The sequence below is a fragment of the Rhinoraja longicauda genome, chromosome 17 (assembly GCF_053455715.1).
Source record: "Rhinoraja longicauda isolate Sanriku21f chromosome 17, sRhiLon1.1, whole genome shotgun sequence".
NCBI classification, from domain to species: Eukaryota; Metazoa; Chordata; class Chondrichthyes; order Rajiformes; family Arhynchobatidae; genus Rhinoraja; species Rhinoraja longicauda.
The window spans coordinates 10,728,606-10,872,784 of NC_135969.1; the positions used below are offsets into that span (position 1 = coordinate 10,728,606).

The window sequence follows — 144,179 nt, forward strand, 5'->3', positions numbered from 1 at the left end:
ACATTTCGGGATGGGTTTCAAAACATCGTCTGTCATTCCCTCCACAGATGCTGCCTGACCCGCCGAGTTCCTCCAGTACTTTGCGTTTTGCTCCAGATTCCAGCATCTGCAGTTCCTTGTGTCACAACTCATTGGCCCGTGCTTCCTGGAGATGTACCACTGTCGCCAAATTCATAAATGATAGGGGCAGAATTGTGCCATTCGGCCCATCAAACCTACTTCCACAGTCGCTGGTTACCAAACCGGCTGCCTTTCCCCATTTAATCACAGTGTCAGAGAAGGAGCCCTCTGGTGTTTCTGAAACTAATACCACGCCGCCACTCCTTCCCCGCCTCCCTGACGACTCAAACCCAATCTCCACTCCCCACGCTTTTTGGCAATGCATTCCAGATCCTGATCACAGAATGACAACTGCCTCGCAGGGACCGCCTTGTTATTATTAAGCATTTCATTGCAACGAACCAAGTGCATTCCACACATAACTCAGCAGAGGCACTTTGTGACTTATTACCAACGCGAAAGATATTGTTAAACATTGACTTTTTTTGTTGGAGACTTTGTACACGGGGGCGGCAGATATAGAAGGGGAGCGTCATTCTATCTGGTCTCTGCATGTATCCTCTCGATCTTCGCTTGGTGTCCTGATTCCCAATCGGACGGTGGGACCCAGTGGAGTGGAGTGGAGTAGAGTGAGTGGAGTGGAGGGGAGTGAGTGGAGTGAGTGGAGTGGAGTGAGTGTAGTGGAGTGAGTGTAGTGTAGTGGGGTGAGTGTAGTGTAGTGGAGTGGGGTGAGTGGAGTGAGTGTAGTGTAGTGGAGTGAGTGTAGTGGAGTGAGTGGAGTGAGTGGAGTGGAGTGAGTGGAGTGGAGTGAGTGGAGTGGAGTGAGTGGAGTGAGTGGAGTGTAGTGGAGTGGGTGGTGGAGGGGAGTGGAGTGAGGGGAGAGGAGTGGAGTGAGTGGAGTGAGTGGAGTGGAGTGAGTGTAGGGGAGTGGAGTAAGTGGAGGGGAGTGGAGTGAGTGGAGTGAGTGGAGTGGAGTGAGTGTAGTGTAGTGGAGTGGGTGGAGTGGAGGGGAGTGAGTGGAGTGGAGTGAGTGGAGGGGAGTGAGTGGAGGGGAGTGAGTGTAGTGTAGTGGAGTGGGTGGAGTGGAGGGGAGTGAGTGGAGTGAGTGGAGGGGAGTGAGTGGAGTGGAGTGAGTGGAGTGGAGTGAGTGGAGGGGAGTGAGTGGAGGGGAGTGAGTGGAGGGGAGTGAGTGGAGTGAGTGGAGGGGAGTGAGTGGAGTGTAGTGGAGTGAGTGGAGTGTAGTGGAGGGGAGTGAGTGGAGTGAGTGGAGGGGAGTGGAGGGGAGTGGAATAAGTGGAGGGGAGTGGAGTGAGTGGAGTGGAGTGGAGTGAGTGGAGGGGAGTGAGTGGAGGGGAGTGAGTGAGTGTAGTGGAGTGAGTGGAGGGGAGTGGAGTGGAGGGGAGTGAGTGGAGTGGAGTGGAGTGAGTGGAGGGGAGTGAGTGGAGTGAGTGGAGGGGATTGAGTGGAGTGAGTGGAGTGGAGTGGAGTGGAGTGAGTGGAGTGGAGTGAGTGGAGTGGAGTGAGTGGAGTGTAGTGGAGTGGGTGGTGGAGGGGAGTGGAGTGAGTAGAGTGAGTGGAGTGGAGTGAGTGGAGTGAGTGGAGTGGAGTGAGTGTAGGGGAGTTGGGTAAGTGGAGGGGAGTGGAGTGGAGTGAGTGTAGTGTAGTGGGTGGAGTGGAGGGGAGTGAGTGGAGTGAGTGGAGGGGAGTGAGTGTAGTGTAGTGGGTGGAGTGGAGGGGAGTGAGTGGAGTGGAGTGAGTGGAGGGAGTGAGTGGAGTGAGTGGAGGGGATTGAGTGGAGTGAGTGGAGGGGAGTGAGTGGAGGGGAGTGAGTGGAGTGTAGTGGAGTGGAGTGAGTGGAGTGAGTGGAGTGGAGTGAGTGGAGTGAGTGGAGTGGAGTGAGTGGAGTGAGTGGAGGGGAGTGAGTGGAGTGTAGTGGAGTGGAGGGGAGTGAGTGGAGTGGAGTGAGTGGAGTGGAGTGAGTGGAGGGGATTGAGTGGAGTGAGTGGAGGGGAGTGAGTGAATGTAGTGGAGTGAGTGGAGGGGAGTGAGTGGAGTGGAGTGGAGTGAGTGGAGTGGAGTGAGTGGAGGGGAGTGAGTGAGTGTAGTGGAGTGAGTGGAGGGGAGTGAGTGGAGTGGAGTGAGTGGAGTGGAGTGGAGTGGAGGGGAGTGAGTGGAGTGAGTGGAGGGGAGTGAGTGGAGTGAGTGGAGGGGAGTGGAGGGGAGTGGAATAAGTGGAGGGGAGTGGAGTGAGTGGAGTGGAGTGGAGTGGAGTGAGTGGAGGGGAGTGAGTGAGTGTAGTGGAGTGAGTGGAGGGGAGTGAGTGGAGTGGAGTGGAGTGAGTGGAGGGGAGTGAGTGGAGGGGAGTGAGTGAGTGTAGTGGAGTGAGTGGAGGGGAGTGAGTGGAGTGGAGTGGAGGGGAGTGAGTGGAGTGGAGTGAGTGTAGTGTAGTGGGGTGAGTGGAGGGGAGTGAGTGGAGTGTAGTGGGGTGAGTGGAGGGGAGTGAGTGGAGTGTAGTGGGGTGAGTGGAGGGAGTGGAGGGAGTGGAGTGGAGGGAGGTGAGTGTAGTGGGCGGCCCTCCATGCGGAAGCGCTGCCGCTGGCACCCACCTGGTGGTGTTGTAGCGAGTGAGTGAGTGAGTGCGGTATCAGGAGACGGGGCCAAGGTGCGGACCGGACCATTCGTCACCAGTCTCACCATCAGATGGTCGGGGTTTGTCGCGGCGGCGGCCAGGACTAAGTGTGTGCGTGTCTCTCTGTCTCTGACTGTGTGTAGGTGGGTGTGAATGTGTTGGAGACGGCCGGCCAGCCAGCCAGGTGGTGAGATGGGTGCGGGAGCTGTCTGGAGCCGGGCACACTGATCGGACACAGAGAGAGAGAGAGACCAGTGCCATAATAATGTGGCCGTATCTCCACCTCCTCCTCTGCCTCGCCGGCATCCACAGCCTGGACACGTTCCGAGGACCTTTGTATGGAGTCACTTGTCCTCGTGGGGTGAGCACTTTAAAAAATATATAAACTTCGGAACTTATTTCCTTCTTCTTCTTCTTCCCTCTCTCCATCCTTTCCATTATTCATTTTTTCTCGCCCCTTTCCACTCGTATGGCACTTTCTGATTTTGTTTCTGTTTCATTATGGCCCAATTCCGCGGAAGGAATTTATTCACAAAATGCTGGAGTAACTCAGCAGGTCAGGCAGCATCTCGGGAGAGAAGGGATGGATGGGTGAGGTTTCGGGTCGAGACCCTTCTTCAGAATAGTACAAAGCGAATTTACAGAAAACTCTGCTTTAAATGTCGAATAGGTCAGGAGGACACATTATTGGCGACAATGCTGAATACAAGATTCAACTGTCAGCTCCTTATGCCAGTTTACCCACTAAACAAAAATCAGATTCATTTCAGAAGGGTCTCGACCCGAAACGTTACCCATTCCTTCTCTCCCGAGATGCTGCCTGACCTGCTGAGTTACTCCAGCATTTTGTGAATAAATCGATTTGTACCAGCATCTGCAGTTATTTTCTTATTCCGCGGAAGGAATTGTGTTTCAGTGGAATAAGAGCCACATTAGGAATCAGCCAGAGAGCCAGGAGCTCAGCTCTATCCGGCTTTCCTTAAAATCGGTGTTGATTTTGTTACCCGGGTGCCCGTTTCTTGCGGCAAAAGGGAACACTTGGTCTGTACATGGTTGGGACCGCTTTCAGAGGGACATGGGCCAAGCGCAGGCAGGTGGGACTAGTGTAGATGGGGCATGTTGGTCGCTGTGGGCAAGTTGGTCTGAAGGAGCTGTTTCCACGCTGTATCACTCTTTCCTGGGGGAAAAAAAAAAAAAAAAAAAAAATCACATCACAGATGTTGGAAATCTGAAACCAAACGAGGGATTGCTGGAAACACTGGAGAGGTCAGGCGGCATCTGTGGACGGAGAAAGGGAGCTGATATTCCACGTCAGGGATCTTTCCTCAAGAGTTGTGATAAGCGGTCTGGTCAGCCCCACTGTTTGTCTTCCATTATCTCTTAATTGCTTGATATATATATATATATATATAAGAAAAACAACGATCTCAGCAACTGTATAAGAAGACAACTGCAGATGCTGGTACAAATCGAAGGTTTTTATTCACAAAATGCTGGAGTGACTCAGCAGGTCAGGCAGCATCTCGGGAGAGAAGGAATGGGTGACGTTTCGGGTCGACGTTTCAGCCTGAAGAAGGGTCTCGACCCGAAACGTCACCCATTCCTTCTCTCCCGAGATGCTGCCTGACCTGCTGAGTTACTCCAGCATTTTGTGAATAAAGATCTCAGCAACTGTACCTGGACAGCACTTTTGGCCAGAGAATGGCAACTATTTGCCACCCTATGTGGCAAAGAAATGTCCTCTCATCTCTATCCTGGATTTATTTTGGGACTCCAGCCAGTTGAAAAGTTAAATCCTATATCTGTTCTCTTCACAATAGTTCCAAAGGATTTTTCAAGTCCATCTGAATGAGCAGATGGGGTCTTGGTCTCATTCAGATGGGCTTGTGGGTCTAGGGGTATGAATCTCACTTTGGTCCTGTGTTCGAATCCTGGAGCTTCTTTAAGGGCGGCACAGTGGTGCAGCGGTAGAGTTGCTGCCTTATAGCGTCAGAGACTCGGGTTCGATCCTGATCACAGATGCTGTCTGTACGTTGTTTGTACGTTCCCCCATGAGCGTGTGGGTTTTCTCCAGGATGCTCCGGTTTCCTCCCACATTCTAAAGCCATGTAGGTTTGTAATTCTGTCTCAACCCAAAACATCACCCATTCCTTCTCTCCAGAGATGCTGCCTGTCTCGCTGAGTTACTCTGACATTTTGTGCCTATCTTAGCTTTGTAGGTTAATTGGATTTGACACCAACTGTACACTAGATTATTTGTTTCACTCTGGTGGCACAGTCCAGAAACGATATTGTCAGGACTTGAGGCCTGAGCTATAGGGAGAGGTTGGGCAGGTGATGACTTTCTCACCTTCCCCTTGCTAACAATGATCCACTCTACAGTTTCCTTGATCTTCGTCCCTTTGATGTCTCGGCTTCACACCTTACCCTTCTATTTCTCTAGTATCTCCCACTCCCCTGACTCTCAGTCTGAAGACGGGTCTCGACCCGAAGCGTCACCCATTCCTTCCCTCCAGAGATGCTGCTTGACCTGCCTGAGTTACTCCAGCATTTTGTGCCCGTCTTTGAGGGCTTTATCATTTGTAGCACAGGAGAATGAGGGGGTGATCTTATGGATGTGTATGAGGGGAATAGGTAAGGTGGATTTACAGTGACTTTTACCTGGTGTGGGGGGGAATCAAGAACCAGGGCACATTGCTTTAATGTGAGAGGGGAAAGACTTAATAGGAACCTGAGGGGCAACATTTCCACACAGAGGGTGGTGGGTATATGGAATGAGCTGCCAGAGGAGGTAGTTGACAATAACCACATTAAAAAAAACATTTGGTCAGGTACATGGATAGGAAAGGTGTATAATGATATGGTTCAAACACAGGCCAATGGCACTAGTGTAAATGGTGCTTCTTGGTCAGCATGGGCAAGTTGGGCTGAAGGGCCTGTTTCCATGTTGTATAACTCTAATGCTATTCTCGGACAGGAGCATCAGCTTGAGGGGCTGAGCTTGGGTCAATGAATGTAGTCAGTATATCAAGGAATATTACACCTTGGGTCCACCGGAAATTACACAGTGAGCAGATAAAGATCAACAAAGTCAAATGATTTGTTTCTGCGCCGTAAAAGCCATCGAGCTCTTTCATCTCTCTCTGTTTGAATTCTGAGACCACGAAGCTAACCTGGGCAATTCTCAAACCACAGCCCACCCAGCTCAGATGTACAAGGGCTCAGGGACAGACACTCATCAGGGGATCAGTGCTCTGTGAAACAAAGCAGGCTTCTCATCAAATGTAATCATTTAAAAATAATGTTTGTGGTGCATTTATCTCAAGTTTTTTAATGGAGGTAGAAATGTTGGAAACTAACACGGCTGGTGAGATGACGTTAAGAAATATGATCTGCATTGATTCCTTGCTACCTACCTCAGTGTTCAGTGAAAGTAATGTTGCTTTGCTCCACATTTAGCAAGTGGACTACTTGCCAGGTTATATTTGTCCTGGGGTTATTACTGAGGAACGCTGCCTTATTGTACTTGAAAGGTGTGTGCGTGTACAATTGCACGGGGGCAATACAGGGTTTACAAGCCCTCCTTTGAAAGGATGACAGAATGATAAATGCAATGACTTGGCGATTAAAGCCAATGAAGCATGGGGTTTGGGATGTGCGTTTTATGCTACAGACTTCAGGCGCTACTGAATCGGCATTACACGATTTCCTTTGCATGCAGCAGAAGATGTCGAGGAACATGCATTGGGGTCTGTGCCAAGTGTGGAAGTTTTTGGTGTGATCGCCAGCCGAGGGCATCGGCCGTTGGGGCACTGAAGGAGGGGCGCTGGCTGACTAAGATCTGTGCATTGTTTGGGGGGGTGTAGGTGGAAGGGGGGGTCGGAGGAGGGATGCTGCTGCTGGAAGTCAGCAGATCTCTATGTTTTTTTTGGAGAGAAAATTAGAAGTAAAGCACAATGGAAATGAGCTCTCCTGCCAGTGAGAACAAACTCCAGGCTGTGTGGAGGGAAGGGCAGCATTTTCATTCGGGGAAGTAGCCTGCTTCCCCCAGCCACGTGTAAGAAGGAACTGCAGATGCTGGTCTATACCAAAGAAAGATTCAGAGAGCTGGAATGACTCAACTGGCCAGGCAGCATCTGTGGAGAATAAGGATGGGTGATGGTTCGGGTTGGGACCCTTCTTCAGTCCCGACCTGAAATGTCACACCCATCCTTTTTATCCAGAGATGCTGCCTGACCTGCTGAGTTACTCCAGCTCATTGCGTCTATCTTCCCTCAGTCATCACCCACTTTCCCAGTCCTTGTCCTCATTCCCCCCCCCCCCCCCCCCCCCCAACCTCTTCAATCTCTTTATACTCCCCCTCCCTGCTCCACCTTTGTTTACTTATCGCAACATACTCAAAATGCATAGCATTTATTTTTGGCTTTGCTCATCACCAAAGGAGATCAAAAGAATATCATTCCCTGCAAATTAACTTGAGTCAGATTATACATTACAGTGAGATAACTTGAAAATCACTGTCTGTCAAAATATGTGGTGCATTATTTTGTTTGTTGGTGTGGTAATCAGTGCACGATGGTGGGTAGTGTGGCCTGCAGTTTGCCAAACTTTGGGGGATCATTAAAACACTCAAAATAATCAGAAATCCTTAATAATGGACAAGCTCCTTTGTACTGCCCTATGGAGTATTTTGTTAGATATCAGCGATAATTTGCTACCTTATTAAAGCACTACTGTTGTTTTTATATGTTGCACAGTCAGGAAAAAACTTTTTTATTCTCAGTCAAAATTATAAAAATGCATTCACTTTTAGCTTTTCATGTCCCAAGGCACTTGCTATGCAATCCATTTAGCTGAATTATGGAGGTCAAATGTGGCATTGAGGAGTTTAATGTTGTTAATGGAGTTGTTTCAGGAAAGTGTGGGAGGGGTCCTGAGCTACCCTTTGCCAAAGAGGGTGTTACTTTACCTCTTTTCTAAATGGTGGCACCTCCACAGTATTCTACAAGGCTGTTCCTTGCCGGCATGACACCAAAGGGTGTGTTCAGTTAGGCAAAGCTCAGCCTCTGAGTCACACTGATGTGTGTAACATAACGTCCTGAGACACCAAAAATGCCTAACATTTGACGTAATCTAAAGTCACCAGTACGGTGGCTGTGAATTCCCTTTGACTAAAAATTATGAAGAGTGCACTCATGATTTAAGCCAACCATTGCATGAACATAGCGTAAATACATTATGTAATAAATGTTGCCATAGTACCTGCCTCAACTACCTCCTCCAATAGCCCAGTGGTATAAACATCGACTTCTCAAACTTTAGATAGTTCCTCTGTCCCTCTCTTCCCCTCCCCCTTCCCAGATCTCCCTCTATCTTCCTGTCTCCACCTATATCCTATGACCCATTCCTTCTCTCCCGAGATGCTGCCTGACCTGCTGAGTTACTCCAGCATTTTGTGAATAAATCCACCTATATCCTTCCTTTGTCCCGCCCCCCTGACATCAGTCTGAGGAAGGGTCTCGACCTGAAACGTCACCCATTCCTTCTCTCCTGAGATGCTGCCTGACCTGCTGAGTTACTCCAGCATTTTGTGAATAAATCCTCCAATAGCTTGTTCCATACCCCCATCACCTTTTGTGTAAAAAAAAAAAAGTTACACAAAGGTGGTTGAAGGTAGTAAAATAATACCTGTTACCAATAACCAAGCATATGTTCTCAAAGAGTTGGTTTTGTGCGCATTAAATTACTGATGGTGAGGGGCATGTGAAGGATTCAAATCCATGGGTTTCATTTTTCTGCAGCTGCAGTTTGAGTCTCAGTCAAATGACTGAGTTCATATTAAACCCACTTTTGAAAGATGGTCTTTCCTTATAGGAAAGGTCAAGAGTCAAAAGTGTTTTATTGTCATGTGTCCCAGATAGAACAATGAAACTCTTACTTGCATCAGCCCAACAGAATATGTAAACATAGTACACTGTAAACAATATAATGAACGAGAGATATAATACACACATACACACACAATTAAAAAAAAATATATATATATATACATACATACGCACGCACACATACATACACGCACACGCAAACACACACGCACACATACATACACGCACACGCAAACACACACGCACACAAACACGCACGCATGCAAACAATATTAATGCAGTAATAACAAGAATAGTCTATTGAGTTCAGAGCTTATTGAGGTTGTCGTGTTTAATATCCGAATGGCCGTAGGGAAGAAGTGGTTCCTGATCCTGGACGCTACAGTTTTCAGGTTCCTGTACCCTCTTCCCGATGACAGGGGTGAAATGAGTGTGTGGCCAGGGTGGTGTGGGTCTCTGATGATGCTGGCTGCCTTTTTTGAGGCAGCGACTCTGGTAAATCCCTTCGATGGTGGGGAGGTCAGAGCCGTTGATGGACTGGGCAGTGTTCACAACTTTTTGCAGTCTTCTTCGCTCCTGAGCGTTCAAGTTGCCGAGCCAGGCCATGATGCAACAAGTCAATATGCTCTCTACTGTCCACCTGTAGAAGTTCAAGAGAATCCTCTCTGACATACCGAATCTCCGTAATTGTCTCAGGAAGTAGAGGCATTGATGGGCTTTCTTTATAATTGCATCAGTGCTGGGTCCAGGTACATGAATAGGGTAGGTTTAGAGGGATATGGGCCACAAGCAGGCAGGTGGGACTAGTGTAGATGGGGCATGTTGGTCGGTGTGGGCAAATTGGGCTGAAGGGCCTGTTTCCACGCTGAATGACTCTCTGAAAGGGAGGAGAATCACCTGGCATTTTGAGCTGCATTCCAACAGCTGGCATCAGGCAAAAGGATCCCCTTCTGCAAACCCTGGGTTCCAATACTTGTAACTCTTTTTACTTAGACAATACATGCCACAACAAACAACTATCACCAATTTTCTCAGAACTGAAGAGTTAGATCGGAGCCCAGCACATGGCTGGGTCTTGAATCAAACCAGAGAATCAAAATATTTTTTGTTATAGTCACACAGCACCGAAACAGGCCCTTTGGCCCAACCCATGCAATCAAGATGCTCCATCTAGGTTAGTCCCATTTACCCACATTTATTCCATATTAGTCTAAAGCTTTCCTATTTGGATACATGTCCAGATCCAGTTGCTATTTATATGTTGTTATAGTACCTGCCTCAACTACTTCCTTTGGCAGCTTGTTCCATATACCCACCACCCACTGTGTTCAAAAAGTTGCCCCTCAAGTTCCTATTAAATCTTTCCACTCTCACGTTAAACATTTGCCCTCGAGTTCTTGATTCCCCTACCCTGGGGAAAAGACTGTGCATTCACACTATCGCATGTAGTCCGGATTGGATATACAACTAGAAGGATGGTCTTATGGTTACCATGACAGGGATTATATTTTTAAAAATCAATTCATTTAATTATTCTGCTTCTGTGAATTGTGAGGGGAGTGACTGGTGAAAACATGATTCACTGAAATCTTGCAAAACACAAAGTGGGAAGTGGGTAGTATTTCTCACTAAAATATAGCCAGATCATCCAATGAAATGACATATTATTGAATGTTTTGTAATATTCCTTCACTGTAAATAATGTGTTGGTCATTTCCCAATGTTTCCGCGTAATGGACTTCTACCATCTGATGAGAATAACTGAAAGTAGAGATATTCATAAATGATATCCATAAGGTCATATGATAGGAGCAGAATTAGGTCATTCGGCCCATCAAATCTGCTCCGCCATTCAATCATGGCTGATCAATCTCTCCCTCCGAACCACATTCCCCTGTCTTCTCCCCGTAACCCCTGACACTTGTACTAATCAAGAATCTATCTCTGCCTCAAAAAATATCCATTGACTTGGCCTCCACAGCCTTCTGTAGCAAAGAATTCCTTAGATTCACCACCGAGATTCCTGTTCATCTCCTTCCTCAAGGAAAAGAGATCCAGACCACAACTCTATTTCAACTGCTGACAATGTCCACCTTTGAGGTTAGCACAGTGGCATTGCTGGTAGAGTGGCTGCCTCGCAGTGCCAGAGACCCAGGTTCGATCCTCCAGTGCGGTCTGTGTGGAGTTTGCACGTTCTCCCTATGACCACGTGGGTTCCTCCCGTGCTCCGGTTTCCTCCCATATCCCAAAGATGTGTGGGTTTGTAGGTTGTAGGAAGGAACTGCAGATACTGGTTACTTCAAAGATAGACACAAAATGCTGGAGTAACGCAGGGGGACAGGCAGCATCTCTGAACAGAAGGAATGGGTGACGTTTAGAGTCAAGACCCTTCTTCAGACGACCCGCCTCCTTCTATCCAGATATGCTGCCTGTGCCCCTGAGTTACTCCAGCATTTTGTGTCTATCTTCGGGTTTGTAGGTTAATTGGCTTCTGTAATATTGTCCCTCATGTGTAGGGAGTAGATGAGAAAGTGGGATAACATAGAACTAGTGTGAATGGGTGATTGATGGTCGGTGTGGACCAAAGGGCCTGTTTCCATGCTGGATACACTCCGGTGTATCTAAACAGCCGCTAAACTAGACTGCAGTGAAGTAACGATATACGAACAGAAAGTAATTGAAAAGTTTGTAGTATCATTTAAGTAACCTTTTTTGAGGGATTTTCAGAGGAGAAATGCATAAACAAGGTATGAATGCTTTTACAAACTACTGCTTAAACAGTAGGCATATGGTCATACAGCATGGAAACTGGCCCTTCGGCCCAACTCATCCATGCTGACCAAGATGCTCCATGTAAGCTAGTCCCATTTGTTCACATTGGCCCATATCTCTCTAAACCTATCCTATCCATAAAGTAGTAAACTGTTAATTCCTAAAGTTGTGACACCATGGCCAGGAATTGCACTAAACCCTTATTATAAGGGACTATGGGGGGGTGGGAGGAATGGTGTTCATTATTGCTGATTGTCCACTATAACCAAGTAAAGGTTTGTTCCCCCATTGACACCACTGCCCGGGTGCTAGGTCAGAATCCTGGAGCCCCCACACTGATAGCCCAGTGGGACCTCCCTCACCACATCCAAGATGGCCGCCCGGCCCCACCTTGCCCAGTGTAGCTGGGGAACGGCAGTAACCATTGGCCCTGCTGCTGATTCCTGCATTTGGTGACTGAGAGAAAAACGTGAGGACTGGGGTGTTGGGGAGGCAGTGTGGCAGGGAGAGGGGGGTGGGGGTTGGGGTGGCAGTGTGGTGGGGAGAGGGGGGAGGGGGCTGGGGTGGCACTGTGGTGGGGAGAGGAGGGTTGGGGTGGCAGTGTGGTGGGGAGAGGGGGGTGGGGGTTGGGGTGGCTGTGTTGTGGGGAGAGGAGGGTTGGGGGTTGGGTGGCAGTGTGGTGGGGAGAGGGGGTTAGGGGCTGGGGTGGCAGTGTGGTGGGGAGAGGGGGAGGGGGCTGGGGTGGCAGTGTGGTGGGGAGAGGAGGGTTGGGGTTGGGGTGGCAGTGTGGTGGGGAGAGGGGGTTGGGGGCTGGGGTGGCAGTATGGTGGGGAGAGGGGGTTGGGGGCTGGGGTGGCAGTGTGGTGGGGAGAGGGGGGTGGGGGCTGGGGTGGCAGTGTGGTGGGGAGAGGGGGGAGGGGGCTGGGGTGGCAGTGTGGTGGGGAGAGGGCGGTGGGGGTTGGGGTGGCAGTGTGGTGGGGAGAGGGGGGTGGGGGTTGGGGTGGCAGTGTGGTGGGGAGAGGGGGTTGGGGGTTGGGGTGGCGGTGGGGAAAGGAGGGTTGGGGTGGCAGTGTGGTGGGGAGAGGGGGTTGAGGGCTGGGGTGGCAGTGTGGTGGGGAGAGGGGGTTGGGGGCTGGGGTGGCAGTGTGGTGGGGAGAGGGGGTTGGGGGCTGGGTTGGCAGTGTGGTGTGGAGAGGGGGTTGGGGGCTGGGGTGGCAGTGTGGTGGGGAGAGGGGGTTGGGGGCTGGGTTGGCAGTGTGGTAGGGAGAGGGGGGTGGGGGTTGGGGTGGCAGTGTGGTGGGGAGAGGGGGTTGGGGGCTGGGGTGGCAGTGTGGTGGGGAGAGGGGGTTGGGGTGGCAGTGTGGTGGGGGTTGGGGGTTGGGGTGGCAGTGTGGTGGGGAGAGGGGGTTGGGGTGGCAGTGTGGTGGGGAGAGGGGGTTGGGGGTTGGGGTGGCAGTGTGGTGGGGAGAGTGGGTTGGGGGCTGGGATGGCAGTGTGGTGGGGAGAGGGGGTTGAGGGCTGGGGTGGCAGTGTGGCAGGGAGAGGGGGGTGGGGGTTGGGGTGGCAGTGTGGTGGGGAGAGGGGGTTGGGGGCTTGGATGGCAGTGTGGTGGGGAGAGGGGGTTGGGGGCTGGGATGGCAGTGTGGTGGGGAGAGGAGGGTTGGGGGCTGGGGTGGCAGTGTGGTGGGGAGAGGGGGTTGGGGGCTGGGATGGCAGTGTGGTGGGGAGAGGGGGTTGGGGGCTGGGGTGGCAGTGTGGTGGGGAGAGGAGGGTTGGGGGCTGGGGTGGCAGTGTGGTGGGGAGAGGGGGTTGGGGGCTGGGATGGCAGTGTGGTGGGGAGAGGGGGTTGGGGGCTGGGGTGGCAGTGTGGTGGGGAGAGGGGGTTGGGGGCTGGGATGGCAGTGTGGTGGGGAGAGGGGGTTGGGGGCTGGGGTGGCAGTGTGGTGGGGAGAGGGGGTTGGAGGCTGGGATGGCAGTGTGGTGGGGAGAGGAAACCCTGTCCCACTCCAACTGAGATTCCTATGACCAACTGCCCACCCAGAGTTCAGGGTGACCGGACATCGACCTTAAACGTTAACTCCGTTTTTCCTTCCAAAGACACTAACCCGCTGAGTGTACAAAGTTCTCAACAGATAAAAATGTACGTTTTATTAATGTATGTATGTACTATTACTTTGTTAAAAGGCTGTTTGTTACATTGTTTAATAGAGTTAAGTGTGGATACAAGCAATCGCTTGTCAATGTCAGTGGCCACCGCAGTGTATCGAGCAGCCTGTGTTCTTAAAGAATTCATTACAAAGGGGTCCTCAATAATGAGGGGTTACTGCACCTGTGGTCTGGTCCTGCCCCACTGATGTAACTTTGTAGAAATATGGTGAACACTTGTTCTGCGTATAATTAGCCTTCCTGCAACACATCTGACAAAGTTACCAAGCAATTCTGAGGAAATTTCAGGACCGTTTTTCCGCCATTTGTGCTGCCGTGGGAATGTCATTTGTGAACTCAGTGACTGTAGCTTGGACTGGAGCGCCCGACGTTAGGTGCACACACGGCATCTAACTTTGTTGTTCTTGCTCGTTTTATCTGTTTGAAAGGAGATTGAAAAAGGGCATTTAAAGACAGGAATCGCAACGTGTCCAAAGCCTTCCCTTATCTTTTTTATTTCATTGCAACATTTCATGTCAAAGACTACGATTTCAGCTTCAGTAATATGTTCAGGAATGTACTTGCACAATAGACTTTAAAAAGGGTGTTATCTTTCTCCAAAACACGTCTTAATCAGCGTCATGGAGTTAATTAAGTTTTGCAATATTCCGTCATTACTTTAAATGAAATGTTCGAACAGTTGCATCAAGCCAGCATCCTGTTTGAATACTGGCACATTATGCATTTTGACATTGCCACAGTGAGGAAGGTGGTTTAGTTTACAGTTACAGTGAGGAAACACGCCATTCGAGCCACCAAGTCCACCTTGACCAACGATCACCCATACACCCGTTCTATCTCCTGCACACTCGGGGCAATTTTACCGAAGACAATTAAACAACAAACCTGCACGTCTTTGGAATGTGGGAGGAAACCGGAGCACCCGGAGAAAACCCACGCAGTCACAGGGAGAAGGTACAAACTCCACACAGACAGCACCCATAGTCAAGATTGAACCTGGGTATCTGGCGCCACGAGGCAGTAGATCTACTGCTGCACCACCTTGCCACCCCACAGGTTGGAGGCAAGGCTTCTGAAAATATATGATTGAAAGCTTTCTCAACAGGTCAGGCAGCATCTCAGGAGAGAAGGAATGGGTGACGTTTCGGGTCGAGACCCTTCTTAAGTCTGAAGAAGGGTCTCGACCCGAAATGTCACCCATTCCTTTTCTCCATGAGATGCTGCTTGACCTGCTGAGTTACTCCAGCATTTTGTGAAATAAATACCTTCGATTTGTACCAGCATCTGCAGTTATTTTCCTACAAAAGCTTTATCAACCTGAGTTATTTGTTGACCTCTCTCAATATCCATCTGCAATGAACTGTGGGGCATTCATCCTTGGCCTAACAGATGTGAGGTGTGAATGCACTGAAACGTTTGTAAATATAATTTAACTAAACCTGTGTTGGGCGATATTCAAAGGTGAAATATTCAGACGATCTGAGTGTTTTCATCAGCTTCTTCTATAGTTAGAAGGGTTACCTGCTGCATTATTACTCCAATCCTAGATCTATCACACCCTACATAAAACTGAAATGGTAATATTTTATTCAACCACGTGAGGTTTATAAGTGTTTCATAAACAATGCTGCATAGATGAAACAATCCACGAATCACAATACTGCAGTACGGTGGCGCAGCAGTAGAGTTGCTGCCTCACAGCGCCGGTGAACCTGACTAGGGGTGCTCTCTGTACGGAGTTTGTACGTTCTCCCCATGACTGCGTGGGTTTCCTCCGGGTGCTCCGGTTTCCTCCCACACCCCAAAGACGTACAGGTTTGTAGGTTAATTGGCTTCGGTAAAAATTGTAAATTGTCTCTCGTGTATAGGATAGTGCTAGTGTACGGTGATTGCTGGTTGGCACGGACTCGATGGACCGAAGGGCCTGTTCCCGCGCTGCACCTCTAAACTAAACTAAACTAAACATGCCCTTGGAACGTTGTCTTTACCTGCATAACGCTGCCCAAGAAAATGGGTCACATCGTTCTGGGATATGCCTGTCAATGTGCACGGTGAATAACCGAGTTCAACAGCACTTCTCCCTCACCAGATCCTAACCCAGAGCTGGGAACACCACTTGCTTAGTTGGTCCCCTGAGCATGTCTCACCATCCCTCACCAAGGTAAATGTTCCACAACTCCTACTGCCTACACTTAGTTTCTTGACACCGGCTCAACCTGCCTCCAAAGGTTTTCACTCCCTTCAAATCCCAAGCCTGGACCCAAACCCCCCATCTCACCATCCTATATTTCTGATTCCCAGACTCTCCGTGGTGGAAGTATCGACCTCCATGGTGGAAGATTCCGCGCAAGACCCAGCCTCCTTTATCCGAGGCCACAGTTCAAACCCCCTCCGAGGGCCCATCTTAACCCCTGAATCCCAAATTCGGACTATCATCTTCCTCTGCTCAATATTCATCTAGACCCACCTCCTCCCTCATCAGTAGTTCACCCTCAGAGGCAACAGAGAGTCTTCTTCATGCTCTGCTGCAGTCTACAATGGAGACTGTGCAAGGGCCATCCATTACATTTGGGCATTATTGAATTTTGTTCACAGGCTTTAACTCAACTTCCCCATTACCAAAGAATATCCGAGATCAAAGGTGCTGAGCCGGTTCCACCCATGCTCAATCAAGCACAGAGGAAATGTTATCACAGCTGGTCGAGCAAATTGAGATGCCATAAGACGTCAACAATCTTCAGATTTCCTTGTACTTCTACCTCCATCTCTGCACGCTGCTCCTCACCCATCCACCCCCAACGCCAGCCCTGACCACCTCCGACCCCTGCCCTGACCACCGCCAACGCCAGCCCTGACAACATCTTAAAATGGCCCAAGGCCCACTGCACACTCTAACATCCTGACAATGTGCTGCTTCACATTGCGTTGCAAAACATTTGGTGTATGTTGACAAACCTGTTGTGTATAAGAATTTCTGCATGCCACCAAAGTATTGCCAATGGGGACAGTAGATTAAAATGTACTTGGTGCAGGCAATAAACAATCTGCTGGAGGAATTCAATGGGTCGGGCAGCATCTGTGGAGGTAAAAGGACAGTCGACGTTTCGGGTCGAGAAAGAATAGAGGGGAGGTGGCCAGTAGACAGGGGTGAGCCTGAGAGGTGGGACGAGAGTTGGCAAGTGATAGGTGGATCCAGGTGAGGAGGGGTTGATTAGAAGATGGCGTCAGGTTGGGGAGGGGTGGAAATAGGGGCAGAGATTGGGAGGTGATAGGTAGAGGCAACAAAAGGGATGCAGATGACGGAATCCGATGGGAAAGGACGGAAAAGCTTGGAATCGGGTGAGGGAGCTTAGATGGGAACAATGTGGAGGGGGATCCCAGCGGGAAGAGAGTGTGGGTGTGGACAGATGGAGCGAGTGGGGAGGGGGGTGGGGGGGGGGGGAAGGGGACAGGAACTAGTTGATGGGGGATGGTGTTGGAAAGAAAGGTGCGTATGAGAGGACCTGAGTAGATCAGGAGAACCAGACGGTGTGGAGGCAGGCCAACCTGTACATCTGTGGAATGTGGGAGGAAACCAGTGCACCTGGAAAAAAACCCACGCGGTCACAAACACACGTGAACCTACAAACTCCGTACAGACGGCACCCATAGTAAAGATGGAATCCAGGTCTCTGGTGCTGTAAGGCAGCAACTCTACCGCTGTGCCACCGTGCCACTCCGCATTCATGAAATAAGATATGACATCTCAGAAAACGAGCTATATGGAGAATAAATGTGTGATATTATGGTGAGGTAACAGGTGAGGCAGATTAATCAGGCTGCGTGAGATTTATTGTCATATGCACAATAACGGTGAGGTATAGGTGTAATATAAACCTGGCTTGTAGCAGCATCACGGGCACCTGGATTCACATGACACTGGCGCAGTTGGTAAAGCTGCTGTCTCACAGCGCCAGAGACCCAGGTTCGATCCTGATCTCGGGTGCTGTCTTTGTGGAGTTTGCACGTTCCCCCTGTAACTGCGTGGGTTTCCTCAGAGCACTCCAGTTTCCCCCCACATCCCAAAGACGTGCGGGTTTGCAAATTACTTGGCCTCTATAAATTTGCCCCTAACGTGTAAGGAGTAGACATGTAAATGAGATAACATAGAACTAGCGTGAACAGGTGATCGATGGTCAGCATGGATTCGATGGGCCGAAGGGAATGTGAGAGGAAACCCGAGCACCCAGCGTTTACCCATGTAGTCACAGGGAGAACATACAGGGAGATGTAAAGAGGAAAAGATTATAGAAAACAAGGCATGATTGCCACCAAGTCCATTGTAGTGCAAGGGGCGATACGTGGTGTTTTGTTGCTGAGTTTTGTTGCTGAGTTTTGTTGAGGCTTTGCTGCCATGACACTGGTGTCTGTATGCAAATAATCCAAATGTAATTAATAATCAAACTCGCTTTGCAAGATCACCCTCAGCCAGGAGGTTTCAGGAGAGAAAGGTTTGTTCCAGTAATTCTCGCACAGTCAGAGGAAATAGATATCAGATTAGTTTAGTTTAAAGATGCAGCGCGGAAACGGGCCCTTCAGCCCACCGTGTCTGGACCGACCAGCGATCCCCGCACATTAACACTATCCTACACACCCCAGGGACAATTTTGCATTTATACCAAGCCAATTAACCGACAAACCTCTACGTCTTTGGAGTGTGGGAGGAAATTGAAGATCTCGGAGAAACCCACGCAGGTCACGGGGAGAACGTACAAACTCCGTACAGACAGCAGCCGTAGTCAGGGTCAAACCTGGGTCTCTGGCGCTTTAAGGCAGTAGATCTACCGCTGCGCCACCGTGCCACCACAGATATGCAGCAGACAACTGATTCAGTTGAGAAGATTTCAGTGGATTTCCCAAGGTCAAATTGATGTTCCATCTGCACCCCAGTGTGATCATAATTACTGGGGAGAGCTTGCCAAATACTGGCAGGTGGAGAATATTCCCAGACCAGGTCAATATCAGCTGGTTACTTCTCCCAGAAAGATGCCATCCTCCATCTGCACCTCACTGAAGTGGCAGGGCAACAAGGCACACAGCGAGGTGGTCCATACCCTCCCTCGCTGCCATTTATATCCATCTCAATGGTGTGTGGTATTAAAGTGATTCAGTTTGTCCAAGATTTAGGGGTTGATACCACATTGGAAATGGTGATATATAGCTAATGAAGTGCTTGAGAAGAGAAGGTACCATTTTCAGCTTAGTTTAGAGATACTTTCGTTTATTATTGTCACGTGTACCGAGGTACAATGAAAAGCTTGTGTTCAAAGAAAAGACTGTAAATGATAACAATCAAGTCATCCACAGCGCACAGATAAAGGGTGCACTAGTTAGTGCAAGATAAAGTCCGATTTAAAGATAGTTCCAAGATCTCCATTGAGGTAGATGGGAGGTCAGGACTGCACTCTAGCTGATGAGAGGACCATTCAGTTGCCAGGTAACAGCTGGGAAGAAACTGTCTCTGAATCCGGAGGTATGCATTTTCAAGCTTCTGCACCTCATGCCTGATCTGCAGAGAAGAGGGAGTGACCGGGGTGAGAACCTTCTTCAGACTGCAGACACAACCAGCATCTGCAGTTCCTTCCTATACAGGGAAAGATGGTTCTCACGTTGTTGTATGAACAGGAGAGTTGATCTTTGCTGGTTTTAGTGGAAGTTCTCCATCGCCGAGGCTCCTGGTTGGAGGTACTCACAAGTACATTGAGTTATGTGTAAAGTTATCTGTCATTTTATATTCTATGGCAGTGGATGGAAGAACAGTGCAATGGTTTGTGTGTGGCTGGGCTTGACTGCCCTTTGGTATGGTAACCAACCTTGCAGCCATTTAGAGTCAAGTGTTAACAACTCATGCCTGGGATCTGCATCCAGCACTCTGGCATTTCCGCCACCTTCAACGTGATCCCACCACCAGTCGCATCCTCCCATTCCCATCCCTTACTGCCTTCCGCAGAGACCACCCCTTCTGAAAATCCTTGGTTCACTCGTCTCCCCACCTACTCCCCAGGAACTTTCCCCTGAAACTGCAGGAGATGTAAGGCCTGAGGCTGTACCTTCTTCCTTTGACTCCATCCTGGGATCCCAGCACTCCTTCCAAGTGAGACAGAGGATTGCATGCACCTCCTCCAACTTTGTCTCCTGCATTGGGTGCTCCTGATGTGGCCAGCAGTTCCGTGTGTCACAATGTGTCTGGAAATTAATGTGTTGCACAAGGGAAAGTAAAGGGTAATCCTTATTTAAAAATAAAGGCAAGTAGGAGTTGGGAGTTGTAGATTGGAAATAAGAGAAGAATATATCTCTTTGCGGCTGTGTTCAGCTGAGTAAGAGATTAACTGGGTAAAGTAATGTATTCGAGGACTTTAGACATTTTTTGTGACTAAAATAAACATGACCTGGACTTTGAACCTATGCACATTTCTTTATGATGGCATTTTTATCAATAACATTATCAGTTATAAGAACAACACTGAAACGCTATCAAAAGTTTATGGGTTGTATTCATTTTTAGTTTGGACTCTAAATGTGGTTTCAACTTATTTAATGTTCAAGTATGAAGAAGGGTCTTGACCCGAAACGTCACCCATTCCCTCTCTCCTAGATGCTGCCTGACCTGCTGAGTTACTCCAGCATTTTGTGATGGTTAATGTTCAAGGTCATTTTTTAACTATTTAAACTATTGTCTACAGATTGTCATTTCTTTTTATAAGCCACATTCAAATTTGATGTGTTGGTGTTTCTTTAAAATAAAAGTCACATTTTTTTTAAAGATAGCTTGGTTTGGCCATCCCTTAAGCTGCCCAGTCACCAGCTGAGGAAGGAATCCCATTGAATTTCCATTCCAGAGTAATCTTGCCACAATGTTTCATTGTTAGTCAAGTCGTCGAGCTTATTGTCATAAGCACAAGTACAGTGTGGTACAGGAAAAATGAAAATCTTGCATGCAGCACCATCACAAGCATGTAGTCTCGTACAAAACACATACCATCAATTAGATATGTGTAGGGAGGAACTGCAGATGCTGATTTAAACTGAAGGTAGACTGATGCTGGATAACAGCGGGTCAGAGAGCATCTCTGGAGAAAAGGAATAGGTGATGTTTTGGGTCGAGACCCTTCTTCTTCATAAGTCTGGACTGCTACTCCTCGCAGTACTAAGGGACACTATTTAAAAATAAGGGCGTCTGTAAAAGACTGAGATGAGGTGTCATTTTTCTCTTCTCAGAGCGTCCCAAGCCTTTAGACCTTTTCTTCTCAAAGGTGGTGGAGCAGAGTCCTCGAGTATTTTTAAGGCCAAGGTAGAAAGCATCTTGACAATGGCGTGACAGGAATGTGAAGTTCAAGTTACAATCAGATCAGCCACATACTGAATGATAGAATGGGTTTGATGGACCATGTGACTCTAAATTACTGCTCTAAATTTGTCTGCTCAGTTCATGTTCATCAGTTCTAGGAGCAGAATTACACCATTTGGCCAATCAAATCTACGCCATTCAATCATGGCTGATCTATCGTTCCTTCTCAACGCCATTCTCCTGCCTTCTCCCCATAACCCCTGACACCCGTAATAAGCAAAACTCTGTCAATCTCCAGCTAAAAAATATCCATCAACTTGGTTACTGGTTCCACCTCAACATCGACAAAACCAATGAACTCATCATTTGCTTCTGAAATGAGACCACAAGCTGGTCTTCATTGCTGAGAGAGTTAGCAGCTTCAAACTCCTGAGTGTTAACATTTCGGATGAGCTGTCCTAGGCCCAAACACATAGATTTACTTTAGAGATACAGCACAGAAATATGATTTCCAGCATTCTGTTATAGCATCAAGAGCAGTCTGGGGTGTTTGCCTTTTGTGAACTTTTTGAGAGTTGCCTTTTGTAATGAGGAGGCTGGAAGGGCGAGTCACAGAGACAGTACGTTTCTCTACGACAGCCACCGAAGTGTAATCTTGTGCAATCTGTCAATAGTGGCAATTAAATTTTGTTTTGTGTACTTTGTCAAGGAGTTCTTGTGTGCAGCCATTTGTTGTTTGTGGTATGTCTTTCTCAGCAGAGTTTTATTGCAGCTGATTATATTTTAAAATTATATTCAGATAGCTCCTCTGTCCCTCTCTTCCCCTCCTCCTTCCCAGATCTCCCTCTATCTTCCTGTCTCCACCTATATCCTTCCTTTGTCCCACCCCCGACATCAGTCTGAAGAAGGGTCTCGACCCGAAACGTCACCCATTCCTTCTCTCCCGAGATGCTGCCTGACCTGCTGAGTTACTCCAGCATTTTGTGAATAAATATTTTAAAACCAACCGTCTACTTAATTCCCCCATTCCATCACAGATCATTCTGACTTGGAAACGCTTGGGCCTTTGTTCCTGAAGATACCGCAACCAAACCCAGTGGTGAACCGCAACCAAACCCAATGGTGAACCGCAACCAAACCCAGTGGTGAACCGCAACTAAATCCAGTGGTGAACCGCAACCAAACCCAGTGGTGAACTGCAACCAAACCCAGTGGGAGTGTGAAACCAAACCCGATGGTGGTGTGCAACCAAACCCTGTGGTGGTCTGCAACCAAACCCTGTGGTGGTCTGCAACCAAACCCAGTGGTGAACCGCAACCAAACCCAGTGGTGGTGTGCAACCAAACCCAGTGATGGTGTGCAACCAAACCCAGTGGTGGTGTGCAACTAAACCCAGTGGGGGTGTGCAACCAAACCCAGTGGGGGTGTGCAACCAAACCCAGTGGGGGTGTGCAACCAAACCCAGTGATGGTGTGCAACCAAACCCAGTGGGGGTGTGCAACCAAACCCAGTGATGGTGTGCAACCAAACCCAGTGGGGGTGTGCAACCAAACCCAGTGATGGTGTGCAACCAAACCCAGTGGTGGTGTGCAATCAAACCCAGTGGTGGTGTGCAACCAAACCCAGTGGTGGTGTGCAACCAAACCCAGTGGGGGTCCCTTCACTAGAGTGGGTGGCAGCAGTTCATGAAGGTGACCCTCATCCCTCAGTGCCAGTGAAGGAGGGCAGTCAGTTCTACTTGGACAATAAACGGATAAAATTGGGCATCGCAGTGGCGCAATTAGTGGATCCACCATCTCACAGCACCAGGGTTCAATCCCGACCTCGGGTACTGTCTGTGTGGCGTTTGCACGTTTTCCCTGTGACTTGTTTGTTGTGTCTGACTGACTCTTGTTCCCTGTGTGTTGCTTCAGTTTCTCCAACATTGAACGACATGGGCTGGTAGGTTAATTGGCCGTAGTAAATTCTCCCTTATGTGTGGGCGAGTGATGGAATCTGGGGAGAATAAAATAAAATGGTATCAAAGTAGGATTGGTATAAATGGGCGGTTGATAGTTGGCACAAACATGATGGGCCAAAGGGTCTGTTTCAATGTTGTATCCTCTCCAAGAGTATTTTTGGACAAAGGCTTTCCTTTCTTTGGCTTGGCACAAACCAGATAAGCCAGAAAGGAATCATGACAGTTGATGACTAATTAATAAATATATCAACTAGTTCAATATTGGGCAAACACACCTTGTCACGAGAAAGCATTAGCAAACATTACAATGTTAAGCATCAGCAGGTAACCTTAATTGGATAACCCTTAGAACATAGAACGGTGGAGCACAGGAACAGGTCCATGATGTTTATGCTGACCATGATGCCAATTCAATCTAATCCCATTTGCCTGCATGTGGTCTTTATCCCTCCAACCCCTTCTGCTCATGTGCTTGTCTAAATGCCTCTTAAATGTTGTGATCATATCTACTTTCACCACCACGCTTGGCAGTGAGTTTCAGGCATCTTTCCTGCGTTTAAAAAAAAAACTTGCCAATTAACTATCCTCTAAACTTTTCCCCACTAATCTTAAAGCCACCCCCTCTAGTATTTGATATTTCCAGATTGGAAAAAAGACTGATTAGCTACCCTATCTATGCCTCTCATAATCTTAGATATTTCTATCAGGTCAACCTCTTAGCCTCTGATGCTCCACAATAAACAATCCAAGTTTGTCCGAGTACTTGTAGCTAATACCCACTAATTGAGGCAACAACCTGGTGAACCTTTCCTGTGCCCTCTCTCAAATCTCCAGGTCCATGAAAGAGACATTTAGTTAGGCACATGGATATATATGAAATGGAGGGATATAGATTATGTGGAGGTAGATGAGATTAGTTTTGGTAGATGAGATACGTTTGCTGCAAGCATTGTGATCTCACGATCTATTACTATGCTGTACTGTTCTTTATTATATGTATTTTCTAAGAGAATCATAGCATCCCATCTCTATAGTCACTTGGGCGGCACAATGGCGCAATGGTAGAGTTGCTGCCTTACAGCGCCAGGGACCCAGGTTCGATCCTGTCCACGGGTGGTCTGTATGGAGTTTGTATGTTCTTCCTGTGACCGCGTGGGTTTCCTCTGGCTACCTCCACACTCCAAAGACATACAGGTTTTGGATTCCGTAATTGACTTTTGTAAATTGTGAATGCTCCCTAGCAAAGATAATAGAGCAGAGCAAGATAGACCACTCGACCCTAAAAACCGTAGTATGTCATGGCGCCATTTTAGTAGGCAGAAAATTGCAGAAACATTTAAAAAGAGAAATAACAAAAATCTGTGAATTGATAGATGAGATATATTCTGCATTTTAATGGTATCATCACCCATATTGTTCCCTCAAAACACTGATTACACTGAGAGAGGCATAGCGAACGGCGGGTTTTGCTTACTAAAATGGTGGCCGTTCCGCTCCTTTGCGTACTACACTTCAGTATAGGCGATTTCAACGTATGGTCCATCTTGTTCCTCTAGTATCTTTGCTCCCTAGTGTGTAGGATAGTACTAGTGCACGGGGTGATCGCTGGTAGGCACGGACACGGGGGGCCAAAAGGCCTGTTTCCACTCTGTATTTCTAAACTCTGTCCACCAAGTACGTGCAAGTCTTTGGTGAGCTCTCTGTAAAGTAGCTTCTTTGGTGTTTTGTCAGCAGATATTCGGACATGCTCTTTCCACCCGAGAGAGTCCTGAAGAACAGGGCTTCCTCTTACAAAATGTCACCTGTCATTGACCTGCACTTTGCCAATTTAGCAGTTCCTGGATGATCAGACCCGTTTACATTTACACCGAAGAGTCAGTCAGACAGTCATCGACAGTAATAATAATAATAATACATTTAATTTATATAGCGCTTTTCAGGAAACTCAAAGACGCTTTACAAAACAAACAAGACATAAAAACAAACAATCAAACAAAAGATTTGTCCAGACGGAGAAGCGGCGAACAAACAGCGCCAGCGTCCTCTCACGTCAGGGTCCGACAGTAAACAATAAAGAACACAGGACACACAATTACAGTTTAACACAAACAACCATCACAGTGATTGCTACAGGCACACCCTCACTGTGATGGAAGGCAAAGAAAAGTCTTATCTCCTTCTCATTCTTTTCCCGTGGTCAGGCAGTCAAACTGCTGCCACGAGGCGATCGAGGCTCCCGACGTTTGAAGCCCCCACCGGGCGATGGGAAGTGCCGCGGCCGAGCCACGCAGGGCGATGAAGGTCCTGCGAGCGGGTCGATCGAACCTTGCGCTTCGGGGCGGTCGAAGCTGCTACGGCTGGAGCTCCTGAAAGCCGGTCGCCAGCCAGGGACCTGCGAGTAAAAATAGTACAACAACTAGGTTGGGGGAGGTAGAGAAATTATTATTCATACCATTGGCTTGTAAGATGCTCAAGCAAAATATGAGGTGCTGTTCCTCCAATTTGCATTTGGCCTCACTCTCACCAAGGAGGAGGCCCCTGACAGAAAGGCCAGTATGGGAATGGGAAGGGGAGTTAAAGTGTTTGGCAACCGGGAGATCACGTAGGCCAAGGTGGACTGAGCGAAGATGTTCCGCGAATCGATCGCCCAGTCTGTGTTTGGTCTTGCTGATGTATAAGAGTCCAAATCTTGAAAAACAGATACAGTAGACAAGGGTGGAGAAGGTGCATGTGAACCTTAGCCTGAAAGGCTTGTCGGGGTCCCTGGACAGAATCGAGGGAGGAGGTATAGGGACAGGTGTCGCATCTCTTGCGTTTGCAGGAGAAGGTGCCTAGGGAGAGGGTGGTTTGGGTGGGAAGGGGTGAGTTAACCAGGGAGTTGCGGAGGGAACGGTCTCTGTGGAAAGCGGAAAGGGGTGGAGATGGGAAGATGTGACTGGTGGTGGGACCCTGTTGGAGGCAGTGAAAATGTCGGAAGACTGTGTTGCTTGCAACAGTGGATGGGGTGAAAGGTGTGGATAAGGGGGACTCTGTCCCTGCTACAACTAGGATGATTTGGAGCAAGAATGGAGCTGCGGGGTACCAAGGGACACGTGTGAGGGCCTCATCTATGATGGAAGAAGGGAACCCCTGTTCCCTAAAGAATGGGGACATCTTGGATGTCCTGGTATGGAACACCTCATCTTGGGCGCAGATAGAGGGATTGGGTGTTGGGGATAGAGTCTTTGCAGGAGGCAGGGTGGGAAGAAGTGTAACCTAGATAGTTGTGGGAGTCAGTGGGTTTATAATAGACATAATAGACATTAGTTGATAACATTGGTTAGAGATTATCCTACCAAACATGGAGTATCAGACCCATATCTCACACCTTGTGCTCTATGATAAACACCTGTCACCACATCTTAACAGTCTTCTCGATTTAAACAATTTGCATTCTATCAGGAAGTCCCTAGCTGGGAGTTCCCGAGTTCCTGCACTTCTCTCTGTTTGACAGCACTTCTCCATTTCCCGTCAATCGTGATTGGCAAAGCACCTTGTTGTTTTTAACCTGTACCAACTTCAGGTTCACTATTCCTGTGTCAGAAAGCCTCCATGCATTTACTCAATTTTCATCCACGCACAGGGAGGGCAGAGAATACTGGGGTCTGTACCTTAAATATGGAGGAGCACTGAATCTGGGGGTGACTGTCGGCCATTGTCAACAGGCATGAAGCAATTTGTTCTTTGGTGCTCTGCGGAGGTTATCAGGGAAGAAAAATGGACAAATGAAGCTTTGCACTTACAAGTGCCCTGTTTGCTCTCCTTGTATTGTGAGTTGTCTCAGCTGCCGGTGCACCTTGAAGACAACGTGAAACACCAGGGGCAGCAGTCGAGGAGTTAGCTTACAGGGAGGTATTCCAGATCTGTCTCTTGCAAGACTTACTGATTTATGTAAGCAGACTATCTCTTCAGATACAACACGAAAACCAAAAGTTTCTGTATGCAAAGTTCCATTTGCAAGAAATGTGTGAAGATGAAGATTCATATTTCTGTTTAAAATTTTCACCCAGAGAGTTGTGAATCTGTGGAATTATCTGCCACAGAAGGCAGTGGAGGCCAATTCACTGGATGTTGTCAAGAGAGAGTTAGGTTTGGCTTTTAGGGCTAACGGAATCAAGGGATATGGGGAAAAAGCAGGAATGGGGTACTGATTTTGGATGATCATATTGAATGGCGGTGCTGGCTTGAAGGACCAAATGGCCTACTCCTGCACCTATTTTTAAAATGTTTTTATGACTATGTTTCTAAGAAAATTGTGTTTATATAATATCCTTAAGTTGTAAACTAATAAGGTTAAAAAAGCTATTTTATTGCCTATGAGTCAAATTAATTCAATATTTACTGCAAACAACTTGATTCTTTAACATCTGTGGCAAATAAAATTATACTCTGATTTCCTTGCCTAATTTTGGTAAGGAATATAAGTACTGAACTATCTTGGCAAGAAAAAAAATAATAGCTGCACGGTGGTGCAGCTGGTAGAGATACAGTGCCAGAGACTCTGGTTCGATCCTGTCTACGGGTGCTGTCTGTACGGAGTTTGTACGTTCTCCCCTGACCGCGAGGGTTATCCCCGGGTGCTCTGGTTTCCTTCCATGCTCCAAAGATGTACAGGTTTGTAGGTTAATTAGCTTTGATAGATTGTAAATTGTGCCTAGTATGTGTAGGATAGTGTTAGTGTGCGGGGATCGCGAGTCAACGCGAACGCAATGGGCCGAAGAGCCTGTTTCCGAGCTGTATCTCCAAACTAATAGAAAAGTACAGCACAGGGACAGGCCGACAGTATCTGTGCCGAAGAAGAGAAACTAATCCCAGCTCCCTCCACATGATCCATACCCCTTCATTTCCTGTATCATGAAGGAAAGGGAGAAGATAAAAATTAAAATGGATTCATACTGAAAATTCCTATCCACTGCCAGGACAAACATTTAGACTAGGAGTAAAACTGCAGGAAAATGACCAAATATTGCGTGATGTCCAAATATAGTGTCTGAATATTAAAACACATGGCACAACGCCAGTCCTTTTACATTTTTAAATGTGCACAAGCGTAAAATATACATAACTTCCTGCATAAGTTTTCTAATCAAGTAATTTATCTTATGCTTTCTGGTGCACCCAAATGATGATACTGTTTTCTTCCATGTTTAGCATGTCCCAAATGACCCTCCCCATCAAAGCATTTTATCAAGATACATCACAGCACGGTTTGCGAACAGCCGCATCCAAGACCCCAAGAAATAGCGAAGTCTCATAGACGTAGCCCAGACCATCTCACGAGCCAACCTCACTTCCATTGATTCCATCTACACTTCATGCTGCCTCGCTCGGCAAGGCCACCAGCATAATCAAGGACCAGTTCCACTCCAGTCACTAAATCTTCTGCTCTCTCCCATCTGGCAAGAGGTGTGAAAATGCACACGTCCAGATTCAGGGACAGTAGCTTCCCAGCTGTTATCAGGCAACTGAACCATCATATCACCAACTAGAGAGCGGCCCTGACCTCCCATTTACCTCATTGGAGACCTTTGAACTATCTTTAATCTGACTTTACTGGACGTTTTCTTGCACTAAATGTTATTCCCTTTATTCTGTATCTGTACGTTGTGGACAGCTTGATTGTAATCACGTATTATTAATCACTGACTGGATAGCACCCAATAAAAAAAGCTTTTCACTAAACCTCAACGTATGTGACAATAATAATTGGCATCCTTGTAATTAGTATCTGACGTGATAATAATAATAATAATAATAAACAAAACTAAACTAAAATGTTCCTTCAAGGGACTGAAGGGCCTATTTCAGAGTTGTATGATTCGATTCCTTTATGACTCGAACCATGCTCTGACCAGAGATTGGACTCGTGCACTAACTGTAGGCTGCTTAGTTTAGTTTCGAGATACAGCACGGAAATGGACCCCTCGGCCCACCGAGAACGCACCAATCAGCGATCCTCGCATACGAACACTATCTTACACACTAGGGACAATTTACAAATTAGAGCAAGTCAATTAGCCTACATACCTGTGCATCTTTGGCGTATGGGATGAAACCGGAGCTTCCAGAGAAATCCCAAGCAGGTCACAGGGAGAACATACAAGCTCCGTACAGACAACCACCCTTAGTCATGATCGAACCCGGGTCTCCGGCGTCTCATAGAAACATAGAAACATAGAAAATAGGTGCAGGAGTAGGCCATTCGGCCCTTCGAGCCTGCACCGCCATTCAATATGATCATGGCTGATCATCCAACTCAGTAGCCTGTACCTGCCTTCTCTCCATACCCCCTGATCCCTTTAGCAAAAAGGGCCACATCTAACTCCCTCTTAAATATAGCCAATGAACTGGCCTCAACTACCTTCTGTGGCAGAGAATTCCATAGACTCACCACTCTCTGTGTGAAGAAATGTTTTCTCATCTCGGTCCTAAAAGATTTCCCCCTTATCCTTAAGCTGTGACCCCTGGTTCTGGACTCCCCCAACACCGGGAACAATCTTCCCGCATCTAGCCTCTCCAACCCCTTAATTGGTTTTGAGAGTTTGGATAAATTTGAATTATTTTCTCTGGAGTATCAGAGGCTGAGGGGAGACCTGATAAAAGTATATGACATTGTGAGGGGCATAGATAGGGTAGGCAGTCACAACCTTTATCCCAGGGTGGAAATGTCAAAGAGCAGAGGGCATAGCTTTAAGGTTAGAGGGGCCAAGTTTAATGGAGATGTGCGGGGCATGTATTTCACATGGAGAGTTGTGGGTGCCTGGAACATGCTGCCAGGGGTGGTGGTGGAGGTAGATATGATAGTGGCAATAAGAAGCTTTTTTGATAGGCATGTGGATATGCAGGAAATAGAGAGGTATGGATCATGTGCAGGCAGAGGAGACTAGTTTAACTTGGCATCCTGTTTGGCACGGACTTTGTGGGCCGAAGGGCCTTTTCCTCTGCTATGCTAATCTGTGTTCTCTAGATGACTATTTCATGGGTCATATTGGCTACTTTCTGAGAGGACTGTTTGCAAGCTACTGGTCTGAAGCATAGTAACTGCAGTGTAATAAGAGGTGATTCGCCTGAAAATTATGCCTTTGTAAACAAACTTAGAGGAACAACGAAAGAAGAAAAAAAAATCACATTTTGACTAAGCGGAGAGGAATAGCTGCTGTGGCAAAATATTTAATGAATGTTTCTTGTACCATATTTAAGAGAAGGAACTGAGTGATGCAGGAAATGTTGAAGAGCAGGAATAGGAGGAGAACAGAGGGCCTGGAATGCGAAGAATGACAGCCAGCTCAACCAGAATAAATGCCAAATGTCTTGTGTTATAATCTGTGTTGTACACAGGCAGTGACACCATATGTTTCCCAAACCATCGGCATCCATGCTGTGAAACATTGCTGTCGTGGTTTAAAGTTTCTCTTTCTCTCTCTCTCTCTCCACTTATCCTAAACACATTTTACTTATTGCATTCCTTGGAGCGCAGGAGGATGAGCGGTGACCTTATAGAGTTGCATAAAATCATAATATCAGGTAGACGCACAGTCTCTTGCCCAGAGTAGGGGAATCGAGAACCACAGGATATAGGTGTAAGGTGAAGGGCGAAAGATTTAATAGGAATTTGAGGGTTAACTTTTTCACACAAATGGGCGGCACGGTGGCGCAGCGGTAGAGTTGCTGCCTTACAGCGAATGCAGCGCCGGAGACTCAGGTTCGATCCTGACTACGGGCGCCGTCTGTACGGAGTTTGTACGTTCTCCCCGTGACCTGCGTGGGTTTTCTCCGAGATCTTCGGTTTCCTCCCACACTCCAAAGACGTACAGGTTTGTAGGTTAATTGGCTAGGCAAATGTAAAAATTGTCCCTAGTGGGTGTAGGATAGTGTTAATGTGCGGGGATCGCTGGGCGGCGCGGACCCGGTGGGCCGAAGGGCTGTTTCTGCGCTGTATTTCCAAATCTAAAAATCTAAATCTAAAAATCTAAAAATAAATGGGTGTATGGAACGAGCTACCAGGGGAGGTAGTTGAGGGAGGGACTATTGTAACGTTTAAGAAACAATTAGACAGGTACATGGATAGGACAGGTTTAGAGGGATATGGGCCAAATGCAAGTAGGTGGGACTAGTGTAGATGGGACAGGTTGGTCAGTGTGGGCAAGTTGGGTTGAATGCCTGTTTCCATGCTGTATGACTCTATGACTATTCAGTATTGAATTCTGAGCCCCTTCTAGACTATCCTCGCTCATCCTGACATGTTGACCCAAATCTTTACCTGTTCAGCTCTCTCCAGATGCTTCCTGACCCGCTGAGTTCCTCCAGCACTTTGTTTTATGCTTCTCTAACTTAAATTATTGAAGATAATCCCTTTTATTCTTCTCTCACTGTGACTCAATCCAAGTTCCTTAATAATTACTCAGGTATAGGGTTCAGCATATACAGTCATTGCCTGTTTTCAGCCTGTCCATGTTCCATCTATTTAAGACGGTGGGGGGGGGAGATTTGATGGGAACCTGAGGAGTAACCTTTTTCACGCAAAAGGTGGTGGGTGGACGGAACGACCTGCAGGATGAGATAGTTGAGGCAGGGACTACCGCAATGTTTAAGAAAGATTTACACATGTGCATGAATAGAATAGGTTTAGAGAGATATGGGCCAAATGTAGGCAGGTGGGACTAGTGTAGATGGGACATGTTGGTCGACAAGTCAGGCTGAACGGCCTGTTTTCACACTGTATGACTCTAAGACTCTATTATAAAATCTATGCTAACACATTCTCCACCTCTACCCTTATCTCATCCTCAAAGTGTAAAAAATAAAGTGAAATTGTTTCCTATTTTGCATTAAATCTTATTCCATCCTTAAGATATTAGGGATATAATTGGGGATATAAAAGGTCTCTGCGGAAAGCAGGGTGGACATGGGGAGATGTGGCTGGTGGTGGGATCCCTTTGGAGGTGGCAAAAATGTCGGAGGATTATGTGCTGTATGCGACGGCTGATGGGATGGAAGGTGAGGACTAGAGGGACTCTGTCCCTGTTGAGACTGGGGGCAGGGGGAGCAAGAGCAGAGCTGTGGGGTATCGAGGAGACCCTAGTGAGAGCCTCGTCTATGATGGAAGAGGGGAACCTCCGTTCCCTAAAGAATGAGCACATCTCAGATGTCCTGGTATGCAACACCAGTCCCATTTCGTCTCATCTCGTTTCTCATCTCGCCCATCTCACGCTAACTTTGCAACCTCCTCCAGTCCATTACCTCCTGTGTAAAATCACCTTTTTGTGGTCCTGGTCTAGAACTGCCAAACACTGAAGGTCAGCTTCCTCTTCTTAAACAGCAGCTTTGCTCTGAAACCCCTTTATGCTTTAGCTCTTCCCTCTCCTGCTCCTCAGCATCTGCTCTCCATCCTATCTCTGAACATTTGTTAACACATTAAGATAAATATTATGAAGATAAATAATTTTTCACAACCCCATTAACGTTACAAATAAATTGTTTTCTGCCTTTGTTTTATTATGTGATCTCAAATAAAATTAAGCACTAGAATTTGTAATTTTTGCTTGGGGATAAATGGGAGATGAAATCAAATTATTATAATATATATATATATATATTTTCTCTTTGTAGGCTCTCTCGTGTGAAGTAGAACGTAAGTATTATTCTTTCAATTATATTTTGGTTGAGAGTAAGGAAACCTCTGTGGCATTTTTAACATCTCATTAACCAAGCTGTGAATTGTGCCTGAAAATGTGATATTTTGCTTTATTGTGAGTCAGCAATAAACATTTCTCATTTTCCATGGTGGTAAAAATTAATTTGAGGGCTCACATTGTGTGTTGAGGGCACGGTGGCACAGCTAGTAGAACTGTTCTCTCACAGCACCAAAAACCCAAGTTTGATCATGACTTTGGGTGCCTTCTGTGTGGGTTTGCATCTAGTTTCCTCCCACATCCCAAAGATGTGTGGGTTGGTAGGTTCATTGGCCTCTGTTAATTGACCCCAGTGTGTGTGGATAGCAAAGTGGGATAACATGGAACTAGTGTGAACAGGTGATCGATGGTCAGAATGGACTCAGTGGGCCGAAACACCAGTTTCCATGTTGTACCTTTCAATCAACCTTTCAATTCTTGATGAATTTAACAAATGAAAACCATTCTCCAAGCTGTGCTACCTCATCTACTCAACATTAGTGTACTGTGTAACTGGGTAAAAGAGTGAAACTAATCCTGTGGAGTGGAAGGTTACAAGTATTCATCCCATGACCTGCCTGAAGGGAGGAAAAGAACCGGGTTTTATTTATCTCACGGCATGATGGAGACACAGGGCTGGATAGATGATAACAAGTCTCTCTAGCCACCACCACACACCTGTTCCTGTAGATGCTCTCCCCCTACCCTTCCTAGTACTGGTCCAACTTGGATGTGTATCTGGACCTGGATAGTGTCCTAGAACACGTGCAGTCTTTGACACAATCATCTCCAACTGAACGTAATCACTTGCTGAGAGTACAATATTTCCACCATCACTTTCAGTCCTCTCACCAATCAGCAGACTGAAGCAACCAGATTCTCTCCCTTAGGTTGGGGATTGCCGCTTTACTTCATCCACCATTTTACAACTCATCCAAGACTGATCCCTCATTGGGAGCAATGGCTGAAGAGATGAGAAATTAGGGAACCTGAATTTGAAATCCCTGTGACTTAAACCCCAAACCAGTTGATTATGGACCAGTGATGTCGTCCATCTCTGTTGTAGCATGTAATGTGGGTGATTTTTTGTGGTTTTATTTTGATCCTGCCTCGCCGTTATATAAACATTATCTTACAACCCTTGCAGTTTGCATTTATTCAGTGTGACTTATAATTGCCCTGCAATGTAACTTCTGTCCAACAGACTGTGGCTTTGAGAACTTCAGTGAAGACCTGCCCAACCTGCGGCTAACCAACTTAACAACCTCTACGATACTCCACTGTGAGAAAAACACATGTTCCCCGTGCATACGTGTCCAATTAACGGCATCATTGGCAGGTAAAACATGATTATTAAAGAAATCTGTGCCTGCAAATAATCACAAGAAAATTGCAATGAATTATTTTTTTCCAAAATCAGAAAACATAGAATTGGTATTTTTAGAAGACTCGTTGCTTGATATACTTTAGAAATTTGCCCTCGGGTACTTGCCCCAAGCAGATCCTTTCCCCTCCCCATCCCTTTCCACCCGCATCAGTCCTTCTAACTTTAGATTTCACTCCTCATCCTCTGTCTTTTTGTCTCCTTTTCACCCCGAGCCTTCGTCACTTACTCCACCCATTTGCAAATCAAAACTCCCCTCACTTGTATAGATCTATCACTTGCCACACTTCCAGCATTCTCCTCCCTCCTCCTTTCAGTCGAAAGCAGGATCCTGCCCTGAAATATCGTATCCCCATTCCCTCCACAGATGATGCCCGACTCACTGAGTTCCTCTATCACTTTGTGTTTAGCTCAAGGATTCAGCATCTGCAATTTCTTGTGTCTTCAAATAGTGCATATCTGGCAGAGTCTGTACATTCTATTCCACTTCCAAACCTTGTATCCAGAGCAGTCCGTTTAGGAAGCAGTATACAATGCCAAGCCAGTAACAAATATGAATGTTTAACAAGAACAACTGAAGAAGCATTTCATTGTGTTCACTGCAGATGCGTCATCGGGTTCACTTGTTGCTTAAATATGTATTTAATTATATTTTGATGTTGGCCACACTATAAATTTAGAGCACAATTCTGATCACCGCATTGTAGGAGAGAAATGATTGCAATGGAGAGGGTACAAGGAGATTCATGACTACTGTAGGCTGCCCAGATGTATATTATTTTACCAATGATTTGCCCTCTTTGGAATAGTGGAGCCTGAGGGGAGACTTAATGGAGAAGTTTAAAATTCTGAGGGTTCAAGATAACGTAAAAAGGATGAGTTACTTTCTTCAGTTAACAGATTGCAAAACCATTGATGAAAGTACTTTAGTGAAGAATTAGAGGGGAGATGAGGAAGATTGTCCTTTGATAATTAATACAGACACAATTGGGCAAAAGGGCTCCTTTGTGTCATGTATTTTCTCATCCTATTTCAGGTTAATTTCTGATTATATTTGTGTTTTTGTCTGAAGGTACCTTGATTACTTTGTAACAGTTTCTAGCGCAGAATCAATTCCATAGTCACTCTGCCCAGCTTAGATTGGCAATGCAAATTCAGAGCGATATTTGATGATATTTGATGGTCCAAATTGTGTATGAAGGATAAACTAGGCCACTTCAACTCTAATCTCACATCCGAAATGTAGGTGTGACTGCAATCTGTTTCTTTCCTCTATTTCTACCTGTGCAGAAAGCCTAGCAGAAGTATCTTAGCTTGCCTACCTAAGGCCATTCTGGGTTTGAACACATAACACATGCTTCCTGGGGTGATTGGAGTGGACAATCGAAGCACTGGGTAAAAGATTAGCTTATAAGGAGATAGTTTGTGTTCAGTCAATCTGACCTGCTTTCACCTGTCAACATCATTCCCAAGACCTGCAGGATTACTGGGAAGAAATTAGGGAATAGGACTGACTAGGTTATTCTATGCAAGCCGGCATGGATTTATTGTGGCAAGGATTCTGTGGCGTATTGGTTCTGTGATTCTTTTATGCAATTTAATGGGTCAAGTGCAATGATCATTTGCCTTAGTAGCAAGGTAATAGCTCAACAGAAATTAATTGGTATTGATGGGCTTAAGGTTACCCTGAAGACATGGTTTATTTCTTTAAAAGTATTATAAAGGATGAATAAATTGTAATTGTGATCATTCGACCAGGAGTGGAGAATCACTGGAGTCTGGATGAAAATGGAAGTGGATCTGAAGAAAGTCGCGATGAAGACTACAATGAAGGTATCAGTGAAAGATATCCAATGACTGCCAATAAACGAGGGAATGATCAGGAGTTCAGACTGTGGTGAATTAGGCTCCATTTCTGATCGGGGCCCTTCTTCATACTGATTGCAGTAGGAGGAAGAAAGCTGTAGGGGAAATGAGCATGGGACAAAGTCAGGCAAGCGATAGGTGGATACAGGTATCCACCTTTTGTCCTTTTGGACAAAGGGTTGGACAAAGGCTAGAGCAAAAAAAAAGACAAAAGGCTGAGAGAAGGAGATAATGAGGGAAGAGGTGTGAAATGTGAAGGTAGGAGAAGAGATATAGGTGGAAACGGGTGGAGATCGGAAAAGGGAGGGGGTGAGAGATTGTAGTCATAATGGGTGTGCATCCAGGTGGGGTATAGGAAAGAGAGGGGAGAAAAAATGTTTATGTGGGGGGGGGGGGGGGGGGGTGGAATGATTTGTTGGTTGGAGAATTCAATGAGGTGCTGTTCTTCCAGTTTGGGGGTCGCTTCACTCTGGCTTTAGAGGAGGCCCGGGACAGAAAGACCGATATTGGAATGGGAATGGGAGGTAAAACGGTTAGCAACCAGTAGATCCAGAGGGACCCAGTGGACCAAACCAAAAGGAATGTTCCAAGACAACTTAGTGAAACAGTTCAGCAGAGAGCCTGGTTTTCATGCAGAGGATTTGGACACAAAATAAATCCTCCTTTCTCCCGCAGGATGGGTAACAATCTCAACGTCTCAGCCTGAAGGTGGGATGAACCAGTGTGCAAAGATACTGTTCGCATTATCAAGGTCCAGGCCAACGGTAAGTAAAATAAAGGGAACTGGAACTCCGAGAAATCTGCTCAAATGAAACTTATCAAATAGGCAAGCAGCCAAATTCAATGCAGCAAAGTGTAGAGTCTGAAGAAGGGTCTCATCCCAAAACATCACCCATCCCTTCTCTCCAGAGATGCTGCCTGACCTGCCGGGTTACTCCAGCATTTTGAGTCTATCTTCAGTGTAGCAAACTGTCACTATGATATCCCTTACATATCCTTTCGGCTTTGGAAATCTAGACTCTTCCACAACGGCTACGTGTGAAGAAACCAACAACACTCAAGAGTGAAGAGTGTTTTATTATCATTTGTCCCGAATCCGAACAATGAAATTCTTATTTGCAGCAGCACAACTGATATTAGATTTTTTTCCCTTCAATATCAGAGATACGGCATGGAAATTAAAGTAGATTATGACAACTGTTAGGGCTCTCTCTCACGTAAAAGAGGTAAGAATGAATTGACTGACTGAAATAAAATATTGGCCTTATTTATTTTCTCACTAGGCCACTGTGGAGTTGAGTTGCTTTCGAGCAGCCATGAGCAGTGAAGTTCGAGTAAAAGCTTCCACAAACACTACCGTTTTGCAGAGCACACATAAAGTGGAAGGTGAGTCTGGCGACCGAAGACAGTACCATTATTATTATTATTATTATTATTATTATTATTATTATTATTATTATTATTATTATTATTATTATTATTATTATTATTATTATTCTTTCCGAGCATTTCAATCGCCGGCTGTGGGAATTTTGATCGCCCCGACTGCAGATGGTTTGACTTTCCCGACCGTGGGAGAATGAGGAGGAAAGAAGATAAGACATTATTGCCTTCCATCACAGTGCGCTGTGGTGGATGTTTGTGTTAATCTTGATGTAGTTGTGTGTCTTGTTGCTTTTTTGGTATGACTGTCTGGCAAATCAAATTCCTTGTATGTTTTTACATGCTTGGCTAATAAACTAATTACATTTACAATTACAAGGTGTAAGCTGCTAATGAGGAAGTGAGGTTCACTGAGACGTGACAGGAAGGTAGGTGGATGAGTCTGTTACCCACCCAGAGGTGAAAGCTGCTATTGCCATGCCTGACTTGAGTTCTATTAGTAAGCTGCTCACTAACCGAGTATGGGAGTGGTGGCAGGTTTGCTGATAGCTCCTCCATAAGGCAGAGCTGGCCAAGGAAGGAATACTAAGGAAGCTCTGTGAAGCACCAAGCATTTGGGAGAAGGGGTAGATTTAATTGCTTGGCCCAGGCATGGTCCTCCTGATCAATGGAATGGAGAAGACTGAGGGGAAACTTAATGGGGATGCATAAAGTTATGGGGGGTTTAGGCAGAGAAATGAGAAGGACCTGTATTCCTTTGTAGACAGGTCAATAATCAGGGGGTACAGATTGAAAGAGAGTGGTGAAATGTTTGCAGCGGAGCTAAGAGAAAATATTTTCACCATGAGCGTGGTGGGAACGGTGGTAGAGAGAGTCCTCACGGGTTTGGGCATAACTTGGATGTGAATGTGAAAAACCATGGCCAGCATTACATATCCAGTGCTGGAAGGTGTTGCTTTTTGATTAGGCAGTTGTAGTCTTCTTCTAAGCTGTAAATCTTCTGTGACTCTGTTCATAGGTGACCTCACAAAAATGCTTTAAGATCTTTATGTTTAGTTTAGTTTAGTTTAGAGATGCAGCATGGAAGCAGCACACACACGCACGCACGCACACACGCACACACACACACACACACACACACACACATGTGTGTGTATATTTGCGTGTAAGATGTGTGTGTGTATATATACGCGTGTATGATATGTGTGTGTGTATATATGCATGTATATATAATATATGTGTGTATATGGTTGCATATACTCAGCAAGTCCCTCAGCGTATGTGTAGAGAGCAAGTGTTCATGTAACACACTGAAACACTATCAGATAGTTCTCTCTGTTGCTTCGAATCTGCATGAAATGACTTTGGTGGCATAACAATTCTTAATGATTCTGGTGTGTTTTCTTCCAGATTGTAGCTTGAAAGATTTTCTGGAGAACATTGAATGGTGCAAAGGTGAGGGAACACAGAGTTAGCCGATGGTGTGAAAGTGACAAAGGAAATTACATGGGAAATGTGAAGGGTTTAATTTTGTAAATGAAGGCATACAAAGAAAGTGATCAAAACAACTGCAGGATAAATATAATGTCATGCATAACCCCTCCTCTAAACTGCACAAGGCTGTAATGACAAGGATGGCACAGTGACGCTGTGGTAGATTGGTGCCTCACAGCGCCAGAGACCCGTTTTCGATCCTGACTACAGGAGCTGATTGTCTGGAGATCGTACGCTCTGGGCCGTGTGGGTTTTCTCCAGGTGTTCTGGTTTCCATCCACATTCCAAAGTCATGCAGGTTTGTAGGTTAATTGGCTTCTGTAAATGGCCCCTAGTGTGTAGGATGTGAAACTGGGATAACATAGAACTAGTGTATGGGTGATCGATGGTCGGTGTGGACTCGGTGGGCCCAAGGGCCTGTCTCCCTGCTGTATCTCCAAACCAAACTAAAACTAAACTAAACCAAACAATAGCCTTGTTTCTACGACAGCTTTAACATCATGAAACTTCAGAATTCACAAGAGATTCTTGGACAAAATCTGATAACTGAAGTCCTATGAAGGTGCATCATGACTTCCTTGTCTCTTGTATTCAGTGCCCCGATCGATAAAGGCAAGCCTTCCTTACCACTCTGGCCATTTGTGTCGCAACTTTCAGGGAGTTATGGACTGGACCCCCGAAATGAAGGATGTGTAAAACAAAATAAAGCATCCTTGTCTCTAATCCATTCCATACTGTACAGCTCATAAACAACATGAGCAGAGGCTTGTGAAAAGCACTCTCTCCAACCTACCCTGCTTACAGTAGGATAGAAATAATATTCATAGAAATCCTCAGATGGTTAAGTTTAAAGCATAATATCACACATGTGATTTTCTCAAATCAGACTTCTTATGTCTTCCCAAAATTACAGTCCCAAAAATAAATATCACGTTGGAAAAAGAGCTGCAAATGGCTGTTGTCAATATACCACAGAATTACTGCATAATGTTCAAGCATGAAGTGATGCCAGCCTTCGAGAGCAAAAACCCACTGGATTGTGACAAATTGGTAAGGAGCATTAGAAATCACTGAGGTCGATAAGTTCTTCTGTGCCAACCTTTCGTCCAATTCCATGCTACTTTTCTCCAGAATTGACAGATAGCCCTCCCATCCTCCAAGTTGAGTATTTTCTCACAATGGTAGTTAATAAAAATGATGGTGAAACAAGGGTGGTGCAGCGGTAGAGTTGCTGCCTTACAGCGCCAGTGACCCAGGTTCGATCCTGACTATGGGTGCTGTCTGTACGAAGTTTGTATGTTTTCCCCGTGACCATGTGGCTTTTCTCTGGGTGCTCCGGTTTCCTCCCACATTCCAAAGCCTTGCAGGTTTGAGGGTTATTTGGCTTTTGTAAATAGTCCCTAGTGTGTAGAATAGAACTAGTGTATGGGTGATTGCTGGTCGGCTTGGACTGAGTGGGTGGAAAGGTCTATTTCCAAGCTGCATTCGAAGTTCTGAACAGCAGTCTATGTTGCTCCTGACTGTCTCTGTTCAAAATATCCCTTATTGCTAGCTGGTCAGTCCCTTCCCAAACTAACCTCAGTACATTTATTGGAGCAATCCAGAAACCAGGTCCTTCATTGCTCCCCCCAACTACAATCAGTCTGAAGAAGCGACTCGAAAGATCATCTATCCACTCCTTCCACAGATGCTGCATGCCCCATTGTGTTACTGTGGCACTTTTTATTTTACTTAAGACACCTTTTATTAGAATTATAGGCTTGGTTTGTTTTTTTTTTTGTTTTTTTGTCAGGTAATGTTATTTCTTTATCAGAATAATCTGAGGTTTCAATATGATTGTGTTGATAAATTACAAGTTGCCATGACCAGTAAGTAATAAGTTTGAAATGCAGAGGGCCAAAGTTCAATTATATATTCAAACCAGGGAATTTAGTTAGTTAGATAGTCCACGAAGGAAGACGCCTTCTGACAGGAATTTGACATCATTGGCAGGCAGATTTGAGTGAGGAATGTTTGGTGGCTTTATGTGATATAAAAATGTAATTGAAAAATGATTACTACAAAATTACATCGTGGGTGAAATTAGCTTTGGGCATTGCCACAGAAATGGATGGCGAATTGGCTTTGCAATGGCAAAGAAAATTGGGTGGATGGTAAACTTGATAATCAAGGCATCAATACAAATGATTTGTAAATGTGTTTCTGTAAAGGCGAAATGTGCTTCTTAATGTAACTAAACAAAAGAATTGTTCTTTCTTGCTGTTTGACCAGGAAATGCCCACGGTGTATCGTAACTTCTCAGACATCGTCCCGTGTTTGTGTATAGAGGTATGGGTTTACTCAAACGGTTGAGATATGTATTATTGAAGGTCCCATTTTACATATAGAATCATTTCTTGGGTGTCAGAATCACGAACAAGATCTGTATTTTTTGCCCATTGATGAGCACGGTAGGGAATGGGGTGGCAAACCACCCTCTAGAACTGACACAGTTTTTCTGCTGAAGGTATTCCTGCAATGTATTTAGCTCGGGAGTTCCAGAAATTAGCCTAAGCAGCAATAAATGAACAGTGTTATATTTACGTCAGGGAGGTGTGTGCCTTGGAGGAGAACCTGTAGGTTTTTTGTGTAGCTGCTGCCCGTGTCCTTGGTGTTAATGGTTCCGGTTTTGGGTGGCAGTTTCTGAGTAGCCTAGGGGAGTAAATGCAGTGCATTTTGTAGACGTACAGAGCCAGTGGTGGTGGGCCTGGATATTTAGGGGTAATATAGATAAGATGCAAGTCAAGCGAGCTGCTTTGACCTGGAAGGTGTGTAGGAAGGAACTGCAGATGTTCAGGAGATCAGGTAGGTTTAGGCGGACTGAGCGGAGTTGGACCTGGATGGTGTTGAGCTTCTTAAATGTTCTTGGTGCTGCACTCATCTGGTGAAGTGGAGCATATTTTATTATTCTCCTACCTTGTGTCTTGTGGAAAGGCGTTAAGTGTAAGGAGGAGAGTTACGCAAGATGCCTAACAATAGTTACATGGTTGGTCCCTACGAGTATTTGGTCAATGATGACTCCCAGTATATTAATGCTTGGGGACTGGGCAATGGTATTGTCATTGAATATCAAGGGCAGACTGCTGGACTCTTTCTTATTGGTGTGAATGTTATTTGGTCTGAATGTTGTTGGTTGCTTCATTTGTGATGAATTGTGAATGGAATTGAACGTTATGCAATCGTCACGAACATTCCCTTTCTGACCTTTTGATGGAAGGAAGTTTCTGAATATTATTTATTTGTTCCATGAATAGAGTGCTTCTCCTGAAACTTTGACGACTCCAGTATCTCTCTCCTCAATGAAGATTTAAATGAGTTGGGCTTAGGATGAACAGTTGGGAGGTCATGTTGCAGCTATGTAAGATGTTGGTGAGGCCACATTTAGAGTATTGTGTTCAGTTTTGGTCACCATGTTACAGGAAAGGTGTCGTCAAGCTTGAAAGGGTTCAGAGAAGATTTACCAGGATGTTGTCAGGACTTGAGGGACTGAGCTATAGGGATAGGTTGAGCAGACTGGGGCATTATTCCTTGGAGTGCAGCAGGATGAGAGGTGATCTTATGGTGGTGTACAAAATCATGAATAGATGGGGTAAACGCACAGTCGTTTGCCCAGAATTGGGGAATCGTGAACCAGCGAACATAGGTTTAAGGTGAGGGGGGAAAGATTTAATAGGAACCTGAGAGGCAACTTTTTTTGCACAAAGGGTGGTGGGTGTATGGAGCAAGCTGCTGGAGGAGGTAGCTGAGGCAGGTGCTATTGCAACGTTTAAGGAACATTTAGACACTTACATAGGTAGGGTAGGTTTTGAAGGATATGGGCCAAATGCAATCAGGTGGGACTAGTTTAGATGAACCGTGTTGGTTGGCGTGTTTCCATGCTGTATGACTCAATGACTCTATGGCGCATTGCAATTATTGGTCTATATAAGTCATTTTGCATTCAATTCATTCTACAGACTTGCAAGCTTATTCTTTGCATTGTTTTTGCAAAACATATTTTACATCCAAGAAATGGTAGATAAATAAAGAATGATAATGAGAGATAATAAATTATTCCATGTGGATAGATTGTGAATTTGAATGTTCATATTTATTGATATAAATCAACATTTTTAAAGAGTTGAAAGAGTTGAAAGGTGTGTTAAATTACTTCAGTTGCAACTTTAATGTACAATATTTATTTGGGATGGGGAAAGTATTACATTCCAAAGATATGAAATCCAACTCCCTGTTTATATGTGGGAAATGTGATTCACTACTGAATTTGCTTACACACGTCCCTTGGTTTTCACAGTTGTGGTCTACAACTATAGCAGACGCCAGAAGACGTAAACAGTGCCCCTTTTCAGACGGTGAGTCTGAGCCCTTTTGTCTTTTTATATCCTCAGATCCTTCCGTTGCTGCTCTTTCATTACAATGATCTCGTGTCCAACATTGTTGCTCCTATTGTGATTTGTTGTTACATAAATACGCTAAAATATCAGTTCAATTAAACAGAAGGGAAGTGTGTTTGTAACTTTTCAGAAACCAGATAGCGTTAATTCCTGTTAACATCCCTAATCCATTGATTTGCTCTTTGTGTTGAACGACACGCAATGTTATGAGTGGAATAATGCAATAATATAATCTGTGTCGGAAGGAACTGCAGATGCTGGTTTACACCGAAGATAGACACAAAATGCTGGAGTAACTTAGTGGGACAGGCAGCATCTCTGGAGAGAAGGAATGGGTGACGTTTCGGGTTGACTGAGAGTCAGGGGAGATGGTGTCTAGAGATATGGAAGGGTGAGGTGTGAAAACACCAGATCAAAGCAGACGAAGCTAAGGAAAGGTAGAATGGTACTTTGGGGAAAATGACAAGGAGGCATACAATCAGTAAAATGAATCAGAAGGACAGTGAAACTAGTCCGAGAACTAGGGTAGGAACAATAATATCTGTCTAAAAGTAAGAGTCACATTGATTATGGAGGCCCCAGGTTGGGTTGGATTATCCACCTTTTTTTTCAGTGAGAGAGTAATATCTATCTAAGCCTCCATGTGCACTGAACTAAAGCTGTTATCTCTCTGTATTCCTGTATTCTTGAGCAAACCCCAAGCATACCCATGAATAAATAATAGCACAAAAATTAGTCATGTATTCAGTGTCAGCTCAATGTTAGTCAAGGCTGTAAACTAATCGGTGGATGGCTGGGAATATCACTATTTTCTTGGAGACTCCAGCGACTACAGCTGCTGGGGTTTGAAGCAAAAATAACAAACTGCTGGAGGAACCTGGTGGTAGTGACTCAAAACTGCTGGTTTTGTGGCCAGGTTTGCGGATGATACGAAGATAGGTGGAGGGGCAGATAGTGTAGAGGAGGCAGGAAGTGTAGAGGAGGCAGGAGTCTGCAGAAGGACTTGGACAGATTGTGAGAGTGGGCTGAGAAGTGGCAGATGGAATACAAAGTGTGCGGTCATGCATTTTCGTAGTAGGAATAAAGACGTAGACTATTTTCTAAATGGTGAGAGGATTTGGAAATTGGATGTGCAAAGAGACTTGGGGGTACTGGTACAGGATTCCCAAGAGCGACTAGGCTTGTATACACTGGAATTTAGAAGGATGAGAGGAGATCTTAACGAAACGTATAAGATTATTAAGGGGTTGGACACGTTAGAGGCAGGAAACATGTTCCCAATGTTGGTGGAGTCCAGAACTAGGGACCACATTTTAAGAATAAGGGGTAGGCCATTTAGAAGTGAGATGAGGAAAAACTTTTTCAGTCAGAGTTGTGAATCTGTGGAATTCTCTACCTCAGAAGGCAGTGGAGGCCAATTCTCTGAATGCTTTCAAGAGAGAGCTCTTAAGGATAGCGGAGTCAGGGGATATGGGGAGAAGGCAGGAACGGGGTACTGATTGAGAATGATCAGCCATGATCACATTGAATGGCGGTGCTGGCTTGAAGGGCCGAATGGCCTCCTCCTGCACCTATTGTCTATTGTCTAAAAGGTTAACTTCCAGTCAGAGGGTGGAGAATCTCTGGAATTTATTGCCACAGGCGGCTATGGAGGCTGTCATTGGGTATTTTTAAAGTGGAGATTGACAAGTTCTAGATTAATAAAGGCGTCAAAAGTTACAGGAAGAAGGTAAGAGAATAGAGCTGAGAGGGAAAGATAGACCAGCCATGATTTAATGGTGGAATAGACTTGATGGGCTGAATGGCCTACTTATGACTGATGAGCAGATGAAATTTCAACTAGCCTTTTGCCCCCACAGATGCTGCGTGACCCATTGAGCTCCTCCAGCAGTTGCTATTTCCTTGTTAGTCTGGGATTTCAGCTCTGACACAGATGTGTCTTATCTATTTTCACCATCCGGGCCATGTTAATGTGGTGAATCATATTCCTAGTTTCCCAACAAATCATCATATATCTCTCAATCAAAATCAAATTATCTTGTCATTATCACGTTGCTCTTTATGGGAGCTTGTTGTTTGCAGAATGATCTCAATGTTATATCCTATGTTATATCAATGGCTGCACTTTATCACGCAAACTTCAATAGGCTGTACAGTTTAAGGCGTCCTAACGTTGTGAAAGGCACTAAATAACCAACCTTTCTTTAAATGCACATTTCCTTGTATAAGCACCACCTGTTGATATTTTTAGGGTTGCTGTCAATATCTAACAAGATGTATTTTTGCTCTAAGCAAAACTATCAGATGGAGACACAAGAAACTGCAGATGTTGGAATATTGAGCAAAACACAAAGTGCTGGAGGAACTCAGTGGGCCAGGCAGCATCTGTGGAGGGAACGGACAGGCAACTTTTTGGGTTATGACAAGTCTGAAGAAAGGTCCCAACCTGAAATGCCACCCTGTCCATTCCCTCCACAGGTGCTGCCTGACCCACTGAGTTCCTCCAGCACTTTGCGTCTTGCATCAGATGCGTGCAAAGTTTATTTTACCTTTTGCTCACTCTGCTAAATTGTTCTCGTGGCAGAATTTGAAGGAAATGTTTGGAGGCTGAGCAGATTGGCGGTGGAGTATAAGGGGAAAGCACTTCAGTGGACACTTTCCTCTCCATGCAACATGTCGGGGGAGATCATGCTGTGCTCCAAGTCAGGGGATGGTGAATCTTGTCAAGAAATCCCTCACTCCAGGCAGAACTTTCAAGTGAACGTAAGTCTTTTGTTTCATCATTAACTTTTTCTTCTGCACTTCCTCGGGAGTGAGGATGACTTGCATCCACTCTGGTTTAGTCTAGTTTGATTTAGTTTAGAGATACAGCACAGAACCAGGTCCTTTGGCCCGTGACCGCAACGACCATCAATCACCCCGTACACTAACAATTTTTAACCAAAGCCTACAAGTCTGCACATCTTTGGAGTGTGGGAGGAAACCAGAGCAGGGGAGAATCATATCATCATATCATATATATACAGCCGGAAACAGGCCTTTTCGGCCCACCAAGTCCGTGCCGCCCAGCGATCCCCGTACATTAACACTATCCCACACCCACTAGGGACAATTTTTACATTTACCCAGCCAATTAACCTACATACCTGTACGTCTTTGGAGTGTGGGAGGAAACCGAAGATCTCGGAGAAAACCCACGCAGGTCACGGGGAGAACGTACAAACTCCGTACAGACGGCGCCCGTAGTCAGGATCGAACCTGAGTCTCCGGCGCTGCATTCGCTGTAAAGCAGCAACTCTACCGCTGCGCTACCGTGCAAACTCCGAACAGACAGTACCCGTGGTCAGGATCAAACCCAGGTCTCTGGCGCTGTAAGGCAGCAACTCTACCACTGCGGCACCATGCCATGGTTTTATGGGTTTTGTAGGTTCCGAGATGTCTGACGAGGCCAAAACAGGAACAGATAGGACAGAGTGAGCAAGTTGTTTGTGAGTTGGTCTTTTCTTTGACTGGATAGCATGCAAACAAAAGCTTTTCTCCGTACCTCAGAACACGTGACAATAATAAACCAAACTAAACTACTTCAGCATGACTTCAGTTTGTCCCGATGCATGGACATAGTTGTAAAAGCGCCCTGAATATTCCTATAAAATTTAAAGTGGAGCTTATAGCTAGTCAGCTGTTTTTACACAGGGCAAATTCCTTCTCAGATAAAATAAAAATCTGGAAGGTAAATTATCATTACAAGGCTCATAAACCATTGAAACGTATTGATGAAATGTCTCACTCAAAATTGGTGCTGATTCATAAAGTCTTAATGGATATTAGAAATTGACCATTGTGGGATCTCTTCTACCACCAGAAATAAGTACATAGAAAATGTCTGGATGCTAGAAACAATGGAATGGTTCTTGGTGTGTGGAAAGGAACTGCAGATGCAGTTTTACACCAATGATAGACAGAATGCTAGAGTAACTTAGTGTGTCAAGCAGCATCTCTGGAGAAAAGGAATAGGTGACGTTTTGGGTCGAGACCCTTCTTTAGACGACTTGTGCCCGCAATTCCAAATGGGAATGCTGGTGTTTCCCCGTTAGGTAAGTCTAGGCCCTCCACAGGGAGACCAGCAGCAGAGACCAATCTGGCTGAGACTCCCCAACATTTACTCTGGGCACTCTATGCCCAACCACTGTGCCTGGTTAGATTCTTAACCAGGAGAATTGCAATGCTTCGGTTTAGGAGGCAGCGGGTCAGCTACAATTATTCCAAATTGTTTCATGTTTTTACTTATTTATTTACTTTCTGGCTTTTTTTGTTAACTATTTAAATATTTAGTAATTTTCCAGGATAGGTTAGAAGGAGCACAGGGGAAAGCATGCACTTGTTCCCACGGAGGCTAGTGGCGTCACCCAGTATATTTGATTAAGGCAGGCCTATAAAATAGATCTATTCACTGTTCTATTGCAGGTACCATTGAGACAACTCTCTCGCGGGGATAGTACATGTTTTGATTGTTATCTATTGATCTGAAAACATATTGGAGGAAGAATTGATATCAGGTTATAGTAAAATAAGACCGGAAAGAGTGTTGTAGTGAAGATTATTAGGTAATAGTGCTATCGCTGTTGAAAGTAAATTCTGTACTGATGCTCATACATTATTGGTAGCCACTGGCACGTCATAATCAATATTAATATTGGTCTGGATATTTATTGCTGGAATGATTACAAATATTTGCACTCACTGCTAAGCGTGAACAAAATGCAATAGATTTTCAAATGCTTGTCACAGTCAAAAGATTTACTTTATCCATTTTCTCCTCAATCCAGACATTGAGCGAGTTCAAAAGTGTGGATCCGCACCCCTCCCTCTGTGTAAAGGTAATGTTTCTATCGGACATCTGATGAGGAAAGAACTACAAATAGATACATGTATTTCAAACAGTATATTGCCATTGGGAGACTGTGTTGATGTGTGCAAGTGATATAGGCATGTTTATGTTTCTATGTTTTCTATGTTTCTATGTTGTTTTGGAAATGTTTTAAATACTAGAAGGCAAATGTCCAAAGCCTTTCTGACTATGTTCGCTCGGACACAAATAATTTGATAGGAGTCTCTCTAGCAACCCACTCGTTGTCCTTTCCCACACCTCCTACTCTGCGTGCTCTGTTCTGGGTTGTAGATTCTTGATTAGTACGGGTGTCAGGGGTTATAGGAAGAATGTTTTTGAGAGGGAAAGATAGATCAGCCACGATTGAATGGCGGAGGAGACTTGATAGGCCCGAATGGCTTTATTCTGCTCCTAGAACTTATAAAGTGGACATTTGACTTCTCCTGGTGCTCTGTGGCCAAAGCAGAATAAAATTGCATTTGTAATTTGTAAAATAAATTCCAAATATGTGCAGGTTTGTAGGTAAATTGGCTTGTGTAAATTCTCCCTAGTGCGTAGGATAGAACTAGTGTATGGGTGATCATTGGTCAGCACGAACGTGGTGGGCTGAAGGGTCTGTGTCCATGTTGTATCTCTAAAACTAAAACTAAGTTACAGCATAAAGCCTTTCATGTGTAGGTAGCACTACAGATAGTAGTGAGGGTATCTACAGTGGATAAAACCAGTGGGATTGCAGTAATCACACTGAAGTATTGTTATGAATGTGTCTAGAAGATTGTGGATCATTTGTGGACGTAGATTGATGGTCAGTGTCTATCAGTTGTGGGGTTGTCTTCGCTGTTAGTCTAAGGTGCTACCCCACCTCACCCCACCCTACCCCACCCTCACCCCTCACCTCACCCCAAATCCTTGTAGTCTACCTAAATATAGAAGGTGAAAGCTATTGAGTGATCTTTTCATTATCCCCCCTTCTATTATCAGTTTGACCTCTACGGATGGTGGAAGGGTTAGAATATTAATGGTACAATGAAGATTGGTCGTGGGCAAAGATACTAGAGGAACAAGATAGACCACTCGACCCGAAAAACCGTAGTATGTCACGGCGCCATTTTAGTAGGCAGCAACTTGCAGAAACATTTTAAAAGAAAAATAACAAAAATCTGTGAATTGATAGATGAGATATATTCTGCATTTTAATGGTGTCATCACACATACTGTTCCCCCAAAACACTGATTACACTGCGAAGGGCATAGCGAACGGCGGGTTTTGCCTACTAAAATGGCTCCTTTGCGTACTACACTTCAGTATAGGCGATTTCAATGAAGTGGTCCATCTTGTTCCTCTAGTATCTTTGGTCGTGGGATTGGAGAGGGTGGGATGTCTGGTGGAGGTCATGCAGATGGAATCAATCTTTAAGATTAATATTGTAAGTGTCTGAATGAGTGTGAACATGAAAGATCGGTGTTTCTATTGCTGCAGTGCCCACCATGACGTAGCTACTAAGGTTGTAACATTGGTGCTCCATGCTGTGGGAATTCTTATTCCTGATCAATGATAAATCCACCTGGACTTATCCTTGGACTATCTCTGACACCTCTCTCCCCTTTCTTGGTCTTTCTGTCTCCATCATAGGGGACGGGCTATCGACTGACATGTACTACAAACCCACCTACTCCCACAGTTAACTGGACTATTCCTCCTCCCACCCTGCCCCTTGCAAAGATACCATCCCCTCATCTCAGTTTCTCCGTCTCCACTGTATCTGTATCTGTGCCCAAAATGAGGCTTTCCTTTCTAGGACCTTTGAGATGTCCTCGTTCTTTAGTGGTTTCACCCTTGCTGTGATAGATGGATGGCTAGGATATATAGATGGAAGGGATATGGGGAGAAAGCAGGAACGGGGTGCTGATTCTAGGTGATCAGCCATGATCATATTGAATTGCGGTGCTGGCTCGAAGGGCCGAATGGCCTACTCCTGCACCTATTTTCTCTGTTTCTAGGTTTCACCCTCGTTTCCTCAGTGTCCCATAGTTCTGCTCTTGCTTCCCCCACCCCGGTCGGAACAAGAATAGAATTCTCCTGGTCTTCACCTTTCACCCCACCAGCCTCTGCATCCAACACATCATTCTCTGACATTTCCATCCCTTCCAGTGTGATCCCATCACCAGTCACAGTGCCAGAGACTCAGTTTCAATCTTGACTATGGGTGTTGTCTGTACGGAGTTTATACGTTCTTATAAGCTCTTAAATGCCACTATCATACCTGCCTCCACCAGTCCTGGCAGTGCATTCCAGCCAACCACCACTCTGTGTAAAAATATTTGCCTGACATATCGTCCTTAAACTTTGTGCACTCTCTGGGCAAGTGCCTTGGGATGTTGTCTTACAGTATTAAAGGGCAATTTTAATGTGTTTATTGTTGGCAGAGAGTATGTTTTTGTAGAAGGAACACCTTAATTAAGTATTATGCAATTTTAAATAGTGAAAGTCTTCTTGCGTACGTGCCACTCCTAATGAACCAGCAGTGCTTGTTTGTCATGGTGGTTGCCATGGAAGGAACAAAATACCTTAGGATGTACCTGCTCTTTGAATGGCAGGGACAATTATAAACAAGTAATGAAACTACATGCCTGAGACATATTACTTCAAGGGTAGTACTTCAAAGGTAGTTTAGTCTTTGGAAATAGTGAGCAGAAACAGGCCCTTTGGCCCACCGAGTCCACGCTGACCAGCGATCCCCGCACACTAGTACTATCCTACATATGAGAGGCAATTTACACTTTTACCAAAGCCGATTAACCTACAAACCTGTACGTCTTTGGAGTGTGCGAGGAAACCTGAGCACCTGGAGAAAACCCATGTGATCACAGGGAGAACGTACAAACTTCGTACAGACGGCAGCCATAGTCAGGATCGAACCCAGGTCTCTGGATTTGTAGGGCAGCAACTCTACTGCTATTGTTAGAATTAGAGAGACCAGTAACTATCCAGTAACTTTGGCAAACGTCTCATGCTTTTATAGTGTGTTTGATGATTTTCTTCTTCTGAAATAGTTTTTTTTTTCTCTACTTAGATTATCTCTGGGGAGCATGTCAATCTTAGTTGCCCTTTTGATCGTGGTGAGTATTATAGTCTTTCAATCACAGAAACTCTGACTAAATATTAATGATTGCAATTTACAATGGCATGAACAATGTTGATTGACGTTTTAAGTGTAGAAACAATGAACTGCAAATGCTGGTTTATGAAAAAAATACAAAGTACTGGAGTAACGCAGTGGGTCAGGCAGCATCACCGGAGATCATGGATAGGTGACGTTTTGGGTCGGAACTCTTCTTCAGACTGCCTTGTCTAAAGTGTACTGAGCGGATGGTACTGAACAGTTGAGGCTCAGAGCAGTGATTTAATTTTTTGGGGTCAGGCAGCATCTCTGGAGAAAAAGGTTAGGTGAGGTCTTGGCAACTCAGTCCTGACCCGAACTGAGTTACTCCAGCACTTTGTGTATATCTTTGTATAAACCAGCATCTGTAGTTCTTTGTTTCTACAAGAACTAATTTGTGGCCTCTATTTCTCCTTTGACATTTAAATTCCAGTTTGATTTTTGTCCAGCTCAATTTGAATTAGTGTAAAATTATGACTTTGTCATTCACTCTTCCTTGGAGGCTTTTGCCTTCATTATTTTCTTTCATCAGTAGAGCAGGAAAAATAATAAAAGACCCATCCCACCCCGGCAACCGTCTGTTTGTTCTTCTGCCCTATGGTCGACGTTTCAGGTCGATCAAATCCCGAACAAACAGACTCAAGAACAGTTTTTACCCCAGGGCCATACGAGAACTGAACACTACTTTCTGCAATAGGTCACACTGTTAAAACTTTTGTATTTAATATATCGGTATTTATTTGTTTTGCATTTATTGCATATATGTTTTTTATGCACCGTCAGGATTGCTATTTTTTAATTTTGTTGCACTTGTTGCAACGACAATAAATGAATATTATTATTATTATTATTATTATTATTATTATTATTATTATTATTTTCAAGCCTAGGCTAGTTGAGTTTACTGTCATCTGCATAAGTAGGTGAGGTACCGGTACAATGAAAATCTTGCTTGCAGCAACATCACGGTCACATAGACTCAGAAAAATACACAGTAATTACACAAAATTCTGTAAGATAGGAAACAGAAAGAAGGCAATGCAAAAGACAAGGCATTAGTGAAAGAATAGTATAAGAAAATAACTGCAGATGCTGGTACAAATCGAAGGTATTTATTCACAAAATGCTGGAGTAACTCAGCAGGTCAGGCAGCATCTCAGGAGAGAAGGAATGGGTGACGTTTCGGGTCGAGACCCTTCTTCAGACTGATTAGTGAAGATCACGAATAGAAACAAAAACATGTTTATAGCAGTGTAAATAGAGGTGTTCCATAGTGTTCCATATTTGAGGTAAGATTAGGGTTAGGATTGTGCAGGTTGGTTCAAGAACTTGATAGTTGCATGAAGTAGTGTTCCTGAACCAAGTGATGTATGACGTTTGGCTTCTGAATATACTGCCGATGACAAGAGCGAGTAGACGACACATCCAGGATGGTAGGGATCCTTGATAATGGACGCTGCCCTGTTTCGATGGTGGGGAAGGCTGTATCCTTGATTGACCAGGCTGAGACCACCACTGTCTTCAGCCTATCACATTCCTGTGTGCTGGAATTTCCCTGCCAGGCCATGATCTAACCAGGCAGGATACTTTCTACTGTACATCTGTGGAAGTTTGTTGGAGAATTTGGTGGCATGCCTATCTTATTTTCAACTTAGAGGGCGGCACGATGACGCAGAGGTAGAGTTGTTGCCTTACAGCATCGGAGACCCGGGTTCGATCCTGACTACGGGTGCTTGGCTGTACAGAGTTTGTAGGTTCTCCATGTGTCCTGCGTGGGTTTTCTCCAGGTGCTCTGGTTTCCTCCCACACTCCAAAGACGTACATGTTTGTAGGTTAATTGGCTTGGTATCATTGCAAATTTTCCCTAGTGTATGTAGAACTAGCTTTAGTGTGCGGGGATCACTGGTCGGCGCGAACTTGATGGGCCGAAGGGCCTGTTTCTGCGCTGTAATCTCTAAATTAAACTAAACTAAATTAATCTAGAGGCATCTAGATTACATCCACCTGCTGGTCCCAGGAGAGTTCATTTGAGACGGTAACACCCAGGAAATTAAAGCTGACAATCTTCTCCATCTCTGACACACCAATGAACACTGCCACGTGGTTTTCCAACTTGCCCGTTCTGAAGTCAATGCTGAGCAACCTGGTCGCGTTGAGTGAGAGGTTGACGTTGTGGCACCTCCACTGGTGTTCTATCTCTCACCTGAACGGCAATTCCAATGTAGAGGAATGCAAGATTGCGGAGAGTGATGGACGCAGCCTAGTCCATCACAAGCACAAGCCTTCCCACCATCAAAAGCACCTACACGAGGCGCTCATGCAAACTCCACACAGACAACACCCGATGTCAGGATTGAACCCTGGTCCCTGGAGCTGTGAAGCAGCAGCTCTACCAGCATGAGCCACTGTGCCGCCCATACCTGTGTAAAAATAGCAGTAACAAAGGAGTCTGCAAAGGAGTCATGTAATCATGAGAGCCGACCCACTCCTCAGTCTGAAGAAGGGTCTCGACCCGAAACGTCGCCCATTCTTTCTCTCCTGAGATGCTGCCTGACCTGCTGAGTTACTCCAGCTTTTTGTGAATAAATACCTTCGATTTGTACCAGCATCTGTAGTTATTTTCTTACACTCCTAGGGTCAGTAGCTGTCATAAATAGCGATCACTATCTGTTAGAACAATGGACTGATTTTTGTTTAAATCTGAATGATTTTAGATGTCTCAACCCCGTGGAGAGTGGAGTCACGATTGGAGGGGAGCAATGTTATTATGACAATATCTCATGTAATAATTCATATGAACTTCTCGATCTGCAATATGGAAGGAAACGAATGTGAACATTTCCTGCAGAAAATACAACAGGTAAGCTAAGTTTGCAATGGGCAATGCTGCCCAAAAGCTGTTAAATCAACTTATTGTTCAATTGAGCTTGGTTGAGTCTGACTTTGTAACACCGAAGACATCAGTAAAGGTCAGGCAGCGGTTACGAGTGCAAAAAAACCCAAAATGCTAGAGGATCTCAGTGGGTCAGGCAGCATCTGTGGAGAGAATGGACAGATGACATTTCAGAATTGGACCCTTCTTCATACTGGGTGGCTCCATTAGACTCCGCTCCATCACAGGGTACAGATTATGTTCGGACATCCGGTCTTAAGAAGTGTGCTGACACAAAATGCCGTCTGTCCATTCCCACCACAGATGCTATCTGACCCGCTGAGTTCCACCTGCATTTTACTTAAGTCTTTGAGTTTCCCTATTTCTGAGTTCCTCCTGCATTCCTCCTGTGCAAGATTCCAGCATCTGCAGCTTCTTGTGGCTCCAAGAAACAGAAGAGATTGTGTAGGCCTATAAGCAGGTGTCAAGAGCGAGCGGGATAGAATATTGAGAACTTGTGGGTTATTAGGCAGACACTGGGGCTTACATCTCAGCATTATTACCATGGTGCAAATGGACACAGACTGTCAAAGGCTGACATTTTACCGCCAGAGAGCAAGCTAATCAAGACATTCAAGAGAGAGATAGATAGAGCTCTTACGGATAGCAGAGTCAGGGGGTATGGGGAGAAGGCAGGAACGGGGTACTGATTGAGAATGATCAGCCATGATCACATTGAATAGCGGTGCTGGCTCGAAGGGCCGAATGGCCTCCTCCTGCACCTATTGTCGATTGTCTATTGACATTTACCAGAATGAATAACACTCAACCTCAGACAATACATTTGTGTTGTAATGTATGTGTAGGTAATTGTTCTTTTCTGGGGTATTTAATTTAGTTTATTGTCACATGTACCGAGGTACAGTGAAAGTTGTTTGTTGCATGCTAACTGGTGTCAGCAGAAGTCTATACATGATGACAAGCGAGCCGTCCACAGTGTGCAGATACATGATAAAGGGAATAACGTTTAGTGCAAGGTAAAGTCCGATTGAAGATAGTCCGAGGGTCTCCAGTGAAGTAGATAGTAGATCAGAACCACTCTTTAGTTGTTGATAGGATGGTTCAGTTGCTTGATAACAGCTGAGAAGACACTGTCCCTTAATCTGGAAGGGGCACTGAGACTATGTTGGTGGATTGTTCCATCATTTGTTGAATATTGCTGAATAAAATTATTGAAAGGCAGTGCTGTGTTGAAGGTCAGATTCTTAGTCGCGGTACTAAAATCTATCGTTTGTCTATTCCTTTCCTTGTTGGTAGGAATTTTTTTTTAAACAATGAAGCTTGGGTAGAGTGGATGTGGAGAGGATGTTTCCACTAGTGGGAGAGTCTAGGACTAGAGGTCATAGCCTCAGAATTAAAGGACTATCTTTTAGGAAGGAGATGAGGAGAAATGTCTTTAGTCGGGGGGTGGTGAATCTGTGGAATTCTTTGCCACAGAAGGATGGAGAGGCCAAGTCAGTGGATATTTTTAAGGCAGTAGATTCTTAATTAGTGTAGGTGTCAGAGGTTATGGGGAGAAGACAGGAGAATGGGGTTAGGAGGGAGTGATAGATCAGCTATGATTGAATGACAGAGTAGACGATGGGCCGAATGACCTTATTCTTCTCCTATCATTTATGAGCTTATGACAATGATTTGTGTTTAAATCTCTGTGAAACAGTGCTGAGTTTGGTCATTCTTAACATTGTTCTTGCTGTGAGCCACAGTGCAGAAAATAATTATGCTGAGAATTTGGCTTAAATTACAATTTGCATTCAGCAAGGGCATATTGATAGCAAATGGAAAAAAAGGGTCAATGTTGTTTGAAGTGGGATTAGACCATAATCCATCAATGAATATGTATCAATCTGGCTATGTTTTATCCTGAGATGCCATGAAGCTGATAATGGATGTCGAAGGTGGAAGAACAAATTTTGAATAATATATTGCATTTAAAAATTGTTAAACAATCATGCGCCTTTTGATGTGTAAATCGTTTGATAAGTTATGTAAATATATTTGTCCTTGTGGCTTTGGTTATTACCATTTCTCTTTTACATTTAATAAAGGTTAACCAGCTGACGAAGCAAATTGATCTAATTTCACAGGATTGCCTTCAGGTTAGTTCCTTTGCTCACCTAAATTTTTCTTAAAACCTACCAGAAACGTGACTTGAGGATGCATCGTAAAGAACTGAATCCTCCATGCCCTACAGACATAGAAGATTCTTTAAGCAAAATATAAAGTGCTGGAGAAACTCAAGAAGTTAGGCAGCATCTTTGGATGAATGGACAGACAACATTTTGGGTCGGGACACTTCTTCGGAGTAAAGAAAGGTTTCAATCCCAAATGTCATCTGCCCATTCCTTTCACAGATGCTGCTTGATCCATTGAGTTCTTCCAATACTTTGCGATTTGCTCAGGATTCCAGCATTTGCTGTTTCTCGTGTCTCCAAAGATTCATAGCAGTGCATAATCTCTTCAATCTGGTCGGTGTGGACTTGGGGGTGGGGGAAGCGGGGGGGGGGGCGAAGGACCTGTTTCAGCACTGTCTCTCTACACTAAACTAAACTAACCTTGGTGGACTGAAGGGCCATTTTCTATGCTATATCTCTCTATGACTCTGACTCTGTTTGGAGTATCTGCTCTTTGAATTCCTGATCCATTCTCTCAGATGAGACGCTACCCTTGAGCCACAGCTAATGTCACCAAAAATCTGTGGCCGTGAAGTGCTAAGATAACTCAAATGGATGTTCTGCTGCAAGTTTCAGTGGTGCCAAAAGGCGGCATGTGGCGCAATAGTAGAGTTGTTGCCTGACAGCTCCAGGGACTCGAGTTCTATCCTGACTACGGGTGCTGTCTGTACGGAGTTTATACATTCTCCCCGTGACCTGCGTGGGTTTTCTCCGGGAAACTCCAGTTTCGTCACATACTCCAAAGACGTAAAGGTTTGTAGGTTAAAGAAAATAGGTTAAAGAAGGGTCTCGACCCGAAACATCACCCATTCCTTCTCTCCCGAGATGCTGCCTGACCTGCTGAGTTACTCCAGCATTTTGTGAATAAAAAGGTTTGTAGGTTAATTGGCTTGGTATAAATGTAAAATATATTGCTCCTAGTGTGTGCGTAGGGTGATGTCAGTGTGCGGAGATCGTTGGTCGGTGCGGACTTGGTGGGCTGAACGGCCTGATTTGATTTTTCCGCGCTGTATCTCAAAATTAAACTAAACTAAAAGCTAAACAAAGGCCCAAAGTGCTTCTTAAGTTGAAAATGTGCCATGCAGGAAAGAGCTGTGGGAAAAGAGGGCAATTGGCTATAGGTCTAATTGGACATGAGTTGGAAATGACAATCAGACAAGTAGTGGAAATGAGTGGTGGGGTGAGGGGGGGTGAGCAGGGATAATGTTGTGCAGTGTAGAATTATGATGCTCATTGACTGAGGCATCATGGTTAGATGCACAGAGTCTCTTGCCCAGAGTAGGTGAATCAAGGACCCGAGGACATAGGTTAAGGTGAAGGTAAAAAGATTTAATAAGAATCTGAGGGGTAACTTTTTCCACACAAAGGGTGGTGGGTGTACGGAACAACCTGCCAGAGGAAGTAGTTGAGGTTGGGACTATCCCAACGTTTAAGAAACAGTAAGACAGGTACATGGATAGGACAGATTTGGAGGGATATAGACCAAAAGCGGGCAGGTGGGACTAGTGTAGCTGGGACACATTGGTCGATGTGGGCAAGTTGGGCCAAAGGGCCTGTTTCCACATTGTTTGTCTCTGACTATCAGAACTCACTGGGCCAATAGGAGCGATAATGAGGAGATTAGAGTCGGGAATGTGTGGGCCTCGGGAGATTGGTCGATGTCAGAGACAGGGCAGGGTAGTGTCATGGCCTGGGCTGATGCAGAACAAGGGGCAGTTATTGGCAGGAGGTAGCAGGAAGCTAGTGTTTAACTAGCTTGACTGATTGGTATTTTAGGGTGTGGGTTCAGGGTGTGGTGCTAGTTGGAGCCATTGGAAATGAACAGGTAGAACAGAAACCTCAAGAATATAAGGTAAATATCAGACATGACATAATGTAGGCCCATCAGATGTCACATGGAATGCTTCAATAGCAATATTGTACAGGGAATGACATAATTTGATGAGTGTTAGATTTGATAGACATTAGATATGCAAACAAAACACATTGGAAAATGTCCAGTCTAATTTGCAAAGCGATGTACATTGTTGTGGTATATTGTAAGCACATTTTCAGTCCCATAATGCTTAAGTAGAACTCACCAGCATTTAAAACTTAGGAATCTGATTTTAACGATGGTGCCAAAATACAATTCTTCCCCCGTTTTAAAACGTTACTCTCAGCTTCAACGCGGGTCATCCGCTGGGCTCTTCCACTATGGGAAGAGTCAGATTTATGTTACACCTTATCAAACACTCGGAACATGTCAAATGACGTTTCTGATAATCTTGGGAAATGTATACACTGTTAGCCAAATGAGGCGGCTAATTTTATACATAATCTGATTTCACTAATAGCATGAATGAAAGATCTGGTGACATTGTTGATGACGGCCAGATTAGGTTCTGGAGATGTTGCTGCTCTCAGAAGGTAACATGGAAGTCCATGCCCCGTTTTAACATTGGAATCCAAAATGATTGGCTTTACTGTATGGTATGGATTAATTTGCCAAGAGAATGTTCATCAGCTCACAGATGCCTGATCCAAACTCATCTGTATCTTTCAGATATGGCGATCCGATGTGAAATTCTCACCCCGAATCACTCTGTGCCCCATTGAGATGTGTAAGTGTTGTGTGATTTATCAATAACATGATTTTATTGCAATATATGTAAATTCAGAATATGTCTCTGCTGGCAGCATTGTGCATGTGCATATACCACCAATGCTGTTCCTGCCTTGCAATTCTACTCAGCTCATTGCACTGGCCAGCTCTCCTCGCGCTGAAGTGAGAGCAATGCTGGTCAGGAGGTTAGAATGGTGGAAACCCATTCTGCTGATGCTCCTCCAGATTGCATGAATGATACCCCATTTTAAAATGCTTGATCAGTTCTGAGTCTATCCCATTTGGATCAATGATCGTGCCACGTTATACAGTGGAGGGTATCCCTTGTATGAAGACATGACTTGGTGTCTATGAAGATTATAAGATGGTCACTATTAAGGACATCAGCGTCTTTGGCAGTTATGTTGGTGTGGAGAAGTAGGAGAAGTAGGTTTCTCCCTCATGGTAGCTATTTCTCCATTTTTTTATCCAGTCTGTCGTCAACATTCTTTGGGACTTGGCCAGCTGTAATTCAGCTAATTCAGTCTTTTAAAAAAAAATCCCCCCTCTATCTGATCTAAAAACTTACAACCAGGAATGTTAAGTTTCCATTCTTGTCCCTGGCCATAGTTCTCAGACAGTTATAATGTTGCACTAAGTAGCCTCAGCTCGTCTGGCCAATTTCCTAATATTCCTTACATGTAGAGGTATGTCATTAAACAAAGTTAAGAATTTCCAGGAGCATTCCGCATTGTATATCACTGTGCCACCACCTCTACTCAAACTTTCCTGACAGTGGGATCGGATAAATCCTGACTGTCAATAGATGAGTCCATGATGAGAGGAATAGATCGGGTAGATGCACAGAGTGTCTTGCCCAGAGTAGGGGAATCGAGGACCAGAGGACATGGGCTCAAGGTGAAGGGGAAAAGATTGAATAGGAATCTGAACTTTTTCACACAAAGGGTGGCGAGTGTATGGAACAAGCTGCCAGAGGAAGTAGTTGAGGCTGGGACTATCCCATCATTTACGAAACAGTTAGACAGGTACATGGATAGGACAGGTTTGGAGGGATATGCGCAGGTAAGTGGGACCAGTGTAGCTGGGACATTGTTAGCAGGTGTGAGCGAGTTGGGCCAAAGGGCCAACACTGAATCACTCTCCGACTCTATGACACTATTTGCCAGATATTATGACACTGTTAGAATGAATATACTTCATTCATGCCTGACAAGTCTGTGGAATGGATCTCCCACAGATGTTCAGAGTCTGCATGTGTTTTTATTGTTTCTGAATTCGGTGGTGGACGCTCCATTTTGTTTTGCAATTGAGTGGCCATTTCAAGAACAGTTTATGTCAACCACATTGTCATTATTCTGGAGTTATATGTAGGTCAAAGCATGTAAGAATGGCAGACATCCTAGTGCCCATGTGTTATTACGGCAATCAGTTTGGTTCATCGTCTCTATTAATGATTATAGATTTTTACTCCAGATAACTTAATTAACTGAACACAAATTCTCTGGTTCCCAGAGTAAGATGAATGATCAAGTCCCTGGTTGAGTAGTTCAGGCATTTGATCGCTAGGTCAGTTCCATGATCATTATGCTCCTTTACCTCTACGTGGTATTTACTGGTTTGAAGCAGAGAAAAGAATGCTGAATGAAGATGGCAGTAGAAACATTTAGTTGCACTAATTGAGGGAACACCAACTTACATGTCTCTGTCCTTCCAAATTTCTCTTCAGCCTCTATCTAACAAGGGAATAATTTCAGGCTCATTTTTCGAGTCATAGAGTCACGCAGCGTGGAAACAGGCCCTTCGGCTCCACTCACCCACGTCAACCAACATGTGAATGAATGAATACTCGAATGAATGAATGAATACTTTATTATCACACGTGACAAGTCACAGTGAAATTCTTTGCTTGCATACCCAAGGTATGCAAATTGTCGCCCATAAAGGGCGCTTACAAAGTATCCCCTTGCCAGGTCCCCCTTTCTCCCCCCCCCCCCTCCCCCCCCACACACACCAAGTCCTCCATTGTTCCATCTCCATTATCCATGTTCTCCAGAGATGCTGCCTGACCCACTGATTTACTCTGGCACTTTGTGTCTTTTTTTTGTAAAACAGCATCTGCGGTTTCTTGTTTCTTCTTCTCTAATGATGCTGCATTGCTTTGGTGGGTTCCACTAATCTTCGCCCATACCTTGAACTGTCTTGTAAGGGTTGCTCTGTTTACGTTGCAGATGCCAGAGCACGATGGACTCCATTGATGGTATTATTTCTAATACCATTAGTTGTAATTGTGATCGCCATTGGTATGGTCAAAAAAGAGATTCTAAAAGGTAAGATCTTAAAAGTCTGAAATTAAGACCAGTAGACTCACAGTAAATGGTAGGGCTCTGGTGAGTGCTGTGGGGCAGAGGGGTCTAGGAGTGCAGGTACATAGTTCCTTGAAAGTGGTGTCACAGGCAGATAGGGTGATCAAGAAGGCTTTTGGCCTTCATCAGTCATTGAGTGTAGAAGTTGAATGAATGAATGAATAAGTTTATTGGCCAAGTATGCATATATAAGGAATGTGCCTTGGTGCTCCGCTCACAAATGACAACACAAACATACAGTTAACAATTAAGAATAAAGCATAACCACATCAAAACAATAAGGATACAACATTTTGATTTATTCACAAAATGCTGGAGTAACTCAGCAGGTCAGGCAGCATCTCGGGAGAGAAGGAATGGGTGACGTTTCGGGTCGAGACCCTTCTTCAGACTCAAGACCCAGAGAAGGATACAACATTACGGTCTAAACATGTGGGTGAAAATAAACCAGAGCAAAAAAGAGACTATAAACTTTGGTTATTGAGTAGAACTATCACTCGTGGGGAAAAAAAGCTGTTTTTATGTCTGGCTGTGGCTGCTTTGACAGTCCGGAGTCGCCTTCCAGCGGGAAGTGCTTCGAAGAGTTTGTGGCCTGGGTGAGAGGGGTCAGAGATGATCTTGCCCGCTCGCTTCCTGGCCCTTGCAGTGAGAGGTCATGTTACAGTTGTACAAGTTGTTGATGAGGCCACATTTGCAGTATTGTTTTTAGTTTTGGTCACCCTATTACAGGAAGGATGTTATTAAGCTGGAAAAGGTGCAGAGAAGATTTATGACGATGTAGCCAGGACTCGAGGGCATGAACTATAGGAAGAGGTTAGCAGGCTAGGACTTTATTCTTTGGTGTGCAGACGGATGAGGGGTGATCTTATGGAGGTGTATGAGATCATGAAAGGGATGGGATAAATGCACAGTCTTTTACCCAGAGTAGGAAAATAAAGAACCAGGAGACATAGGTTTAAGGTGAAAGGAGAAAGGTTTAATAGGAACCTGAGGGACAACTTCTTCACACAAAGGGTGGTGGGTGTATGGAATGAGCTGTTAGAGGAGGTGATTGAAGCAAGTAATATCACAACATTTAAAAGACATTTGGACAGGTATCATATATCATATCATATATCATATATCTACAGCCGGAAACAGGCCTTTTCGGCCCTCCAAGTCCGTGCCGCCCAGTGATCCCCGTACATTAACACTATCCTACACCCACTAGGGACAATTTTTACATTTACCCAGCCAATTAACCTACATACCTGTACATCTTTGGAGTGTGGGAGGAAACCGAAGATCTCGGAGAAAACCCACGCAGGTCACGGGGAGAACGTACAAACTCCTTACAGTGCAGCACCCGTAGTCAGGATCGAACCTGAGTCTCCGGCGCTGCATTCGCTGTAAAGCAGCAACTCTACCGCTGCGCTACCGTGCCGCCCAAATGTTTAGTAGAATATGGTTCGAATGCAGGCAGGTGGGACAAGTGCAGATAGGGATGTTGGTCAGCGTGGGCAAGATGGGCCAAAGGGCCTGTTTCTGTGTTGTATGACTCTATGACTAACAGTTTAAAAAATATTCAGTATGAATGTTGAACATATACATCAAAGGTGAATGTAGCTCCTTAACTAGGACCTTTTTGTGGTTGTGTATATGTGAAGGCAAATAAGCAAAGAACCTATTACTTTAAAATAAGAATTAAACTATGTGTGTACCTTGAAATGTAATTATCCTCCACCTAATCTTGATGTACCTAAAAACATCATTTAGTTTTGACTTCCCAGGTCTCAGGAAATTGCTTAGTATGTGCAGAAAAGTTACCTTTGGTTATCACCATTATATATATTCCTTTCTAAAGGCACGTCATTTTATTCTGAGACTATGGCCTCTGGTCCTAGACTCTCCTACTAGTGCAAACAACCTCTCTACATTCACTCTACCCAGGCCTTTCACTAAATGAAATGTTTAACATTTCATGTTTATGGCAACTCTGCAAATTGGCTGTAGCATTTCCTCCAGTAGAACAGTAGCTTCACTGCAAACGTATGTTATTGTACACTGGTGGCATCAACTAATTATGAAATATAAATGAATGAGTGAATTTAAGAATAAGTGGAATGTACTTTCAAGAGTTGCATATCTCCATACCATTATTTACAGCATCTTTGCTCAGAGCATCTCAGTCAATTATCTGTAAACAAGATATTCTAGATGAGTTAGTTTATTGTTAAGTGCACCAAGGTACAATGAAAAGCTTTTTAGTGCATGCTATCCAGTTAGCGGAAAGTCTATATTACAATCGAGCCGGCCAATACAGGATAAATTGCTATCTCTTATACTAATCTAAACCAAAGGCAAATTAATCCACAATATAGAATGTAAACCATTTAAGTAAATGTTAATGGTGTTTGAACACGTGACGAAGGTTAACTATCAGAAAGGACAAACCTACACAGTTTGAGAAGCAGCTGTAAACAGATGGTAATATATTAGAAGGAAAGCAATACAGACGTGGGTTTTCTCCGAGATCTTCGGTTTCCTCCCACACTCCAAAGACGTACAGGTATGTAGGTTAATTGGCTGGGTAAATGTAAAAATTGTCCCTAGTGGGTGTAGGATAGTGTTAATGTACGGGGATCGCTGGGCGGCACGGACTTGGTGGGCCGAAAAGGCCTGTTTCCGGCTGTATATATATGATATGATATATGATAAGAAGCTCCTGACCCCATCATCACATTTTATTGTATTTTTCCCAACCCATTGTTTGCTTTTTACAGAGTACATCTGTTTTTGATCTTATCTTTAGTTTATAGTATTTGTGTTTCATTTCTCTTAATCTCTTCCTATTTTATATTGATTAAATTAGTGGCTCATCTATTTTGTCTTCTGTTCTTATCTAGTTGTTAGCCCAACCACGCTGTATATAGTATTGTTATCTACCAACTTCAGTTTCTCCAACCAATGGTTATTATTGTGTGTATAATTTGACTTCACCATGTTTAATTTTCTAACCCCAATGAAGTATGCCGACATTCGGTGTTTACTGATACATTTGTACCTGCCACCTTAATTTGGTGTCTGCACTTTTCCTGCAGGTTGCACAGAAGTGATTAAGTGGGATTATAATACAACACCTACAGGTAAACTTTTAAGCTTATCAGAATACAGAAACAGGCCATTTAACTGGATGAGTGAATGAAAACTTTGTCACATGTGACAAGTCACAGTGAAATTCTTTGCTGGCTTACCTTGCCAATGTATGCAATGGTCGCCCATGAAGGGTGCCTACAAAGTTACAAATTCCACCCACCCCTCCCAGCAGCAGTTCCCCCTTTGTTCTTCCACCCTCCCCCTTCCTTCACAGCGATCCCCCCATGCCAGCTCCCCATTGTCCATTGTTTTACCCCCCCCCCTAAAGACAGTCCCCCCATGCCAGGTCCCCATTGTCCATTGTTTTACCCCCCCCCCCCCACCCCAACGACGGTCCCCCCAAGCCGGGTCCTCCATTGTTCCTTCCCTTGGTAGCGACGTCCTTACTTCACGTGTCCATCTAATCCATCTTATCCGTCGTTCGTGCGCGGCCTCCCTACAATGCTGCCTGGTCCTCTCCTGAGGCCTCCGTGGGGATTAAAAGTACCATTAGCAAATTTGCAGATGATACTAAGCTGGGGGGTAGTGTGAATTGTGAGGAAGATGCAATAAGGCTGCAGGGTGACTTGGACAGGTTGTGTGAGTGGGCGGATACATGGCAGATGCAGTTTAATGTAGATAAGTGTGAGGTTATTCACTTTGGAAGTAAGAATAGAAAGGCAGATTATTATCTGAATGGTGTCAAGTTAGGAGGAGGGGGAGTTCAACGAGATCTGGGTGTCCTAGTGCATCAGTCAATGAAAGGAAGCATGCAGGTACAGCAGGCAGTGAAGAAAGCCAATGGAATGTTGGAGGAGTTGAGTAGAGGAGCAAAGAGGTCCTTCTACAGTTGTACCGGGCCCTGGTGAGAGTTTTGGTCTCCAAATTTGAGGAAGGATATTCTTGCTATTGAGGGCGTGCAGCGTAGGTTCACTAGGTTAATTCCCGGAATGGCGAGACTGTCGTATGTTGAAAGGCTGGAGCGATTGGGCTTGTATACACTGGAATTTAGAAGGATGAGGGGGGATCTTATTGAAACATATAAGATAATTAGGGGATTGGACACATTAGAGGCAGGAAACATGTTCCCAATGTTGGGGGAGTCCAGAACAAGGGGCCACAGTTTAAGAATAAGGGGTAGGCCATTTAGAACGGAGATGAGGAAGAACTTTTTCAGTCAGAGAGTGGTGAAGGTGTGGAATTCTCTGCCTCAGAAGGCAGTGGAGGCCAGTTCGTTGGATGCTTTCAAGAGAGAGCTGGATAGAGCTCTTAAGGATAGCGGAGTGAGGGGGTATGGGGAGAAGGCAGGAACGGGGTACTGATTGAGAGTGATCAGCCATGATCGCATTGAATGGCGGTGCTGGCTCGAAGGGCTGAATGGCCTACTCCTGCACCTATTGTCTATTGTCTATTGTCTATTGAATCCCATTCGATCCATTCACCATCTTCATATTTCCTTACGCCCGTAAACAATGCTCATCAATTCTCTTTGATTATTTTTGCCAATAAGTTACTCTAATCGGTCATTTATAGTGGCCACTAACCTGCCTGAATATGTATTTGGTTGTGAAAGTGAAACAATTGAACTTCTTTCTATTTCAATTAAAATCTAATTTGTGAAGGACTGTTCCCCATTCTATGTTCCAACTTGTACAGAAAATATAGATTACAGTTAAGAGCACATCACAGTATGTTTATTTCTCGGGTCATTCTAATGCTTCCAGGGATTAGAGAACAGTTAAAAATAAAAATCATTCTAATGTTCTCGTGTTTAGTTGAACATCTAATGTAGCTTGAGACCTTGGAGTAATACGTGAGGAATGTGACACTGGTGGAGTCGCTATTTTTTCTCAGATAGATATTTGATTTGCCTTTCTGATGAATAATTAGGCAAAAGGTTACCTGAGCAAAAGGTTTACATAACCCGAAAAACATTCTTCTTCTTCAGCCTTTGCTCTTCTAGGGAGCATAGGCCATTGACAAATGTCCTCCACCTCACTCGGTTGTTGGTGGTTCTTTTGAGATCTCCCCCGTTGAGCCCACTCCCAGACATTTCTGCCTGGACACCTCTTCTCCAGCTGTTCCTGGGGGGGGCGACCTCTTTTCCTTTTTCCTTGGGGGGTTCCATTTCAGGGCTTGCCGGGTGGTGTTTGTGGCAGGTTTTCTGAGAGTGTGTCCAATCCAACTCCATTTTCTCCTTTGAATTTGTAAGTCAATGGGATCCTGGCTTGTTCTTTTCCACGGGTCCACATTGCTTACTCGAAAAGCATATTATTCGTCATTCGTCAAATGTTATCGTGGGAATTTACATGCTCTCATACCAGCAGTGGTCGGTCACGATGCACACACATTAACGAATTAACGGTCCAAAGAATACAATTATTATATCATTCTAGATGGCATTAATGTTGGCCTAGCCAGGGTAGACAGTCAGAACCAATTTTCTCTAGATGGAAATATCAAAGACTAGATTGCATACATATAAGGTGAGAGTGGCAAATTTTAAAGGAGACTAGACCAAGTGGACCGGTTGGGCCCAACCCTATCCTGCATTGGTGCAGCACCCTCTCCTACCCCCCTCCCTCCCCACTTCCCCTTCCCCCTCTCCATCCCCCTCAACCCCCCTTATCCATCTTCCTCCCACCTCCCTCCCTCCCCCCACCTCCCTCCCTCCCCCCCACCTCCCTCCCTCCCCCCCACCTCCCTCCCTCCCCCCCCACCTCCCTCCCTCCCCCCCCACCTCCCTCCCTCCCCCCCCACCTCCCTCCCTCCCCCCCCACCTCCCTCCCTCCCCCCCCACCTCCCTCCCTCCCCCCCACCTCCCTCCCTCCCCCCCACCTCCCTCCCTCCCCCCCACCTCCCTCCCTCCCCCCCACCTCTTACCCTCCCCCCCCCACCTCCCTCCCTCCCCCCCACCTCCTTCCCTCCCCCCCCCCACCTCCCTCCCCCTCCCTCCCTCCCCCTCCAACTCCCTCCCTCCCCCTCCACCTCCCTTCCTCCCTCCTCCCTCCCTAGGAGATAGATTTAAACTTTAAAATGTGAATAACTTAAAAAATATAACCGATTTCAATAAAACTACTTGCTTTACCATTAAAGCGATAACGGTGAGTAAGTTGGGCCTAAAATTGTCAAGCTATCGTGTACCGATTTGGCTGTAGTTCGATCACAAATAAACAAACAAACGAGAGTTTTAGTATGTAGATGTGTGGGGCAAGGTTTTTGTACACAGTGGGTAATGGGTGCCTGGAAGATGCTACCAGGGATGCTGGTGGAGACAGGTAGGATAGCAGTGCTGTTAGATAGGCACATGGATATTCAGGGAATGGAGGATTATGGATCGTGTGCAGGCAGATGAGATTAGTTTTTCTTGGCATCAAGTTTGGCATGGACACTGTGTTCCTCTGCAGCACTGTTCTATGTTCTAGGAGGCACAAAATCATTCCAATTTATAATGCCCAGTGTGCCTTAATACTGTGATGCTTTTCTTTTTCCCAGGCTCGCCTCGGAAGATCCTTCTTCTGTATTCAGCAGATCACAGCTGGTTTGAAAACCTGGTTAATACTTTCGCATCTGCGCTGGTCGACCTCAACATCAAAGTAGTTGTGGATCTCTGGAAACGTAGAGAAATCGGCATCCAAGGGACCCTGCCATGGTTCCATTCCCAAAAAACTAAAATTGCAGAAGAAGGTGGAAAAATCATCATCCTTTTTTCCAAGGGGAGCAGTATAAAATATAACGCATGGCTAAATTCCAGTGGAGATTCTGAAACACTATCTGACCCCTATGATGGATTCATGGCCGCCTTGAACTGTGTGCTTCCTGATGTGACAAAGGGGAATGTTTCCGGAAACTACGTAGTAGCGTACTTTGAAGATCTGTTGAACAAGGAGTACATACCAGAGATATTCAGGAAAATACCCATCTACAGCTTGCCATCGCAAGTTCCTGAGTTCCTCCGAGAGATTGGGTTACCAGCCAAATGCATTTCTGACCAGAAAAAACATGGCTGCCCATCAAACATTAGCAGACGTCTCCGCAATGTCATCAAGGAGTGCCAGATATGGGAACAAAGTCATTCAACTGGGTTCCATGAACTTAAGAAGTTCGAGAACACATCCAAAGAGCACCATGAAAGTGATGCACTGATAGAGCTACCACTGACGAAAGTTAAAAATCTTTCAATAGTTTGATGATCCCTTCACGACTAATCTTTGATACGCTGTCCTATCACTGTCACTAATAGCTTTGGTTAAAATCTAGGTCATGGCCAGGATTGAAAGATTGTGACAAAGGGAAATAGTTGTAGCAGATATCATATCAGAAACAAGGACCTCACGTTTATTCTGTTGACGGCACTCCAGTAACTTTGAAATGGATTATCTTTCTTGTGGTAAGGTTATGCAGCGGGTACGTTTTAAACATCTACTTGATAAACACTCTGGAGCAACAATCGATTTATAAAGTCATAATCAAAAACTTAAAATAGACACAAATGCTGGAGTAACTCAGCGGGTCAGGCAGCATCTCTGAAGAAAATGGATAGGTGATATTTTGGGTGGGGACCCTTCTTCAGACAATATAAAACCTGACTGTGACGCAATATTTGACACTTTAATGAAGGGACTAAAAAACCGAATGTATTCATATTCTTGATAAATGAAGATTTATTGTTTGTCTGTCTATTAGGTTTTGAAATTAAGTAATCTGTAAACACACTAATGAAAAACTGCTCTCAAAATCTCAATCCAGCATTACTGAAAAAGACCTCAGGAAAACTTTACGTGCAGCTAAAATTCTTCTAATATCTTTTGCAGGAGAATAGGTACCAAACTCCAGTACCTAGTTGTGACCAGAATCTTTTATGTGTATATATCAGTGTAAATATATAGAAATATTTTGTATACAGTATAATTATTTTGTTAGCTCTTAGATTTCATTACAAATCAGTCACAGGAACAGGAGATCTTTGAAATCGTATTTGGCTTTAGTTTATCTTTCTTTTGGCTGATAATGTTCCACTCTTGGTTCACTCTTTTTCCAGAAAACCAGCTCTTGTTCGAGATTAATGGAACCCAATTAAGCTAAAATGTACTTTGTTCACATTTGTTAATCATTTTTTGTTCAAGGATATTCCACTGATTTTCCTGAACTGCTATTGTCTCCTCCACCCCTCTCCTGATTTCCTGCAACCTTCCACTTGACCACTTGAGAACTGTTGTGCAACATCTTTTTCACCCAGAGAGTTGTAAATCTGTGGAATTTTCTGCCTCAGAAGGCAGTGGAGGCCAATTCTCTGGATGCTTTCAAGAGAGAGTTAGATAGAGCTCTGAATGATAGCGGAGTCAGGGGTTCTGGGGAGAGGGCAGGAAAGGAGTTCTGATTGTGAATGATCAGCCATGATCATATTGAATGGTGGTGCTGGCTCGAAGGACCGAATGGCCTACTCCTGCACCTATTGTCTATTGTCTATCAGCAGAACATGAAAAAGAATGGTAAAAACAGTAAGTGCTGGAGGAACTCAGCGAGTCAGGCAGCAACTGCGGAGGCAATGGTCAGGTGGCTTTTTGGGTCGGGACCCTTTCTTCAGATTGATAGGAGTGGCGGGGAGAAAGTTGGAAAAGAGGTAGGGGCAGAACAAAACTTGGCAAGTAATGGGTGAGGGGAATGTGATCGGTAAACAGCAAGTGACAAAGCTTAGAAGTGAAAAGGAGACAAAAGGATGGGGGAGCAGGGAAGGAGCAAAATGTAAAGCCAGAAGAAGGAATTTGGTGCAAGGGTACATGATATGAATGTACAAAGAAGGGGAAATGAGCAGCGTGACTGCCAGGGTGACGGCTTCGGCAAAGAAATGGGAGAGCACCAGAGTGGGGAAGGAAGGCACGGTAAAGAAAGAGCGGATATTACTCGAAGTTAAAGAATGCAATGTTCATACTGTTAGTTTGTAACCCACACAAGTGGAATATGAGGTGCTGTTCCTCCAGTTTGCACTTGGCCACACTATGGTAATGGAGGAGGCCAAAGACAGAAAGATCGGTATGGGGATGGGAGTTAAAATGGTTATCAACCTAGGGGGTGGATGCAGCACCGTGGGGGCAGCATGGTGGCGTAGCGGTAGAGTTGCTGCCTTACAACGCCAGAGACCCAGGTTTGATCCTGATTACGGGTGCTGTCTGTATGGAGTTTGTACATTCTCCCCATGACCTGCGTGGGTTTTCTCCGGGAGCGCTAGTTTCCTCCCACACTCCAAAAACGTACAGGTTTGTAGGCTACTTGGCTTGGTAAAATTGTAAATTGTCCTTAGTGTGTGTAGGATAGTGTTAGTGTGCAGCAATCGTTGGCCGGCGTAGACTCAGTGGGCAGAGGGGCCTGTTTCCGCGCTGTATCTCTAAACTGACCTGAACGAGATTTAGCAAGCCTTGGCGGTCAGAGCACAAGTAATGATGGTAGCTGGTTTTTCTTTTTGCAGTGATATACTTTTGTGTCGAAGAAAACTATTGTAATTCAATCTCAACTTTTATAAAGAGTATAAGAAAATAACTGCAGATGCTGGTACAAATCGATTTATTCACAAAATGCTGGAGTAACTCAGCAGGTCAGGCAGCATCTCGGGAGAGAAGGAATGGGTGACGTTTCGGGTCGAGACCCTTCTTCAGACTGATGTCGGGGGTGGGACAAAGGAAGGATATAGGTGGAGACAGGAAGATAGAGGGAGATCTGGGAAGGAGGAGGGGAAGGGAGGGACAGAGGAGCTATCTGAAGTTGGAGAAGTTGACGTTCATACCACCGGGCTGCAAACTGCCCAGGCGAAATATGAGGTGCTGCTCCTCCAATTTCCGGCGGTTTTATAAAGTCTTGCAATACATTCTCAATGGTGGTCAGGGATGAGTTTAAAGAGTGTTAGGAAAAATAAAGCTGTGCTGAAGCAGCAAATGATGAGAATTGCAAAAAATCTACAAAGGATTTATTGATTGCTCTTCCACTTCACTTATCCCTTTTATCAGGTATTTACTGGAACAAGTTTCACCCTATTCCATTTATTTGTTATGATTACATTATCCTGTATATTTCTCTCATTCCTTTGTACACAAGAGTGTACATAATACACTATGTATAATAAAATTTATTCTATATAATTAAAATCTTAAAGTGCCAAATAAGCAGTTTCTCCAGCTTACACTGAGAGAATCTTTCACTAATTGCGGGTAACCTTAATTCTAGAGTATAATAATTACAATAACTTGCATTTATGCAGCACTTTAACTTGGTAACTACAATAACATTAAAATTATGACTTGGACAGATTTGTAAGTGCACAAAGCTATCAATTGTTCAGTCTGAAGTGTTTTTTGATTAACATTTGTTTGCATTGCAAATACAAAAAAAAATGTAAATTGGATAATGTGAAATAAAATGTTGAATTATTATTTCTCTATTGGTTGTGAGAAAGTGACTATCCTTCCTGCTTGCAATTGCAGGATGAGTGTACTGCTAATTGCTAGTCAGTAGCACATCAAACCTCCACAGCGGCTCCATATAATTTTCACATCTATACATTTCACAGGAGGGTTAAATAAAACTTGGCTGAATGTTTCAGTCGGAGGCGTTTGAGTGGTTTAAGAGCAGATGGATCTGGGAGATCAAATTCACAAGGAATTAAAGCAGCACCCCTTTAAAGAAAAAAAGATAGATGCTAGATTAGCACCTGAGAGTCAACATGGAATGATAAATTCATCTCATGTGGGCATTGAGTTTCATATGACAGGATCGATATTAAGCAGATGCAATGGGCATGATATTGCCTAGTGATTCTGTAGGATGGGAGATCCCTTGAGATAAGCAGGAGGATCGATGCCCCACAATTTTAAAGACAGTATGAGAAACATAAAGCCCATGTGTTTACAGGGAGTGCAGTAGATGGCGCCCTGCAAGTTTCAAGGAAGCTTAAAAAAACCCTGTGAACTTTTAAAAGAAGACAGGGGTCCCAGGAGTACAATGGTTTGGAAGAGACAGAAGCCATGTGAGTTTAAAGGCACCTGGAAAGACACACACCTTTACATTTAATGGAATGTGAGAAAAAAAGAGTCCCTGAGGCTTAAAGGAATGCATAAGATAAAGTCCCTGCGAGTTTAAAGGAAGCATGGGAGTCGGGCTCCTAAGTTTAAAGGCAGCTTGGAATCTACTGGATCCCATGCATTTAAAGGCAGCATGAATAATACAGGACACTGAGTTTAACTGATGTGCTGGAGAGGGTTTAACGTTAGGGTGGAAAATACAGGCTTCGGGAGTTTAAAGGCAGCATGGAATACATAAGCTCTGTCTATTTAGGATCTGCGTCCATGCTATGTCATGATGATGACACAGTAGAGCTGCTGTCTCATAGTGCCAGAGACCCGGCGGTTAGTCCTGACCATGGATGCTGTCAGTGTGGAGTTCGCACATTCTTCCCTTGACCATGTGGGTTTCTTCTGAGCACTCTGGTTTCCTCCCACATCCCAAATAAATGTAGGTTCATTGACTGCTGTAAATTGTCCCCAAATGTGTAGGCGAGTGATGAAATTGATAGAAACACATGATCAGTATAGGTTTAGTGTAAATGGGTGGTTGATGGTCTGTGTGAACCTGATGGGCCAAAGGGCCTGCTTCCATGCTGTATCTTTCCTACCCTATGGTGTTTAGTTCAGAGATACAGTGCGGAAATAGGCCCTTTGGCCCACAGAGTCCGCGCCGACCAGCAATCCCCGCACACTAGCACTGTCATACACACACTAGGGACAATTTACATTTACACCAAATCAATTAACCTACAAACCTGTACATCTTTGGAGTGTGGGAGGAAACCGAAGCACCCGGAGAAAACCCACGCATGTCACGTGGAGAACGTACAAACTCCATACAGACAGCACCCGTAGTCGGGATGGAACCCGGGTCTCCGGCGCTGCATTCACTGTAAGGCAGCAACTTTGCCGCCTTGTCTGTGTGATGTTCCCAGATGCACACAATTAATTTACTTTGAATAGCTGGGAAACTGGATGCTGTGATTCAGAACCCACGGGCAGTGCATTGGTAGACCACATCATCAGGAAACACTGCATGGGCGGCTGATGATTCTTGTGTGTGTAAAAGTAGTGCAATTAATTTACAAAAGGCCATAAGACATAGGAGCGGAATTAGGCCATTCAGCCCGTCAAGTCTGCTCCCCCATTTTTCCCTATCAACCCTATTCTCCTGACATCTCCCCATAACCTTTGATGCCTTTACTAATCAAGAACATACCAATCCCTGCTTTAAAAAAATACCCATTGACTTGGCTTCCACAGTGAATTCCACAGATTCACCACTCTCTGGCTAAAGAAATTCCTCCTCATCTCCGTCTCAGTCTACCTTAGACTTTAGAGATACAGCATGGAAACAGGCCTTTCAACCCACCATGTCCGCGCCGACCAGCGATCACCCCGTCCACTAGCACGGTCCCGCACACTAGACAATAGACAATAGGTGCAGGAGTAGGCCATTCGGCCCTTCGAGCCAGCACCACCATTCAATGTGATCATGGCTGATCATTCTCAATCAGTACCCCGTTCCTGCCTTCTCCCCATACCCCCTGACTCCGCTATCCGTAAGAGCTCTATCTAGCTCTCTCTTGAATGCATTCAGAGAATTGGCCTCCACTGCCTTCTGAGGCAGAGAATTCCACAGATTTACAACTCTCTGACTGAAAAAGTTTTTCCTCATCTCCATTCTAAATGGCCTACCCCTTATTCTTAAACTGTGGCCCCTGGTTCTGGACTCCCCCAACATTGGGAACATATTTCCTGCCTCTAACGTGTCCAACCCCTTAATAATCTTATATGTTCCGATAAGATCCCCTCGCATCCTTCTAAATTCCAGTGTATACAAGCCTAGTCGCTCCAGTCTTTCAACATATGACAGTCCCGCCATTCCGGGAATTAACCTAGTAAACCTACGCTGCACACCCTCAATAGCAAGAATATCCTTCCTCAAATTTGGAGACCAAAACTGCACACAGTATTCCAGGTGTGATCTCACTAGGGCCCTGTACAACTGCAGAAGGACCTCTTTGCTCCCATACTCAATTCCTCTTGTTATGAAGGCCAACATTCCATTGGCTTTCTTCACTGCCTGCTGTACCTGCATGCTTTCTTTCAGTGACTGATGCACTAGGACACCCAGATCTCGTTGTATGTCCCCTTTTCCTAACTTGACACCATTCAGATAATAATCTGACTTCCTATTCTTACCACCAAAGTGGGTAACCTCACACTTATCCACATTAAACTGCATCTGCCATGCATCCGCCCACTCACACAACCTGTCCAAGTCACCCTGCAACCTCATAGCATCTTCCTCACAGTTCACACTGCTACCCAGCTTTGTATCATCTGCAAATTTGCTAATGGTACTTTTAAGCCCTTCATCCAAATCATTAATGTATATTGTAAATAGCTGTGGTCCCAGCACCGAGCCTTGCGGTACCCCACTAGTCACTGCCTGCCATTCTGAAAGGGACCCATTTATCCCCACTCTTTGCTTTCTGTCTGCCAACCAATTTTCTATCCATGTCAGTACCCTACCCCCAATACCATGTGCTCTAATTTTGCCCACTAATCTCCTATATGGGACCTTGTCGAAGGCTTTCTGAAAGTCGAGGTACACCACATCCACCGGCTCTCCCCTGTCAATTTTCCTAGTTACATCCTCAAAAAATTCCAGAAGATTAGTCAAGCATGATTTCCCCTTCGTAAATCCATGCTGACTCGGAACGATCCTGTTACTGCTATCCAAATGCTCCGCAATTTCGTCTTTTATAATTGACTCCAGCATCTTCCCCACCACTGATGTCAGACTAACTGGTCTATAATTTCTCGTTTTCTCTCTCCCTCCTTTCTTAAAAAGTGGGATAACATTAGCTACCCTCCAATTCACAGGAACTGACCCTGAATCTATAGAACATTGGAAAATGATCACCAATGCATCCACGATTTCTAGAGCCACCTCCTTAAGTACCCTGGGATGCAGATCATCAGGCCCTGGGGATTTATCAGCCTTCGGTCCCATCAGTCTACCCAACACCATTTCCTGCCTAATGTGAATTTCCTTCAGTTCCTCCATCACCCTCGGATCTCTGGCCACTAGAACATCTGGGAGATTGTTTGTATCCTCCTTAGTGAAGACAGATCCAAACTACCGGTTCAACTCGTCTGCCATTTCCTTGTTCCCCATAATAAATTCCCCTGTTTCTGTCTTCAAGGGACCCACATTTGCCTTGACTACTTTTTTCCTCTTCACATACCTAAAAAAGCTTTTACTATCCTCCTTTATATTATTGGCTAGCTTACCCTCGTACCTCATCTTTTCTCCTCGTATTGCCTTTTTAGTTATCTTCTGCTGGTCTTTAAAAGAGTCCCAATCCTCTGGCTTCCCACTTTTCTTTGCTATGTTATACTTCTCTTTTATTTTTATGCTGTCCCTGACTTCCCTTGTCAGCCACAGGTGCCTCTTACTCACCTTAGAATCTTACCTCCTCTTTGGGATAAATTGATCCTGCAACTTCTGCATTATTCCCAGGAATACCTGCCATTGCTGTTCCACCGTCTTCCCTGCTTGGGCCTCCTTCCAGTCAAATCTGGCTAGCTCCTGCCTCATGTCTCTGTAATCCCCTTTGCTATACTGTAATACTGACACTTCCGATTTTCCCTTCTCCCTCTCAATTTGTAGAGTAAAACTTATCATATTGTGATCACTGCCTCCTAATGGCTCTTTTACGTTGAGTTCCCTTATCAGATCAGGTTCATTACACAACACTAAATCCAGAATTGCCTTCTCCCTGGTAGGCTCCAATACAAGCTGTTCTAAGAATCCATCTCAGAGGCATTCCACAAACTCCCTTTCCTGGGGTCCAGTACCAACCTGATTTTCCCAGTCTCCCTGCATGTTGAAATCTCCCATAACCACCGTAGCATTACATTTGCGACATGCCAATTTTAGCTCTTGATTCAACTTGCACCCTATGTCGAGGCTACTGTTTGGGGGCCTGTAGATAACTCCTATTAGGGTCTTTTTACCCTTACAATTCCTCATTTCTATCCATACTGATTCTACATCTCCTGATTCTATGTCACCCCTTGCAAGGGAGTGAATATCATTCCTTACCAACAGAGCGACCCCACCCCCTCTGCCCACCTGTCTGTCTTTTCTATACGTTGTGTACCCCTGAATATTCAGTTCCCAGCCCTGGTCCTCTTGTAGCCATGTCTCTGTAATTCCCACAACATCATACTTGCCAATGTCTAACTGAGCCTCAAGCTCATCCACTTTATTTTTAATGCTTCGCGCATTTAAATACAACACTAACTTTAGTATTCACCTTCCCTCTCACACCGGTCACCATTGGCCCTGACCTTACTCTCTTATCCCATCTAGAATTTTCCTTCCCATTTATTCGAGAGTCCTTTGCAATTTCTCCTGTATTCGCTTCCCCTTTAACTCCATCTTCATATTCCCAATTTGTCAACCCCTCCCCCCCACTACTTAGTTTAAACCCACACGTGTAGCACTAGCAAACCTGCCTGCCAGAATATTGGTCCACCTGCTGTTAAGGTGTAACCCGTCCCTTTTGTACAGGTCACCACTACCCCAGAAGAGATCCCAGTGGTCTAGAAATCTAAATCCCTGCTCCCTGCACCAGCCCCTCAGCCATACATTCATATCCCCGTTCCTGCCCTCACCAGCATGAGGTACAGGTAGCAATCCAGAGATAACCACCCTCGACATCCTACTTCTCAGTCTCCTTCCTAACTCTCTAAACTCACGTTACAGTAGCTCCTTCCTCTTCCTCCCGACGTCGTTCGTGCCCACGTGCACAACTACTTCCGGTTGATCGCCTTCCCTCGCTAGGTCCCTGGCTGGCGACCGGCTTTCGGGAGCTCCAGCTGTAGCAGCTTTGACCACCCCGAACCTCGAGGCTCGATCGACCCGTTCGCAGGACCTTCAACGCCCTGCGTGGCTCGGCTACGGCACTTTCCATCGCCCGGTGGGGGCTCAGGACCATCATCGGCCTGCTCGGCTCGGCCTGGGACCTTCCATCGCCTGGCGAGGGCTATGGGAGTCGGGAGCCTCGATCGCCTCGAGGCAGCAGTTTGACTCCTGACCGTGGGAGAGGAACGGAGGAGGAGATAATACTTTTCTTTGCCTTCCATCACAGTGAGGGTGTGCCTGGAGGGATCACTGTGATGGTTGTCTGTGTTAAACTTGTGTGGTTGTGTGTCTTGTGCTCTTTATTGTTTGTGACTGCGTGGTAACGACTATTTCGTTCAAATTTATTTTTGAATGACAATAAAAGCAATTTGATTTGATTTGATTTGACTCCATAGAGACCGCTGCTGGATTTACTTCAAGTTAACATCTTTCATCCTAAACCTCAGCTTCAATGGGGATTGGGCGCGCTCCCTGCGTCAGGCAGGTTTCAGTCACCAGGCGCGTTCACTGAACCAGGCGCGTTCGCGTCACCAGGCGCGTTCACTGAACCAGGCACATCCGCGTCACCAGGCGCGTCCGCGTCACCAGGCGCGTTCACTGCACCAGGCACGTCCGCGTCACCAGGCGCGTTCACTGCACCAGGCACGTCCGCGTCACCAGGCGCGTCCGCGTCACCAGGCGCGCCCCCGCCGTGGGGTGACGTCACCGGGCGATCGGCGCTGCCGGTTGGTTGCCCTCCTGGGGGCGGGGCCTGGGTCTCGGCGACCAATCAGACGGCGGGGTCAGGGATCGCTGACGCGGGCCTTGCGGTGCTGCTTTAATATTTACAAAAATATACCCGCGCCCGGCAGCGTCTGTGGAGAGACCCGCCGGCACCGCAGCACAGACCTGCAACCAGGCCCCGCCCGGCCCGCGCCCCCCCCCCCCCCTCGCCGCCTTCCTCACATCCACATCCACCAGGTGAGTGTGAGAGAGAGAGAGCGATAGAGCCTGAGACCTCCCCCAACCCTCTCCCCGTCCGTGGATCGCCACTCACTCACCATCCCTCCCTCCATCCACTCACTCACCTTCCCTCCACCCACTCACCCTCCACTCACCCACCTAATCACTATGCCTCCCTCCATCCACTCACTCACCTTCCCTCCCTCCCTCCCTCCACACTCACCTTCCCTCCCTCCACACTCACCTTCCCTCCCTCCACTCACCTTCCGTCCCTCCCTCCACTCACCTTCCGTCCCTCTCTCCACTCACCTTCCGTCCCCCCCTCCACTCACTTTCCCTCCCTCCACTCACCTTCCCTCCCTCCACTCACCTTCCCTCCCTCCACTCACTCACCCACCTTCCCTCCCCCTTTACTCACTCACCTACCTTGCCATCCTCCCTTCCCTCCCTCCTTGACACTCTCCTTCCCTCCCCTTCCTTACTCACCTTCACTCACTCACTCACCTTCCCTCCCTCTCTCCTTCACAGGCACTCGCTTTCCCTCACTCACCTCTTCCTCATTCACCTTCCTTACTCACTGGTTGATGGCAGCCAGCCGCCCTTTTAACCTGTTGAACTGTTTAGCAGCGAGATGGGTTGCATTTGGCAAATTTTGAAAGTGCTGGGCAGGTGTGATTCATGTACAGCAACTGGGTGGGTGAGGGGGATAACTTCTTCACAGAGCTGCAAGGAACTTTTGAGTTTCCTACAAACCACAAGCTTGTTTTCTGCATTATTTACTAGTTATAACGTATGCTGGGGTATTCATTAATATTTCATGCTTGTGCTCAGTTTTAAGAACATTAATATAAAACAGTACAGCACTGGCCCTTCAGCCCACAATGTCTGTGCCAAACATGATGTTGAGACCAGCTCCTATCTGCGTGAACATGAACCATATCTCTTGATTCCCTGCATTTACATGTGTCTATTTAAAAAGTCTCTTAAATGCCATTATCGTGTCTGCCTCCATCACGAGCCCAGGCAGTGCATAGCAGCAGTCATCACCCTCTGTAAAAAAATACTTGCCCTGCACATCTGTAAATTTACTCCCGTAAGATAGACACAAAATGCTGGAGTAACATCAAGAAGGATCTTGATCCGAAATGTCACCATTCCTTCTCTCAGAGATGCTGCCTGTCCCGCTGAGTTACTCCAGCATTTTGTGTCTATCTTTGGTGTAAACCAGCATCAGCAGTTCCTTCCTACACATTTTGTCTGCTGCACTGCAAAATCTCCTCAAGGCATACTTACTTTGACGAAGTTCTCCTTTAGCCGATGAGAATTCTGCAGCACCCTCTCTCGTTGCTCGCACTCTGTAATTCCTCGTGCTCTCCAGTCTGATCTTTGTCCCCTTTGATCTCTCATTTACCCTTACCTTACCATTCCATATCTCTATGTCTCCCTCTCCCCTGACTCTCAGCCTGAAGAAGGGTCTCAACCCGAAACGTCATCCATTCCTTCTCTCCAGAGATGCTGCCTGCATTGCTGAGTTACTCCAGCATTTTGTGTCTAACTTCAGTGTAAACCAGCATCTGCAGGTCCTTCCTACACAGGTCAATACCCGTGATGGACCAGGCAGTGTCTATCACTTTCAGTAGCCTTATTCATTCTTGAGTTCAAATTATTCAATCAGGCTGTGATACAACCTATCAGTGTACTTTCCATTGTACACCTGTGGAACTGCCTTGGAATGCAAATTCTAGCACTTTGTAATTCAAATTGCAATGCAAATTGAAGCAACAGTGTGGTGGTAGGACAATTTAAAGTTAAATGTTTATTTCATTTTTCATTTATGGTACTCTTACCATCAATCGGGTCCATCTGCAGTAGGTATGTGTTAGAAGATTGTCCTCAAAATAAATACGTCAGATCTTCTATCAGCTATTTCCAGGAACTGTTACATTTAGTTTTATTGCACATTTGTAGAATGTTTTATTTGTGTGCATCGTCCAGTAGTGGAACTTGAGTTTTGAAGGAATGCCATACAGTTCCATTACTGAATGATAAATTAATCACTTGGTGATCAGCAAATATAAATAATTTGTGCAAATGTTGGTACTAGACTAATGCAAAAATAGTGAAAGATGAAGAATGACTATTTGGCAAAAAACAAACCTTCAGTAGTTCTATTTTTCCATTGTCCCCAGTAGTAATGAGCAGGATTCAGCTTGTTACATTATGATTTAGTCTTTTTTTTCCTTTTTTTTGAGATACAGTCCTGTTCTCCAGGAAAAGGGGATACTTTCCTATTCATAATGAAGATCCCTTGGCTCCTGAGTCACCGGCTATTCATCTCCCCAGTCCACTGGTTCCTCCTCTGCTCTATCATTCCTCTGCTACTTCTGGTGCCTGCTGCCACAGAACAGGATTCCTGCCAGATTTGCCGGCAGATTGCTGAAAACTTCAGAAAGGTAAGGAGCTGTGCCTGAGAAACTTGACAGTTGCTTGGCCCCAAGAGAAAATAACAACATTTTTTATGTCGCACTATTAAAAATACCAAAAATATCCCAAGGTACTCAATGGGATGGTATCAAACAAAACTTTGACACTGAGCTATTTCATGAGATGGATGACTGAAGGTTTGATCAAAAAGATGGATCTCACAAAGTGCCTGTGGGAGGAAAGTGAGAAGCTTTGAGAAGAAATGGCTGCATGTGGCCATGGCTCCTAATGTTGGAGTAGTTATTTGAAGAGAGCAGAATCAAAATTGGGAGATTACAGACGGAGAAGTGAGTGAGAGCATGGACAGGTTTAACAAAGATGGGAATTTTTTTAAATAGTGTTTACGGTTTTGTCATTGAAGGTCTAGCTTCTGGTTGATGTGGTTTTGGCCCAGTCAACTTGTTGAAGTGTTCATCGTTCCCATGTCTTTTTTTTGCAAATTACTCATCCTATGATTTTGAGGCATTTATGGACACAAGATGTCAAGAACTGTGGAGCACATGGAGTGCTTTTCTTCACTTTAAAATGGAAGCAATTTAAATTAATCTACTCTTTAAAACTTGGAGTTAAAGGTAGTAATGCTTTCCTCCCTCATATTTCAGAATATTTTCTCTTTCACCTTATGTTGCTGTGGCAATAAGAAATCTAAATCTAAATGTCAGATACCTTGATTTAGCGATAATTATAGCTATTTCGAATAATAATAATAATTTGCATGAGATTTTGATTTGTATTTTGGGTTGTTTCTATTAAACAAAACTTGATTGCAGTTTATATAATAGTAATGGAGCACATTATTAATTGTTGAAATGAAAGTGGAAGAATCCAAATTTTTAGTTTTAAACTAACTCCAGCTGAGTTTGGATTAACTATTTTACAAGATATTTGTCATTCTTCCTTCATCACCATATTCAGTGGCTAGAATTGTAACGTCATCATAATTAACCGCCAGAAATCTAGCCCCAAATGTTGCCAGGACTTGAAGGCCTGAGCTATAGGGAGAGGTTGGGCAAGTTAGAATTTAATTCGTTAAAATGCAGGAGGCTTATGGGGTTATCGTATAGAGGTGTATAAGATCATGATGGAAATTGATAGGTTGAATGCAGAGAGTCTTTTACCCAGGACAGGGGAATCAAGAAACAGAGGACATGGGTTTAAGGTGAGAAGGGAAAGATTTAATAGGAACCTGAAGTATAACTTTTTCAGTCGGTGGTGGGTATATGGAACACGCTGCCAGACGAAGTAGTTGAGGCAATACTACAACAGTACTTAATCAAGAACCTTTCAGGCTCAACACTGGCACATTATCTGATGTTATTGCACTTATTCTTGTCTTGTATCTCGTATTTCCATCATTCGGTATTTTTGTTTTCTCTCTGCTTCAGGGAATTTCAGATTTTGTTGGTCGTCTCCAATTATTGAGAGGGATAACTTTTTTGTTATTTACTTTACCAGTCTTTAAGCCAGAATGACTGCAAAATGACAATTAATCGCACCTCCTCACTGTGTTATCACCAGCTTTCCCTCGTACATATAGTTCTGCTATATAATGATAACATTCCTAAGCAACCTCACATTATAGAAAATTGTGTTATTAAAGACAATGGGGAAATGGAGGATTAGGGGCTAGAGAGATTCAGTTGCACTAACAAAGTTATTTTTCCTTGCAGGATTTTCAAAAATAAAGGTCTTTTTAATAGCTACGTTTATTTTTGTAACAGCAAGCAAAAAGTACTAAAGGCTGTATGTTGTTTTGTGTCATAAGTATCATTCCACAAGTGTCAATTCAATAGCCACTCATGAAGTTAGCAGCTATGTTCTTAAGAGATAAAGGTGCCTATGAAAACGGTACTTTTCAGCTGTTTTCTTTTGCTTGCTAATTTCCAAAATAAATTTTAAGTGGTTCCCTAGTTATAAATCAAAATTGTGCCTAACCAATTTGGGTCTATTAGTATCTCGACCTGAAACGTCGCCCTATCCTTCTCTCCAGAGATCCTGCCTGTCCCGCTGAGTTACTCCAGCTTTTTGTGTCTATCTTTGGTCTATATAATGCATATAGTGTTCCTAATAGTAATGGAGCACATTATTAATTGTTGAAATGAAAGTGGAAGAACCAAATTTTTAGTTTTAAACTAACTCCAGCTGAGTTTGGATTAGCTATTTTACAAGATATTTGTCATTCTTCCTTCATCACCATATTCAGTGTTCAAGAGTGTTTTATTGTCATATGTCCCAGATAGAACAATGAAATTCTTGCTGCAGCACAACAGAAAATGTAAACATAGTACACTGTAAACAATATAATAAACAAGAGAGAGAAAAAAGTTCAGTGTATACACACACACACACACACACACACACACACACACACACACACACACACACACGCGTATATATATGTATTAAAAAACACACAAATACTCAAAAAACAAACAATAGTAGTGCAATAATAATCTATTGAAGTTCAGAGCTTATTTGAGGTTGTCGTGTTTAATAGCCTGATGGCTATTAATGGTAGGGATGAAGCTGTTCCTGAACCTGGACGTTAGTTTTCAAGCTCCTGTACCTTCTCCCCGATGGCAGGGATGAAATGAGTGCGTGGCCAGGATGATGTTGGCTGCTTTTTTGAGGCAGCGACTCCGATAAATCCCTTCGATGGTGGGAAGGTCAGAGCCGGTGATGGACTGGGCAGTGTTCAATCACATTATATCCAATTAGCATTATGGAATTGCGCTTTATATTAGGACTACCTGTATTCTCCATGTTCTTACCCCCTTTATACAATACAATCTTATGAAAGATCATCAATCTGAAACATTAATTCCAACTCTCTTCCCAGAGATGCTGCCTGACCTGTCATAATTCAAGCATTTTCTTTTTATATTTTAGATTTGCAGCAGCCTCAGGCTTTTGCTTTTGGGTACTTGGTTCTGGTAAAAGTAGATGAATAATTTGGATTAATTGTAATTTTTTTAAAACATTTGTTTATCAGGGAATGGAGAAAACTGCAAACAAGAATTTTGGCGGTGGGAACAGTGACTGGGAGGAGAAAAATTTGAAAAAGTATGAAAACAGGTAAGCGATTTAAGGATCATTTATCTATGTACAATACATATTGGATGCCTAATCAGTTGTGGGTGATCAGCCATAGGTCGTATTGCTTAATCATCATAGAGCTATATGGCACAGAAATAAATTACGATTGATTATGATTACAAAATGGGCACTTTGGCCATAGTTGTCTACCTAAGCTAGTCCCACTTTCCAGTGCCTGGCCTGGAAATTGTTCCTATCCATGTACCCGTCTTAGCGTCTTTTAAATGTTGTAATTGTACCGGCCTCTACCACTTGGTAGAGTACCATCTGGTAGCTCATTCCATATACCCACTGCTCCCTGTGTGGGAAATGTTGCCCTTCGACCCTTTTAAATCTTTTCCCTCTCATCTTAAACCTGTGCCACCTAGCTTTAGATTCCTTTACCCTTGGAACAAGGGCTATTCACCTTGTCCATATTGAGAACATTTTCCTGTAGCACTTAACAAACGTCATCCCTTCGGAAGTATGATAATCCTAGTCAATATTTCAAAAGTTAAAATCACCACTACTACAAACCAATTATTATTTCAGCTGATTAACCCTTCATAGGATGTTTGAACCAAAATTGAAGTGGTAATCTACAAGTTTATTGATAATTCCTTTCATAATAGAATATGCATCTTTGTTGCCATTACTTGTGGCCATGAAATATTTCACATGATGCTAAAATTTCACTCTGGACGTATACACATTATGCTGCATCATCCATTTTATAGTGGCTGCATGACTTTGCTTATCTTTACTTTTCTACTGTTCTTTTTTTTGTTTTGCTTCATTTTGTTGCTCTGCTGTGTAGGTGCTTCCAATCTGCTGATGTATCGGTCGCTTTACTGTTACAGTAACCATTGACCAAAGTAAAGGCTGTACGTGTTGGTAATCAGACAACACGAAGGAAATAAGAATGCAAATATCCTGGAAATAATAGATCTGGGAAAATGACTGGAAATAAGGTTAAAGTAGGGGCGGCATGGTGACGCGACGGTAGAGTTGCTGCCTTTCAGCGCCGGAGACCTGGGTTCGTTACTGACTACGGGTGCTGTCTGTACGGAGTTTGTACGTTCTTCCCGTGACCTGTGTGGGTTTTCTCCGGGTGCTCCAGTTTCTCTCACCCTCCAAAGACGTCCAGATTTGTAGGTTAATTGGCTTCGGTAAAAATAGTAAATTGTCCCCAGTGTGTGTAGGAAAGTGTTAGTGTACGGGGATTGCTGGTCGGCGTGGGCCGAAGGGCCTGTTTCCGTGCTGCATCTCTAAACTAAACTAAAAAAAAAGGTAGGACAACAGTATATGGTTCTACTTAATAAAAGCAAAGTTTGAGATATTTGGGCTGGATTGGCTGATGATGGTGTGTTGAGAACGGCTGGCTGTCTTTGCTGTGCACGTTCCAGACTTCAACACCTTCACGTCGTGGAAAGCACTAATGATGGGTGCGGAGTTGGCTCACCATTCAATCGACGGGTTTAGTTTAGTTTATTGTCACGTGTACTGAGGTACAGTGAAAAGCTTTTGTTGTGTGCTAACCAGTCAGTGACTGGTTTGTAGCATCCTGATCTGAGGAGCTAATTATACCTTGCATCTGGCCCCTCAGGTTTACAGCAGCCAGAGCTACCAACCAATATTAAAAAAGGAAGTGCTTCGTTTTACTTGAACTATTACTAATATTTTTTCCACACCTGCTTTTCAATGTCTGATCTTTGGAAACATTTTGTGTGAAAAAGCCTACTGATGTCATGAGTGTCATAAGGCCACGGAGGTTGTCCATGGACAGGTTGTAAAACCTGAGGTCTAGTTGCCCCTTGCAGCTTAATCTCCCTTTCAGAACCACCACTCTGGCGTGGCCATGGGGTTGTTGCAGTCAGACAGTTACAGAAGGTTGGAGCAATTGGGAGACGTGCAGGAGAGTGACATGATGCCCAAGCATGACCTGTCACAGTGCTGGGCAATGCAAGAGTTAATATAATGAATGCTTGTATTTTAATTAATGCCCTTTCTAATTGCACAGTGGAAGCAGAAATGCAAGAATTAAGAAACAATTGCTTGCAATTGAAGGGCTATGTAGAATAATTTTGGATGAATGAATCAAATTGGGCTGATAGCCTCCCTTGTTTTTTCTCATCATTCGTGTGTTGACACACTGTTATTAATAATGTTGTTAATAATGTTCTCAATTTTGCATCTAGCGAGACTCGGCTGGTGGAAATCATAGAGATGCTATGTGAAAGCATGAATTTTGATTGCAATCAGATGGTAGAACGGAGTGAGGATCACATTGAAAATTGGTGGTTTAAAAAGTGAGTACTTCAATTCAACTTTTTGCCCTTCGCTGATCCTTATCAAAGTAAATGCTTCAAAAGCCGCCTCAGGATAACAGGATGATTTTGCTGTTGGGACCAGCTATCAGTTATCCAGATTTATTTGAATGATTAAGCAGTACACTGAATATCTTTAGCTCTGAAGGGATGTATTCATCGTGTGGGCACTGTTAAATGCTTGCCACTTTGCACATCTGTATTTTACTGACAAGATTGTGTAGTACTGTGGCATTTTCTAAATATCTCGGATGAGTGCTTATTCTCTTTGTGTACTCTTAGTAGGATGACCAAAGTGGCAGGTGTGTTGAGCAGAGCAATGTATTCTATAAACTCGCGTTCATGAGATGGTGATCCTCTATATTTCTACAGCTAATCTAATTTGACATTTTGCAGGCAGGAGGAGCACCCAGATCTATTCCAGTGGCTCTGTCTGGATACCATCAAAATGTGCTGTCCTGCTGGGACCTTTGGACCTGAATGTCAATGTGAGTATGGTCATCTTATAAATAGCAAGAAATCGATACTCGCACCCCAATCATCTTGCAAGTAAATATTTTTTGAGCTCCCTGAATTGTGCTCCCTGTGAGCATATGCATGGGTGGGGAATTAAATGATGTTACCAGAGCCCAAATTTATCGTGATTCTTTCTTTGGTTTAAAAAAAAATCTAAGTGAGATGTGATGGGTTTTCCAAATACGACACAAAGCGCTGGACTAACTCAGCGAGTCTGGCACCATCTCTGAGAGCACAGATAGGTGACGTTTTCGGTTGTGACTCTTCCTCACATGAAGAAGGGTCCCAAACCGAAATGTTCCATATCCATGTTCTCCAGAGATGCTGCCTGGACTGCTGAGTTACTCCAGCACTTTGTGTTGTTCTTTTGTAAACCAGCATCTGCAGTTCGTGATTTAAAATCGTTGGCACTACATTCTGTGAATCTAAGCACCCTGTTTAACTAGGCATGTCTTATGCAATAGCTTAATCCTGGTCTTGCCCGAGGGCTGAAGCATGGGAGCTGCACTAAAGGGCACGACATTAGGGTAGCCCTTGGCCTCTGGTAAATGGCTCTTGAGATGGTAAATCTGACAAGAAATTTGGGCCATTTCATTTTATAGTTCAATAGACTGTGCGTTTTCCATGGTATTCGTGCTAACACTTGGAAAGGTAAATATTTTTTATTTTTCTGTAGCCAATTTATTTAGATTAAAGTTGGAGAAAAAACATAGAGTTTTGTTTTGTACGGGCAATCCATTAATTCTGTGGGGAATTTCTAAGCCTTCAACCTTTTGGGAAAAATTGTGGTCCTGATAGTATTTCAAAAGCCGAGTAGCAATTTATCTTAACAAAGGTCTTACACTTTGGTCTTCCCCATGGCCTCTCAGTTCTGATGAAAGTCGAGTTATTTTTGCATAATTGGTTGTGATGTCTTTTTTAATCTTGTTTAAAGTGCCTTTTTTAAGGTGCTTGTGTGCATAATTTAAATTTTTACTAATTTAGATTGAATGGGCTTCAGTTTCCTTCTAGAAATGGGTATGTGGATATTGGAACTGATGCAACCAGCATCACATTTATGTTGTTATTCAGAAGTTGTCTATGAAAGAGCAGAGCAGGTTAAACATGTTTTGTGTTTTTTAGCCTACTTTAAGAACAAAAAAATGGTAAGATTATTTTTGTAGGAAATGCGGTTACATTGGTTATCTACTGTTTTGCCATGGGTCCCAATGGTGTCAGCCCTAAGGTATTCAAGGCGTGTGCCAGCCAGTTGTGCGGAGTACTCCAGCCTGGAGAGGGTTCCTGTGATGTGGAAGACATCCTCCCGATGGGCCTGTTTCCACACTGTGTTGTCAAGTATATTTCCATTCTATTGACTGAATAATTGAAATGTTTTTAATTTCTCATTTTACAGCATGTATAGGTGGATCAACAAAGCCATGCAGTGGATATGGTGAATGTGATGGTGATGGAACACGGTTTGGGACTGGACTATGTAATTGCAGTCAAGGCTATGCAGGTTCTATCTGCATGGAGTGTGCTGATGGATACTTTGAAACGCTAAGGAATGATACTCACTTGATATGTCAAGGTATGTGATGCACATCTTTAATTTGCATGAGCTTGAAGACATAAGGAAATTAAAAAGATCTGTTTAGACTATGAACATTGGTGACAGCAGATGAATAGATTGTGGGAGTGTATTTTTCCAGTGGTATCATGTTCCTTTCATTTTGTTCTCTTGAATCCTGTCAGTGATTCAGACTGGAATTTGATTTCAACAGCACTGCAGGCCTTGGATACCCGTGATCTATCTTTGGTATCGGATCCCCTACAATCCCTCTATAGAAGGACATACAAATGCCAGGTGTTGCTGGTAGAAACATGATCCACACATATCCTTCTCTATTTGCATGCTATTTCACAGGAGAACGTCAGAGACTGTAATTAATCTTTCTGTTCATCTGTTATTATGCCTCATTTGTAAGGGTCACTCAGTGGAATGGGGTGGGTTTAGACCAGATTCCCATTCTGTACTCTGCCTGTTTTTATCTTCCCATTTCTGTGATGTGGAATCTTGAATTTGTTGCAAGAGAAAGGAGGTCATTTGACACATCGTGCATCATATGAGACATCATCATGTATCATCAGAGAGCTGGCTTTCTGTCAAACTATCCAATCGATTCCATCCCTGCTTTTTCCCTCTGGCCTTGCAGATTTTTTTAAACATTCCTTCCAATTTTTATCCCATTCTCGATTGACAACCATGATTGAATCAGTGTCCACTTCATCTTGGGCAATGCTTTCAAGAACAGAACTATTCACACACGCTGGTGTTGGAGAAGGTCCAGGGGAGGTTGACGAGAATGATCCTAGGAATGATTGGGTTAACATATGATGAGCATTTCACGGTACTGGGCCTGTACTCGCTGGAGTTTGGAAGGATGAGGGGGGGTGACCTCATTGAAACTTACCGAATAGTGAAAGGCGTGGACGTGGAGAGGATGTTTCCACTAGCGGGAGAGTCTAGGACCAGAGGCCATTGCCTTAAAATACGAGGATGTCCCTTTAAAAAGGAGATGAGAAATTTCTTTAGTGAGAGGGTGGTGAATCTGTGGAATTCGTTGCCACAGGCTGTGGAGGCCAAGTCGGATATTTTTAAGGAAGAAATTGACAGATACTTGATCAGTATGGGTGTCAGGGGTTTATGGGGAGAAGGCAGGAGAATGGGGCTGAGAGGGAAAGATAGATCAGCCATGATTGAATGGCAGAGTAGATTTGATGGCCTAATTCAATGTCCTAATTCTGCTCGTATAAAAGGGCCTGTCCCAGTTACGCAATTTTTACGGCGACTGCCGGCGACTCAAAGTCGTAGCAGATCACCAAAATTTTCTTTTACCCTACGACAATGACCATGACAATGCCGAGTCAGGTCGATACAAGTTAATTTTTTTGTAAATCTAGCACCTGGCTAAAAGATTACACCGTCTTCGGAAATATCGCAAAATTCCCACGCTTACCTGACCGTCAAACTGTCGCCTCCAATCTACCTGTCAAATGTCCTGACGGTAAATAAATTGGTTAAACGAAACTATCTTCTGGTATCTTCAAATGCCTTTTCTTAATTTAATATTACGTGCTTCTAAATGCATCTGCGACAACCTAGCAAACCTGGGGACAGCATGCAACAGCGCCCGCAATAAGCTACGATACCTGGCGACAAGCCAGCTGTCGCTGAGAAATTTCTACCTGGAAATTTTTACCGCGACGCGCCATATTCCGCTACGATTCATTGAAGACTCCTCACTATCAGCCTAGTCGCCGGCAGTCGCCTTCAAATCACCTAAGTTGGACAGGCCCTTAACTTATAAACTTTTAGCATTAGGTTTTCTTAAATTAAGTCTTTCTGGCACCATGCCTGGATCTTCTGCCAAACACTTTGAACCTGTATTCCCTGGTCTACTTTCCTTTATCTATCTAATTTGGTTTTTTTAAAAATCTGCTCAAAGGAAAATGTTCTACTCTGATCTAAAGTACATTCCTTATTGTAATAACCACTCCAGTAAATCTTTCCTGCGCTCTCTGGACCCTTTACATCCTGGTTTACAATGACCACCACTGGATCTACTGCTCTAGCTGTAGTACAAGATTTGCCAAATCATAGTTTATTTTACCCAATTCAAGAGCACCACTTGCATTGCAAATGCTGGAAACTGGCAGTCTCGATGAGAGGTCCCGATCCAATATATCGACTGTCCATTTCCCTCCATGGATGGTGCCAGATCCACTGAGTTCCTCCAGCAGCTTTTGTTTTCTTCTGGATTGTTGATATATTGGTTATAAGCTCAATGTTTTATTAAGTAAGTTGCACCCAGTGCAAAGTAGTACTTATGACAAAGGTGATAATCACGGTCTGAGTGACTGTGGTGTGAATCCCTTTATCCTGTGTCCTGTTGACCTCTGGTTCTCTATCTCCTAATCTAAAACACTTTTTTCCCCCTTTGATCGTGCTGGCCTACACCAGTTTCCTAAGTTCTATGAGTCCTATTCCTTTCAAAAATACATGTTATCTCATTACTTGTCCTGTCTTTTGCAGGTATCTATTCCTTGTCATCTTTAACTTTCTCATAGATTGAGCTAGTCCTTCAGTGGTTCCCTTGTGCTAATGCCCTAGAATTATTTCACAAATGTTACCTGCTTGAGCAATTTGGCCCTTTGGCTATTTCATCCGCTCCTGTTGTTCTCACTCTTTTATCGGTGTTTGAAGCACAGTCCTTAATTGGAACTTCCTTGGTAGATTTATTGTACTTGTTTCGTCCTGGGCTATCTGTCTGCTTCCAACTTAACATCACTATCCCGCAGTCTAAATTACTGCCCTGCTTTCAACCCTCCAGGTTTTAAGCATTCTGGTTCAGCTTTTTATTATACAGTTTAGCATTACTTTTTACTTAACTGTCTATCATGCTTTGTCTCTCAACCTAGCATCACATTAATATATGTTGTGGTTCGCTTCAGCGATCTTTGCAATAGTGTTCATGGCAGCAATAATTAAAATGCTAAGACACATTGCACGGTGGCGCAGCGGTAGAGTTGCTGCCCTACAGCAAATGCAGCGCCGGAGACCCGGGTTCAATTCCGACTACGGGTGCTGTCTGTACGGAGTTTGTGCGTTCTCCGTGTGACCTGCATGGGTTTTCTCCGAGATCCTCGGTTTCCTCCCACACACTCCAAAGACGTACATGTTTGTAGGTTAATTGGCTTGGTAAATGTAAAAACAAATTGTCCCAAGTGGGTATAGGATAGTGTTAATGTGTGGGAATCGCTGGTCGGCGCGGACCTGGTGGGCCGAAAGGCCAGGCTGTATCTCGAAAAACTAAACAAAAAAATCAATTCAATGTTTTACTGTTTGATCAAGCCATCTCTTCTAGGAGTTTAACCATTGTTTTATAACACATCAGCATAATCGCCTCGGATAGGTATTCGATGTCCTAGGATCTAATATGCCTTACTAACCTTGAACATTTAAGACAGAATCTGATTTGATTTTGAGGATAATGCAAACCACTAACTCAAGTCCAAGCATTGGCATTGTGCTCAATACTGCCCTTGTACTCAATACTGCACATACTATAATCCAAACATTAACTTTTTGAGAGAAAATTAAACGGCAAAAGATAAAGAATTTTTCCAGTTCTTCAGATTGCCATCAACATGGTATGGGGATTTTATGCAATGCCATTCTGAGTTATTGTACAGAATTTTGCATTTCTCACTGTGCAAAAATGAATTTGTTTCAGTGGACCCAGATGGAAGATCTTTATGCTTTGCAAACTCAGGAGTACTTGATTTTAAGGAGAGATAATGACTCCTTGAGTAGCAAACATGAAATGCGATATTGAATCCTTTGCTGCTTTAAAAGTGCTATTCTCCAGATTGCATAAGACATTTTCCTCCTTACTGTGCTAGTTTTGGTGTTTTTCTGTTAAATTAATGCTTGGCATTTTAATGTTTCAATGAGGTGTGGTTAAAACAACCAATAACATTCTATTGTTTGCTGTATTCCAGAATGTCACAAATCCTGCAAGAAATGCACAGGTCCTGAAGACTATAAATGCCTCGACTGCAAAGTCGGTTGGTTCTTTCATGAAGACAAGTGTATAGGTAATCACTTATCCTTGTGATTCTTGTGCCTTGTGGAGGAATATGCTTAGTATACTGGCAATATATGCTATGTGCCACACAAGCTGTAAAAACAAAATATGCAATATAATTGCTGAAGGATCACAGCATTGAAAATGAGACACAAGCATGTCTATTAAAAAACATTTAAATCATTGGTTAAATCAATAAAGAAGAAATTACCTTTCACCTTCTTTCTGCTTTGCCCTTTGACAATAATGATTACAGTGGCAAAGCACAGATATCTCAAAATTGACAGTCAGCTGAGTGGAAGACATTGTGCCCAGTTTAATCTGTGAGCTCTGGGCTTCCACCCAGTGAAGTGATTAAAAATCAGTACTGACAAACAGATCCACTGATTTTTAAGTCAAAGGTCTTTGATAATCATTTCTAATGTTTTTGAATGAAAGGTAAATGTTGGCCAAGGTGCCAAGGATAAGTTCTATGGTCTCCTTCAGAATAGTTTGTGGAATATTTATGACCCTCCCGTGATGGGGAAGATGGAATGTTAATGTAACAATCCAAAACAGTGATATTCATGCCACAAAAATGCCAGATAATGATTATCTAAAACAAGAGAGCCTTTCAACCCTTGTTATTTAACAGCATTTACACTGACGAGTCACCCCACTGTCAGTGTCCTGGCGATCACCATTGACCGCTTGCTCATCAGGACCTAATGCAGAGTCACCACGGCTACGAGAGCAACTGAGCATCTGGATATTCTCGAGCAAGTGACTGACCACTTGCCTTCTCAAAACTGGAAAGCTTTCGGAGGCCAACAGCCTCACATCCTACACTCCTCTATTCTGCATCAATATGCCTCCAATAGTGAAGACAACTTCTCAACAACATTTGTGACCACACCCATCCCATGAACCTTAATTCACTCCATCCGTCAGTGCACACAATCAGTGATACAGTGTGTAGCATTGACAAAATATATTGGGTTTATTTGCCTACACTACTCTTGGCATATAAGAATGAAAATGACTGGCAAAACAACAAAACCTAACACGGGTTTTTCTTTGAGCAGCTGCAGCAATTGACGAGGATCTGGAGGGAACAGCTGGAGATAATAATGGAGGAGGAGTCAAATATGGTGTTTGAAAAGGAACGGGATAAGCATCTAAATGGAAGCGACTCGCGGGATTTTGGGAAGTGAGCAGGGAGTAGCCATGGCTGGAAGGGTCCCGTATAAAGCTTATACATGTACACCATAACTTGCAACTTGCTCAAGTTGCACGCTATCCTGACTTGGAAGTATATTGTTGTTCCTTCATTGCTATTGGATCTATTTGAACTCTCAACTCAACAGCATCTGGAGTAGCATTTTCAAAAGAATTGCCACAGTTCAAGAAAATAGCTCGAATTCACTTCTAGTGGACTACAGATATTGTCCTTGCCAGCAACATGCGTCTGGAAAAATAAATTTAAGATTAGAGTTCAATACCATCTGGTTGTAGGATAGCAAGAGGCCATGCTGTCTGCCATGTCTGTACCTGCTGACGGAGCTGCAGATGCTGGTGTATGCAGGGGTCAGGCAACATTTCTGGAGAACTTGGATAGGTGATGTTTCAGGTCAAGACGCTTCCAGCAAGTGCTACTCCCTACTCTAATGCCAAAATCCTGTGAGTCATTTGATTTAAATGCTTATCCAGTTCCCTCTCGAACACCGTATTTGAATCCTCTATTACTATCCCCGGCATTTCTCTCCAGTTCCTCCTCGGCTTCTGTAGCTAGACTTGTGTTTTGTTCACTTGCCATTCATTTCCATTCTTGGCTCTCTGCCGATGGGAATGTTTTCACTTGATGACTATGCCCTTAATTCGAAATATGACCTTGCAACCTGGGTTTAAAGAGAACAAATTAAGCTTATCCTGTATATACACATAATTAATTTCCTTCATCAGAGAAATTATTTTAGTCTTGCACTTTTTTTTTAAGCACTTCATGGACAGAAATGGACAGCAAAGCCCAGAAATGGACAGAATATTCCAACCGCGGTTGAATCAGTGTTTTATAAATCTTTATCGTGACTACATTGCTTTTGTACTCTAGATATGTATTAATAAATCCCAGGACATCGTATCCTCTTAAAATACTTTCTCAACCTGCTCTGCCACATTCAATGAACCATGTATGTTAACTCCCAATCTGGCCTTTCTTGTACCCTTTTAGAATTGTCGCTATGAGTTTAGCTTTTCTAAATCTTCCTTCTAAAAGTAACATTTTACATTTCTCAGTATTACATTTCTTCTGCCACTTATACCCCTAATCCACCAGCCTCTTCACACCTCCCTGAAGCCCTGTTATTGTCCACAGGCATCAGACTAGCGATTCTGCAGCAGATCTATATATGGATTGTGGCTTGGGCATCTTAATCATTGTGAACAGAGGCCAGTGCACCTTTGAATGGAAAAATAGTCAAGCATTTGAAGCGATTATTTTCTGCTGTGGGAGAAAGCAGGATTTGTATTGGATCACTTCTCTCTGTCCACAGCTAGCAAGAGCATAATGAGTCAATTGACTACTTGCTGAACCACAAAATCTTTATTGGTTCTGTTTAATTCTTCACTATTTGTAGCCAATGCATCCACTATAATTGATTGATGCTGCATATGAGGAATCATTACTAACAGTTTATGCTAATCTGCACAATTGCAAAACAAAACTAGAGAATTGAAGACTCTCCGCTTAATCGGCTCTAGAAATCCACACGCAAATATATTTATGAAGAGATGGTTTCACTCCAATGTGTAAAACGTTCTGGTGTTTACATGGAGTACAAATTAAGTCTAATACATTGGTCTTTCCGATCAGATATTGATGAGTGTGACTTGGAGTCACCAAGCTGCAAGGCTGGTCATTATTGCGTGAACACAGAAGGCTCCTATGCGTGCAGAGGTCAGTCACCTTTTTCTGCTGAATCTTTTTATCAACTATTCTTTGCACATTTTACTCTGGCATACATATATTTCTGCTCGTACAAATATTTATAGAAAATGATTGTCTTAAACTATTTGCTCTCAGTCAACTATATGTAGCCTTCATATGCAGAAGTTTAATTTAATCAAGTTTGCTTTATAATCAATGTTCAAGAAGTCGTATGGTCTTTTCTACTCTTAATCCTTTGTGTTCATCAGTGTTGGATGATCTTCAATGACCATGAGAGAACTGGAATAAAAACTAAGTAAATATCCGATGCTTCAGTTATTTACTTGACAATATTTATTGATTTCTGCAATGCAGTGTTTTCTCTTTTGCCATGGTTTTCCAACTTTAATGAACAGTCTGTGTATGTCGAGTTTTTCTGGAGACTGAGAAGTAACTTTGTTATCATTGGGGACTCTGGTATGCTGCACTGAACACAGTAATACTTCACTTTTAAAAAAAAATACTACTTTGGTTCTAATTCCAGGTTGTGACAAAGCATGTTTGACCTGTATGGGAGCTGGACACAGTAGATGCAAAAAGTGTAATAAAGGTTATCAGATGGATGGTGCAAAGTGCCTGGGTAAGTACAGCATTGTAACATTTGTTCTGGTCTTTGTGGAAGAATGGTGATTCCATGGCGAGGTTCAGAGGGTATGTGCAAGGTTGGTAGATTGGATGGCACATCTGGTAAAACTGCTGCATCTCAGCGCCAGAGACATTGGTTTGATCCTGACTTTGAGTGCTATCTGTGCGGAGTTTGCACGTTTTCCTTGTGATTTTGAGGGTTTGCTGTGGGTGCTGTGTGTAGGATAATGTTAGTGTGCGGGGCTCGGTGGGCCGTAGGGCCTGCATCCCTCAAACTAAAAACAAAATAAATTGCAATGTTTAAAAGACATTTGAACAGGTACTTAGATAGGGACAGTTTAAAGGGATATCGGCCAAATGCCAGGAAATAGAATTAGCTGGAGTAAGCACCTTGGTTGGCATGGATGAGTTGGGCCGAAGTGCCTGCTTCCACATTGCATAACTCTGACTTTGATTCTAATAGTATTGTGGGATTGCCTCCACCACATAGATAAAGTACAATACAATATATCTTTATTGTCATTGTACAGGGGTACAACGAGATTGGGAATGCGCCTTCCATACGATGCAATAAATTAATTAGCCAATCAATATAAATTTATACAACCCCGCGAAACAAAATTAGAAACAGTTTAAAACAGTATAAAGTTCAAGGAGGTCTGTGCCGGTTCACTGTGCGATGTGACCATCCGACTCAGCAGGACCGGTTCATAGCAGCTATGGCCCTGGGGATGAAGCTGTTCCTGAGTCTGGAGGTGCGGGCGTAGAAGGCCTTGTAGCGTCTGCCCGATGGTAGAATTTCGAACAGACTATTGCAGGGGTGTGAGGAGTCTTTGTGAATGCTGGTGGCTTTTCTGAGGCATCGTGTGTTGTAGATGCCCTCCAAGGCTGGTAGCTGTGTTCCGATGGTCCTCTGAGCTCTATGGACTACCCGCTGACCACTTGGTGAATCACCAACACTTTCTCCTGAGCATTTTGGGATGCGTCATAAATGTTGGCCATATCCCATACAACAATTTTTTTATTTAGTAAGAGTTTTGAGTTTTTTTAAAATCAAACTGCAATAGTTAAGTGGTCTTACAAAATAATGATGATAAAATTGCTTCCATTGAAGAGTAATGTGAGACATAACATCACATAATAAAATAAGGATTTCTTAATGCCAGCTGTTTCCATGGGGTGGCAAAAACTTTTTAAAAAGCAAGATCTAAAATAGTTTTGATGCGAAGTAGAATAAATTGTGTGGAAAAATAAATGTAAATATCTGAGTGCAGAGCAGAGGATGAGGAGCAAGTGCTCACTCTTTCAGAGAGAGGTGCCAGACTGCCTTTACTGAAGGGAAAGTGCTATCAAATTGTTTTTTTTTAGTTAAGATGCAGGTTAACATGATAAAAACAAGAAGGGCATCTTTTGACAACTGCATAGAATTTAAAATAGTGCCGCAAATTGGCTTCCTCTACTTTGTATATTGTCTGAAGTACAAACTGCAATGGTTGAATGTTAATTAAAGTCGACCAAAATTATCCTGACCCCCCATAGTTGTAACATAAAGGAGGCTATGCAATGATGAACTCTGATTTCTAGCTGGAATGGAAATGCAACATGTGTTATCAGTTTTAGAAGTTGGAGGAGTAGATGTGAATAGTTCATTCTCTTAATCTTGTGTTGCAGATATCGATGAGTGTGACAGTGAGAAACCTGTGTGTATAGGTGCACAGGAAGTGTGTACAAATACAGATGGCAGCTATCTCTGTGAATGTATTGAGGGATACTCTAAACAAGATGGTGTTTGTGCTGAGGACAAGCTGTCGGGTAAGTTTTACCTTGATCCACCATCGTGGCCTTTATTGCAAAGCGCATTAGCAGAGATTCCTTTGTAAACTGTCCAACAAACACAATTTTTAATGTGGTAGCTCATTACATCAATTAATGACGGGCTGATGGAAAACTTTAATTGAAACAAATGGTGAGAATGTACCAAGTGTCAATTATTCAAGTGAAAGTGAAAGATGCACTTAACCAGCATAAAGTTCTGTATCTGCCCTAAACCTTGGGAAATATATTGCTGGTGCTGGCATAAAACATTTGTAAAAAAAAATTTTCACATTGTATATGATTTGAAATTTAATCAGATAATACTTTGGTTGAAGTTGAAACAAGAATGATGGTGAAGCTATAAGAACTTATTTTTATAATCAAGGATATCAAAAGAGCACATTTTGAAAGGGGAATTCATAAGCTGTGAACGCAATGATTTCCTACTGTTCCATCTGATGTACTGTTGGTACAACAATACTGATGTATTTGTCTTACTATTGCAGTATTCAACTGCATAATCAACAGAAGCGTAAAGCTACAACTATTTAAAGATTAAGACTATTCTGACTTGCTTTCTTACTGCATTTTGTGGCTTTGAATTCCTTCACCATTCTTGCAAAATTGAAAAGTTCTTTTGTTTTAAGTTTTATTATTTCATCTTTTACCTTAACCTTGTATGTACATCCCAATCTCTACTTTGTTTTCTTTCATAATGTTTAAATGGTTTTTTTTCATGCCCTTGCTTTGTTGTATTGCCTTTAAATATTCTTCACTGTGGCTGGCTGGCTGCTTAGTCTGCTTGATGATGTTACTGTTGTCAGTTGCCATGGATCCATTAAAAGATGACATCTCCCAGAACTGATGCAAAAATCCATAATGTTTTGGTTGCCTGGTAGTTTATGTTTGAGATCAGTGCGAGTGCTGTCACCTCACTATATAATACAGAATTCAGTTCCTTCAGAATAAAATGGCAGTCACTTAGTATCTCCAAGAAGAATTATTGAAGTAAAGAAGCTCAGGGCAGCACAGTGGTGCAGTGGTAGAGTTGCTTCTTTACAGCACCAGAAACCCGGGTATGATCCTCACTATGGGTGCTGTCTGTATGGAGTTTGTACGTTCTAGATTTTTTAGATTTAGAGATACAGCGCGGAAACAGGCCCACCGGGTCCGCGCCGCCCAGCGATCCCCACACATTAACACTATCGTACACACACCAGGGACAATTTTTTTACATTTGCCAAGCCAATTAACCTACATACCTGTACGTCTTTGCAGTGTGGGAGGAAACCAAAGATCTCGGAGAAAAACCGCGCAGGTCACGGGGAGAACGTACAAACTCCGTACAGACAGCGCCCGTAGTCAGGATCGAACTTGAGTCTCCGGCGCTGCATTCGCTGTAAGGCAGCAACTCTACCGCTGCGCCACCGTGCCGCCGTTGTGACAGGGTTTTCTCCAGGTGCTCCGGTTTCCACCCACACTCCAAAGAGGTACAGGTTTGTAGGTTTTTTGGTTTTGGTAAAAAAAAAAAGGAAAATTGTTCCTACTATGTAGGATATTGTTTGTGTACGGGGTAATCGCTGGTCGGTACGGACTCGGTGGGCCGAAGGGCCTGTTTCCGTACTGTATCTCTACAGTAAAGCTGAATAAAACAAACAATAGAAAACAATTTAAAGTGACTAATGAAGCCTTTCTCCATTTGTTCAAATAGCTGTCCCCGAAGAAGGTCTCTTTGACAATGTCACTGAAGATGAGATGGTGGTGCTACAACAAATGTTCTTTGGTGTCATCATCTGTGCGCTGGCAACATTTGCAGCAAAGGGAGACATGGTCTTCACTTCTATCTTCATTGGCGCGATTGCAGCAACTGCGGGCTACTGGCTGTCGGAGAAGTCGGACCGTCTTGTAGATGGATTTCTTAAAGGAAAATAGTAACTCGTTTAATTTAAGAGAAATGAATCGGACAATTATCTGTGGTAATAGTTGACTGCAAGAAAAGTGGCTTGTTACCCACAGACTGCTTTGGCAGAACCACAGATTGGGTATACCAGTTGAAAGTAAGAGTTTTTAAAAAAAAATCTATAAATTATGAATTCAAATCAATCTATAAATTATGAATTCAACACAAACTGCATGTTTGAAAAACCCAAGATTTATGTGCAGAAGGCATGAGTCAGAACAACCCTCATGCTTGCACAATTGGTGAATACTGAGTTCAGATAAATCACACCACGATGTAACTTTCTTCATAATCCACTAATTTATTGTAAAAAGCTGTTCTAAATTATTGTGAAACGCTGTTGCATGGGCTTGATCCGCATTCCTAGTTATCAGGGGAAAAATATTCTAACAATTTTCAGGTATATCATGCTTCAATTTATAAAAATATCTATTGTCAGAAAAATAGCCCAGGTTCAGCCAGGTGGCTGAAGTAATGAACTTGATGGTGTCCAGTTTGTACTGCTGGAGTGGCATTGGATTGGTCATTTATCTGGTGCCACTGTAGGTTTTCTAGTGTCTGGCCACTGTATTGAGTCTAGAGTTCTCATTCATACGTTTTTCTTTTTGAAAGTTGTCTTAAGTGGGTGGGAATAGAGTACATAGCCAATATCAGACACAAAATGAATATAGGTTTAGTTGAAAATGAAGCACAGCATAGTCTAGCAAAATAATGTGTGTCTTGGACTTTGAGAGTGGGATGATTAGAAAATAATTCTAAGTAAGTAACCTGTTCTTTTTCTTGACCACTGAAGTGATTTATGTTATGAAATTTAAGTTTTAGAACCTGTTATTTAAGCAAGAAGAGTTGGGATCGGATGAGCGTTGTGTGGTGTATAATAGTTGGGTAATGACTAGCTAGCTTGCAAGCAGATAAATGAAGTGGATGAAGTATGAATGGGGCCAGAGTTGTTTTGCAGTTGGAAGAGTTGAAGCCGTTACAGCATCTACAATCAGCCAAGTACTGGGCTGGAAGCAGATGCCTGTATTCTGGTGAAGCCGGAGAGATTTCAGAAACAATCTGTTGTTTATATAGGTCTGTACTTGCCTTTGGGGAAAAAAACACAAGTTGCTCTTTAATTTTAAGTTAGAAAGGCATATTCATGTTGTACTCATGGGTTTAATACTGAACAAGAAGTTCTTCAAAGGATCTCTGGGAGAATCTGGTCAAAAAAGCAACCTGCGTAATCATTGTCTCTGAAGGTTTAATAATGGATTTTTTATGTTGGATCCATAATCTCTCTGATATCAATCCATCAAATAATACTATGACATTGCCACTGAGAAACTGGGACATATCCTAGCACTGGAAATTACATTGGTATTTATGACAATGTTGATATGAGGTTTGCTAATCTCACTGTAACTTAAGCTTTTCTTTAATCGTAAGGAATTTCCATTGTAATGTGTCCATTGAAACTAACTTTGTGGGTTAAGATTCACAGACCCCAGAAGCTTTGGAATCTGTGGAAAATGTCTCGCACACTCCTCCATTGTGGTGGACATCACTCCAAGTGGATATGTACTTTTCAACGGGACAAGTAGACATTAAGAATGATTTGGCTGATTTGTTTTTTTTGGCCTTTTTCCCCAAGATATGAATAAGTCTGCACTCAATGCAAAGCCAATTGGTTGGGTTTGAGATACTTGACTGCAATTCAGTAGCACCCAGAACAATTGCATGAATGTATGTAGGAAAATAACTGCAGATGCTGGTATAAATCGAAGGTATCACAAAATGCTGGAGTAACTCAGCAGGTCAGGCAGCATCTAGGAGAGATGGAATGGGTGACGTTTCGGGTCGAGACCCTTCACCTGAAACGTCACCCATTCCATTTCCTAGATGCTGCCTGACCTGCTGAGTTACTCCAGCAGGAATGTATGCGTCAATTCACGGGGTTGTAACTTGAAGAGGAATAGATTTCTGAGCCTCATATCAATGGAGTGGTGTTTATTACTGCCTTGACAGTCATTTTGAGATAATGTTATATATTTTGTGTTTTCAGTTCCATTTGCAGAAAATAAGTTATGTTGTAAACAGAAACAAAGTGATGGATGTACAAGATGCCTCAATCAAAAAACATGAGTTATAATGTTGTGGGTATGTTCTGAGGAAGGGCAAAGAGCTTGTATTTTATGTTCACCAAAATACATCAATAACTTGTTATCACTTTGCTGATACTGTCAGCTTTATTCTGTACCTCCAGCATTGTATGTTGTGCTTTCATGCATTGGATTTTGTTTTCTGTTTTATTTTATATCTGTAATGATGTGATTTTGTGCTTGCATAATCTCTTGTTTAATTCCTTTCTGTAATACATCGGATAGTTTCGTTGTAGTGGTTTGAAGTCTTATTTATTGTTCTTTAACTTGTCTACCTAATTTATTACGCTAAATGGTTGGAAGCCAACTCCCATTTCAATGGGATATCATTGTTACTCTTGCATTGATAAACTTTGACGAATTGTGTGCAAAAGATTTTTTTTAAGTTGCATATCAAATTTTTGTATCTGGGGGCTGTGAAGCTGTGTTACCAAAGTTGTCAAGGTTTTAACAAGACGTTTTCCCCTTGTCTTTCAATCAAACAATGCCAGGGGTATGGCAGAGAGCTGGTTTAAAAGAGGTGATTATTTATTTTCCCTGTGCTTTAAGAAAGTATGACTAGCATTTTATTTTGACTTGATCGCAAAGGTTAGCTCTGTGTTTTATCCTTGTTTTGGGGGAAAAAAACAAATGGTTTAGTTAAAAATTGTACCCAAATTGCAGTTGTTAAAACAGCTGCTGGAAATATCTGCACTGAAATTGCCTTTTGATTCTGCACTGAACTTGTCTTTGCCTTTGTTCAACCATGGGGCTAAAATGGGATAAAACCCTGCTCTTGTCATTCAAGAGTTTGACCCATTACTACTCATTCTTAAAGTATACAATTCTTTCTATCTGAATTCCAAGAATGTGACACATGTCACAAGGTTTTGGACTGCCAGATACAACTCCACTATTCTAGACAAAGGATTTTCAAAATGTGCATTAGAAAAGCTAAATATGGAAATTAAGCCTTGAATACCCAATGATTTTAATTTCTGTTACCTACATTGTGATCTTGTGCATTATTTTGCATTATCTCTTTAAATAGGCGTGTATGTGATTTATGTTAACATTTCTTGTGATACTCTTGTATATCTAGGGAAGATGATAACCTCATGCGTGTATGTTTCCTGTACACACAGGGTAGTTTAATATCAGATGTACATTGGCATCTTCACTGGAGTATTTATATACCTAGACATGCCAGAGCGCACGTTAATACAAAGTGGTCTGCATTTGTTCACTCTTTATTGGATATTATGGTTTCAAGCATTAGTAATGTGTCCAGATGTTTGGGAGCCTCCCAACTCTGTCACCACAATCCAACCTCTGGATGTTTTCCAGTTATGTTTGAAATCGACTGATCAATATTCGTTAATAATGGAGATAAATGGGGTTGGAAATTATATTTCTGAGGTATTCCAAATATGTCTTTTTAGTAATTGGATGAGTCCAAATGAAATGGCACGTTGCAAAATATGGAGCAGGGTAAAATCTCAAACACCTGGAACTGCTAGCACTGAAATTCTATTTAAAAATAAAATCAACATTTTGTGCTTATATATCCTTGAGACTGGTGCTTTTTATTCTCTGTTCCAAAAAACACCTTGTGACCCAATTAGGGCAGGAGCAGATTGAAACAAGACTACATACAGTGTGGGCGGCTGTGCTGATGAGGCGATGCATGGTCTGTAATACAGTGGACTAAGTAGAAGTAAATAACTGAATAATAACGTTTTGTCACTGTATCCTTGTCCCTTATTTCGAGAAGACCTTGACAGAGATTGTATTAATGTGGAAGTAAGTCGGACAATTGCCAATAACATTGTCAGTCAATTGGGTTATTTGGAAATGCTGGCCCATGCTTCCATGATGTCGTTTATTTCCTTTCTCATTTGCACTTTGTATAGCTGATAGGGAAATTGGCTTTTGAAGTAGGGGTTTTTGATTGTTTCTTTTTGAAAGGTAATGCATTACACACCTTCTAACAATATTACAAAGCTTTATGTTTTAATTTTAAAAAAAACATAGTTCTCAGTCTTTAGTTGTGCTTGTATTCTTTAAAAATATTTATTCAGCCCCAAACAATTCAAATAAAAAATTGTGTGCAATAAAAACTATTTGCATTGCCATTTGCAGCTGAGCTAATATTCTCCTCTCGAGGCGGGCTCCACATAAGGGGAAACATTCTGCTCAGCTGTGTGATTTGAATACTAAACCAAGGGAAGAGGGCGGTGGTAAATTTGCAGCTGGTGAAAGTACAAGCCTTTAATTTGTATATGAAATACAATTTTGTTTTCTGAACATAGCCGTGTTCAACAAATTGCTGTCTGGAAATTGGATTGTTGAAAACAAAATGCTGCATAATGCATCCAATTTTACCTGGACCTGTTTGTGCTAATCATGATGAAATCTTGCCAATTCAAAAGTCTTGCCCAGTCTACATGAACCTCATGGGCAATCATTCATGGGCTCAAATGTTCCACGCTATCATTGTTAAGGCATGTGACGTTAATAGGATCGTAAAGGGCAACTTTTTCACACGGGGACGGCTGTATGGAATGAGCTGCCAGAGAAAGTAGTGTGAAGTAGATACAATAACAACATTTAAAAGACATTTGAAGACGATAAAAACGGTTTGGTGGGATATGGGCCACACATGGGCAAATGGGACTAGCTTAGATGGGGCACCTAGATAACCATGTACAAGTTGGCCCAAAGGGCCCGTTTCTATGCTTTTTAATTATCTCTTAGTACTCCATGGTCAACAAGGCACTCCTGAACTATCAATGTTGCTTCAGACCGATTTTTGTTTTTGGGGGGGGGGGGGGGGGGGGGGGGTGTTCGTAGGGGTAAGAAAGCCTAAGTTTAGTGTCTTGCCTAATAATGTAGCCTCCTCCCTCAGAATGCACTGGTCTTTACATCCTTGTGCTTAGCTCTCTGAATTAAGACCATTAACATAGCACAAATGCAATAGTTTCATACTAACCATCCAGTTGACGCTATTAGCTAGGACACTCGGAGAACTCCCCTTCCCCTGCTTTTGGAATGGTGCCATGGTATATTTAAGCTTGGTGTTTTAGTTAACATCTTGTTCGAAAGATGGCATTGTCAACACTTCTAACACCATTAGAGTGCCATCATGTACTATGTATAGAAGTAGGATGTTTAATTCAATCATGACTGCTACACCGATGCTGACTGCTACACTAACACTGTGTACAGATTATTGACTGAATCAAACTTTCATTGCTGGAATGTGTAGGAAGGAACAGCAGATGCTGGTTTACCCTGAAGATAGGCACAAAATGCTGGAGTAATTCAGCGGGACAGGCAGCATCTCTGGAGAGAAGGAATGGGTGACACTTTGGGGCAAGCAGTCTGAAGAACGGTCTCAACCTAAAACATCACCATTCCTTCTCTCCAGATATGCTGCCTGCCCAGCTGAGTTACTTCAGCATTTTGGGTCAATTTTCATTGCTGGCATGCTTTTAAAAAAAATCTCTCAATTATCTGGTATGGCAACAGAACTCTAATTGGTCTTGGGACCAGTGAAGTAGTATGGGGATGGGGGGGGGGGGGGGGGAGGGGGGAGGAAGAGGGGAGGAAGAGAAAGTCATTGTCTCTCTGCTCCTTTCTACCAAAAAAATAGCTATTGGCTTTATCCCACAGAAGGCTAGCCTACTAAAATAGCCTGTGTCAATGTGTGAACAAATGTCCATCAGGCAAAGTTTTGAGGCATAATGTGCCCTTAAGGATGTATCTCCAAGAGAAGACGAGACAGAATTGAGGGAAGAATTTGGCGCTGAATGAAAATATCGCAAAACATTCATTGAGAAACGACTTTATTAAGAAAGCAAAACAGCCTTGTGTACATAAAGGTAAATAGCCTGAACAGTCCAAATCTATTTTAGTGTTCCGCTCCAGTTGATGGGATTGTACTGCAGCAGTTCGCGTTCCCTGAGAGAATCCATGGATTTTGCTAACCTTTTCTCCTTCCACTGAATTTCCATCAGCTGAGAGGAATAAACAAGAGACAATACGTTGATACAGGTAGTGTAAGAAAATAACTGCAGAAGCTGGTACAAATCGAAGGTATTTATTCACAAAACGCTGGAGTAACCCAGCAGGTCAGGCAGCATCTCAGGAGAGAAGGAATGGGCGACATTTCGGGTCGAGACCCTTCCTCAGACTGATCTGAACCTTCAGACTTCAGTCTGAAGAAGGGTCTCGACCCGAAACGTCGCCCATTCCTTCTCTCCTGAGATGCTGCCTGACCTGCTGAGTTACTCCAGCATTTTGTGAATAAATACGTTGATACAGTATTGCCAAGAATTTCTAAGCAAAAGTGCTTCACAGTTAATTAAGTGTTGTAGAAGTAAAGTCACGGTGGTGATGTGAGGGGGGTCGGGTGGGGTGTGAGGGGGGTGGGGTGTGAGGGGGGGGATCTGGGTGGGTGGGGGGGGGGGAATACCACAAAGCTGGAACCGTATAATGACTGGAATCACTTTTTGTAATTTTAGCTTATCTCTTCCCATCTGTTATTAGGCAACTGAAACATCCTATCACCAACCAGCGAGCAGTCCTGACCTACCATCTGCCTCATTGGAGACCCTCGGACTATCTTTAATTCTACTTTACTGGACTTTATCTTGCACTAAACGTTATGCCCTTTATCCTGTATCAGTACACTGTGGACGGCTTGATTGTAATCATGTACTGTCTCTCTGCTGACTGGATAGCACATTAACAAAAAAGCTTTTCGCTGTACCTCGGTACACGAGACAATAAACGAAACTAAATGTAAGAGATCATTAATATCCATCTGACTGAGGACAGACTTCAGTTGTAGGTTGCATCAGAAAGACGAGTTGAAATGTATTTAATTTATGCTGTTGGTTTGGAAACATGTTCCTGGTGAGTTTCTATTCGTGCGTCACTGTTCTGAACTGCTTTGCATATGGAATATGTTCGGAGTCACATGTTGTTACAGACCTGCCTCAACTACCTCTCCCAAAATGCTTCCTATCACTCAGTCCCTCTGGTCAATAGACAATAGGTGCAGGAGGAGGCCATTCGGCCCTTCGAGCCAGCACCGCCTTTCAATGTGATCATGGCTGATCATTCTCAATCAGTACCCCGTTCCTGCCTTCTCCCCATACCCCCTGACTCCGCTATCCTTAAGAGCTCTATCCAGCTCTCTCTGGAATGCGTTCAGAGAATTGGCCTCCACTGCCTTCTGAGGCGGAGAATTCCACAGATTCACAACTCTCTGACTGAAAAAGTTTTTCCTCATCTCAGTTCTAAATGGCCTACCCCTTATTCTTAAACTGTGGTCCCTGGTTCTGGACTCCACCAACATTGGGAACATGTTTCCTGCCTCTAACGTGTCCAACTCCTTAATAATCTTATATGTTTCGATAAGATCTCCTCTCATCCTTCTAAATTCCAGTGTATACAAGCCTAGTCGCTCCAGTCTTTCAACATATAATAGTCCCGCCATTCCGGGAATTAACCTAGTAAACCTACACTGCACGCCCGCAATAGCAAGAATATCCTTCCTCAAATTTGGAGACCAAAACTGCACACCGTACTCCAGTTGCGGTCTCACTAGGGCCCTGTACAACTGCAGAAGGACCTCTTTGCTCCTATACTCAACTCCTCTTGTTATGTAGGCCAACATTCCATTGGCTTTCTTCACTGCCTGCTGTACCTGCATGCTTCCTTTCAGTGACTGATGCACTAGGACACCCAGATCTCGTTGTACGTCCCCTGTTCCTAACTTGACACCATTCAGATAATACTCTGCCTTCCTATTCTTACCACCAAAGTGGTATCCACATTAAACTGCTTCTGCCATGCATCCGCCCACTCACACAACCTGTCCAAGTCACCCTGCAACCTCATAGCATCTTCCTCACAGTTCACACTACCACCCAGCTTTGTATCATCTGCAAATTTGCTAATGGTACTTTTATTCCCTTCATCCAAGTCATTAATGTATATTGTAAATAGCTGTGGTCCCAGCACCGAGCCTTGTGGTACCCCACTAGTTACTGCCTGCCATTCTGAAAGGGACCCATTTATCCCCACTCTTTGCTTTCTGTCTGTCAACCAATTTTCTATCCATGTCAGTACCCTACCCCCAATACCATGTGCTCTAATTTTGCCCACTAATCTCCTACATCTATGTAAATCTTTTCTGCACTCTTTCCAGCCTAATGCCATTTTTTTTCTCTAGTAGCCTGACTAAAACTGAACACAATACTCCAGGTGTGGCCTCTCTTGTACAACTGCAACATAACATCATAATTTCTATACTCAATACCTTTACTAATGAAGGCCAGCGTGCCAGAAGCCACATTCACCACCCTGTCCACTTGTGACACTGCTTTCATGGAACTATGTACTTGTACTCATTACTCTCTCTGTCCTGCAACATTCCATAGGCCCCTACCATTTACTGTGAAAGTTTTTGCCCTGGTTAGACTTCCCCATATGCAACGTCGCACTTATCTGAATTAAACTCCATTTGTTTTTTCTCAGCATACTTGCCCAGCTGATTATGATCCGCTGTAATTCTTGATAACCTATTTCCCTGTTGATGATACCACCTATTTTTGTATCATCTGCAAAATTGCCTTAAACATTCTCATCCGATCCTTGATAAAGATGATGAACACAATGGGCCCAGTGCCGATCCCTGTAGCATTCACAGGCCTTGAGTCTAAAACAAACCTTCCACCATCATCCTCTGCATCCTACCATCAGTCCAACTAAGTATCAAAAGCCATTTGTGTATCTTAGCCAGTTACAAAATAACCAGGTTATTGCATTCACCAACAACATTCAGTTTCTCCATTTGCTATTGTAATGTGGCAATAATCCATAACTTTAATAAAATGCTGGGTTACAACTAATCAAAGGCAATTTCCGCAACTGCCAGAGACTGGCATCTTAATATCGAGAAGGATGAAAGCAGTAGTTGATAAAACACTACTATTCGTGCGCACTCTGACTGGGAAATATGTTGTGGTTCCTTCATTATCACTGGGTCAAAATCCTGGAAATCTTCAACCAGAGCATCCATGCATTGAGTCCATTATGCAGCTTAGTTTATTGTCACGTGTACTGAGGTGCAGTGAAAAGCTTTTGTGGCGTGCTACCCAGTCAGCGGAAAGACCATACATGATTACAATCAAGCCATTTACAGTGTATAGATACATGATAAGAAAATACCATTTAGTGCAAGGTAAAGCCAGCGAAGCCCGATCAAGGATAGTCTGAGGGGCACCAATGAGGTAGATAGTAGTTCAACAAACTGCAGCACTTCAAGAAGACAGCTTGCTACCAGTTTTACAAGGATAAGGACATGTGGAAAATAAACCATGCACATTATAATTTTTTAAGGGGTAGGAGCTGCTTTACACCCTTGCCATCCACCCTGGGTCTTTCTACGGAACTGGCAACATTTGCAGCAAAGCGTCAACAACGGTACTCTAAAGCACCAATTGCCACTTTTGATTGTTGTAGTTCACATGCGAAAGAAAGATTATTTTTTATAGTTTACCTCCATATTAAAAACCAAATATGGTTGACATCTAATTTAGCTCGAGTCGGTTTAGCGTTCAGTTATGTCAGTGATGTTTGAAGATACGCTTCACAGGCAAAACTTTATAATCTGTCTCACCTTCTTGTTTTCATCACGAAAGGCTTGAAGAAAACGAGAGCGCGCGCTTTGCTTTTCGAGGTCTTTAAGAACTGCCTGCCTTTCCGCCTCCCGTGCTTCCTCTCCCTCTTTGGCGCGCTTGAACAAGGCGTAACGCTCTGCCTCCCATTGCTGACTCATCTGCCATTTTAGCAGCTGCCTGATCTCGCGCCTTCAACAAGCAATTTTGGAAAGAGACTTCATTAGCTCGTCGGCAACTTCTGCTTCATGACTGAATATTACAGATCTCTCACTTGCCAATGCATCCAACCAGAAGGAAAAAAAAAGTTAAAAGGTCACATTGAACTTGTCTTAGCCGCTATTTTGCAGAGTGAACCCTTTCAATTATGAGACAATCTAGTCTTTCCTAGAAACAGGCTCTTTGGCCCATCATATCCACGCTGACCATCAAGCACACAAATACCATTTTTTATTCTCCTTACATTCCCATCAGTTCCCCAACGAGTCTAACACTCACCTGCCAGTGAAGGGTGACGTGCACATCTTTGGGATGTGGGTGGAAACCAGAGCACCCAAAAGAAACCCAGAAAGGTCACAGGGAAAAAGTGCAAACTCCACACAGATATAGGATAAGAGGTCAGGATTAAACCCATGTTGTGGGGAGCTGTGAGGCACCCCGGGTTTACGGGATTCACCACGGTGCCAACCCTTTATCCCAGGAATGAGTAGGTTAACCTATGATGGGCATTTCTCAGCACTGGGCCTGTACTCGCTGGAGTTTAGGGGAACCTCATTGAAACATACAGAATAGTGAAAGGCTTGAATAGAGTAGATGTGGAGAGGATGTTTCCACTAGTCGGAGAGTCCAGGACTAGCGGTCAAAGCCTGAGAATTAAAGGACGTTCTTTTAGGAAGGAGATGAGGAGAAATTTCATAAGTCAGAGGGTGGTGAATCTATGGAATTCATTGCCACAGAAGGTTGTGGAGGCCAAGTCAGTGAATACTTTTAAGGCAGAGACAGATAGATTCTTGATTAGTACAGGTGTCAGAGGTTATGGGGAGAAGGCCGGCGAATGGGGTTAGGAGGGAGAGATAGATCAGCCATGATTGAATGGCAGAGTAGACTTGATGGGCCGAATGGCCTAATTCTACTCCTATTCCTTATGACCATTCTTTGAATTCATGTGATAGAAACAGTATCGATTCTTTCTCTTTTTATCAGTAAGATAAACTAATTTGAGTATATTTCAAATGCTTCGGTGTCTGTACTGAAACATCTACATATTAGTATAAGAAAATAACTGCAGATGCTGGTACAAATCGAAGGTATTTATTCACAAAATGCTGGAGTAACTCAGCAGGTCAGGCAGCATCTCAGGAGAGAAGGAATGGGCGACGTTTCGGGTCGAGACCCTTCTTCAGTCTGAAGAAGGGTCTCGACCCGAAACGTCGCCCATTCCTTCTCTCCTGAGATGCTGCCTGACCTGCTGAGTTACTCCAGCATTTTGTGAATAAATACTATCTACATATTAGAGTAACCAAGCAGGAATTAATATAGTTATTATTGCTTTAGTTAATTTTCAATTTAGAGATATGACGTAAAAACAGGCGCTTCGGCCCACCGAGTCCCCGCACATTAACATCACCCTGCACACACTAGGGACAATTTATACTTATACCAAGCCAATTAACCTACAAACATGTCTTTGGAGTGTGGGAGGAAACCGAAGACCTCGGAGAAAACCCACGCGGTCACGGGGAGAGCCGTACAAACTCTGTACAGACAGCACCCGGAGTCAGGATGGAGCCCGGGTCTCTGGCGCTGCAAGCGCTGTAAGGCAGCAACTCTACCGCTGCGCCACCCCTCTGTGAGGAAACAGCAGAAAATACGTGTAAAATGGGACGAGAGAACTCTGACGTTTTGTGACAGTTGAGGGACCTGTTGGATAATGAGGTCCCCACTCTCAGCTGCAGATTGCATTGTGTGAATGTTTACGGCCGTCTGAATGGGGAGACGAGGCTCCAGTGCAGCAGAGCTGCCGTATTCCAGTGAGCAAACCGAGATTATCCATTTCAGTCCTTGGACAGTTGCTGAAGTCCTGACACAAAACCTAGAATGCTACCACTAGGCCAAGATAACATTACTCCACTGATGAAGACCCCGATCCAAAATGTTACCTTAGACTTTGGACTTCAGAGATACAGTGCGGAAAGAGGCCCTTCACCCCGCCAAGTCCAGGCCGACCAATGATCACCTGGTACACCAGCACTATCCTGCACACTGGGGACAATTTACAATTTTACCAAAGCCAATTAACCTACAAACCCGTACGTCTTTGGAGTCAAAGAGTCACCTGTGCATGTTCTCTAGGGATGCTGCCTGACCTGCTGAGTTACTTTGGCACTTAGTGTCTCTTTTAACATAACTTGATCTGGGTTATCAAGAATGAGGATATAAGGAGGATTCAGCCAAGCCATAAATTTTAAACTTATGTAACATGGATATTGCCTAGATTTCACTGGCAGCCAGCCAGCTATTCTGGATGCTTGTTGGTGCATTCCAGAATTGTGTGTACTGCATCAAGGAAATATGGTAGGTGCTAAAGCTCAAATACAAGACTTCTCATCTGCCAGGGCACCTCTGATTGCAGGACCATTCATAATATATTGGGCGAGGAGTGCCCTCAGCTTTACACTTAGCATGGTTGATATACCTCGCTCAGCCCCACTCATCAAATGTGATCACTGACCTTCAGTGTTAAGGTAAGTGTAGGTTTGTTCATCTTATTCTATAGGCACAGTGGCTCAGCGGTTGATTTGCTGCCTTATGCCACTAGAGACCCGGGTTCAATCCTGACTACAGATACTTGCATGTACGTTCTCCCCGTAACCTGCGTGGGTTTTCTCCGGGAGCTCCGGTTTCCTCCCGCACTCCAAAGACGTAGAAGTTTGTAAGCTAATTGGCTTGGTATGATTGTAAATTGTGCCTGGCATGTGTAGAATAGTGTTAGTGTAATGGCAATCGCCGGTCAGTGTGGACTCGGCGGCTGAAGCCTCTGTTTCCGCACTGCATCTCCAAGCTAAACAAAACAAGATAAGTTGAATGTGGCTTTAAATTAGATTCTTTCTTCATTACTTTGATTGTTTATTAATGTCTCTGATGATCTGAGACATTTAAAAGCAGTGGACAAAAGCCTCAAACTATTCCGCTCCATAAAAGCTGCAGCAGTGAGGGTTGACCGGATCTGTGAGGTTGGCTGGACATTGAGAACATCTGGGGACAATAGGTAAGTGTGACTTGCAAGAATTAAATGAGGTGCAAGCCCAATGTGATCTGGCCCACTACCTCACCCAGAAACATCTCGCAAGCTACTTTTTAATGCTCTTACCTGTACTCCTCCTTCTCAGCCACGGAACCGTAAAACGGACGCTGCCAGCCCTGGTGATATCTACAAAGCAACAAAACATTCATCACCTTCAAGTTGGAACTGTAATGTTGCAGAAAATCAGATGTGCATGCCACGGTTCATCAATACTATAGAAGAGTTTTCTACTTGCAAAATTGCGCGCAACTTATAATGGGATATAGGTCCCATTAAGTTAAAACTATGACCATCTTCATGTTCATCAGGAAATCCTGCCATTTATAAACAAAGCTAAATTGTCTCAAATCCAATAAAATGGAACAAAGGTCTATTGTTCTACTATGGTGGGAGCCTGGCTCGCTCTTTCCTGATAGACACAAAGTACTGGAGTAACTCAGCGGGTCAGGCAGCATCTGTGGAGAGAAAGGAGGGGTGAAGTTTTGAGTCGGGACCCTTCTAAAGAGTTTATCTCCAGAGATGCTGCCTGAGCTGCTGAGTTACTCCAGCACTTTGTGCCTATCTTTGGTATAAACCAGCAGCTGCAGTTCCTTGTTTCTACATACTCTTTCCTGAGATCCCTTTCACCCCAAATGCTGGCACCCAGTCAAATAGGTTCACTCAACACATCATTAAGAAGAAGCTGAAAATATTCTGAAGCTGAACAAAGCAAATGTTCCAATAAATTCATTCAAAACCAGGTCTCAGCAATTATACTAGAAAAAACCCCCCAAAAAACATAGATTAAATAAAAAACAGAAAATTCTGAAAACATACTCAGCAGGTCAATGATCATTTTAATTTATTTTAGTTTAGAGACACTGCACGGAAACAGGCCCTTCAGCCCACCAAGTCCGCTCTGGCCAGCGATCCCCATACACTAGCACTATCCTACACACATACACACTAGGGCCAATTTACAATATTTTGGCTCGAAGGGACAAATGGCCTACTCCTGCACCTATTGTCTGTTGCCAATTAACCTACAAACCTGTACATCTTTGGAACGTGGGAGGGAACTGGAACACCCGGAGAAAACCCACGTGGTCACAGAGAATGTATAAAATCCATACAGACAACACCCGTAGTCTGGATCAAACCCGGGTCTCTAGCACTGTACGGCAGCAACTCTACTGCCACTGTGCTACCCCCAAATAGTATTGTATGGAGAGCAACAGAACTATAGTTTGAGACACAAACAACTACAGATACTGGAATCTTAAGCAAATTACTCAGTCGGTCAGGCAGCATCTCTGGAGGACATGGGTGGGTGACATTTTGGGTAGGGACCCTACTTTATTATTTGAGGATGAATATCTTTCATCATAACCTTTTGATGAAGTGTCATTGGCCTGAAATATGACCTCCGTTTCTCGCACCAAAATGCTGCCAAACTCACTGAGTATCACATTTTATTAGAACGCTAGAGATATGTGTGCAGAACCAGCCAGTGTCATCCAGTACAACACTGACATAGCATTGACTGTGTGATTCCTTACAAAAAGCTTTATTACAAAATATAGGATAGATTTAACCTCATCAATCATCACCGAATCAGTCTTTGGATAAAAAAGAGATAAAGAAAGCCTCTGAAGATAGACACAAGAAGCTGGAGTAACTCAGCGGGACAGGCAGCATCTCCGGATAGGAATGGGTGATGTTTCAGGTTGAGACCCTTCTTCAGACCTGAAGACTTGAAGAAGGGTCTCGCCCCGAAACGTCACCCATTCCTTCCATCCAGCAATGCTGCCTGTCCTGCTGGGTTACTCCAACAGTTTGTGTCGATCTTCGGTGTAAACCAGCATCTGCAGTTCCTTCCTACACATTAAGAAAGCCTCTATTGGCCTTGTATCAATCATCACCAAAATCATGGAAGTCATCAGTGGTGACTGATCAACAGTAGTACATCGATGTAGCAGCCAGAGACTGCCGACTGCAGTGATTGACTCCTCCACTGATCCATCAGCCTGTTGCAGGGCTTAAGCCAGTATGCGATGGAATACTGACCACTCTCACGGTGGGTGAAACTGCAACACATTAGAAACATAGAAAATAAGTGCAGGAGTAGGCCATTCGGCCCTTCGAGCCTGCACCGCCATTCAATATGATCATGGCTGATCATCCAATTCAGTATCCCGTACCTGCCTTCTCTCCATACCCCCTGATCCCTTTAGCCACAAGGGCCACATCTAACTCCCTCTTAAATATAGTCAATGAACTGGCCTCAACTACCTTCTGTGGCAGAGAATTTCACTCTCTGTGTGAAAAAAAACTTTCTCATCTCGGTCCTAAAAGACTTCCCCCTTATCCTTAAACTGTGACCCCTTGTTCTGGACTTCCCCAACATCGGGAACAATCTTCCTGCATCTAGCCTGTCCAACCCCTTAAGAATTTTGTAAGTTTCTATAATCTTCACAATCTTCAATACTATCTCCAACATTGGCACTGAAGGTAATGTCCACGTCTGTGACCATTGAATATAAATCCACCGAGAGGATGTCATGTAAAAGCCTATTGGACCTGCGGCGCGGAGGCGCAGCGGTAGAGTTGCTGCCTTACAGAGCCAGAGACCCGGGTTCAATCCTGACTAAGGATGATGTCTGTGTGGAATTTGCACATTTGCCTTGTGATCACGTGGGTTTTCTCTGGGTGCTCCAGTTTCCTCCCACACCCCAAAGACATACAGGTCTGTAGGTTAATTGGCTTCTGTAAATTGTCCCAAGCGTTCAGAACAGAACTAGTGTACGGGTGATCGATGGTCGGCAGGGACACGGTGGGCCGAAGGGCCTGTTTCCACGCTGTATCTCTAAACTTGCTATCATTTTCTTTTTGATAGACCCACAGAAACTTTCACAAAGACAAGAGTAGCAACATCATGGGAACACCATCACCTCTTCAAGTCAAAGAGCAACTTGACCTGTAAATATTAATTCCTCAAAGCTGCTTGATTCAGATCCTGGACTTCCCTACCAAATGCCATTGTGGAAGCTCCACGACAGTTCATATGGACCATCAGCAGCATGTTGAAAGGCTGGAGCAATTAGGCTTGTATACACTGGAATTTAGAAGGATGAGGGGGGGATCTTATTGAAACATATAAGATAATTAGGGGATTGGACACATTAGAGGCAGGAAACATGTTCCCAATGTTGGGGGAGTCCAGAACAAGGGGCCACAGTTTAAGAATAAGGGGTAGGCCATTTAGAACGGAGATGAGGAAGAACTTTTTCAGTCAGAGAGTGGTGAAGGTGTGGAATTCTCTGCCTCAGAAGGCAGTGGAGGCCAGTTCATTGGATGCTTTCAAGAGAGAGCTGGATAGAGCTCTTAAGGATAGCGGAGTGAGGGGGTATGGGGAGAAGGCAGGAACGGGGTACTGATTGAGAGTGATCAGCCATGATCGCATTGAATGGCGGTGCTGGCTCGAAGGGCTGAATGGCCTACTCCTGCACCTATTGTCTATTGTCTATTGTCTATTGAAAGGTGGAAATATCTCACCACAGAAAGAGTCCATTCAATCCAGTGTCCATACCAGCTTTTCATAGGAAAATCCCAGCACTCTATGTGGAATGATAGAATTGTCACAACTCAATGGGAGATGGGTAAATGGAACGAGCTGTCAGAGGAAGTAGTTGAAGCAGGTACTATAACAGCATTTAAAAAGCATTTGATCAGGTACATGGGCAGGAAAGGTTTAGAGGGATAGGAACCAAACAGGGGAAAATGGTTCTAGTTTAGATGGGGCATCGTGGTCGGCATGGACAAATTTGGACAAATTGTGCCAAAGGCCCTGTTTCCATTCTGTATGACTCTATAGCTCATTGAGTTCTTAAAATGCTTTAAACTTGCTTCCTATGGAGAAACATTTAGCTTCATTTAGTTGAGTTTAGTTTAGTTGAGTTTATTGTCACGTATACCAAGGTACAGTGAAAAGCCTTTGTTGCAAGCTAACCAGTCAGCGGAAAGACAATACATGATTACAATCGAGCTATCCACAGTGTACAGATACATGATAAAGGGAATAACGTAAATAACGTTTAGTGCAAGATAAAGTCCAGTAAAGTCCGATCAAAGATAGTCTGAGGGTGTCCAATGAGGTAGATTGTGGCTCAGCTCTCTGGTTGTGGTGGGATGGTTCAGTTGCCTGATAACAGCTGGGAAGAAACTGTCCCTGAATCTGCAGGTGTGCGTTTACACACTTCTATACCTTTTGCCCGATGGGAGAGGGGAGAAGAGGGAATGGCCAGGGTGCGACTTGTCCTTGATTATGTTGCTGGCCTTGCCGAGTCAGGGAGAGGTGTAAATGGAGTCGAATGAAGGCAAGTTGCTTTGTGTGATGGTCTGGGCTGTGTCCACAATTCTCTGCAATTTCTTGTGGTCTTTTGATGGAGCTGCTCCTAAACCATGTTGTGAGGCATCCTGATAAAATACTAACTCCGATAAAATGCTTACACCTCCATTAACAGCATAACAGTGATCTGCTGCTCCCAGCCTGGAGGAGCGGGAATCATGGAGCTTTATCTCACCAACCGAATCAGAATGTCAAAAGACTAAACTATAGAAAAAGATCAACACTGCAAATCTGACTCATTTCTTGACATAACTGCAGGATAAGAAAATCACACTAGAGGGCACCTCTGCCCATACAAAGAGTCTACTTAATGTTAATCTTCTGTTCATTGTTTTACACAATCGGTACTATAAGAAAACACTGGGGGCTTCACATGATATAATATTCTGTGCATTTCTTTCAATTTTGCCTGTAATTTCTTCAGCCTGACATATCAATCAGAATGTATCCTTAATGTCCAACTCTTAATTCTTATGTGTTTTTCTCATTCGAATGCAATGTGCAAATCATTAACCAAATGACTGCCCTCATAGTTTTAACAGTGTGTTTGTACTTACCATAAATAGGCATCAGAAACGTATTTCAAATATAAAGGGTATTACTCAGCTGTTTGCCCTGACTGTTCAAACCACCAAATCTGTATCTAGGCTACCAAGTTTTGTTTTAGTTTAGTTTATTCTTGTCTTGTGTACCAAGGTGCAGTAAAAAGCTTTTTTGTTCCATGGTATCCAGTCAGCAAAAAGACTACACACGATTACAATCGATCAGTCCACACTGTACAGATACAGGATAAAGGGTATAACGTTTAGAGCAAGATAAAGTCCAGTAAAGTCTGATTAAATATAGTTTGAAGGTCTCCAATGAGGTAGATGGGAGATCAGGACTACTCTCCAGTTGGTGAGAGGGTGGTTCAGTTGCCTGATAATAGCTGGGAGGTAACAGTCCTTGAATCTGGAGATACACGTTTTCAAACTCCTGTACCTCTTGCCTGATGGAAGAGGGGGGAAGAGGGAGTGACGGGGGTGAGACAGGTCCTTCGTTATGCTGGTGGCCTTGCCGAGGCAGCGTGAAGTGTAGAGGAGTCAATGGAAGGGAGAGAGGTTTGTGCGATGGACTGGACTGGGCTGGGCTAGGCTAGGCTGGGCTGGGCTGGGCTGGGCTGGGCTGGGCTGGACTGGGCTGCGTCCACAACTCTCTGCAATTTCTTGGGTCTTGCGGGAATAAGACTAAATGTGACTGAGACTATTGTTCTTGACAAACCGAGGTTGAAGGCCAAATGAATGATACTGGGAGAGCTGAAGATAGTAAGAATAAACGGTCAGATCGAAAATATAATGGTTAACTGCTAGTAGGTTTTGATTTATCGCACTTGGCAATAAACCAAGGCATAAATCTGTGACATTGTTTACCTTGTGGCAAAATGTTGGCAAACTCTGCATCTTTTTTGATATTGGAATTGCAGAGTTGTAATGATGCTGCTTTAGAGGATTAATGCACATCAGAGCATGCTCTGAGTAACTCTCCAACCAAACTTGGGCAGGATTAGTCACAATCATAGAATTATACAGCACGGAAACAGGCCCTTCAGCCCACCTCGCCTATGCCAACCAGGGTGCCCATCTCAGATAGTCCCATTCGTCTGCATCTCGCCCACATCCCACCAAACCTCTCCTATCCATGTATCTGTCCAAATGTCTTTTCATGTTGTTATTGATTGGGGTAGAGTATGCTGGCAAAAGCCTACGTTTCCTATTCATGCGTGGGATTATTATGCCCTGTGATTATCTCCTTTCACTGGCCCCCCCTTCCTCTTGTCAGTCAGGTGCGAACTATGCACTGTTAATGAAGGCATAGCTTTTAACATAGGGTGGAGAAATGGGAACACGGAATTATTGCACTCCCCGACCCCCCACAAAAAGACATCTCCAGTTCAACAACAGTCTTACCAAGTAGCCCCTGCTCGGTAATAATCTGCTTGTTGGGGTTTCTAAACCTCATCCTAATCTTCGTCCAAACATGAAGCTTCCCTGGAGACTGAGAGTAGATCGATTGGGTGGTCAAAAGATGGATTGGATTTGGGTCCCAGTCTTGAGCTGTCTGAGTCTATCCTATTTAGCACTGGTGTAGAGACACACAACGGAATGGAGACATGCTCATTATGAAGATGGGATTTCATCTCAGCAAGCAACGGAATGGGAATACTTTAGTGTCACACGTGACACGGCACAGTGGAATTCCTCGCTGCATACCCAAGGTGTGCAAATAGTCGCCACATAAACGGCACTGGCAAAGTTACAAAGTCCGAGTCCTCCATTGTTCTCTCCCACCCCCCCCCCCCCCCCCCCCGCTTCCCTTCCCCCCTCCCGGCGGTCCCCCCACGCCAGGCCCTCCATTGTTCATTGTTCTTCCCCCTCCCTCACGGCAGTCTCCTCCTCCCCTGGTCACTTCTACCAGTACTACCAAGCAAGGAGTGGGATGAGGTAGGCAGGGGTGCAATGCTGCCGGGACTCACCGGAGCACCACTCCGGCACCTCTGTAAAAAGAAAAGCCAGAATAAACAGCGGGGAATTTAAACTAACGGGGAATTTAACAGTGGCTGCTCCGGCACCAATGACAGCTCCAGCACCAAAAAAATCAGCACTGAAACGCTGGAGGTAGGTATCATGGACATGAGAAGGCCAATGCTTTACCTACCGACTGCACGGGGCCAGTGGTTGCTTGGTGTGTTGCATGGCTGGTGCCAGTGGTTGCTTGGTGTGTTGCATGGCTGGTGCCAGTGGTTGCTTGGTGTGTTGTATGGCTGGTGCCAGTGGTTGCTTGGTGTGTTGTATGGCTGGTGCCAGTGTTTGAAGAAAAGGAAGTTAGTTTGTCATTAGGTTTACTTTGCCACACATGCCCCATGCAGGAAGGTTCTTTGTTAAATAGAGCTGGAGGCTAATAAAAGATCATGTTGACAGTTGACATTCAAAACCTCTTTTCACAGCAACTGTAGCCAAGCAACATACTGTAGCCTGGAGATTAATTTACTGATGTTACATATCGTCTCGAATCAAAGGCATTGCAACGGAGCCTCAGAATGTTCCTGGCAAATAGAAGACTCCTCGCGTTTCAAATATGGTGGGTCTCATTTTTTTTTACAAGCAAGAAAACTTTTCAATGTTGCTCATGCCTTTTCATTAAACTCTTGTCAATGATCCAGTTACCCCAATAAGTTGAAGTCTGCTCATTTATATATTTCATAATTCCAGTCATTAAACACAGGCGATGACTGTTCTGAGCGACTTTCAGATTTATCTTTGTGAAAGATGCCACACCAATACAATTTGCTGCTGATAGTTTAACGAGACTGTTCACAATAATCCCATGCTTAAAACAAAACTCTGGCAATGAAATTCCACTGGGGCCACGCCGTTCTCTGTCGTTCCTCAACCTTTCTTCATTAATTTACAAGGAATGGCACTTATCTTGCAAACCCACAGGCAGTGAGTTCAATAGGTAAGTGGTAAGTGGCGGTGGGTTCAATAGGTAACCCACAAGTTCAATAGGTAAGTGGTCCCTAAACCAACAGTCTTGTTTCTCAAATGGACGCAATGTGCTGGAGCGACTCAGCAGGTCAGGCACCATCTCTGGAGAAAAAGGATGGGTGATGTTCCTGGTCGGGACCCTTCTACAGACTGAAGAAGGATCATGACCTAAAACGTCACCCATCCTTTTTTTTGGAAATGCTGTCTGACCATCTGAGTTACTCCAGCACTTTGTGTCTATCTTCAGTATATACCAGCCTCTGTGGTTCCTTTCTACACAGTCTGGTCTGCATTTGTACCTGACTTTCACGTGCCACCAGCATGTTGAGCAGGTGACAGAATTCTTTCATTTGGAAGTGCATCTGAAGCCAAGTGTTGTGGACTTGTTGAAGAACACCAGTTTTTGGGGGGAAAAGCATCTGAAGATTAAAGTCCGGGGTCAATGTGCAGGAATCTGGACAATCCCATGCAGAGTGGAGTAATAACTCAGTCTCTAAAAACAAACTGCTGGGGAACTCAGCACGCCAGACAGCATCTGAGGAGGGAAATGGGCAATCGATGTTTTGGGTCGAGACCTTTCATCTGGACTCGGTCTGTTTGATTCAAGGGCCGGAGGTTCACTGGAAGAACCACAACTAGGGTACGGTCATCCCAAGCAATGAGGTGCCCTGCCATGGATTATGGAACCAGGGCACGGTTGGAGCAGGAGAAAAAGATGCAACCCAAGTTGGAACCCAAGATACAGTGTGGAAGCAGGCCCTTCGGCCCACCGAGTCCGTGCTGACCAGCGATCACCCATACACTAGTTCTATCCTACACACCCGGGACAATTTACAGAAGCCAATTAACCTACAAACCTGCACGTTTTCAGATGATGGAGGGAAAGCTGAGCATCTGGAGAAAATCCATGGGAGAACGTGCAAACTCCATACAGACAGCACCCAGAGTCAGGATCAAACCCGGGTCTCTGGCAGTGAAAGGCAGCAACTCTGCCGCTGTGCCACGGTGCCACAATAGGTTTTGCTGGCCAACCTGTTGAAGTATGAAGCCATTATCTATCAGGTTCTTGTTTTATCTGAATTACATCCGTTCCTGTACACCTTGCAGTCTAAAATAACTTTGTCAGAGAAAAGCTCAACACGTTCACTTGATATCTGTCTGCCTGCCCTTTCACATAATCAGCATGAATATGTTAGTGCCACCATTATAGGAAAAGAGGTGAAGTTACACCCAAATGAACATGTTGAACATGCATCCATTATATGACAAATACACGTCCACCGCCTATTTCCCGGCACCCTTGGTTCCAGAGCCTTGCTGGATCATCCATTTTGACTGGACCAACAGTGGCCACGGCCTTGGGGTGGGGGGGCCAGAGATACCAGTTAGCTGCGGAAGTCGGCTATGGAAACGGATCTGCCGGCTCCACCTGGGCCGGAGTTCCAGAGCCTTGGCCGCAGGTGGCAAATTCAACCATCTGATCGGGCGCAGAAGTCCCGATGATATCGAGATCGGCCGACTTACTCGGCCTAGAGTCCACGTTTTTGGGGGAGAGTGGAGGGGGAGGGGGGGGGGGGGGGGTTGTCCAGATTAGAGGGGTGGGGGGGGACAAACCATCAGTTGCCAGAAAATCAGTGATGGACCGTTAGTAAATTTTAAGCAGTAATTCTTCCCAAGGTACAGCTTTATTTGCTTTAGTGTTATTTCAGCAGGTCGTTCAAACTTGGAATGATGTTTCCACTTCTTTCATTAATATATATTAGGCCGATAAGGCCCCTCCAAGCTGGCATAGCTTCTTCAAAGCCAGAGATGATGGAACTTTAAAATGCTCTCAGCTAATCCTGTGTTATGCCATTAAATTCTGTTGTGGAACACTGTCAAAAGCCTCATAATGATTAAAGTAGGTAACTATATATATATATATACATTGTGGTTTTGGTGCCTACCTGTTGTACTCTTTCTGTCGCATCACCAGAGCGCGCTGCTGATTATAGTGGTGGGCTGCAAAGGTTTCCAGACTGACTGTGCGTCTTTTCACCCCGGGTGGGTGGAGAGGGTTGATCCGTGGACCATGCTATTGACGACAAAAAAGACCACACCATCAGTCCCACAACCACGATCGTCACACATGCCGACAAAATGGCTGAATGACCGGACATTCCAGCTGCAACATCTCTAACCAATGTCTTAGCACAGATAGGGTAGGTAGTAGGAAACCTTTCCCCGTAGCACAGGTATCCAAAGGTAAAAAGCGAAGGTATTTATTCACACAATGCTGGAGTAACTCAGCAGGTCAGGCAGCATCTCAGGACAGAAGGAATGGGTGACGTTTCGGGTCGAGATCCTTTCTTCAGAAGGGTCTCGACCCGAAACGTCACCCATTCCTTCTCTCCCGAGATGCTGCCTGACCTGCTGAGTTACTCCAGCATTTTGTGAATAAATACCGTCGCTTTTTACCAGCATCTGCAGTTATTTTCTTACAAAGGTAAAAAGTGTAGGTTTCGGCCATGGGGTAAGAGGTGAGAACTTTGGACACAATGACTGTGGTGGGGGCAGGTACACTCACACACTTACGAAGTGTCCGAACAAGCACTCTAATTGTCAATGCGTAGGCTACAGACTTCATGTTCATAGTTCTAGGAGCAGAATTAGGCCATTTGGCCCACCAAAGCCACTCCACCATTCGATCATGCCTGATCTATCTTTCCCTCTCAACCCCATTCTCCTGCCTTCCCCTCATAACCACTGACACCCGTACTATAGACAATAGACAATAGGTGCAGGAGGAGGTCATTCGGCCCTTCGAGCCAGCACCGCCATTCAATGTGATCATGGCTGATCATTCTCAATCAGTACCCCGTTCCTGCCTTCTCCCCATTCCCCCGGACTCTGCTATCCTTAAGAGCTCTATCTAGCTCTCTCTTGAATGCATTCAGAGAATTGGCCTCCACTGCCTTCTGAGGCAGAGAATTCCACAGATTCACAACTCTCTGACTGAAAAAGTTCTTCCTCATCTCAGTTCTAAATGGCCTATCCCTTATTCTTAAACTGTGGCCCCTTGTTCTGGACTCCCCCAACATTGGGAACATGTTTCCTGCCTCTAACGTGTCCAACCCCTTAATAATCTTATACGTTTATTAATCTTACACGTTACTAATCAAGAATCTGTCAATCTCTGCCTTAAAATCTCTATTGACTTGGCCACCACAGCCATCAGTGGCAATGAATTCGACAGATTCACCACCCTCTGACTAAAAAAATTCCATCTCATCCCCTTTCCAAAGGTGCATCCTTTTATTCTGAGGCTGTGCCCTCCGGTCCGAGACTCTCCCACTACTGGGCTTGGAAATGGGATTAGTGTAGATAGTTTACTTGAAGATCGACTTGGGCATGTAGGGCTAGTTTCTGCCCAGGATGACTCATTGACTATTAACAATAGAAACATCTATTTAAAAGAGCAGGAGAAACAAATTACAATGTCTCCCCATAAAAGCCGAAGATGCTGGCATCGCAGATAGATAGGGTGGTCAAAAAGGCCTTCAGCGCATTGGCCTTCATCAGTCAGAGTACTGAGTATGGAGGTTGGGAGGTCATGTAGCAGCTGTACAAGACATTGGTGAGGCCACATTTAGAGTATTGTGTTCAGTTTTGGTCACCATGTTATAGGAGATGTTGTCAAGTTGGAAAAGGTACAGAGAAGATTTACAAGGAGGTTGCCAGGACTCAAGGGCCAGAGCCACAGGGAGAGGTTGAGCGGGCTCGGACTTTATTCCTTGGAGCGCAGGAAGATGAGGGATGATCATATAGAGGTGTACAAAATTGTAAGAGGAATAAATTGTGTAAATGCACCGAATCGTTTGTCCAGAGTAGGGGAATCGAGAAGACACAGGTTTAACGTGAGGGGGAAAGGATTTAATAGGAACCTGGGGGTATTTTGTTTTTACACAAAGAGCATGGAAAAAGCTGCAGGAGGAGGTAGTTGTACCAGGTACTGTCATTACATTTAAGAGACAATTGGACAGGTACATGGATAGGATAGATTTAGAGGATTATGGGCCGAATGCAGGCAGGTGGGATGAGCTTAGATGGGACATATTGGTCAGCGTAGGCAAGTTGGGCCAACGGGCCTGTTTCCATGCTGTATGATGGGCAGCCTGGGGCTAGCTTAGAGCAGGCAATGCTTACAACAACTAGAGCACCGACTGGACTTTGAAAATGGCGCCAAAACATGGACCCTCTTGCATGCGGGATCAGTAGACTATTTCTGTACAATTTGCTAATTGTGCTTAGGTGTGGCAATACTCTACTGGACTGTTTGTAAGAAAATAATTTCACTGTGCATTTGCATTTCACATGTGACAATGAAAGCACCATTGAACCATTGACTCTGATTCTATGACTCTCTCTATGATTCTGATGCTGGGAATGGAATAGTTATGTAAAATCTAAGTGCATAAAATCAACAGCTGGTTGCAGCAGTGTGGCTGTTATTGTGAGGTTGGGAGGTTGACATTGGTGTTACCAAAGCTCTCTTGTCTGTTTGGCTCAAACATTGTCACTAAGCATAACCTTTAGTTAACTTCTTCACTTGTACATAAGAGCGTTCAAACCCTTAAGAAATATTTCCAACCCTTAAGAAATATGGCTTTGTTTCAAAAGTATTAAAAAATATATATAAAAAACAAAAAGATATTAAAAATAGTTCATAAAATCTCCAAAAACCAAGCATTATCACTTGCTGTATTCATTATGAATATTATAAATCACATTATGACCCATCAAGATCATATTGCTAAAAAAGCACACAGGTTTAACGTGAGCGTGGAAAGATTTAAAAGGAACCTGAGGAGTGGAGTGGCTTAGCGGGTCCAGCTGCATCTCTGGAATACATGGAGAGGCGATGCTTTGGTTCATGACTTGCTTAGTTTAGTTTAGCGATACAGCGCAGAAACAGGCCCTTCAGCCCATTGAGTCTGTGCCGACCAGCGATCCCTGTACATTAGCACTATCCTACACACTAGGAATAAGTTACAGTCTTTACCGAAGATAATTAACCTACAAACCTGCACATCTTTGGAGTGTGGGAGAAAACCTGAGCACCCTGGAGAAGCAACCGCTGGTCACAGGGAGAACATACAAAGTCCATACAGACAGCACCCGTAGTCAGGATCGAACCTAGGTCTATGGTGCTGTAAGGCAGCAACTCTATTGCCATGCCACCATGCCGCCCTAAATGATTGAAGTGGGTGTAGAAATCTGGAAAAGAGGTGGGGTCAGGACATCGCCTGGCAAGTGATAGGTGGATCCAGGTAATGGGGGAGCGGAGAGGTTGATTGGCAGATCAGCGGACAAAGGCCAAAGAGGAAAATAATACAAAAGGCTGTTGGATAAGAAGAGAAGATGAGTGAAATGTGAAGCCAGAGGAATGGATGTAGATGGCAGGGGACAGGGGGAGAGGGAAATGGGGACGGGGTAGTGGGCATCTGGGTGGGAAACAGGGAAGACCAGGAGGGACGGTGTTGTAAGAAATCTTACAGGTTCCATGTAAGCCGGTCCAAGTCTCACTCCCTTGCCCCCTTCCAACCACCCTGTAAAGCCTCTTCAAAGATTTTGCTTTAGAACTTTAAAATGCAATCAAATGCCCTTGTAGTGCGTGCAGTGTAAGAATACCCTTTCCCAATACCCTCTCCCTTGAATCTGAAGAAGGGTCTCTGTTGTGATATTGTAGGGACTACTTTATTGTATCACAAGGACTACTTTGTTTTCCTGTGTAGTAATGTGTATATAAGGTAATGATGTGATTAGGTGGCCACTCTGGTTCCAGGCGGCGTTGGAATAAACAGCCTGGAGTTAAGCTCCACCATGATAACATTTTAAACATGTGTACTCGTGGTCCGTCCAGAGTCACAACAACAGTACAACAGGTACCGGACCACGAAGTACAACATGGTCGACCCAAAACACCACCCATCCTTTCTCCAGAGATGCCGCCCGACCCGCTGAGTTACTCCAGCACTTTGTGTCTATCTTCGGTGTAAATCAGCATCTGCAGTTCCTTTCTACACACGTTCCCAACATTTTTGTCAAGCACTTTCATCACATGTCTCCTGGTTCATGACTCTAATCTTCATATCTGTCAGGTCTCCATACAACCTCCCCTGTTCCAAGAAGGATAACTCCAGTTTTGAAAAGTATTTCACACAATTAATGTCACCACCCCCCCCCCTCCCACACACACCATCCCATCCTTCAGTCATTTTAACAAATCTCTACTGCACCTTCTCTGAACTTTTTACCTCATTCCTAATGTTTAGCATCCAGAATTGGGTACAATCACACCATTTGTGGCCACATTGATTTTATTAAAGATTCTTCATGGTTTCCTTGCTTGCACACTTACGGCACAGGATTCCATCTGATTTTATTATGAACTACTTTAACAATCTAGCCTGGCATTTTGGACCCATTCACAGGTACTCACCCAGACTTCTCTGTCCAGAGGTTGCACCTCTTCTGGAATTGTTGCCTCTAGTTTATCTTGCCTCTTCTAAACCATCCCGTTGAAATGCAAAGCATTCTGTTTTTCAGCATTAGACCCTCACCCAGGCCTCTCACTCAGGACGTGAAGTTAGGGTGTGTTATGTGCTGCTCTGGGTCACTTCCATGCCTCAGGTCAACATCACGCAGTGACAGGAGCCACAGTGGGTCCTCAACAGCAAGGGCCCAACTTCAGGGCCAGAAGAGGTGACGGTCCCGCCATACGTGACCTCGGGGTTTGACAGCCCTGGAACCACCTGGACTTCTGGGATTTCCCTTTGATCAAAATGGCCCGGCTCTCATTTCACTTCTACTGCCAGGATGAAGGTCCAGGAGAGTAGGAATTGTGACCACCAGGCTCAAGAATAGCTTCTGCCCAACAACCACCAGGCTTCTGCCCAACAACCACCAGGCTTCTGCCCAACAACCACCAGGCTCTTCAACACCACACAACACCGAGCTCACTAACGGATGAACTTCTACGGACTCTGTCTGTGGTTGTATTACGGACTTTGTTTTTTTTTGTGTGAGTATAATGGTTATAATTTATTGAATATTTTTTATTATTATATTTATCTGAGTAAGATTACATTAACAAGCAGCATCGCTGGAGAGAAGGAATGGGTGACGTTTCGGGTCGTGATCCTTCCAGCTTTTTGTGACCATCTTGGGGGTAAACCAGCATCTGCAGTTCCTTCCTACACATCTACTAGCGTGTTAAGCTGCTTCAAGTAAGTTGCGTTGTCAGTTCATATAACAATTAAACACTCTTGACTCTAGTTCTCTCCACCTCTCCCCATTTCTTTGCAATTTAAAAATTATTTGTTTTCCAGCTTTTTCTATTCTAATAAAAAGTTATTGACCTGAGGCACTAATTCTATTTCTCCCTCCACAGTTGCTGCCTGAATTTCTGTAAGATTATTTATTTTGCATCTGCAAGACAGCAACGTTTAAAAGATCTCATAACAAACACAGACTATCCATAAAACTTGGCAAAGTTTAAAAATAACTCCCTTTGATACAGGACGCCCTGACACTCTGCGAGCTATAATTCTACAGTGATTTCATTACATTTCTTGAATGTGTTCCATAGGACATGCTTTAACCAGATCGTAATCACTTATCATGGCCTCATTGGAAAACCCTTCAGCCAAATCATTTTATTTATTGTGTAGGAAAGAACTGCAGATGCTGGTTTAAATAAAAGGTAGACACAAATGCTGGAGTAACTCAGCAGGACAGGCAGCATCTCTGGAGAGAAGGAATGGGTGACTTTTCAGGTCAAGAACCTTCATCCGTCTCATTTTATTTCTTCTTCAGTAATATTCCAATTCCTGAGTAAAATGATCTCATTCACCTCCCACTATCCTGAAGATGACAGAATGGAGATATAAGTGGGAGCTGGTCTCCATGTAATTCCCAGCCTCAACTTTTAAGATCCATTGCTCGTATTTAATAGATAAAATATTGGCTTGAACTAAATATTGAGACACTTTCCAGACTAATTGACTTCCTAATGTCTCACATCCTGTGTGACATGCCTTGGAGTTACTTGGCTGGAAGTTCTATCTTCCCAAGGGATATTACCTTCGGTTCTCATTTTCCGGTGACTGGTAAGAACGCAACAAAAGCTTTTCACTGGACACATGAAAATAAACTGAACTAAACACAAACTCAAATTATGGACACAAAATGCTGGCGTAACTCAGCAGGACAGGCAGCATCTCTGGATAGAAAGAATGGGTGACATTTCGGGTCGAGACCGTTCTTCAGAAGGAATGGGTGACCGAAATGTCATTTTGTGACTATCTTCGGTATAAACCAGCATCTGCAGTTCCTTCCTACTCAAACTCAAATTATATACATTTGAATATACTTGCAGCCAATGTGTTTAATAACTGTTGTGGAAGGGGTGTGGGGATAGCCGCTGTAGTCCCCACCATTGCAAGCACCCATGTTCTCACCACGAACAGATTCCGAGTTGCTACACCATACTTCAACATTGCAATAACTCACCACTTCATTTAATACAGGCCTTTGTGCCAGGTAATATCTAGGAGGCAAGAAATTGTTTATACTTTCACTTCAATTAATCCACAGGCGAAAAGTTTGTAAGGTCATAGGAGTAGCATTAGGCCATTCAACCCATCAAGTCTACTCTGCCATTCAATCATGGCTGATCTATCTTTCCCCCTCAACTCCATTCTCCTGCTTTCTCCCTGTAACTTCTGACACCCGTAACTGATCAGCAACCTGTCAATGTCCGCTTTAAAAATCCCCATTGACTTGGCCTCCACAGCCGTCCGTGGCAATGAATTCCACAGATTCACCATCCTCTGGCTAAAGAGATTCCTCCTCATCTCCTTTCCGAAGGTATGTCCTTTTATTCTGAGGCTGTAGCCTTCTGGTACTAGACTTTCCCACTAGTGGAAACATCCTCTCCACATCCACTCTATCCAGGCCTTTCACTATTCGGTGTGTATCAATGAGATTTCCCTCATCCTTCTAAACTCCAGTGAGCACAGTCCCAGGGTAATCAAAAACTCATCATACCATCTAGTTTAGTAATGAACTTCAGGGAAGGAAATTTACCATCTTACTCAGTCAGGCTCATGTGTGACTACTGACCCACAGGCCTGGTTGACTCGTAACTGCCTCCTTTGGTTCAGGATAGAAACATAGAAAGTAGGTGCAGGAGTAGGCCATTCGGCCCTTCGAGCCTGCACCGCCATTCAATATGATCATGGCTGATCATCCAACTCAGTATCCTTTCAGTTAGGATCAGTTAGGGAGAAACAATGGACAGTTCAGGACAGACAGTGCACTGTGGTGGGTGCATGGAACGAGCTGCCAGAGGAGGTAGTTGAGGCAGGCACTATAACATAATTTAAAAGACATTTGGCCAGGAGAGGTTTAGATGGATGGGCCAAATGTGGGCATATTGAACTAACTTGCGCATCTTGGTTGGCATGGACTGGTTGAGCCTGAGCATCTGTTTCCGTGCTGTTAGACTCTACACATGTTGGCAATGCCTGCATTTTCCAAAGCCCAGGAACAAATATAAAACAAACGTATAGTAGGAAGGAACTGCAGATGCTGGTTTATACCAGGCGAAGAGGGTCCCGATCCAAAATGTCCCCTATCCTTTTTCTCCAGAGATGCTGCCTGACCTGCTGAGTTATTCCAGCACCTTTTGTCTGGCAAAACGTTGAAGTGTTCTATTCGCAAGCAAACACAAAATTCTTGCGCCACTTGCAATTGGTTGCCAGAATGATCCATCAGCTAAAGAGCTGATGAAAGCTACAAAGTAGTGCACAAGGCAACCATAACTACTGGGTGTTACCATAACAACCACTAAGCTGTAATGAATAGTGTAGGAAGGAACTGCAGATGCTGGTTTAAATCGAACATAGGTACACAAAAAGCTAGATTAACTCAGCGGGACAGGCAGCATCTCTGGAGGGAAGGAATAGGTGACGTTTCGGGTTGAGACCCTTCTTCAGACTGGTGTGAATGTCACCCAGTCCTTCTCTCCAGAGATGCTGCCTGTCCTGTTGAGTTACTCCAGCTTTTTGTGTCTAAGCTGTAATGAACAGATCTACTTTGAGCTGTGATTGCTTTCCTGACATTGCACGCCGCTGATAAGATGCCCACCTGATTGACGGAGAGGGGGATGGAAGCCTGGCTGACTTTTGGAAGGAAGAGTGGGGTCCCGGTGAAGCTTCTCCGCGAGACGGTGATCCTCCCGCTGCCGATCAGCGGTGTGCATGGCAACGACATCCGGTCTGTGGAAGCCACACAAGAGTCCAATCAAAACCTGACCACACCAGCAACCCGCCGAGTCAGCACCATGACATGACGGCTGCTTTTCTTTAGAGAGAGATACAGCGTGGAAACAGGCCCTTCGGCCCATCAAGTCTGCACCGACCAGCGATCACCCATACACCAGTTCTAACCTACACACCAGGGGACAATTTACAGAAGCCAATTAACCTACAAACCTGCACGTCTTTAGATTATTTTTTTTTAGATTTAGAGATTACAGCGCGGAAACAGGCCCTTCGGCCCACTGAGTCCACGCCGCCCACCGATCCCCGCACATTAACACCATCCTACACACACTAGGGATCATTTTTACATTAACCCAGTCAATTAACCTGTACGTCTTTGGAGTGTGGGAGGAAACCGAAGATCTCGGAGAAAACCCACGCAGGTCACGGGGAGAACGTACAAACTCCGTACAGACGCCGCCCGTAGTCAGGATCGAACCTGAGTCTCCGGCGCTGCTTTCGCTGTAAGGCGGCAACTCTACCGCTGTGCCACCGTGCCGCACTTAGATTGTGGGAGGAAACCAGAGCGCCAGGAGAAAACCCACGCGGTCACAGGGAGAACGTACAAACTCCGCACAGACAGCACCCATAGTCAGGATCAAACCCGGGTCTCTGGCGCTGTGAGGCAGCAACTCTACCACTAAGCCACTGGGCTGCAGGTACAATGACATCATTTTAAATAGGGTTTTTTTTCAAACAATAAACTTCATTCAGACTAAACAAAACAGAAAACTGTGCAAAACTTCTTCAAACATTCTCAGTGTTCGTACATTCATTAATGGTGGAGAACTCAAGGAGAACTCAGTAGTGTTCCACCTATCCTTTAAACAAAAACATCTTTGCCCATCATGTGGTCCTCTGAGGTGATATCCCTTCCCTGGTTTGAGGGGCGTCTCCACCAGACTCTGCCCCTCAATGTCCAGCAGCGGAAAGACCCTAGACTGTGGTCCTGCCCCACAGAGCCGGCATTGGACTGCACCAAGCTTCAGTGAGTCCCTCAGCATGTGCTCCTGCAGTCGGGAATGGGCCGGTTGGAAACATTCCCTTGTGGACATCTTGCCGTGCTGGGAGAGCAACAGGTTTCAGGCAGACCAAAGAGCGTTGGCAACATTTCAAAGACATTTAGACGGGAACACGTATAGAAGGTTTTAGGGAGGTATGAGCCAAATGCAAGCAAATCGTACGAGCTGTGTTAGATCATCAGATTTGATGATGTACCGCATGGGAGGTGAAGGTGAGAAAAGTAGAGACAGTGTTGTTGGCAGGTATCAGAATGTCTGACAAGGAACGGATCTGTCCTTGCGTTGATATAAGAAAATAACTGCAGATGCTGGTACAAATCGAAGGTATTTATTCACAAAATGCTGGAGTAACTCAGCAGGTCAGGCAGCATCTCAGGAGAGAAGGAATGGGCGACGTTTCGGGTCTAGACCCTTCTTCAGACTGATGTTGATGTTAATTTTAAATCCCTACAGGCGTGGATGGGTGAGTTAACAAGACATCCCTGCTCTTTTCATCTGCCCCACAATGCTTGATAAAGGTGTTATTTAAATATTTTTTAAAGGGCTCGATTACAAAGACCTGCCGCAAACCCAGATTCCTCTCGACTCCCTCTTTTTCTCCGAAGATAGACACAAGATGCTGGAGTAACTCAGCGGGTCAGGCAGGCAGCACCTCGGGTGAGAAGGAATGGGTGACGTTTCGGGTCGAGACCCTTCTTCAGACTGATGTGGACACAAAGTGCTGGAGCAACCCAGTCTGAAGGAGGGTCTCGACCCGAAACATCACCCATTCATTCCTTCTCCCCCGAGATGCTGCCTGACCTGCTGAGTTACTATATTCCAGCATTTTGTGTCGACCTTCGATTTTAACCCAGTTTTTTCCCCCCGTCCTCTTTTTCCCCTCTGGAGTTATGCCCGCTTTCAGACTGAATTGTCCTGAGCGGTTCAGGTAGCGGTAAGACTGTTTGCAGCCCAAATGTACAGAGGAATGGAAAACCCCATCCAGTTAAACCCAGGGCTGCAATCAGAACACATTTTTAAGTTACTCCAGCATTTCGTGATACCTTCTTTTTTGTACCAGCATCTGCAGTTACTCTCCTGCACATTTTGTAAGAAGCCTCTTATTCACAAAGTGCTGGAGTAACTCAGCAGGACAGGCAGCATCTCAGGAGAGAAGGAATGGGTGACGTTTCGGGTCGAGACCCTTCTTCAGGGTCTGAGGAAGGGTTTCGACCCGAAACGTCGCCCATTCCTTCTCTCCTGAGATGCTGCCTGACCTGCTGAGTTACTCCAGCACTTTGTGAATAAATACCTTGGATTTGTACCAGCATCTGCAGTTATTGTCTTGTAAGAAGCCTCTCTCTGTTCAGGTCTCCAAAGGCGATGAATGTACAACAATCAAAGTAATGTCGCACTGATGCCCCCTGATGTTGACTGGGGCGCCGTTTTTTGCAGAGTTTGGGGAAGTTTAGGAAAGTTTTGTTTTTGCTACTTACTGGATCCCGGCTCCTGCATCGCCAGCGTCTGTGTTGTGCCACGTGACCGGTCGCTGCTCTGGAGACAGTGAAACTGACCCTGAAATATAATGAATGGAGGCGACCAGAGAGAGTGCGACAGATTTACACACAGCACAGGGTAGAGTACACAGTGGGACAAACACAGACTCGCCACAGGTAAGCAGAGAGACCTGAAACGTTATCATTTCGGTAGCAAGGGGAGAAAGGGAGTTGTGGAGGTGTGAAAACTGCAGGTGCTGGTTTAACTCGAGGGTAGACAATAAAATGCTGGAGTAACTCAGCGGGTCAGGCAGCATCTCTGGAGAGAAGGAATGGAGTGGCGTTTCAGACCCTTCAGGGTCTCGACCCGAAACGTCACCCATCCCTTCTCTCCAGACCCGCCGAGTTGCTCCAGCATTTTGTGTCCACCTTCGAGGGAATTGTAGAGGTTGGAAAACACGTGGGACGCAATCAGTCAAGGGAAATTTGGCAGGAAGAGTGCAGGTAGAAATCTAAACAAGAAAAGAGATATGAGTAAGTTCACACAATGCTGGAGTAACTCAGCAGGTCAGGCAGCATCTCAGGAGAGAAGGAATGGGTGACGTTTCGGGTCGAGACCCTTCTTCAGACTGAAGAAGGGTCTCGACCCAAAACGTCACCCATTCATTCTCTCCTGAGATGCTGCCTGGCCTGCTGAGTTACTCCAGCATTGTGTGAATAAATACCTTCTGTACCAGCATCTGCAGTTATTTTCTTACACTGAGTAAGTTCACACGTTATAGGAGCAGAATTAGGCCATTCGGCCCGTCAAGTCTACTCCACCATTCAATCATGGCTCATCCATCTTTCTTTCTCAACCCCATTCTCCTGCCTTTTCCCCATAACCCCTGACTTACTAATCAAGTGATTAGTACCTGATTAGTAAGTCTGGGGTTATGGCCCCTGACTTAACCCACTTACTAATCAAGAAGGGGTTCTTACTAATGAAGAATCTATCAATCTCTGCCTTACAAATATACATCGACTTGGGCTCCACAGCCTTCCGTGGCAATGAATTCACCGCCCTACGACCAAATAAACTTCTCCTCATCTCCTTTCTAAAGGTACGTCCTTTTATTCTGATGCTATGACCTCTGGTCCTAGACTCTCATGCTAGTGGAAACATCCTCCCCACATCCACTCTATCCAGGTCTTTAACTATTCGGTAAGTTTCAATAAGGTCCCGCGTTATCCTTCTAATCTCCAGCGAGTTCAGTGCTGTCAAATGCTCACCATATGAGCAGGCAAGGAAACATGGAGGATGTAAAGCTTACAACCCTTTGGTATATTCGAACTGAGCAGCCTACAACCCAACAGTATGAACAGTAAATTCTCCAATTTTAAGTATAACACCCCCCCCATTCCCTCTCTATTTCCTGTACCCCCCAACCCAGTACACTCCCATTGTCCCAGTATCTCAGTCACCCTGCTCCTCACTGCATTTGTACGCTCCTCCAATACTCAAGTATTTCATTTCACTTTTAACCCCCGTCTTTCCCCTCCTCTCTCCCCCTTCCTTTCTGCATCCTGCCACCCATACCCCTCTGGCTTTACATTTCACTCCTCCTCTCCTTATCTGACATCCTTCAGTCTCCTGTTCATCTTATCTTTTGTCGCCTACTCCATCCATCTGCCAGTTAAACCCCTACTCTCCTGTATCCACCTATCACTCGCCAGGCTTTGTCCTATCCTCACCATTTTTTCCTTCTATCTTCCCCCGACCTGAAATGTTGCCTATCCGTTTCCTCCACAGATGCTGAGTTTCTCAAACCTATTTTGGATATACACCGATGAGCCAAAATATTATGACCACTGACAGGTGAAGTGAATAACATTGATTATCTTGTTACAATGGCACCTGTCAAGGGGTGGGATATATTGGGCAGCAAGTGAGCATTCAGTTCTTGACAGGAGCAGGAGTAAAGACCTGAGCGACCTTGACAAGGGCCAAATTGTCATGGCCAGACGACTGGGTCAGAGCGTCTCTGAAACGGCAAGGCTTGTGGGGTGCTCCCGGTCAGCAGTGGTGAGTACCTACCGACAGCGGTCTGAGGAGGGACAAACCACAAACCGGCGACAGGGTGTTGGGTGCCCAAGGCTCATTGATGCGCGAGGGCAACGAAGGCTATCCCGTCTGGTCCGAAACGACAGAAGGTCTACTGTGGCACAAGTCACAGAACATTTTAATGGTGGTCACGGGAGGAATGTGTCACAATACACAGTGCATCGCACCCTGCTGCGTATGGGGCTGCACACGGGTGGACCAACAGCACATTAGGCAGGTGGTCATAATGTTTTGGCTCATCGGTGTAAAGCACACACAAGGGAGAGAAACAATGATTAGAGTTTAAAAAAATAAATCAGAGGAGAGAAAAATAGAGTAGGGGTTAACAGCAGTGGAAAAGAACAAAGCAGCAGGTGAATGGTGAAGAACAGAGGGGGTTACAGAGATGAGAATGGAGGTGGCAGGATACGGACCAGAATAAAGGTGAGACCTCGTAAGGTAAAAAAGGATGCTGACTGTCCACCCTATCTATGCCTCATAATTTTATATATCTCTATCAGATCTCTCCCTTCAACCTCTGGCATTCAAGAAATAAATTATCCAGGTCTTCTTTCAGCTAATATCCTTTAATCCAGACAGCATTCTGGTAAACCTCTTCTGCATCCTCTCCAAAGCCTCCGCATCCTTCCTGTAACGGGTAAACTAGAATTGCACACGATACTCCAACAGGCAAAGGAATGTAATGTGAAAATAGATCACAGCGGGGTGGCACGGCGATGGAGTTGCTGCCTTACAGTGGCAGAGACCCGGGTTTGTACCTGAATATGGTTGCTGTCGTCTGTCTGGAGTTTGTACATTCTCCCCGTGACCGCGTGGGTTTTCTCCAGGTGCTCCAGTATCCCACACTCCAAAGACGTACAGGTTTGGAAGTTAATTGTGTGCGATAATATTGCAAATTGTCCCTCGAGCGTAGGATAATCAGTCTGAAGAAGGGTCTCGACCCGAAACGTCACCCATTCCTTCTCTCCTGAGATGCTGCCTGACCTGCTGAGTTACTCCAGCATTTTGTGAATAAATACCTTCGATTTGTACCAGCATCTGCAGTTATTTTCGTACACTACATGTTAGTGTATGGAGTAATTGCTGGTTGGCACAGACCCGGCGGGCCGAAGGGCCTGTTTACGCACTGTATCTCTAAAGTCTAAAACAGAAAAATAATACCGGCCAGCTTCTGACGAGGTTGGCAAAGTCAGACCTGCAGATGCTGGGAATCTGATATAAATTCTGATGGTCATTGAGTCATTGATTATGTTTCTCTTCACAGAAGCTGCCTGACCTTCTGAGCATTTCCACCAGCATCCTCTGCTTGTATTTCTGATGAGTTTGGGTGGCAACTAATTTTCTATGTGAATTATTTTAAATAACATGGTTTACTGTGAACCTGCTACTCATTTTCCAGTTCCAGAATGAAGAATAGCCTTCAATTCCAACTGATATTTCTCATGGGGTTCTTTGGCTCCAGTTTTTCCCCTTCAGGATCGGGCTCCAGCTGTGTAAATTCCCCTTAATCAGGGGGTACTTGCTGTATTTATTTATTCAGTCCCAGTACTTAGCTGCTCCACCAGTCCTGGCTTCCTCCCCGCAGTTGTGGCTATGAACCGTGAAATATTACCCAGCAGACTCATAAAGTTGTGTACATCAACAGAAACACAGTACAGAGGGGAAGATACAGAGTACAGAATATAGTTCTCAGCAACAGGTCGCAGCTGCCGGCAACATACCTGTCCATAAATCCCTTTCATTACTAGTTGCTCATTTCCTCTTGCTTTTCGACATTCTCTCTCATCTCCTGAAACTGCAGACTCTTGACTCTCCCTCAGTCAGTCCGAGTCTGTGCCTCGTCCAATCGGATGTCCTTCAAAGACGGGCACAAAAGTGCTGGAGTAACTCGGCTGGGGACATACAGCACCTCTGGAGAAAAAGGATGGGTGACGTTTTGGGTCTCGACCCTTCTTTTCTGAATTCCCATCCCAAAATCTCTCAGTCTCTGCACCTCACTCTTCACCACCACTGAGTCCATCTACACATCATGCTGGCTCGGAAAAGCAGCCAACTGATCATTCTTTCTTCTCCCCCCCCCCCCCCTCTCCTGTTGGGCAGAAGATACAGAAGCTTGAAAGTGCGCACCACCAGACTAGGAACGGCTTCTTCCACTCTGTTATCAGGCTTCTGAATGATCCTTCCCTATACGAGGTTACTGTCCGATTCCCCTCTAGCACGTTGCAGATATTGGACTTTGTCTGGGAAACTGGTAGACTACAATGCTGAGAACTATATTCTGTACTCTGTATCTTCCCCTCTGTACAATCTATTGTACTTACAGTACGCTTGACCTGATTGTACTTATGTATAGTATTATCTGATCTGATAGGATAGCATGCAAAACAAAGCTTTCGCTGTACCTCGAGATGCGTGAGAGTAATAAACCTAAACCTAATTATTTTGGTCATAGAGTCATACGATGGCACAGCAATGTAGAAGGCCCTTTGCCCACCATGCCCACGCTGGCCATTAAGCACCTATCAGCTCAAACCCATTTCTACTCTCACACATTCTCATCAACTCCCCCCTGGATTCCACCATTCACCTATACACAGTGGCACAGTGGCGCAGGTGCAGCACAGTGGCACAGCGGTAGAGTTGCTGCCTTACAGCGCCAGAAACCCAGGTTCAATCCTGACTGTGGGTGCTGTCTGTACGGAGTTTGTACATTCTCCCCATGACTGGCGTTGTTTTTTTCCGGATGCTCCGGTTTCCTCACACACTCCAAAGATGAATTGGTTTGTAGGTTATTTGGCTTAGTAAAACTGTAAATTGTCCCTAGTGTGTGTAGGATGGTGCTAGTGTGTGGGGATCGCTGGTTGGCACAGACTCGGTGGGCTGAAGGGCCTGTTTCTGCGCTGTATCTCTAAACTAAACTAAACAAACCCACAAGCAATTTACAGTGGCCAATTAACCTAGCAACTTGCACATCATTAGGGTGTGGGAGGAAAACCAAGGCATCTGGAGAAAACCCACACGGTCACAAGGAGAACATGTGGACTCCACACAGGCAGTACCAGAGGTCAGAATCAAACCCAGGTGTCTGGAGCTGTGAGCCAGCAGTTCTATTGACTGTGCCATTAGGATTTGCTTAAAGCTTAAATCTGTGGTAAAGCAATTAGACACCTGTCCTAATATTCCTTTCTTTAACAATATTCACTTATGTCTGATTTGCACCTTGGAATGTGTTGAAACAATTTACTCCATTAAAGACTCTGCAAGTGAAAGTGGGCAGTGATAGTTGGGAGTCCAGGTGGAGCACAGGGCAGGGAATTGTGGGGGAGAAAATCCCCCATTAGTTAGAGGTCATTTGAAATTGGAAAATTCAATATTCATACCAGTGGGTTGAAGCAGAATATGAGGTGCTGTTCCTCCAGTTTGCTTTTGGCGTCAACTCTGGCTATTGAGGAGGCCCAGGACAGAAAGGTCAGTGTGGGAACGGGAGTGTAAATAGTTATCACAAATGGTCACCAGAGTCTACGTTGCGCCTCAGCGATGTACAGGAGGCCACATTGGGAAGAGCAGATGCAGTGGATGAGGTTAGAGGAGGTGCACGTGAACCTCTGTCTCACCTGGAAGGAATGCTGGGGGTTCCTGGATGGTGTCAAGAGAGGAGGTATAGGGACAGGTGTTACATCTCCTGTAGTTGCTGGGGAAGGTACGTGGGGAGTTGGTGATTAGGATGGGAAGGGATGAGTGAACCAAAGAGTTGCGGAAGGGGCGGTCTCTGGGGAAGGTGGAAAGCGGTGGAGATGGGAAGGTGTGGATAGTGGTGAGATCACGTTGGAGGTGATGGAAATGTCAGAATACGACGACGTGTTGGATGCGGAGGCAGGTGGGGTGAAGAGTGAAGACGAGGGGAATTCTAACCTTGTTCCATCTGGGGGAGGGGGAGCAAGAGCAGAACTACGGGACGCAGAGGAGAAGCAGATGAGGGATTCATCTATGACAGGAGAGAAGCAGTAGGTGGGAGAGAAGCAGCGAGAGCGAGTATTGGCTGAAAGAATGTGAGTCAGAGGGAACGGAGATTTAAAAAGAGCGCCAAAGGCACAGGTTCAAGTAACACAAATTAGCCCTAAAGTAGTTGAATAGGTAGCAGATAAAAATATGCGCAGCTGTAGCTGCCTTCTTGGGCGGTAAAGTGTGAGTCTTTGGCTCAAGAGTCTTCAGCGAGGAGGCTGAAGCAAGGATTCGGGATTTTAACTTTACCAATATAGACTGGGAAAATCATAATGTGAAGGGTTTAGATGGGGTGCAATTCCTCAAAAGTGTTCAGGAGAGTTTTCTTAAGCAGAATGTGGAGGCCCCCACATGTGAGAGGGCAACGCTGGATCTAGTATTGGGAAATTGGGAAGGGCAAGTTAATGAAGTGTGCGTGGAGGAACCTTTTGGGACCAGTGACCACAGTTCGATTAGGTTTAAGATAGTTGTGGATAGGGACGGAGAGGGTCCACGTGTTAAAATGCTCAACTGGGTCAAGGATGAGAGAAGGGTAAGAGAGAAGGTCTCGCTCGAGTTCAGGTTATTTGAGGGGAAAGGAACATTGGCCAAGTGGGATGATTTTAAAAGTGTACTGAGGAAAGCTCAGGATGTGTACGTCCCTGTTGGAGTGAAGGGCAAAGCAGCAAAGGTAAGGAAGCTTGGCTGACGAGGGAAATTGAGACGTTAGTCAAAAACAAGAAGGATGTATGAGGCAGGTATAGGCAGCTGGGATCAAGTGCATCCCTGGAGGAGTTTAGGGAACTAAGGAGTATACTAAAAAAGGAAATCAGAAGGCAAAAGGGGCCAGGAGATAGTTCTGGCGGGTAGCATTAAGGACAATCCCAAAAGATTTTATAAATACATAAGGGGGAAAAGGGTAACTAGAGAGTGGGACCTCTCAGGAATCGAAGCGGTCACCTCTGTGTGGAGCCACAGGAGATGGGCAAGGTCCTAAATGAGTATTTCTCCTCCGTATTTACCGAGGAGAAAGACAGTAGGACAGAGGAAATTGGAGTAGTCACTGGAAGTGTCTTGAGAGCAGTCAGGGTTACCGACGAAGAAGTACTGAAGGTGCTGTCGTGTTTGAAGGTAGACAAATCTCCAGGGCCTGATGATATATATCCCAGGACATTGCGGGAAACTGGCGAGGAAATTGCGGGAGCCCTGGTTGAAATTTACGAGTCGTTCTTAAATACAGGAGAGGTGCCGGAAGACTGCAGGGTGACAAATGTTGTGCCTCTTTTAAAGAAGGGCTGCAGGGAAAATGCTGGGAACTATAGGCCAGTGAGCTTAACATCTAGTATAAGAAAATAACTGCAGATGCTGGTACAAATCGATTTATTCACAAAATGCTGGAGTAACTCAACTGATCTCCCGGTGGCCCAGCACTTTAACTCCCCCTCCCATTCCCAGTCTGACCTCTCTGTCATGGGCCTCCTCCAGTGCCATGGTGAGGCCCGCCGGAAGTTGGAGGAGCAGCACCTCATATTTCGCCTGGGCAGTTTGCGGCCCGGTGGTATGAACGTCGACTTCTCCAACTTCAGATAGCTCCTCTGTCCCTCCCTTCCCCTCCTCCTTCCCAGATCTCCCTCTATCTTCCTGTCTCCACCTATATCCTTCCTTTGTCCCACCCCCGACATCAGTCTGAAGAAGGGTCTCGACCCGAAACGTCACCCATTCCTTCTCTCCCGAGATGCTGCCTGACCTGCTGAGTTACTCCAGCATTTTGTGAATAAAGCTTAACATCTATAGTTGGTAAGTTACTGGAGAGTATTCTGAGGGACAGGTTATACAGGCATTTGGATGGGCAAGGGCTGATTAGGGATAGTCAGCATGGTTTTGTACGTGGGAGGTCGTGTCTCACAAATATGATTGATTTTTTTTGAAGACGTGACCAAAAAGGTTGATGAGGGCAGAGCTGTAAATGTTGTGTACATGGACTTCAGTAAGGCATTCGACAAGGTGCCGCATGGTAGGCTGCTCTGGAAGGTTAGATCACATGGGATCCAAGGGGAGATAGCTGAATGGATAGCAAATTGGATCCATAGAAGGATGCAGAGGGTGATGGTGGAAGGTTGCTTCTCAGACTGGAGGCCTGTGACTAGTGGGGTGCCTCAGGGTTCGGTGCTGGGCCCGTTACCGTTTGTCATCTACATCAATGATTTGGATGAGAACATACAGGGCAAGATTAGCAAGCTTGCTGATGATACAAAAGGTAGTCACTTTGCAGAGAGTGAAGATGGCTGTGAACGATTGCAGCAGGATCTGGATCGATTAGCCAGGTGGGCAGAGGAATGGTTATTGGAATTTAATACAGAATACAATAATAATACATTTTATTTGTCATATGTAGGTTGGCACAGGGTCAACGGTACAATGAAATGTATTTGACAAGACAACGGGTCACCTCAGCAGTAATATTCCAAGGATAAATAAGATTAAAAATGACATTAGTAAGGTAAAAGACAATATTAAAAATAGGTAAAAAGACAATATTAAAAATAATCAACATATATGATTTGAAATGTGTTTATGAGTTCAGAAGCCTGATGGCCTGATGGTAGAAACTGTTCTTAAGTCTGGTGGTACGCGCAGCCATACTTCTGTATCGTCTGCCTGACGGTAACAAAGAGAACAGCCAACGTGCTGGGTGGCTGTGGTCCTTGATGATGCTGCGTGCCTTCCGCAGGCACCGCCAGTAGAAAATGTCCTGAATGGCCGGGAGACAGTTGCCAGTGATGTGCTGTGCCGTCTTCACCACTCTCTGTAGTGATTTGTGGCTGTGGGCAGAATAGTTCCTGTACCAGACTGTAATGCAGCCCGTCAGTAGGCTCTTGATGGTGCATCTGTAGAAGTTTGTGAGGCTGCTGGCGTTCATGCCAAACTTCCTCAGTCTTTTCAGGAAAAAGAGCCGCTTGGGGGCCTTCTTTGTTGTTGTGTCCGTGTACAGTGTGAGGTGTTGCATTTTGGGACGTCGAACAAGGGCAGGAACTACACAGTAAATGGTAGGCCTCTGGGTAGTGTTGTAGAGCAGAGGGATCTAGGAGTACAGGTGCATGGTTCCTTGAAGGTCGAGTCGAAGGTAGATAAGGTGGTGAAAAAGGCTTTTGGCACTTTGGCCTTCATCAGTCAGAGTATCGAGTATAGAAGTTGGGAGGTCATGTTGCAGTTGTATAAGACGTTGGTGAGACCGCATTTAGAATATTGTGTTCAGTTCTGGGCACCATGTTATAGGAAAGATATTGTCAAGCTTGAAAGGGTTTAGAAAAGATTTACGAGGATGTTGCCAGGACTAGAGGACGTGAGCTATAGGGAGAGGTTAAGTAGGCTGGGTCTCTAGTCCACGGAGTGCAGGAGGATGAGAGGAGATCTTAAAGAGGTGTACATAATCTTGCGAGGAAATAGATCGGGAAGATGCACAGAGTCTTTTGCCCAGACTAGGGGAATCGAGGATCATAGGTTCAAGGTGAAGGGGAAAAGATTTAATAGGAATCCGAGGGGTAACTTTCCAGGGGAGCTGGTGAGCTTAAAAGGAATGGGGAACATACAAGCATTGACGACCCAGGGTCTGGTTGCAAGTGTACCCACCTCCTTGACCCTGGCTTCACACCCAGCCACACGGTCGGACTCTAGTGCCTGTCACCACCACTGACACCCCTCCCCCCCCTCCCCTCCCCTCCCTCCCACCAGGTCGCTAGATCCAGTCACATTCCCGTTTACTCCCCCGACTCGCATTTTGAGCGAAAGAGTGAACAGGTGCAGTACCATCAGGGCCACAGATAATCAGAGTTTTACTCCATCTGCAAAAACTGCTCAAACCCAGTCTCAGTGCTCACCTTAATCCCACAGTGTGAACAATGAGCAGCATCCATCCTCTCTCAGCAGATCTGATCATCAGTCATCCCAATCTGAAGAGGGTCCCGACCCGAAACGTCACCTATCCATATTCTCCACAGATGATGCCTGACCTGCTCGTATAAAGGGCCTGTCCCAGTTACACGATTTTTAAGGCGACTGCTGGCGACTGTCAAAGTCGTAGCAGATCGCCAAAATTTTCTTTTCAGACTGAAGAAGGGTCTCGACCCGAAACGTCACCCATTCCTTCTCTCCCGAGATGCTGCCTGACCCGCTGAGTTACTCCAGCATTTTGTTTCTACCTGCTGAGCTATGCCAACACTTTGCGTCCTTTTGTGTAAACCAGCACCTGCAGTTCCTAGTTTCTATATTTTGACTGCCCCCCCCCCCCCTGTGAAATCTCCTCAAACGATGCCTATTTTGAAGAACTTCTCTCTGTGTGAGATCCTCTCTCACTGCTCCACCTCTATGATTCCTGCTGCTCACCTGCTCTATGACCACATTCTGACCCGGACCCACTATCACAGCCACGTGTGCTTCCTCAACACTTGCCAGCTCCACTTCCAGGCCTCCCAGTTTGGACCCAACCATGATTTAAGCCTGGTACCCACACCTCATCAACCACTTCTCACAACATTTCTCCTTCTATACCCTGAGTTCTACACTCTCTGCTATGGTCCAACATCAGAGGGCCTCACTCTGA

The 144,179-nt window shown here is 44.5% G+C and overlaps 3 protein-coding genes across 4 annotated transcripts; 2 read left to right on the forward strand and 1 right to left on the reverse strand.

Moving 5' to 3' along the window:
• Positions 1-629: 629 nt before the first annotated feature.
• Positions 630-71,701, forward strand: LOC144601744 (interleukin-17 receptor C-like). The gene is made up of 20 exons (XM_078414093.1): positions 630-689; positions 2,833-3,050; positions 32,451-32,472; positions 33,717-33,851; positions 35,655-35,729; positions 36,438-36,526; positions 37,046-37,148; positions 38,556-38,600; positions 39,553-39,689; positions 40,911-40,967; positions 42,973-43,030; positions 45,657-45,835; positions 47,899-47,949; positions 51,035-51,080; positions 53,836-53,981; positions 56,102-56,152; positions 58,773-58,830; positions 61,061-61,159; positions 64,276-64,320; positions 67,805-71,701. The coding sequence occupies exons 2-20, from the start codon at positions 2,955-2,957 to the stop codon at positions 68,497-68,499; spliced, it is 2,187 nt and encodes a 728-aa protein (XP_078270219.1). The 5' UTR covers positions 630-689; positions 2,833-2,954; the 3' UTR covers positions 68,500-71,701.
• Positions 71,702-78,091: 6,390 nt separating this feature from the next.
• On the forward strand, positions 78,092-103,743 carry creld1b (CRELD disulfide isomerase 1b). Of its 2 annotated transcripts, XR_013548362.1 has the most exons (12): positions 78,092-78,265; positions 80,506-80,700; positions 83,724-83,806; positions 86,005-86,115; positions 86,530-86,621; positions 88,043-88,219; positions 92,194-92,289; positions 95,131-95,214; positions 95,729-95,824; positions 97,501-97,641; positions 99,356-101,388; positions 101,506-103,743. XR_013548362.1 is itself a non-coding variant. In XM_078414097.1 (11 exons), exons 2-11 carry the CDS (start codon positions 80,545-80,547, stop codon positions 99,574-99,576), a joined length of 1,257 nt encoding a protein of 418 aa, XP_078270223.1. In that variant the 5' UTR covers positions 78,092-78,265; positions 80,506-80,544; the 3' UTR covers positions 99,577-101,436. The 2 variants fall into 2 exon arrangements, 1 of the variants encoding a protein (XP_078270223.1); XM_078414097.1 differs by lacking the exon at positions 101,506-103,743 and having other exon boundaries at positions 99,356-101,436.
• A 1,873-nt stretch (positions 103,744-105,616) lies between these two features.
• LOC144601605 (uncharacterized) lies at positions 105,617-133,524 on the reverse strand. The gene is made up of 6 exons (XM_078413816.1): positions 133,495-133,524; positions 130,822-130,952; positions 122,577-122,704; positions 112,786-112,845; positions 109,418-109,607; positions 105,617-105,743 (listed from the first exon to the last, which is right to left on the reverse strand). The coding sequence occupies exons 1-6, from the start codon at positions 133,511-133,513 to the stop codon at positions 105,633-105,635; spliced, it is 639 nt and encodes a 212-aa protein (XP_078269942.1). The 5' UTR covers positions 133,514-133,524; the 3' UTR covers positions 105,617-105,632.
• Between the last annotated feature and the right edge of the window lie 10,655 nt (positions 133,525-144,179).

Excerpts from the sequence above, each read along its gene's own strand:
- LOC144601744 (XM_078414093.1), top strand. The coding sequence starts at position 2,955 with ATGTGGCCGTATCTCCACCTCCTCCTCTGCCTCGCCGGCATCCACAGC. Across the intron at positions 35,730-36,437 it reads CGATGAAGACTACAATGAAG|GATGGGTAACAATCTCAACG; the intron begins GTATCAGTGAAA and ends TTTCTCCCGCAG. Across the intron at positions 40,968-42,972 it reads TCCCGTGTTTGTGTATAGAG|TTGTGGTCTACAACTATAGC; the intron begins GTATGGGTTTAC and ends TGGTTTTCACAG.
- creld1b (XM_078414097.1), top strand. The coding sequence starts at position 80,545 with ATGAAGATCCCTTGGCTCCTGAGTCACCGGCTATTCATCTCCCCAGTC. Across the intron at positions 88,220-92,193 it reads TACTCACTTGATATGTCAAG|AATGTCACAAATCCTGCAAG; the intron begins GTATGTGATGCA and ends GCTGTATTCCAG. Across the intron at positions 97,642-99,355 it reads TGCTGAGGACAAGCTGTCGG|CTGTCCCCGAAGAAGGTCTC; the intron begins GTAAGTTTTACC and ends TTGTTCAAATAG.
- LOC144601605 (XM_078413816.1), bottom strand. Across the intron at positions 112,846-122,576 it reads CGACAGAAAGAGTACAACAG|ATATCACCAGGGCTGGCAGC; the intron begins GTAGGCACCAAA and ends GTTGCTTTGTAG. Across the intron at positions 105,744-109,417 it reads TTCGTGATGAAAACAAGAAG|CTGATGGAAATTCAGTGGAA; the intron begins GTGAGACAGATT and ends TATTCCTCTCAG.